At 38.3% G+C, this 144,179-nt stretch overlaps 1 protein-coding gene, 1 long non-coding RNA gene and 2 pseudogenes across 2 annotated transcripts; 3 read left to right on the forward strand and 1 right to left on the reverse strand.

The window, feature by feature from the left end:
• Positions 1 to 11,789: 11,789 nt before the first annotated feature.
• Positions 11,790 to 17,475, forward strand: LOC140712045 (uncharacterized). Its single transcript, XR_012093494.1, has 3 exons — positions 11,790 to 11,889; positions 15,025 to 15,158; positions 17,322 to 17,475. It is a non-coding gene; the product is annotated as an uncharacterized lncRNA (long non-coding RNA).
• Positions 14,705 to 107,889, reverse strand: BBOX1 (gamma-butyrobetaine hydroxylase 1). The gene is made up of 8 exons (XM_008003846.3): positions 107,651 to 107,889; positions 92,327 to 92,580; positions 90,456 to 90,570; positions 49,622 to 49,820; positions 27,520 to 27,625; positions 23,002 to 23,198; positions 16,680 to 16,846; positions 14,705 to 15,191 (listed from the first exon to the last, which is right to left on the reverse strand). The coding sequence occupies exons 2-8, from the start codon at positions 92,543 to 92,545 to the stop codon at positions 15,031 to 15,033; spliced, it is 1,164 nt and encodes a 387-aa protein (XP_008002037.1). The 5' UTR covers positions 92,546 to 92,580; positions 107,651 to 107,889; the 3' UTR covers positions 14,705 to 15,030.
• On the forward strand, positions 78,430 to 81,115 carry LOC103238576 (cTAGE family member 8-like; annotated as a pseudogene).
• LOC103238571 (ETS domain-containing protein Elk-1 pseudogene) lies at positions 98,749 to 100,196 on the forward strand (annotated as a pseudogene).
• Positions 107,890 to 144,179: the final 36,290 nt, after the last annotated feature.

Here is a 144,179-nt window from a genome sequence, read left to right on the forward strand (position 1 = left end):
TTCCGCCTTCTGGGTTCAAGCAATTCTCCTGCCTGAGCCTCCTGATAGCTGGGACTACAGGCACACACCACCACGCCAGACTAATTTTATATTTTTAGTAGAGATAGGATTTCTCCATGTTGGTCAGGCTGGTCTCGAACTCCCGACCTCAGGACATCCATCTGCTTCGGCCTTCCAAAGTGCTGGGATTACAGGCATGAGCCACCACGCCCGGCCAGTTTTCTTTTCTTTTCTTTTCTTTTGAGATGGAGTTTTTGGTCTGTTGCCCAGGTGGGAGTGCAATGGTGCCATCAGCTTACTGCAGCCTCTGCTTCCTGGGGTCAAATGATTCTCCTGCTTCAGCCTCCCAAGGCGCTGGGATTACAGGCTCCCGCCTCCATGCCCGGCTAATTTTTGTATTTTTAGTAGAGATGGGTTTCAATGTGTTGGCCAGGCTGGTCTCAAACTCCTGACCTCGGTGATCTGCCCACCTAGGCCTCCCAAAGTGCTGTGATTACAGGTGTGAGCCACCATGCCCGGACCTGAATGTTTTATACATTCTTTGTTTCTTACTTTCTCCCTTGCTGTTATCCTTTGTGATTTGATGAGTTTTTAAATAGTGTTATGCTTCGATTTAATTCTCTTTTTAGTTGAATGTACTACGGGTTTTTTCTTAGTGGTTTCCAGGAGGCTTACATAAAGCATCTTATAATTATACCAGTATTTTATGCTGATAATATATAACTTCATCTAGACATTGTACACTTAACAAAAACTACACTTTTACCTCTCCCTCCGCATTTATGTTATTGATGCCATAATTTATACTTTTTAATATTGTATATCCATTAACAAATTATTGTAGCTATAGTTATTTTTAATACTTTTGTCTTTTAACTTTTATATTAGAGTTAATAGTGACTTAAGCACCAACATTACCATATTAGAGTATTCTGAATTTGACCATATGGTTACCTTTATAGGGACTTTTATACTTCCATATGTTTTCATGTGGTTAGTTAGCATCCTTTCAGGTTAACTTGAAGAACTCTCTTTAGTATTTCTTGTAGGGCAGGTTTACTGGTAATTAACTTCCTCAGCTTTTGTTTGTTTGGGAAAGTCTTTATCTCACCTTTGTTTCTAAAGGGCAGCATTTTTGTGTGTGTAAATTATTCTTGGATGACAATTATTTCATTTTAATAATTAAAGATATCATCCCACACTTTCTTAGCCTGCAAAGTTTCTTCTGAGACACTTGCTAATAGCCTTATGGAAGTTTCCTTGTGTGAGATGACTTTTTTTTTTTTTTTTGCTTTCAAAATTCTATCTTTGCCTTTGATTTTTGATAATTTTCTTATTATAATGTGCCTTATGAAGTTCTTTTTGAATTGACCCTGTATGGGGACATACAAGTTTCAGGAACCTGGATGTCTATAATTCTCCAAGATTTGGAAAAATTTTAGTTATGTTTTTTGAAATAAGCTTTCTGTTTTTTTTTTTTTTTTTTTTTTTTTTTTCTTCTCTATACCTTCTGGAACTCTCATAATTTGAATATTGTTTACCTTGGTGGAGTCCCGTAATTCACATATGTTTCTCCATTGCGTTTCTTTTTTTTTTTCTTTTTCTCTTCTGAATGGATAGTTTCTAATGACTTGTCTTCAAGCTCAAAGATTTTTCTGCTTGATCAAGTCTGTTGTGGATGCTCTCTAGTGCAATTCTCATTTCATTCACTATATTTTTCACCTCAGAATTTCTGTTTGGTTCTTTTTAATGATTTCTGTCTGTTGAACTTCTCATTTTGTTTGTATATTCTTTCATTATTATTTTTCCGATTTCATTGAGTTATCAGATTATCTTCCCTTAGAGCTCACAGAGCTTCCTTAGAACAATTATTTTGAATTATTTGTCCAGGAAATTTTAGATATTCATCTTTGGGGTTTGTTGCTACAAAATTATTGTGTCTTTTTGGTGTTGTCATCTTTCTTGATTTAAAACAATTTTTTGTTATAGTCTGTACATTTGATGGATCCAATTACCTCTTCCAGATTTTATGGACTAGTTTTGGTGGGGAAGGACCTTTATCTTTGGGTAGATAAGAAGGTGCCAGCTGGGTGGAGTGTGGCAGTTACAGTTCTGGGAAAGGCCCAGTGATATAGTATCTGTGCATCTCTGTCATCTCTGACCAGCATCACTGAAGACTTTAGGAGTCCTCAATGGCCAAGGCTCTGGGTATCTTCAGTAGCAGCAAGGGCTGTTGGTGTAATTGGTGGAAGGCTGCTAAGGACCTCCTGGTCTCTTTTTGCTGTTGTTTGCTTCTCATGGGGGATTTCATGGCTGATGCGATTCCTCTTGGTGCCAGGTCTAGCTCATAGATGGTATTGTGCTAGACAGCCCATTGTTTCAGTTGCTAGCCCGCAGTGGTGATAGCTTCACGCATGACATGCAAGTGCACATGGAACAGCCATGGAGCTGGGGTTAGGAGCATAGACACTTGTAGAATGACAGTGGCCATAGGGTCCAGGGCACAGGATAGCCAGCCCACAGTGGTTGTGGCTCCAGTGATTGAGATGGTGATACAAACTGAACCAACCATGAAGTTAGAACTGGGAGAATAGGTATGCATGGAGAGACAGTGACTCTAGGGTCTGCGTTGCTGCTAAAGGAAAGTTAAGTGGCATCCTAGATTGTCTTAAAAGATTTTCAGAGGGACCCTGATTCAATTTTTTACCCAATAATTCCAGTGGCAACCAACTTAGTGATGGCTTCAGATGTGAGCTTTTTCAAGCTTGAGACTGGGTCTCCCTTTGATTGCTGAGAAAGTCCATTATTCATCATGACTAGAACTTTCAGCTGTTTTCAAGAAAATGTATAGGACATTCCAGAGATCATTAAATGCTAGCTTTCATGAGAGTTTCATTTGAATTCTGGTTGAATCCAATATTTCAAGGACCCTGGCTAAAATTTGAAAGCAAATTATGCAGGGAAAAATAAAATCTTATAAATAAGTTTTCTTTCCCCTTGCATATTTATATTCATTGCATCCTTTTTCTTCATCTGCCTTTGTCCCACCATTGGTCTGAGAATGAGGACTTAACTCAAACAACTAGGGTGGTAAGAACTGAGTTTCTCATAGGTGTATTAAAAAAGGAAATGTTATGATTTATGTCTTAAAGTGAAGCAGCATATCTATATTCACTGCATCTTCTGTACCCTGCTGCCCTACCGCCAGCTGAATAATTGGTCTCTCTGTATATGACTTAACCCAGAACAGTCAGGTGACAAATTCTGCAATTTTACATGAGTGTATTAAAAGGGAAACCTTGTGATTTATATCTTTATATGTATAATGAAAACTAAGCATCTGGGTCAGCATACTGATATTTCTTGGAGAGAAATCATAGCAATATTTGGACTCATGAAGCATCAGTGACAATGATATTTTCCATATGGCTTGCAGAGATTGTCAAGCTTAGGTCAGGGCTTCTACTTACATCATATACAAATAAACAAAAGTATTCATTTTGAGCTCAGTATAAATGTTTTATTGTTATATTGATTTCAGTAATTTGAGAGCAGTTATAATCAACATCTTCCCAGCCACATAATGGAATCATAATTATAAATGCAACTTTCTCTAAAAACAAAAGGAAGGGAAAATGTCTTCTCTTTCACCTATCAAATGTGAGTTTTGGATTATTTCCAAAAAAAAAAAATCTATACTCAAAAGTGATACTTTACTTATTTATTCAGCAACTGTTTATTGAATGTCTGCTGGGTTCCAGGTATGCCATGTGTTGTTAATATAACTATGTCAATGCCATCATATTTGTCTAGGGAGGAAAAAAAAATCTGGATCATTAATTATGCAGAAAACCTTTTGCTTACAGCTGTGGTAAATGCTTCCAAGGAAAAGTTTAGGTTATAAGGAGAGCATGTGGTGAGAGGCTGAGGAAGAAATATGACTTATTATGGCTGAAAAAAGGATCTGGTTATCAACCCCTAATGCCATAGAATACGGTAAGCATAACCTGTCTTGATGCCTCCCTTTGCTACTGACATACCAAAGGAAACTAAGGGAAATCTTTGCCTGAGGAAAGTGAGACAAGTACAGACAATGCATGGACATTAAAATCCCTCAGGACTTTTCAGTCAGAATGAAATGTTTCTTTTGGTCCAGGTAATATGAATGCTATTTCTTAAAGTATGGTTCATGGACCACCTATACCCAAATCCTTTGGATGCTGGTTTAATATCCAGATTCTTAGACCTAGGTCAGCAGAATCTGAATGGGGGTGGCCTAGGGGTCAGCATTTTAAATAAGCTTCCCAGGTGATTCTAATGTGTTCTGCAATTTTAGAGCTTTTGCACTGATTTAGATTCTCATAAATATTAGACCCTCAAATGACCTCTTTGCCCCTTCATGTTTGTTCCTGAATCAGTTCTGGGATTGCTTCAAAGGAAATGCAAAGTAAAGCCATTGGTCAGACATTTGGAAGCAGCATGGAGCCAAGCTAATTCCACATGAAATTGAAATCCTCACAGTGTGAAACAGTGGAATGAGAAATAACGTGGAATCCAAAACTTATGTTTGAATTCTGGCTCTGTCATTCACTATGTATAGCCATGGAAAGTAATTTCTCTTCTATGATTCTGTTTGCTTGTTCATAAAATGATCAGCATTTTCCAATCTTCGGTCAGTTCAGTACTATCTTCAAAATAGTACCACCTGCACTGTTAGCAGTATTTTTTTTTAATAGTTACTTAAGTTTAATTTTAAAAGGAGCTTTATGTCATTATCATAAGTGGAAAATCAACATCACTTACCATAATTAGAAATTTTTAACTATGAAATATATAACAATTAAACATTTTAAAAAAGTTTAATTCTGAAATTTTAAAATAACTTTATCTATTGCTAATGATATTATCATCATACTTTTGGAAATAGTGAATTTAATGACATTTAAGATGATTTTATGTTTTATAGATCTAAGTATTTATTGGAGTGTAATGCAAAAGGTTATTTCATTATTTCTAGAGGGAAGGGGAATCCAAGTTTATGAAGAAATTTCTGAAAAATCGACGCTGGGTGATTATCAGACAAAAATTTCATAATAAAAGTTGTAGAAAAATAATGACTTTTCCTCTTCCTCTAAAAATGGCTTTTAAATACAGCTCAAATATTTAATTAAATGCTTACATTGGTTATGTAGCATTTAAGCAGGAAATATTTTTCTTAATAACATCTGCTAACCCCATCTGTTTCTATTTTCAAATCTTTAAAACTAAATTGGAATTAGAAAAAAATTTAGTTTTAGCAGAAATAAAATTCCAAGTCTGTTCACAGTATACTCATTGTGCTTTCTTTAGGTTACTGGGTAGTGAGGATGGGGAAAGTTGGGAGGTAGGTGTTTGCAGTAATGAATCTGAGGGTGGTTCCTTCTAAAGGGATACTTCCTAATAATTTCAGATTGTACTGTTGGGTTTTATACTGACCCGTTCACACTGCTTATCTTAATGATGGGAAGGGGCAGCATCCATTAAGACTTGCCACAGTGATCATCACTAAAGGCATTTATTATGGTTGAATACCTGTTAACAAAATAATTGGTTAATTCAGTAGGAAAAAAAGGATAATCGAAACTAGCTATCGCGAACACTAATAGTGTAAAGAGTAATAGCTAGTTTCGATTATCCTTTTTTTTCTGTGAGACTGACTAATCTTGTCCACTAGCAGTATTGAAGTAAAGATGAACACAAACTCATCTAATTTTGATGTAGTGTTCTACCAAACAAAATGAAAAGACTGTCTCATCTACTGGAAAAAGGGCAGAACAACCTTGCCTATTTCAGAGACGTGTTATAAATATAAGCAAATGAATGGGTTGGATATGTTTCTGAAAAGCTGTAAAAGGCAAAAACCCAACTGATTTTTTTTATTTTTTTGAGACGGAGTCTGGCTCTGTCGCCCAGGCTGGAGTGCAGTGGCCGGATCTCAGCTCACTGCAAGCTCTGCCTCCCGGGTTCACGCTATTCTCCCGCCTCAGCCTCCCGAGTAGCTGGGAGTACAGGCGCCGGCCACCTCGCCCAGCTAGTTTTTTGTATTTTTTTTTAGTAGAGACGGGGTTTCACCGTGTTAGCCAGGATGGTCTCGATCTCCTGATCTCGTGATCCGCCTGTCTCGGCCTCCCAAAGTGCTGGGATTACAGGCTTGAGCCACCGCGCCCGGCCGTGATTTTTTTTTTTAATCCAAGGACTCAACAAGAACTTTATAAAAATAGTTTTTTGTTTGTTTGTTTGTTTGTTTTTTCAGGGGATCTCAGTTACCTATAAAAATCTGATGAAATAATAATCCTTTGACTCAGAAAAACATGTGTGATAATATCACATGCATCAGCACATAGTACATATAATTTCAAGGTGTTCATGAACTTTCTAAAGTCAAATGCCTAAGCCTAGAAACCCAAGAGAGAGCAAGATCCTCTGGTTTTGTTACAATGATTACAGTCTGATACCAACATGGTAATACTGTAGCCTGATATTAACATTATAAACATGGAAAACAGTACTATCTACTGACATTAAATGAAAGAAAGAAGTCCTGTGACTTGATCAAGTTAGTTCATGTTCTAACTAAAGCTGGCAAAAGCTGATTCTCATCAGAGACATTGACTGATGGATTCGTGTAACCAAACACATGAGAACCTACTTACCGCTCAAGGTATAGTGATGTTTTATTTTACTTTCACTTATTCTCTGGTGCTCTTCATTTTTTATGTAGATTAGAGTTTCTGGCCTACATCTTTTTCTTTCTCACTGAAGTATTTCTTTTAACATTTCTTGTAAGGCAGGTCTACTGGCCACAAATTCCCTCAATTTTTGTTTTAGAAAGTCTCTACTTCTTTTTCGTTGTTAAAGGATTGTTTCTCCGGGTTCAGAATTCTAGGTTGATGTTTTTCTTTCTCTCACACTTAAATATTTCACTTCTCTGTCTTCTTGCTTGTTTGTGTGCATGATTTCTGAAGATAAGTATAATGTAATTCTTATCCTTGCTTTTCTGTAGGTAGTTTTCTTCCCTCTGACTTCTAACAAGGTTTCTTCCTTTATTTTTGATTTTCAAACTTTGAATATAATATGCCTTGGTGTAGTTTTTGTTGCTATTGGGATTTATGCAGCTTGTTTTCTGAACTTCTTGGATTTCTGGTTTAGCATCTGATATTAATTTGGAGAAATTAGTCATTATTGCTTCAAATACTGCTTCTGTTCCTTTCTGTCTTTCTCCTCCTTCTCATATTCCTGTTACACATTACACCTTTTGTAGTTGTCCCACAGTTCCTGGATATTCTGTTCTGTTTATTTTTTTTAATAAGTTTTTTCTCTTTATTTTTCAGTTTGGGAAGTTTCTATTGTTATGTCCTCTAACCCAGAGATTTTTTTTTTCCTCAGTCATGTCCAGTTTACTAATGAACCCATCAGAGGTGTTATACATTTCTGTTATAGTTGTTTTTATCTCCAGTATTTCTTTTTGATTCTGTGAATTTCCATCTCTCTCTTTACATTATCCATCTGTGCTTGCATGCTGCCTACTTTTTTTCTATTACAAGGGCATATTAATCATAAAAGAACTCCTGGTCTAATAGTTCCAACATTTCTGCCGTAGATGACTCATCTCTTATTGAAGAGACTATCCTTTCCCCATGTATATTCTTGGGGTTCTTGTCAAAGATTTGTTGACCTTATGTGTCTGGGTGTATTTCTGGACTTTGTGTTATGTTCTGTTATCAATGTGTCTGTTTTTATGCCAGTACCATACTGTTTTGATTACATAATTTTGTAATAGAGTGTGAAATCAGGAAGTGTGATATCGCCAGCTTTGTTTTTCTTATTCAAGATTGCTTTGGCTATTTAGGCCCTTTTGTTGCTACCTATGAATTTTAGGATTGTTTTTAGTGTTTGTGTCTTCTTTAATACTTATTTCTTTCATCAATGTCTTACAGTTTTCAGTATACAGATCTCTTACCTCTTTGGTTAAATTCATTCTTAAGTATTTTATTATTTTTAGTGCTGTTGTAAATAGGACTATCTTCTTAACTTATTTTTCAGATAGTTCATTGTTAGTGTACAGAAATGTGACTAATTTTTTGTACGCTGATTTTGTATCCTGCAAATTTACTAAATTTGTTTATTAGTTGTAACAATTTTTATGTGAAGTCTTTAGGGTTTTCTATGTATAAGATCATCTCATTTACACAAGGAAACAATTTAACTTTTTTTCATCTTGTCTAAGTATAGCCAACCTTGTTCTCTTTTGGTTACCATTTGCGTGTAATATTATTGTCATCTCTTCACTTAAAGCCTGTATATGTCCTTGAAGGTAAATTGAGTCTCTTTTAGGTAACATATAGTTGGGTCCTGTTATTTAATTGATTCAGTAACTCTATGTATTTTGGAGTATTTAATCAATTTACACTTAAAGTAACTATTTATAGGTAAAAAATGACTGACATTTAAAAAATTGTTTTCTATTTGTAGTTATTTTTTCCTCTTTTTCTGTCTTCCTTTGTGATGTGTTGATTATCTATAGGTGTACGCTTAAATTCTGGAGGCTTTCTTTGTGGGTACCATGAGGCTTGCATTAAGTATTTTACAGGTATAACAGTTTATTTTAAACTGATAACAACTTCAATTACATATTAAAATTCTACAGTTTTACTTTACCCCTCACATTTCATGTTATTGATATGTTTTTTAAAAAATATTCTGCATCTATTAATAAATTATTATGGCCATAAGCATTTTTAATACTTTTATCTTTTAACTTTTACACTGGATTTAAAAATGACTTATGCACCACTATTTATAGTATTCAAATATTCCAAATTTGACCATATAGTTGCCTTTACCAGTGAATTTTGTACTTTCTTATGTTTTCATGTTGTTACTTAGTATCCTTTAATTTCACCTTGAAGATCTCCCTTTAGCATGTTTTGTAGTCTGGTCTAGTGGTGATGAATTTTCTCAGCTTTTGTTTGTCTAGGAATGTCATGTTTGCCTCTATTCACTTTATCTCTTCCTCATTTCTGAAGGACAGCTTTGATGGGTATGATATTCATGATTGATATCTCCACCACACCCCTGGCAGCCCCAACACTTTGAATATATCATCTCACTTTCTCCTGGCCTGTAAGATTTCTGCTAGGAGTGTGCTGATAGCTTTATGGAGGTTCCCTTGTAGGCTGTAGTTGCTGTTCTCTTGCTGATTTCAAGATTCTGTCTTTGTCTTTGATTTTTGACAATTTGATTATAATGTGTATTGGTGTAATCCTCTTTGAGCTAATGCTGCTTGAACCTCATCAATATGGATAGCCATATCCCTGCCAAGATTTGGGAAGTTTTCAGACATTATTTATTTAAATAAGCTTTCTACTGCTCTTATTCTTCTCCTTCTTGGACTCCCATAATGCATATGTTTGTTTGCTTGATGCTGTCCTTTAAGTCCCATATGTTCTCTTCCTTCTTTTTCATACTTTTTTTTTCTGTTGTTGTTGTTCCTCTCATTGGCTATTTTCAGATGACTTGTCTTCAAGTTTCCTGATGCTTTGGCACTATTGAGTTAGCTGGTGAAGTTATCTGTTGCTTTTGCAACTCTGTCATTGTGTTCTTTAGTTCAGGATTTCTTTTTAAGTCTTTTTTATGGTTTCCATTTCTTTATTAGACATCTAATTTTGTACATGTATTTTATTCCTGATTTTGTTTAGTCTTCTATCCTGTCTTCTTGCATCTTGTTGAGCTTCTTTTAGATGATTACTTTGTGTTATTTATCAGAAAATTGATAGATCTTCATTTCTCTGGGGTTGAGTACTAAAACTTTAATTTCCTTTAGTGATAACATATTTGCCTCCATTCACTGTGGTTCATCTAGCCTTGTATTGGTGTCTGTGCATTTGAAGGAGCAAACGCCTTTTCCAATTTTTATAGACTGGTTTGTAAGGTTACCTTACAGACTGTTTGACAGGTAAAGACCTTTTCCTGTTGGGTCCTTGCCCTGATGGGATTGCCTGTAGGATCACAGTTGTGTGGGATTGGGGTCAGTTTGCATGGCTGCTGATAGGTCTATCGTGGATTCAGTGATTGGTAGGCCTATTACCAGAGGTTGGTCAGATATGGATCCTGTCTGGTCCCTGGGTAGACTGGACTGCCTCCAGGACCTGGGCCAGTAAGATTGCAGCTGGGACAGGACTTACTTCAGGATCTGCAACAGTTAGGTTCGTGGGCAGCTGGCATGCTATCTGGTTTACAGACAGACAGTTGAGGCTCCTGCCAGGCCCCTTGGATGGCTTTTACCAGTTTACTGGGTAAGTTTCTGGGTGGGTTCCTGGACAGGGTGGCTTGGAATCAAGTTATAGTACTGCTTCAGAGTCTATATCTGAGAGTGTAGACTGTATGTCTGCCTCCAGATGTACAGATATGTATGCCACTTGCTGGGCTCAGGGGAGCCATTTTCTAGGGCTGCTTCAGGATCTGCAGTCTGACTGAAGTTGGTGGACCTGCTTCTTGGGACATGAATGGGTATGTCTTTTGGCAGGTCCCTGCAGATGGGGACCATTCTTGGTCTGCAACTGAGAGGGGCTGGAGTCAAGTTGCAGGGTTGTTTCAAGATCTGCTATGAGATTGAGGTGGGCAAGTCTGCCTCCAGGGGCAATGGTCCTGGTGGGTCACAAGACTGGAGCTGGGTCACAGGCTGCTTCAGTGTCCTCAGCTGACTGTGGTCAGCAGGCCTGTTAACTAAGGGATGGAGTGGGGGGTGTGACTTCTCCTGGGTCCCTTGGCAGATGGTACTGCTGGCAAGACCAATGCGAAACAGGTGCGTATCTAAGTCCGTAGGAAGATGGGGACTGTTTTGGGGTCTTTAGCTAGTACCATGGTCAGTGAGCCCTACACCTGGGTATAGACTTGCCTTCTCAAAACAGCCCTCTTTGGTCTTGAGCTTCACTGGATTTCAAACCTCCTACCTGGTTCCCAAAGCTTCTACAAAGGCACTTTTGTCTGTTGATGGCTGCCAAATTATAGTCGCTGTGGAGGGATATGAGTGGGAAACCTCCTGCTTTATCATCTTGCTGACCAATCTTAGGCTAAACCTTGAAGGAAGAAGGGGAGTTTTCCAGGCATAAAGGGTGGTGGAGCAGGGTATTCCAGACAGCTGGAAAAAATGTGCAGAGACTCAGAGGTATGCTCCAAACCATAAAGTCCAACCAAATTACATTTTCATTGCAAGAAATTTTGGTTCACATCCCTCCTCAAAATGTTATTTAACATAAAGGAATATTTTTGTTTATAAAATACCTCTTTTTTCACAGTTTAAATTCCTGAAGAGCAATTACCCTCAGCATCACCCTGTTTTTCTATAGAATTTCTTTTTTTTTGTTTAAATGCTTTATACCAATATTCGTTTGCCGGTCCTTTAATGGTTGACTGGGGAGAGAAGTAGAGACCAATGAAAATACTTTGTGACATGTAATTCTGGTAACCTGTGGAGTTATTTTGATGAACTAGCCAAGTAGCTAACATTCTCCAAGTCAAATCAGAGAAATGGAACAGAGAGTAAGAATCCATACTGCCAAATAGGGGTAAATTCTAATCCAACTTACATCAGGTCTATTATGAGTTTGGAGAGAAGTCAAATCTTTAGACAATTATATCCAGGAAACCTAATCATCTTCAGTTAGCACCAGGTGCTGTAGCCCATAATATGTCATGTCCTATATAACACTTCAGAAATTGTTTAACTGCATCCAAACCTTCTGTCTCTCTTTTCCAGGACAGAAATAATATTTGCGATACAGAAGGAAACAGCCAGGTCATGGGGTAGTGTAATGGAATGCTGTTTTTTTTAGAGACAAAATATAATAGGTAAGAGATTTATCTGATTTTGAATATAAGCCTTCTCTGATTCTGAGTTTAACTGATTCTATAAGCTAGGCCAATATCATTAGCTTATCATCAAACCATTAGGAAGGTGACTTTGGTCACATCACTAAAAGTCTCCATGAAAACAAATGATGATTTCAACTACCATCTATATACTTTGCAAGTGTAGATGTCTAATTCAGATTTCTGTTCTGTAGTCTATGTGCACATATATTCAACTGTCAGATGGAATAGCTCAGTGGCAACTCAAGCTCAGTTTGTTCAAAATTGATTTTATTGCTGAACAAACTTGGTCCTACTATTGTGCACAACCCATTTCTCCTAACTATAAACTGATAGGACAACAAGTTAGACATCTCCCTCATTCTTTACATGCAGTGAGTCAAGTCCTCTAGATTTTTCCTTCTAAGTATCTCTCTACTCCTTCTTCTAGTATTCTAATTCAGTGCTCCTTAATTTTTCATCTGGCTTCCTGTAGTAACCTCATAAATAGATTTATGGCCTTTTCTCTTGCCCATTTACAATTCCCTTCACCATGAAGCTAGATGAATCTTTAAGAAATGAATATCTAATCAAGGCACTTGGCTGCTTAAAAACCTTTAAATGGCTCCTAATTGCTTTCAAGATGAAATACTAACTCCTTAATGCAACATGCATTTAGACATTTCATGACTTGATCATTGTTTCTGTTTCTACCTTCATATATCCCTTTTCATCCTAAATCACCCTCTTCCTCTGCAAACTCTGCTTTTATAACTAATTTATAGTTAATGTCTATTGAGTACTAACCCTCATCCTGGAACTATGCTAAATGTTTTATATCAGTATTTTCCAAACTTCACTGATGATGCATATCACCTGGGATCCTTGCTAAAAATATAATTCCTGGTCCTCATTCCAGACCCATTGAATCATAATCCTCAGGGAATGATCTGGGAAGATGTATTTTTTACAAAAGCACCATGGGTATGAGTTATCAGCCGAGAAATTTGAGAAAACACTACTTTACATGAACTTTCATTTAATCCTCATAAAAATGTAATGGGATAAGAACTGTTATTAGTTTCATTTATAGATAGAAATAATGAGGCTTAAGGGGAACAGTAATGGTTATTTGTCCAAATATTCATTATTATGGTTTGAACCTAGGCATACAACCCCAGAATTCACATTACATCGTAATCTATTTCTTTCACTTGTAAGTCAACACGTGCCATGTTTCCACTCTCAATTCTCTGTGCCTCTTCTGCCCTTTAACTTGGAGTCATTTCACCATCTTTGCCTGGAGAACTACTATGAACCTTTATAATTCAAATCAGACTGAAGGTTTTCTTAGCATTCCCAGTCTGGTTTGGTTGCCTTCCTGGAGGTCATTCTGTTAACATGGCACATTATAATCTATATCCTCATCTGTTCCCCTACCAGACTCTAAGAAGGTACGTTTCAAGTCCTTTGGTATTCTTCTTTTAGCAGATGCCTGACATATATCAGATATGTGATAAGTATCTGTCAAATAAGTAGAAGTATGAGAAGTCACTTTAGCTGGGCAAGTACCTTGGGTTTAGATGCTATGAATGGATGAATCTAGGGTCACTCCAGAAAATTACTTGTTTTTAGGTATTGAATGTTGTGTTTTAGAACCAGACCATGCCTCTTGAATTTACTTGTTTTTATTCTAGGAGCATTTTAGGAGGTATAGGATTGAGAACCCAACTCATTCCCTTTGTAGTTCAAAGGAATCAAATGCGTGATATACTACAGTAGACCAAATCAAGACTAGATGATAGAAAAGGACAATGAGGACCCCAGAAAGGGGCAGTGTTATAAGGGAAGGAGGAGTCTTGACTGGAGATGTGGACTTCATACCAGAATTCCAGTGTCAGAGTGGTGTGCCCACATGGGCTAAAGGTGGTTTTCATCTAGACTCCCCATGCAATGGGCACACTTTGTGGAAATTGAAGTGGATGTGGAGCAAAAGTCCAAACAACAATGGAAGTAATGTTTTCACTTGGTCTTGAAGCAACAGGTAGAGAGCTCTGCAATGGCAGCAATAATTAAGACTTTTTGAACAGGAAGCTTGATTAGGTCCAAAAATGTATGAACTACCAGGATTTCAGCAAATGGTAATGCTAAGTCTTCTTGGCAGGGGTAGAGAGAGACTGGATTCAATAAGAGTAGGACTTCCATTGCTGGCAATGACACCTGTGTTCTATCACTAGGGCAAGGCAGTGACTATGGAGGAAGCTGGGACCAACAGGTAAAGCTGTCCAGAGATTTGCAGACATCATGTTATTCATAAGTAGTACATATCTCTTAGTTTTTCCTTTTCCAGTTGTTAGTCAAAAACAAGAAATGAGGAGATCTGATTCGTAGACACATGGAAGCAATACGGACAGCGGTTGGGAGTATTTATTTGGGACAAGAGAAAATTAGACTAGGCTGAACGCAGTGGCTCATGTCTGTAAGCCCAGCATTTTGAGAGGTCGAGGCCGGCGGATCACCTGAGGTCAAGAGTTTGAGATCAGCCTGATGAACACAGTGAAATTCTGTCTCTACTAAAAACACAAAAAAATTAGCTGGGCGTGGTGTCAAGCACCTGTAATCCCAGCTACTTGGGAGGCTGAGGCAGGAGAGTTGCTTGAACCCGGGAGGTGGAGGTTGCAGTGAGATGAGATCGCACCATTGCACTCCAGCCTGGGCAACAAGAGGGAAACTCTGTCTCAAAAAAAAAAAAAAAAAAAAAAAAAAAAAAAAAAAAAAAAATTAGTGAGACTAGATTTTCTCTTTATTAGTCATGTTTCGATGTCATAATTTAGGTAGTAAAAGAAAATTTTGGAATCACTAAATTGGTGGGGTCTGGAAATTTGGATAATAGAATTCTATAATAAAAGTGCATACAACAGATCTTTGGAAATATAAACCCTTTTTCCAAGCATGCTAAACATGGTCTAAAAAGTTGACATTGTATATGATTACAAAGTAAAGAGTACTCTTGTGAGAGAAGTTACATGTTCATTGTTAAGGAAATTATATGTAAATGACAAAATCATGGTCTGTGAATAATGTGTCATATCTTACAAAATATACTCATTGGAATCTTACTAAAATTATCTACAGAAGACTTCAGTTTCCATTCTCGACCCTCTGCCTTAAGATACGAAGCCTTGACAGGACCACATCCCAGTCAGCATAAGCTCCTTCTAGATGGCGGGATATCTCAGTTCCTGCTTCATAGCTACGTCGGCCATGAAGTAAGCGCCAGTTATCAAAAGTAATCACGTCACCTAAAGAAAAGATTTTTTTCAGTATGAATAATTGTGTGTTTAAATGACTTACAGAGCTAGAAAATGTAACATGCAAAGCACAGCTGCTACTTGGTTCACATTAAGAATTATCGCTTATTTCTTTACATGAAACTGCACATTTACTTTTCCACACAAATCAGGCCACTGGATGCAAACTGCTTTAGGCCTTATGACAATTCAACTACCTAGCCTGGTAGTCTCCTGAAGGTACTTTAATCATTCTTACTTAAAATATTATCTCTGTGTAAAACATCTGTATCTTTTTGACTGATCCATACCTGATTAGAAATATTTCTTCAGCCGGCGCGGTGGCTCACGCCTGTAATCCCAGCACTTTGGGAGTCTGAGGTGGGCAGATCATGAGGTCAGGAGATCGAGACTGTCCTGGCTAACACGGTGAAACCCTGTCTCTACTAAAAATATGAAAAAAATTAGCTGGGTATGGTGGCAGGTGCCTGTAGTCCCAGCTACTGGGGAGGCTGAGGCGTGAACCCGGGAGGCAGAGCTTGCAGTGAGCTGAGATCAGGCCACTGCACTCCAGCCTGGGTAACAGAGAGAGACTCAGTCTCAAAAAAAAAAAAAACAAACAAACAAAAAAAAAAAACAAAAAGAAAAGAAAAAGAAATGTTTCTTCTCAGTTTAACAGCTTCAGAAAATAAAAAGGATAGTGACATTCTTGGTTTGTCTTCTGTGTGCCTAGTATTTTACGTAACATTATTTCGAAGCCTTATAATAATCCTGAAAAGAAAGCATTCTCTCATCTTTTCACACATGAAGAAACCGAAGCTTTTAAAAATTGAGGAATTTACCCAAAACTACACTGCCATTAAATAGTTGAAGCTTGGATTCTAACTTGTATTTTTTTTGTATTTTTTCCCCCCATAATGTTTTCATTTTATATGTTGCCATTTTTAAAATTAACCTGCTGTGACTGCATGGCAATGGATTTATGGAGATTGATATTAACTTATTATACCAAAGATCAATTAAAAGTATATACAAAGGAAAAGAATCTTCCATTTGGAAATCAACAGCAGAGAGAAATTACGCCTTTTACTGTAGATGCCAAAAGCCTCAGGTTTGATGGCACTTTACTGAGTAGAGATGGTCCAGAAAAAATATAATGCTTTCTGCTTTTTAAATTTCAATTAACTGGAATACTTTAGGTACTACTTTATTTCAGGTAGTACTATCTCCATTAGTAAGCCCAATGAGTAAGCATTACTTGTGTGTGTTAAGAATAAGAATCATGAGGATATTTTTATTTGTTTATCATGATAGAATAATTAAGCATAAGCCTCAATGAGGGCCAGGAGTCCACTACTTAAGCAAGTCAGTTGCTCACCAAGATTCTGTTGTCGGTGTTCTATGTGATACCTGAGAAAAACTGCTCTGGATATAATTCTAGATGGTTAAGGTTGAAGAAAATCCATGCTTTTGGTTGTTTGAGAAAATGTATTCACTGACCTGGATTCATCTTGAAGGTAAACTTGGATTCTTTGCTGTTCATGAGGTCAATAAACTCCTTCAGAGCAGCATAAAAAGGTTGAACTCTTTCAACAGGCACATCAAATACTGTGTCCCTAGTTGCATTATTGAAGTTGATGCGAACCACTTGGCCTTTATCATCTAACCTGTTTTATTAAGAGAAAAAGTTAATATATAATTCATGAAATATCTATTTACATTGATAAGGGTCAATTCCTCTTCAAAGATATTTTTGAAACACCATATTAAAAAATCCAAATACATGTACAGACGATCTTAAGGCTACCTGTGGTACAATGTATTCCTTGTTTTTTCATTCATTCATTTAGATTTTTTTCTAAATCTTACTACTTCAGTGCCAGGAGAATTCAACTTAAATTAAAATAAGTATTACTGAGAGATTCAAGTTAAAACTTTTGTTATGCTTGGTTAAAGTCATTCATTCTTTGTTATTCGAAACAGGTATTAAAATCCTTTCGTGTCACAAATTTATAGGTCAATTGTTCTATGTGTTTCATTTATTAAGGTTCTAAGTGTGATGGTTTTATTTGGGGGGTATGATGGGAAGAAAATTCTATTTTTAAAATAGTTTGAAATGCATGATTCTAATTCAATCCTTAGTTTACAGGTGGGAAAATTGAAGCATAGAAAAGAAGAGACTAGCCTGAGGTATATTCTTTCCATCTATTTACTCATCCTACCTATCTTAGTATTGAGGCTTCCAGAAGATGGTGCTATATCTCATTTAATGTTGTATTCCTAGCATTCAACATAGAGCCTGGACATAACAGGCAGTTAATAAATATTTGTTGCACATGTCACTCTCTATATTTTTTAGTACCTTGGGAGGGCACTAAGGTTTTTGTTTTGTTTTGTTTTTAAGTAATTTGAGAGCTCTTAATGTTGTGATATCTATTCTCTTTCTTAAAATATGGATTATCGCCATGCCAATGTAAGGTAATACAGCTTTTAATAAAAGGAAAGAAGGTAGGGCACGGTGGCTCACACCTGTGATCCCTGCACTTTGGGAGGCCAAGGTGGGCGAGGCAGTTGAGGTCAGGAGTTCGAGGCCAGCCTGGCCAACATGGCAAAACCCTATCTCTACTAAAAACACAGAAAAAAAAGCTGGGCATGGTGGCACATGCCTGTAATCCCACCTACTTGGGCGTGGTGGCAGGCACCTGCTTGTACCTAGGTGCCAGAGGTTACAGTGAGCCAAGATTGCACCACCACACTCCAGCCTTGGCAACAGAGTATGACTCTGTCTCAAAAATAAATAAATACATAAATAAATAAATAAGGAAAGAACATTATTTCTTAGATTTGAGCTTTGGTGGTTATAATTAGCAAGACATGAACATCACCCAGATACAGAGGCAAAAAGAGGAAACTGTTTTATAGCTTATTGGGAAGGTGGACCTTCAGACAGTCTTAAAGTGTCGATCAACTTTATCTTTTCTTTAGGTAGAAACAGGATGAAGGCATGCAAACTGAAGGTGGTCAAGGATGGTGGCAAAGTGCCTAGGATTACTCCCGGGAACAGCATCCTAGAAGGACAAGCGCAGGAAGTGGTAATGAGAACCAACAACTGACCAGGGCCCAGGCTTGGTCAGTCAGACCAAACACATTATCACATATACCTGGGTTTGGTGACCTTGGTTTGGGGTCTGGGTTACATTTAGTGAATATTATCAGCAAATGGGGAAAGATGCCATTGACAGTGAAGTACAAATTGTGACTATCAGGGCCCCTTGTGCATGGTGGCTCTGGGCCAAATGGCAATTGTAATGGTAAACTCAACAGTTGGTGATTAGCACCAATTTTTTGCTTATTGGGTAAGGCCTGAAAACTACCTATTGAACCCACACTGGGAAAGAAAGTAAAAGGAAGGAACAGGCTTTCAAAAAGGCTCTTAGACTCTTAAAACATAAATTTACATGTATTAATAACAATACAAATGTGACTCACTAGGTAATGCAGTACCCTACCCGCTTCCACATGCTTTCACATAAATCAAGAATTCTGAGCCTTTTGGATACAGCTTTATGTACAAAGAATCAGATACAAGGTAAGTCAGCAGAAAAGACCTCTAGGATTTAGTGGAACAGAGAGTACATGACCTTTCAATTACCCTCTTAGAGTTCATGCTGCTGGTTTAAGACCTCTGTCACGGTATCTGAGGCCATTTGCCTGTTGATATTACCTTCAAGATTCTAGCCTTACGGCTTCTGACCCACTTTTCCTCTTTTTTTTTTTTTTGGTTCTTGTTATGTGTTCTGTACATATAATATTATCGTCTGTGTCATCCACCAAAGGATGTCATGACTTTGGAACTTCTGAGGGGTCATCTGTTTCAGTCACCCTCAAGATCTGCTTTATTTTTTTCCCACTATTACCATAGCTCCTTGATTTGAATAGTTATGCTAATTTTGAGCTAACTATTCTAGAGTCCTTGGGTATATCCTCATGTATCAGTGAAAGGAATTTTGTGATTAATAAATGTAATGACAATCAGAATTGGATGCCTCATGGTATACTAGATTAGGTTTTCATTTTTAAGAGTTTACCTATATAGAAAAGTAATCAACTTTTTTTGTGTTTATAGTGTAACACAGTCCCTGCTTTCTTTTACCTACTGTTTACCTGAGAAAACAAGACACAATTTTATTATTTAAGCATTCTCAGCAATAATAGAGGAATGGAAAGCAAATTTTGTTGTAAGATATAGAGGGGACATTATTCTGAGGATTGAAGAATGTTAGAGGAGATGGGTAGCTGGTACCTTGAAGACCAACCTACAATGCAAAATTGAATGTTAGCAAGAAATTTGATGCCTAATAACAGAACAACAGGGTCTAATGTAAGTTTGCATGCTGAGGAAAGGTGAAAAGCCACAAAAGATGGGAGTAACTGGCTATATATTAGTTATACATAAAGGACAAATTAATTAAACTTAAACCAACAACATAGTGGCTGCGAACCAGCAAAAGCAAAACATTATCAATGATGCCAACAAAAAACAACCAAAGAAAGGACTTTAAAATGATCTTCTACAGTTTGTGTTGTGAGTACTCCTCATTAGTGGCAGCATTCTGCCTCATTGATAGATACAATGTTTTATGGAACTTGCATTTGTTATGGGAATGCCACTACAGTGTTGTCTACCATGTCGTAATTTATGAGGATCTGCAGGAAAAATTTATTTCAGACTTCAAAAGCATCTTGCCTTGTAACTGATTATATTCTGTTTGCTTTGGTTTCTAGAAACTCAGACCTGAAATAGAAATCTCTCCCCAGTGAGTGTGTTGGACTTCATGCATATTATAGCTAGCTAAAATTTATTTTGCATTTTCTAAACTAGGCGCAATAGTAGGGGCTTCCATATATTAACTCTGCAATTCCTACTTCAATCATGTGTGGTAGTATATTTTGTTTTCTTTTTTTTTAACTGGAAAATATACTGTGGATCAGCACGGGTAAATAATCACATGAGAGATTACACAGCTGGCAGGTAAAAGACTTGAATTTACATGACTGAATTTGTAATTGATAGGATAGTTGAGTCTCACCGTCATTATTTTTGGTCGTTTCTTTATTAGTTTATTTTTCTTTGTACTGAATTATAACTAATTCAGTCAGCAACATAAAAGACATTTTTATACTAGGATATACAAATTTAAAAATTTAATTGCAAAGTAAATTAAATTAACCCAAACACTTAGGAGATGGAGGCCCTCTGTTAACTGAGAACGCTTTGTTTCATTTCCTGTTGTTGAAAATATACTTTTAAGTGAATTAATGTTAACCACTTGATATTTATTCTCCAGGGGGTTATTCCTGAGACCTCACAGATGGCCGAATTTTGAAATTTTACTTCAGAAAATATCAAAGCCAAGTCATGAGCCACATGGTGGTCATTCAGTTAATCTAATCTATAGCTATGTTTCTTACCTCTGTTCACTAACCTTGCAGAATCTGTAATCGTATTGTGTCTCAACAAAATTTTGATTTGTCATGAATTTTAAGGTAATATTTGACTAGTTAAAACTGTCACGTTGGCTGGGCATGGTGGCTCACGCCTGTAATCCCAGCACTTTGGGAGGCCGAGGTGGGCGGATCACGAGGTCAGGAGATGGAGACCATCCTGGGGAACACGGTGAAATCCTGTCTCTACTAAAAATAAAAATAAAAATAATAAAAAAAAAATTTATGGGGCGTGCTGGCGGGCGCCTGTAGTCCCAGCTACTCGGGAGGCTGAGGCAGGAGAATGGCATGAACCCGGGAGGCGGAGCTTGGAGTGAGCAGAGATCGCGCCACTGCACTCCAGCCTGGGCGACAGAGCGAGACTCCGTCTCAAAAAAAATACCAAAAAACCAAAAAACATAAAAACCTGTCACGTTATAACTAAGAGTCTCCAGTTATTTCCTTTTCACCTTGATGAGTGAACTCTCAGAAAATGTCTCAGGTTTATTCTGAACTAGAATTTCATTCTTGGCGTCTATCTTTTTCTCAGACGCTTCCTCCAATCTTTCAGGAAAACGATCTGTTTATACATGCAAAATGTAACCAAAAACTGACCCTTCTCCAAACCACCACTGCTGTCAGTCCAGCCACTCCTGTTCAAGGCACCACCATTGCCAGTCTGGAGTCATGCACTAACTTCCTAGCTGGTCTTCCTGCTACTATCCTTGCTCTTTCTAGCAGTCAGGGTGACCCATTTAAAATATAACTAAATTTACATAAATATAAATATCTTTCCTTTGATCAGGATCTTGCAGCAGCTTCTGATTTCACTCAGAGTAAATGTTACTGTTATAATTTGCTAACAAGACTCTACAGGAACTTGTCCCCATCCGACTTCCTCCCCTAATACTTGCCTCCTTCACTCTGTTCCAGTCACACTGGTCTGCTTGCTGTTCCTTGAACACCGCAGACATGTTCTTAGGACCCTCTTAGAATTTTTGTTCTAGCAGTTTTGGGAAACTGCTTCTCTTTTGAAAACTCCCTCACTCCTTTAAGTGCTTGCTCAAATCTCAGTAAATCTTTCCCTCACCACACTGTTTAATAATGCAAGTTCCATCCTTGCTAAGCCCTACAGATTCCCCTTATCTTGCTATGCTTTTCCTTTTTTTCTTAAGCACTTAACAGTGTTTAACATTTATTATAATATGCTCGTCTGTTTAAAAATCTTTAAAATTTCCCTCCCCCATTAGAGTATAAGCTGTATGAGGGGAGAAATCTTTGTTTTGTCCACTGATGTATTCCAAGTACCAAGAAAAGTGGCTGGCCTCAATAAATATTTGTTGAATGAATAAATTAATGTACTAGGGATTTAATTATTTTCTAAATGAGTTTATTTTCATACCATTTGGCTGTTTCTCTTAATGGAAAAATTTAAACTCAATTCTAAAATTATACCCCCCTACCAAAATTAATTGAGGTATTATTAAATAAACTGTTGTAGAAACAAAATGTAAGATAATTTGCAAATAAAAGGATAAATTTGTGGCCTTTGTAGGTACTTGGAAAAATCATGATAAAATAATATTTAATAAAAAGAAAGGGAGAACACAAAATGTTCTGTGTAGGTAATATATGATCTTTGTTGGCTTAGCATCTCTTTGGGGAGTCTCCCTGTTTCATTCTCAGTCCGTGTGGTTCAAATGAGGCTGATCCTGCTCCACAGTTGAACATGTGATCCAGGCATGGACAATCAGGCTTCTCTAACCCATTGACCATGATGATTGGTTCAGGGATAGACTTGGACAAAAATTAGGGAGTGGGTCATCTAGCTTTATTGTAGGTATTGGGAAATAAAAGCGTTCTTTGTGGTATGATTACTAGCTCTAAGGACAATGAAAACTTGGAGCTTCTGCTGATCATCTTTGAAAATAAAGCTAACATAGAAGATTGCAAAGCTAAGAAGAAAAAAGGGACCAATATCAGGTGACATTGTTTAACTCTTGGATCAACCTATTTTGAGTTATATTATTTCACTTCTGGCCAAAAACCTTCTGACTAGTATAATCACATTGATTATAGCTATGTAGAACTTATATTCAAAAAATGAAGCATACATGAAATCTTAGTTAATTTTCCTCTAATATTAGTTAGGAATAAATTTTATGTAATTTGATAAAAAATATTATAGTGAAAATACTATCATTCTAAAATTGGGTTAAATGTTAATAAAAATAAAGCTCTGAAGTTCACTGAAGTTTTGTTCTGTTTAAACTTTAGATTAATGTAGTTTTGCTGTCAATTGTTTTATTGCTATGGGAAATTTATAAATAGTACTTACTCTATAATTTTGTGTTTTGATTGTACAGAAAAATCACAGTAATCCACTCCAATGTCTGTAAAGTCCACGAAGGTAGAGGATAAAATCTGAAATGCCTGAGGATTATTTTGTTTTAGCTTTTGGCACACATTAAACCCATCTACAATTTCTGAATCACCCCCTGTAACTGTTTGCTTTATGCAATGAAGAAGCTGAACCTGCAAAAAGAAAATATGCATTATTAAATAAATATTAAATTAAATTTTAATTATTAGAATTAAATAATCTTCAATAAAATAAAATAATACGCATGCACCATTTTTTGATACTTTGTTAAAGATTCAAAAGGCTATGAATAAACCAAAGCCAACAAACCTTTTTTTGTTGTTGTCTCTCTTATGTTATCAGAAAACAGTTGGGAAGAAAAAAGTTGCTTATAATCAATACTGTATAGTTCAAACATGTTACAGTTGAAGACATAGATGCAGGCTGGATAATGCTCATTAGCAAACAAAAAACACAGCTTGTAAGAGCTGCAGAGATGGAGCACTTGATGTTAGAGTAGGCAGGGAAGGATTTCCAGGGGAAGAGGCGGGTAACTTAGACAAAGGAGAATGGATGAGATTTGGGTTATGCAGAATAGAACGAGACAGCAAATCAGGTGACAGAAATAATGATGTGCAAAAATGCACAGTTCACTGGGTAATAAAAAGTCTGGCTACAGCAGAGGGCCATAAATAGAAAGAGTGAATCAGGTTGGAAGGGCAATTTGAGGCCTCATGATGGAGAGTCTTAAATATCAGATGAAGGGCTTTTGTACTTGTGCATAGAGGGAATTCACTGAAGCCTTTTGTATACGAAAGTAATGTAGTCGGAACTGAGCTGCAAAGTATTAGGCCAGTGGTGTTATACAGGATTATGATTTTTTTTTTTTTTTTGGAGGAAGGAACTGGTCAGAGTAGCAAAACAATAGTGTAACTTTGTTTTTGGAGGATCACAGTGTTCTTTAAATCCTTTTAGATTTTGCCATCATGAACTGATAGAATATTTCAAATGCTAATTTTTAAAAAGATTAGCTGATGTTATTTACATATGTCAAAGCCCGTTAATACTTTCTTTTGTACAGTTACACTTTTAATACAATCTTCCAATAGAAAAAAGATGATGGAGCCTGATAAAACTTTTATTGCTAGGTTAAAAGGCAAATATATGCCTGTCGATGTATAAAACCCAATTTTACTTCATGTGAGTCATTCAGAACCAAAAATATTTTCCTTCTAAATGTTACTTAATGCAGCATATGACTTCTGCAAAGACAGTGAGTGAAGCAACATCTCTGTTTCATTAAAGACATGGTGACTTATCTCTGCCCCACATAATCCAAATCGATCAAACTGAACTCTCAACAGGTAACTCATTTCCCAGATTATTTCATCTGTACAGAAAAATATATTGGTTTGTTCTATTTGTTATTGAAAATATCAAACCTTGGCACAACTCCCCTGGAATGATTCAAAATGGAAATTTGAACAATAGTACAAACAGGTTGCCTATATTTTATTATTCTAGTAGAATCTAGACATTTTAGGAATCATCTATTATTTAAAAATCTATCAAGTCACTTAGTTTGAATGTTTTATTTACTGGACACAAGTACAAGTTTGTTGCACTTCTTTGCCTCTTTATAGCATATCTACGACGTCTCTATTACATGCAATGTGCATGTAAGTATTGAGATACAAAGTATTGAGATACGAAGAACTGTGAGTCAATTCTTGTCTTTAAGAAGTTTGTAAAGTATGATAAAATCTATAAATATTCTATTTTACTACATAAATTATAATAAGTGGAAATTACAGCTCAGGATCTGTGTGGTGTGACAGAAAACTATATAGAGGCCTGGGTTCAAGTCCAAGTTCCTCCTTAATCAAATGCCACCCTATAAAAGTATTGAATCTTGCCAGGGGTGGCGGCTCACGCCTGTAATCCCAGCACTTTGGGAGGCCGAGGTGGGCGGATCACGAGATCAGGAGATGGAGACCATCCTGGTTAACACGGTGAAACCCCGTCTCTACTAAATATGCAAAAAATTAGCTGGGCGAGATGGCAGGCGCCTGTAGTCCCAGCTACTCGGGAGACTGAGGCACGAGAATGGCATGAACCCGGGAGGCAGAGCCTGCAGTGAGCCGAGATGGCGCCACTGCACTGCAGCCTGGGTGACAGAGTGAGACTTGGTCTCAAAAAAAAAAAAAAAAAAAAAAAAGTGTTGAATCTTGTGTTTCTACCTTAAAGGAATATCAAGAAGAGTCAGATAAAATAATGAAAGTAAAATTGCTTTGAAATAGTATAATGTGCTATGAAAAAGTCACGCATTCTATTGTTCTTCAGGAACATTTATGTAGCCATTTGATCACTTTTCCTTAGGCTTTGAATTTTAACCCAGAAACAAAACTTAAATTCTTAAAAGACAGAAGATAACTTAAAAATTCAAACAAAACTTTTAGTTTTCTAGTCTCATTCTTTAGTCCTTATTCCATCCAACTCCCTCAATCTATCTTTGGAAGATGAGCTGAGCTGATTAATTTGGCTCTTAACCCTATGGTTTTAGAAAAATCCGAGCCACATTTAGAATAAAATCACATGGTGTGTCTCCTGCCCCCAACCCTTACCCCAAAAGGTGTCTACAGGGGTCATTTTACTGCCACTTAGTTCAAAGAAATCATGTGGTGTTTTACAATCAACAAAATAATTTAAAACATGTAAAGTCAAATACTAGACTAGTGTAGCCAATACTGGCGAGAACAATCGGTAACAACAAGGGTGCAGATAAAGATAATGAAAAAAATGGGCTAATTGTGATTTTGGCCCATTTCTCCTTTGTTAACTTAAAAATTGCCCAAATTTTCATTTACCTTTAAAGATACAGATTTCTATGTGGTTATTTCACATAGTTGAACTTAGCTCTAAAAATAGGGATGGCATATCTTTAGGAAGGTAGTTTCCTAACCACTTATTTTTGGTGTAATAAAATGAAAGTTTTGTAAAAATGTAGCTCATTTAGTAAAATGAAACTTTTGTAAAAATGTAGAGAAAGAATGTCCACCCAGAGATTCTCCTGGGGATTTGTGGCTTCACACTGAGCATTTCCCTCCTTGACAAGCAATCTGATAGATGGGATGTTGGATGGTTTCCCAAAATAGCCACTGTTATTCTGTTCCTTGTAGTCACACAGTTTGTAATGCATTTTTGCAGCTTCCTCCATAAGGGGTCTATTTCCTCACCTCCTGAATGTGGGCTAGATTTATTACTTCCTTAGACCAATATAACATTGCAGAGGTGACTATCCTAGGCCTTGAGAAGCTGTGCAGCTGTCTGAAAATTCTTCCAGTTGCCATATGCATTAAACTTGGGCTAGCCTACTGGTGGTCAATAGACCAAGTGGAGCAGAAACCAGCCATCTCAGTGAAAGTCAGTCGGTCCCAAGTCAACTTAGAAACCGATTGCAGGTATGTGACTGAAGACAGGAGCTGCCTAGCTGAATACAGCCCAAATTGAAAGGACAAGGGCTAAGTAAAGGGCTGTTTTCTTAAGCCATCAAGTTAGGGAGTGAGTTATTATTATTATTTTTTGTTACACTTTAAGTTCTGGGATACATGTGCAGAATGTGCAGGTTTGTTACATAGATATACAGGTGCCATGGTGGTTTCTGCACCTATCAAACTGTGATCTACATTAGGTATTTCTTTTAATGCTATCCCTCCCCTATCCCCCCAACTCCCCGACAGGCCCCAGTGTGTGATGTTCCCCTCCCTGTGTCCATGTGTTCTCATTGTTCACCTCCTACTTATGAGCGAGAACATGTGGTGTTTGGTTTTCTGTTTCTGTGTTGGTTTGCTGAGAATGATGGTTTCCAGCTTCATCCATGTCCCTGCAAAAGACTTGAACTCATCCTTTCTGATGGCTGCATAGTATTCTATGGCATTTATGTGCCACATTTTCTTTATCCAGTCTATCATTGATGGGCATTAGGGTTGCTTCCAAATCTTTGCTATTGTGAACAGTACTGCAATAAACATACATGTGTATGTGTCTTTATAGTAGAATGAGTTTTAATGCAGCAGGAGTTAATGGATATGAATGATGCCCATGTGACTTGGAGGGAAACCCTACATTTTGTTTACTGATTCCATTTTCTCTCTTAACTTTCTTGGAAATATATGTGCAGAAAGACTTCAAGATTTACTACTACCTTAAAATCTGTCTTGGCAAAGCAAAAAAAACGCTAATAGTAATTTCTAGGAAGAACAAAGAAATGTTGTTGTTGTTATTGTTGTTTTAAATGTATGAAATTCTCTCCTTTAGGAAGGTGAAGATATTTAGGATTTAGGTACCGAGATTTTGTGAGCTTGGATTGTGTTTGGAGAAAGAAAATTTATGTAAGACACTACCTGGTGAAATATGTAAACTTCTAGACTCAAAATACAAAAAGATATTGGTCATTGGCCTGCTTTGTGGAAAATATGTTGAAGCTCATCTTACCCCAGGTGGATGATGGAGGGCTGGATAATCAGTGTGAAAGCTTAGCTTCCCAGTTGTGTAAGCCACATTGTTTGCATCGATTTTGTCTTGCACTTGCCAAGTATGTCTGTAAAATGCAAGAAACACATGTTTAAACAGGTTGTCACTAAGCCAGAGGAAATGTGTTAGGATGAATTTGATATGTGGGGAGAAATGGAAACTTTTCATTTGTTGAAATAATTACCATAATGACTATGAGCGAGAAAAGGAATCTGACTTTTCTCTGTCTAAAGTTACTATTTCAGAATTAACATCTCCTCATTTTTCCTCTCCTCTCAACAAGAGAGTACTTTTATACATCAGTCTATTTTACAGTTTGCAAAGAAGTATATATGGAATTGTAGGTTATCGTTTTACTGGCTTAATGCATTTTAAAAAGTGATTTATTGAGGTGAAGTTCACGTGACAGAAAATGAATCACTTTAAAGCGAGCAATTCAGTGGCATTTAGTAAATTCACAATGTCGACAACCACCACCTCTACCTATCTAGTTTCAAAATGTTTCTATTACTCCAAATCAAAACCTCTTATTTTAGAAAGCAGTTTCTTTACATTCTACCCTTCCCCAAGACATTGGTAATCACTAATTTGCTTTCTGTCTCTGTAGATTTACCTATTTTAGATATTTACCATAAATGGAATTATATAGTAAGCTCATGCTTTTAATGTTATATCTAAGAATCCACTGCCCAATCCAAAGCCATGAAGATTTACCTCTATGTTTTCTTCTAAGAGTTTTATGACTTTAACTCCTCTTATATTTAGATAATTTGTTCACTTTGAATTAATTTTTGCATATGATATGAGTTGTGGGTCCAATTTAATTCTTTGCATGTGGGTATTCAGTTGCATCAGAACAATTTGTTAAAGAGATTGTTCTTTCTCTATTGAATGATATTGGCATGTTTGCTGAAAATCGATTGGCCGTAGATGTGTGGGTTTATTTCTGGACTCTCAAAATTCTATTCCATTGATCTATTTGTCTTTATGCCAATATCATGCTATTTAGATTACTGTAGATTCGTAGTTAAGTTTCAAAATCAGGAAGTGTGAGTCTTTTAATTTCAGTCTTCTTTTTCAATATTGTTTTGCCCACTTGGAGGCCCTCACAATTTCATATAAATTTGATACTGGCTTTTCCATTTCTAAAATAAGAAAATGATACTGAAATTTTGGTAGGGATTGCAGACTACCTTGGGGAGTATCGACATCTTAACAATTTTATGCCTTCCAATCCATGAATACAGGATGCTATTCCATTTCTTTAGGTTTTCTTTAATTTCTTTTAGCAATGTTTTATAGTATTCATTGTACTAGTCTTTCACCTATGCGATTAAATTTATTCCTATTTATTCTTCTGGATGATGTTGTAAATGGATCTGTTGATTTCCTTTTCAGATTGTTCATTGCTACTGTATATAAAGACAACTGATTTTTGTGTTTTGATTTTGTACCCTGAAACTTGCTAAATTCATTCGTTAGCTTTAGTAGCTTTTTTTGTGGGTGGATTTTATGGGATTTATTATATGTAAGATCATACCATCTGTGAATAGAGATAGATTTACTTTTTCCTTTCTCATTTGGATGCCTTTATTTCTACTGTCTAATCGCTCTGGCTGGAAATGTTGGTGCAATGTTGAATCTCAGTGGTGAAAGCTAGCATTTTCGTCTTGTTTCTGCTCTTAGGGAGAAACTTGTTTTTGTTTGTTTTTTTAACTTTTAGATTCAGGAGTACATGTGCAAGTTTGTTATATAGGTAAATTGCATGTCACAGGGGTTTTGTGTACAGAGTATTTTTGTCACTCAGGTAACATATATTGTAGCTGGTAGGTGGTTTTCTTGATCCTCATCCTCTTCCCCACCTCCACCCTCACAAAGGCCCAGGTGTCTAGTGTTCCCTTCTTTGTGCCCACGTGTACTTAGTGTTGAACTCTCACTTCTAAGTGAAAACATGCTGTATTGGGTTTTCTGTTCCTGTGTTAGTTTGCTTAGGATAATGGCCTCTGGCTCCATCCATGGTGCTCTAAAGACATAATCTTGTTCTTTTATGTAGCTGTATAGTATTCCATGGTGTATATGTACCATATTTTTTTTTTATTCAATATATCACTGATGGACATTTAGGTTGATTCTATGTCTTTGCTATTGAGAATAGAGTTGCAATGAACGTATGCATGCGTACGTGTTCTTTATAGTAGAACAATTTATATTCCTTTGGGTATACACTCAATAGTGGGATTTCTGGGTCAAATGGTAATGTTTTTAAGGTCTTTGAGAAATTGCCAAACTGCTTTCCACAATGGCTGAACTGATTTACTTTCCTGCCAGCAGTGAATAAGTGTTCCTTTTCTCCACAACCTCACCAGCATCTGTTATTTTTTTAACTTTTTATAATAGCCATTCTGACTGGTATGAGATGGTATTTCGTTGTGGTTTTGATTTGCATTTCTCTAATGATTAGTGGTGTTAAGCACTTTTTCATATGCTTGTTGGCTGTGTGTACATCTTCTTTTGAAAAGTGTCTGTTCATGTTTTTTGCCCACTTATTAATGGGGTTGTTGTTTTTTGCTTGTAAATTTGTTTGAGTTCCTTATAGATTCTGGATATTAGACCTTTGTCAGATGCATACTTTGCAAATACTTTATTCCATTCTATATGTTGTCTGTTCACTTTGTTGTTAGTTTCTTTGGCTGTGTAGAAGCTCTTTAGTTGAATTAGGTCCTATTTGTCAATTTTTGTTTTTGTTGCAGTTGTTATTGTTATATTCATCATGAAATCTTTGCCAGGTCCTATGTCTAGAATGGTATTTCCCAGGTTATCTTCCAGAGTTTTTATAGTTTTAGGTTTTACATTTAAGTCTTTAATTCATCTTGAGTTGAATTTTGTATGTGATTTAAGGAAGGGATCCCATTTTAATCTTCTGCTTATGGCTATCCAGTTATCTCAGCACCATTTATTGAATAAGGAGTCCTTTCCACATTTCTTGTTTTTGTCCACTTTGTTGAAAATCAGAGGGTTGTAGGTGTGTAGCATTATTTCTGGGATCTCTATTCTGTTCCATTTTTGTATTTATCTGAGAAACTCAATTTGCAAATTACACTTTTGAAACTTTTGCTCAGGTCAATAAATAAAACTTTAGGTACCTATGTATGCCCCATTGCAGTCACAGACACTTCTGCCTTCCTCAAAGTAACTATGACTGTGACTTCTATAGTTATCATTTCCTTGCTTTTCTTTACAATTTTATCACCCAAATGTTCATCCAAGGACACTATGTTTGAACTTGCTCATTAATAATAATTGTTATATGTTTTAAGTCTATTAATCTACAAGTTTTTCCTTCAAATTGTGCTCCTTACAATTGTTGAAGAACTTAGGGAATTTGACCTATAGAGTTTCCCACAGTCTGGACTTTATTGAGTATGTACTCATGGTGCAGTTTCTGGGAAACTGGCAGTGAAATGCAGAGTCTTCGACAGTCATTATTCTTTCTCTTTGGCAGAGCCACAGATGGCAGTATGTTCTTGTATTGCAAGACACATAACGCCTGGCTGTGTTTCTTTTTTGATGTTTGTACTGTTCATATTCAATGGCTATATTCGTTAATTCATCAAGGGTTTCAAACAATGAAATATCAAACTGATACTCTTTTTAAAAAGATTTATTACTCAAAATACTTTTAAAGGGAGCCACTTTTCCTCATCCACTATTTGATTACTCAGTACAACAGCTTACAGAGGGATGATGAGATAAATATTTGATTCTTTATCTTTCTTTACCATTTGTAATATAACAAATTTGTTTCCTATCATTCCAAACTGAATAGTTTAAAAAATATGATGTATGAAAATATATTAAACTAGATTGAGGTGATATTTGCACAAAATTGTGAATGTATTAAATGACACACAGCAGAATATACTAAATAAAGCTAATTACACTTTAAAATGGCTATTTAAAAAAATAACTTCAGCTTTTAGTTTCAGGGTGTACATGTGCATGTGCAGATGTGCAGACTTGTTAGATGGGTATATTGCATGATCCTGAGGTTTGGGGTAAGATTGATCCCATCACCCAGATACTGAGCATAGTACCCAATGGGTGATTTTTCAGCTCTTTCCATTTCCCTCCCTCCTGCCTCTAGTAGTTCCTAGTGTCTATTGTTGCCACCTTTATGTCCATGAGTACCCAATGTTTAGCTCCCACTTCTAAGTGAGAACATGTAGTATTTGGTTTTCTGTTCAGTTATTAATTTGCTTACAATATGGCCTCCAGCTGCATCCATGTTGCTGCAAAGGCTGTGATTTTTTCTTTTATATGGCTGTGTAGTATTCCATGGTGTCTATGTACCACAAAATGATTAATTTTATTGTCATGATAAATTTTACCCAAATTAAAAAATACCTTAGCTTAAAAGCTAAAGAAAAGATGAGTTAAAAAAAGAACTAAGGTTACTTGCAACTCTGTAGCAAGAAAATAAACCATTATTCAGACTTTGTAAGCTATTATCCTTGGAAGATCCAGACAATGTGTAATTGAAAGGAGGCCATGTTTAAAAATAAACCAAATATGGCTTGAAAAATGTCCACTATATATACATGCCATTTGATTGCTGTTATAATGTCTATTAATATATATTCATATACATCAAATTATCTTTGAATAAACATTGAACACTTTTTCTATTTCAGTCATTGATTTAGCATCAGAGATATAGCAGGGAACAAAAAGACAGAAAAGTAATTGTTAAATTTAATAGAGATAGGTTCTACAAAGAAAATGAGGCAAGGTAAAGAGATAAGGAATGGGACCAGAGAAGTATTTTTACAGAGATGATGCTGTGAGAAGTGTTCTATGAATAGGTGACATTTTCCCCACAGAAACCCAAGCAAAATAAGGGAAGGAGAAATGTGAATTTCTGGGAGATGTATTTTAGGCAGAGGAACCCAAAGTGAAGAGGTTTTGAGTTTGGAGTATGTCTAGCATGTTTGTGGAAGAACAAGGGCAGAACAAGGGCAGCATGGTTGAGACAGAGTCACCAGGGAATCAAGAGTGGGAAATGTACCAGATGCACAGAGAGAAGCCAGTTTCCAAAGGGCTTTGGAGTCTAGAATGAGGACTTGAGATTTTGGTTTACATGTGATGGGAAGCCATTGAAGTTTTCCATTATGTAAATTATACATTGGAATTGTCGTTTCAAAGAATTGCTCTAGCCTCTGAGTAAGGGGTAGATGGTACTGGGAAAAAGGTGGGAGGAGGGAGAGATGATGGCAACCAGTTCTCTCCTAAACATGGGAATCATGATGATTCTCTCCTAACCATGGCTACACGCATAGGAGAGAATGATTGCATTTGATCTTGAAAGGTAGAGTTACCAGGATTCTCTGACAAATTGGATGTAGGATATGAGAGAAATGGAGTCCAGAATGATGCCAAGGTTTTCAGCTTTAGAAACCAGGTGACGGAGGTCCTATTTATTGAGATTCACTATATAACAATTTATTATCTGGTTGAGGAGGAAGTTTGCTTCACCTAATTTAAAAAACTTTTAAATAAGTGCTTTAAAAAATCTCCATTCACATATAGACAAATGAGCACACAAAAGATGACCTTTGGTCTGGATGTTTTAGCTTCCCAGAAAGTCACTCTAGGCTGGTATTCTACTCTGCCTCTGGAATTCCCCCACACAATACATACTACAACCCCCATATAATACATACTACAACCAGGCAAACCTTCCTAGTGCTTCATGTTCATTTTGCCATTTCTCTGTCAGAAGCTCTTACTGATTCTTGAGTCCCAGAAGGATAGAATTCAGTGCTGCTGATCCAGAATTCAAGAACCCAATGCAATTTTCTAACCTTGCCAACTATTGCCATATTTGAGTCATCTGTTCTAATCATGTTGATTTTAGCACTACACACTTTCCTGCCTTTTTTTCTGGTTTCTTTTTCTGCCCTTTTTTTCTGTTGTTTTCCCCATCTCTGTAATCATTAATGAAAATCTAGCTCAAGTTCCAACTATTTCATAATCTCAATTCTAGAAAAAGTCTTGGTCTTTAGGTTCAAACTGCACTGGCTTCAAAGCCTTAGTTTCTAATTCACGACTATATAATCTTGGACAATCCATCTATTATTTCTGAGCCTCAATTTATGTATTTGGAAAATAGAACAATAATGTATTTCAAAAACTTGTAACAAATAAGAAAGTCTATGTCTGACACACAGGAGATGCCCCATAGGACTTTTCCTTCCTCTCATTCTCCTAATTACCCAGTATTTACTCCTACACTCAGAACTCTCATAAGCATGTTTTATTCATCTCATTTTTAAAATCTGAATATGTTAAGTGTTTTATGAAGATGGTTATAATTTTTAAAGAGTCTAAGCTCATTTAAATATACAAATACATAATTCTGCTTCCTCTTCTGGACTGTAAACTCTTTTAGTGTACAACAAATACTTTTGATCTCCTACCATTAACTAAACTAGTGCCAATTCCAAAGCAGGGAACCAATATATTTTGACTGAATGAGTGTAAGCAGGGAGGGGGTGACTTTTATGAGCTTTCATTTTCATACGGTATGTAGTAAAGGTTATTAGTAGGGTGGTAGTGGCAGGAGGAGAGTGGGAATATAATCTATAATCTCTTCTCACATGTGGGGATATTTTTCTTAATGGGAAAAAGAGTTCCTTACCTGTTCCCTGGGACTGAAGATAAAATTGACTATTTTGCTCTATGTTTCTCATTTAAAATTAGGGTAGAACACCTGATATATCTTTCACTAAGGGTCAAGCAGCCATCCATATGTGGCCATGAACTGGAAACAGGCTGAGTGAAAAAAGATGAGGAGTATTACAGTCTGCTGCAACTCATTTCAAACATGAGTCAGACAATCCATTATATTGCAGTGAGAGTCGCCAAGAAATACATGTTCTCTATGAAGTTCTTGTCACTCCATAGACCATACAAAATACAGATCCAGATGACTGTCAACACTGGCATTTGAAAAATAGTCAACATGTGAGAAGAGATTTAAGGAGGTCAAAAAAGTAATTTCATCAAGGTGCAGAATGCATATCTTCTGACTAAGAAAATGCTACTGTTGACATGATCAACAGGAAATGACCATTTGGATTCTTTTTCAAGAGTGGTGATGGTTTTGCATTGATTCACCTACATACTTTTTCCTGGTTCCTTCTACGATCAAGGGTAAACTGACAGAATTTTACTGCAGCCAAAACCTGGTTGAGATTCAACGTGTAAGCATTAGCCAGAGAACAGATCTTTTCTTTGACATTAATTGGACTCTACAGGGATGGGGGTCTGTGACTTGGCTTCACCAGAGCAGTTCTCTGACCCTCTGAGCTAACTGGTAGGGAATGATAAAACATTTATTAGCCCTAAAGTGTCTTAGGCGCAGTATGGGACGTGTAGCCTAAAAGTCTATGCTCACATCTTATGATAAATCCGATGAAAGGAGCTCACCAATTCCAATCATAAACATTCTCCTAATGGTCATAGCACAAGTCTGGAAAAATCCTAGAAATATCATCTGTTTTACCTTTCTACCTTGTCATAGAAATGAATCATGCCAAGAAGGCTGCTACTGATTGTTGAGGACACTAAGTTCTTACTTATGCATCCCAAATCCACATCTCCAAGAAAACACAGCAGAAATAAAATGCAAACATATTTGCACCATATAACCCTGAACTTGCCTGATCTTGGAGCTAAGCAGGAATGGACCTGGTTAGTACTTGGATGGGAGAAACAGGTGCAAATGTGATTCATTGGTCATGAAGGAACTTTTTAAAAAACCTAATGGTGAGGCCTTGGTAAGGTGAAGGTGTATTTACATGCACCTCTCATTCGAGACAGATTCTAATGCTATTCCAAGTAAGGCAACAACTCAAGCAGATTACTGAGAATGGCCATGACTGAAGTAGAGGTATGGGACCAGATTCTTCTAAAACTGAAGAGGCAAGCTCAACATAATATCTTAATCCAGTGGTATAGACTTGTTTACTGTTGTGCTGGGGTGAGTGACTGAAACTCTGCAAATTATCCTGCTTTTATCAAAGATGCTGTTTTAAACAAACCTAAGTATTTCCACTGAGCCATTTGTGTCATTCTCAACATTTCACTAAACTCTCCCTTACATTTTATTGTCTATTCAATATTTTTTGTCAAAAGCTCCTGTACTTTAAATAACTTTTAGAGACTATTTCATGAGATTGAGTTGAATGCTAATTTACTAAATTTGCCCAAACATAGATGACTAGTCATAGATAATCAAGATATTAATAACGTTTTAATAACCAACAAATTCGGTTCTTTCAGTGCTTGTGGAATACTTGAATATTGTTTTTGCTGGATTTGTTCTTTATATCTTGGTGATGTCTTATTTTTTTAAAATGCAGTGTCATGGGATTTGTTCCTTATACCTTTGGTGATAAGTTTTACACTTGTTTTTTGAGTCAGGGTCTTGCTCTGTCACCCAGGTTGGAGTATGCCATGGTGTGATCATAGCTCACTGAAACCTCAAACTCCTGGTCTCATGTAATCCTTCTGTCTCAGCCTCCTGGTTAGCAGACATGCACTACCATGCCTGGGCTAATATGCTTTTATTTTTATTTTTGTTGGGATAGTGTCTTGCTCTGGTGTCCTGCCTGGTCTTGAACTCATGGCCTCAAGCCATCCTCCTGCATCAGCATCCCAAAGCACTGGGATTACAGGTGTGAATCCCATCACCTAGCCAACACTCTTTTGATTAATGGTTCACACTTAGAAAATCATGCTGGATTAATTTGTAAACTTTTCCTTTTTAAAAGTAATTTTTATACGAAACGATGTTTTATGAGCGCAAACCTGGATTTATTTTTAAAAACAGTTATAACCTCTGATCCACTTGCTGCAAGCTCTCTTCATCAGATTATGTAAGAATGCCTTCTTTGGAACATTATTACTTATCCCATTGGATCCAAAATACAATGCCCATATATTGTTTATATTGTAAAATTTCAATATCAAATATGATCTCCTAGCTAAAAAGCAAAAAATACATTTTGTAGTTAATTAATCAAAGGAATACTATATTGCTTACTCTAGTTACAGCACTTCCACGTATGAATTCCTAGATGCAGTCCCTCACCAGAGCTCCATGTATTTATTTTTCCATTATCATTTATTAGACACCTACAATGGTCCAGAAACTGGGGATCCAGAAGTGAATGGAATAGACATGGTACTTGTACCGCATGGAATTTACAGTCTACGGGGAGGATGAATTAATATGATTTATCTTACAAAGCTAAAGTAAACCATGTTATGAGAGTAGGAAATAAACACTAAATGGAGACCTGACGATTAAGCAGGATTTACCTAGGCAAAGAGAAGAGTAAAGGTCATTGCAGGAAGGAGAAACAGCATGTGGGAAGGCCCAGTGGAGGGAAAGAACATCACCTACGAGAGGAACTCGAAGTTCAATGTGGGCCAGAGTGGGGAGGGTTGGCTCTATGGCTATCCTTAGCTTCTGTTCAAATTCTGCTTCCACTGTTGTCCTGTAAAGTCTCAAAAAAATCTCATTCCTTGAGAAACTGAGTTCAAACATATTCTTTTTTTTTTTTTTTTTTTTTTTTGAGATGGAGTCTCGCTCTGCCACCCAGGCTGGAGTGCAGTGGCCTGTTCTTGGCTCACTGCAAGCTCCGCCTCCCAGGTTCATGCCGTTCTCCTGCCTCAGTCTCCCGAGTAGCTGGGACTACAGGTGCCGGCCACCAAGCCCGGGTAATTTTTTTGTATTTTTAGTAGAAACGGAGTTTCATCATGTTAGCCAGGATGATCTCGATCTCCTAACCTCGTGATCAGCCCGCCTCGGCCTCCCAAAGTGCTGGGATGTGAGCCACCGTGCCCAGCCCTAACATATTCTTTGTCTTATAGCATTTAACCCAGTGCCAAAAATGTTTGTTGAGTAAAGACGTGGATTCTAGAATAATAAATTGTGTTATTTCCTGATTGACTATAAACTTTAATTTTGGTTTACACTGTATATTTTAAGTACATTGTAATAATGAATACTTTCGCCATTAACCATTTTTATTCCTTACTTCTAGGGAGAAGTGCTTACAGTTATTTGTAAACAATGCTTGGCAAAATTTCAAGAGTTGTGTTTTAAAAAGTAACTATCTTTTGAGTTCTTCTTTCATTATAGACATTAATTGACATTTAATCCATCCCTGAAAAAGAAAGAGTTTATGCCTTTTTAAAAATAATTTCAACTTTTATTTTAGATCTGGGGGTATAAGGGCAGGTTTGTTACATGAGTATAATACATGGGTACATGGATATTGCATGATTCATGTCATTTTTTAAAGTGAGAATTAGTATCCCCAAACACAAACTAGGGAAACAAAGATAACCTTTCTGATCTCTAAAATAGCTCTTACTCAATCCATTAAACTAATATGAAAATCTCCACAAGACCTAAAGATATAAAGTAAAGAGAGGGGTTTCTTAAATGATAGTGGTGACATAATTTAAAAGAATCTCTCTGAATTATCCCTATAGAACATCTAGAGTGAAAATTCAAGAATTCAATGACAACGTCTAAACAAAAATTAAGTGACAAGATATTCCCATGAACCAGGAAATAGGAGGGGATAGAGACAAACCTTTCAAAACCACAAGACCTATATGATATTGGAAACTGTGCAGGAGAAAGCAGAGAGAAGCAACTGGGTACATCATGGATCTAAAACATTCCCAAATCACTAACAGGTGTTTACTGGACAGTGCAGTGGGGCAATGTGAGAATGGCAGTTAAACTTGGCAGGGGATTTCTATATTCCAGTATAGCTGAGTACCTAAGGTCCATGGTAAGGGATCTGAATAGTCTGGAATTCATGAATTCTAGAAACTAACCAGATAAATCTCCCTTTCATGACCTTCCTTCTGAGAAGAGTGCATATTGAGTGGTACAGGAACAATATAGAGAAAGAAAAAAACAAGGTCCTCATAAGAGTAAAGGAGAGGAACTAGAAGGTCTTAGAAAGTTGTCAGCCAGTTTTGAAATATAGCTTAAAACCATAAATTAAATAAGGTTTCTGAATCATGTCTCCTTTTAACACTTAGGAAAATAAGTTTCACATAAAATTAGCAACAACAACAACAAAAATCAAGGTTTAAACTCAAAATTATTTTAAGAGAAAAACTCGGGATTAGTAGCAAAATAGCATACCTACAGACAGGCAGTACATGTCAGAAGGACAGGCCACCCCCAATAAAAAAGATAAAATATTTTTTTTTCTAACTTCTGTTTTTTTAAATAACCACATCTAATGAATCCAAAAGTCTTTATCAAAATGGTCCAATATGTAAAAGAATAACCAACATCAGAATTAGAAACTTGAAAATGGACTGATGTATTAGGAAAGGAAAAATCTTTAAAAAGTCCTTAAACAACGACTAAATTAGAAGGAATGCAAGATCAAAAAAGTGTAACAAGCCTTTAGGTAACTAGGAGATAAGTGGGAGAACAATTTAAAAGAAATCAATAGAAATGATTTGAGAGAAAGTAACAAAAGGACATGCAAAGAAGCCTTAAGATATGCATAAGAGTCCTCAAAAGAAGAAGCCCAAAGCAAAGGAACAGAACGGATACTAAAAAATGTGATTCAAGAAACATTTTCTGAAAAAAAGTAATTAAAGCTGCCCTAAACCAAATCATATCCTCCCAGAAAAAGCTGTCCCAGAACAATCAATATCAAGACATAGTCTATAAAATTACTGGACATTTAAACAACAACAACAAAAATTCAAAATCCAGGTAAAAACGTCAAATTACTATTTTTTTGTTGTTGAGACGGAGTCTCACACTGTTGCCCAGGCTGGACTGCAGTGGCATGATCACTGCAACCTCTGCCTCCCGGGTTCAAGCAGTTCTCCTGCCTCAACCTCCCAAGTAGCTGAGATTACAGGCACCCACCACCACGCCCAGCTATTTTTTCGTATTTTTAGTAGAGACAGGGTTTCACTATGTTGGCCAGGCTGGTCTCAAGTTCCTGACCTAGTGATCCGCCTGCCTTAGCCTCCCAAAGTGCTGGGATTACAGGTGTGAGCCACGGTGCCCGGCCATTAAATTACTTTTAAGGAAAAGAAAATCATATTACCAATAAAACCATAAGTGACATATTAAAGATGCTGTGAGCCAAGAATTTATATTTAGCCAAGCCAATTTTCAAGTATAAAGGCCTTAAAACTGCTGTCAATATGCACAAATTTAGAGAATACTGTCCCTGTGAGGCCTTCCTTAGGAATTTAGGAGAGAATGGACTTCAGAAAACCAAAATGAATAGATACGTTGACATAAGTTTGGTGCTGAGCAGTAAATTTATGTTTACGTGAATTAAATTGTAAGGGAGGGAAAAGAGATACTGAAAAACTAAAAAGTAGAAAAACCAAACTGCAGTGGTAAAGATGCATGTTGATAATACTCTAAACCAGGAAAGAAAGGAAGTGAACACCATAAAACTTAGGAAAATCGTTACATTTGGGAAAAAGGCAAGGTTTATGCTTGGTTGGGATGTGTCAATGGGTGTTGGGGTGGCTGGCAATGTTCCATTTTTTGACCTGGCTGATGTTTAAGGGTGTTTGCCTTATGATAGTTCATTAAGCTATACATTTATTTTATGTGATTTTCTATATCTGTGTTATATTTTACCACGAGAAACCTATTTTACCAAACACAAACTTTACTTTTCTCCTCAAATGTAACAGCATTCCTAAATTTTATGGTGTTCACTTCCTTTCTTTCCTGGTTTAGAGTATTATCAACCACATGCATCCTTAGCACTGTAGTTTGCTTTTTCTATTTTTTAGCTGTTCAATATCTTTTTTTTCCTCCCCTACAATTTAATTCACGTAAACATAAATTTACTGCTCAGCACCAAACTTATGTCAATGTATCTATTCATTTTGGTTGTCTGAAGTCCATTCTTAGTAACAGAATAGCACAGTGGTTACAAGGGATGGGAGTAGGAGAAAAGGGGAGATATTTGTCAAAAGGGTAGAAATCTTTGGTTATTATATGAATAAGTACTGGAGACCTAAAGAATAGCATGGTGACAATAGTTGATAATAATGTATCGTATACTTGAAATTTCCTAACAAAGTAGATGTCAGGTCTTTTTGCCACAAAATATAAAGATAATGATGTGAAAGAATGGATATGTTAATCAGTTTGATCGTGGCAATCAAAATGTCATGTGTACACTGTAAATATATACAACTTTTGTCTCTCATACCTCAATAAAGCTGCAAAAATAATTTAAAAATAAAATAAAATTGAAAAAAGAAATCTTTGTTGTACATTTATTTTTAAAGGTTAATAATACTGCCATTAATAAAAATGAAGTCAGGTAGTGATAGAAGGATGACAACCACCTGTAAAAACATAAAGAAAAAGTTATAGCAATTTGCTCCAAAGGAAGCCCCAAAGGCTTCATTATAAAAAAACAAATAATGTAGTGCGTTGCAAAAGTGAAATAATTAATGAGAATTTCACATTAAATACATTTAGTAGGGTTCTTTTTGAGTTGGAGGCAGTCAAATTTTACTTAATACATTTTATTAGAACAAGAATTGGGTTTTAGTTTTGATTTTTTAATGGGAAAGATTGAATAAAATGTTTTTTGATTCTGTATCAATTGCCATTTTCCCTTTATGTAAATGGTTGGTGCTAATTTTAACTTAGGAGAAAGCAGTGAATATTCTGGTGCTGTCATTCTAACTTAATTTGATAAATTTCTATGTAATGCTGTCTGATTATCTCCTTGCATCTGAGCAATCAACAGTTATTATGGCAGTGGAAATTAGGAGGCAAATGTTAGATAACAATGAACCACCACAGTAGCATGGTATAAAGTAGACTGCAGGCTATTGAGTCAGGTAAACCTGGGTTTGTAGCCTGATTCTTCCACCTCATTTTTTTGGGGATGATGGGTTAATGATTCTTCTCAGAATTGTGAAGATTCAAAAGAATCTATTCTGTTACTAAGAATGGACTTCAGACAACCAAAGTGAATAGCTACATTGACATAAGTTTGGTGCTGAGCAGTAAACCGCTGAGCTCAATACTTAGTACATAAAAGGGGCTTAATAAAAACATATTTCTATCATCCCAATAACAGTCACCTGTCCTGGCTGCACAGAGTACAAGCAGGGAAGGAAGGTTGTATGTGTGTGTGTTAGGTGTGGGGTGGGGTATCAGAGGACCCGTTGAAAAGCAATTGCCTTAATTGGTTATCTCATACATTTCCTCAAGTGATTTCTAAAAGAGCATGAGACACAGAAATTATTTTTCCTTTCATTCACGAGATGACTTCATACTCAAGGGGTTTTGTTGGCAGCAGTATTAATTACTATGAAACTTAATATTACAAAGGGAACCCTGGAGACTGGCTCTTGGCTGATAACATAAGCTGAGGTTCACAGTGGCTCAAAGAACATAGCTTTTTACTCTGCTTAAGAAACCCTAATACTTACTAGAATACACATTTTAAAGAGTTTTTTTTGTCCCTCTACCAAAGCATTATAATTAGCACATTAAGTTATTAAGGAGTCTCAGTGTAAATGTTTTTGTTTTTTTTTTTTTTTTTTTTTTTGAGACGGAGTCTCGCTCCATCGCCAGGCTGGAGTGCAGTGGCCGGATCTCAGCTCACTGCAAGCTCCGCCTCCCGGGTTTACGCCATTCTCCTGCCTCAGCCTCCTGAGTAGCTGGGACTACAGATGCCCGCCACCTCGCCCGGCTAGTTTTTTTGTGTGTTTTTTTAGTAGAGACGGGGTTTCACCTTGTTAGCCAGGATGGTCTTGATCTCCTGACCTCGTGATCCGCCTGTCTCGGCCTCCCAAAGTGCTGGGATTACAGGCTTGAACCACCGCGCCCGGCCCCAGTGTAAATTTTTAAAAAGTAGAATGGGATTACTATTAAATTTAGAACTCAGGCAATTTTTTTTTGTCTTCTTCTCAAGTTTGAATTATTTCTAGGTTGATTTTTCATAACCCAGAAGCCATTTTATTCAAGAAGGACTGTGTGGTTTTCTCAAGCAATTTCCTAATTAGAAACATCAACAAATGGGTAAACTTGTTTTTTCCTTCTCCAATCTCCACACTTCACAAATGTTTTCTGGTAATAAGTATTTAAAACAAGTAGCTGTTTCAAAGTCAGATTTGGAGGCAGTACTTATGGTAGGAGCAATTTCTTAGGGGCGAGATGCCAAGAAATAGTAATATTTTTCACTTGTACATCTTCGAATACAATCTAATGTGTGAAATGCTGCTGGGTTGGCTTAGAAGACATCTTTCAGAAATGCGAGCAGAAGTCTAGTGGATGCTGGAAAGCTATACATTATAGTTGTACTTCCCAGAGGCCATTTCAATATTGCAAATCCTTAACTAGTCTAGCTGATGAATTAGATAAACAGCTCACTAGACACATTTCTATTTGACCTTATTTTATTTATCCAATGAAGTTTGCATGCAAGGAACTCATGAAGATATAACACTGGGCAGTAGTAGTAGCATTCTACATGTTTCCAACAAACTTTCACCCAGGGACCTCAAAGGACATAGCAAGTATTAAAACACCCCTGCAGAAAGAGTGAGGCAAGTCCTCAGTAGAGGAGAATCAGAGAGATCTGGGAAATTACATGAAAAGCTCAGACTGACTTCTCACTTACAAATAGCCCATGGTGAAGCCATGATTAGACTGCTTCCCTGTTGATCCTATGAGCAACTCTAGAGGAAGTAATCCAGTACACATGTTCTGGGGCACTGGGTCCCCAATTCTTCCCAAACTTTTTGGGCATAAAGTTTCCAAAGTATTACTTATATTTTCTAGTATAAACTTGTGGCCTTATAAGTTTTATTCAGCAGTTATATAGCTTCCATGCAATGCTATACAAGATAAAATTTGACTACCACCAAGATCCACATTTATTTTATCTCCTTTTCCTATTGCCTCTTGCCTTCTTTATTTCATTCCTTGAAGTTCATATCTCAGATTTTTGTTTCCAGTTTTATCCCATTATTCTTACCAGTGTAACCCTTATTACATGTATTAATGCAATTTGCTGGTGCCAGCAAATAAAACATTCTTAGAAAAAAAACAAATCTGAACTTCTGGGCTTAGTTCTAAAAAGAAGGATGTCTTGCTAGCTAAGGTTAGAATTGTTATTCTCTTCTGCTTGACTTTTTGAGGAAGAAGAGTCACTCTGAGCTGCCCAGGAGGTTAATTTTAAAATTATGGACTGACAAATTTTGACAATGTTGTCAAAGAGTTTTTGTTGTCTTGTTCAGATGGATGTCTACAATATCTTACTTAGCACATATTTCCTTTCATTAAAATTTCCTGAGAGATAATTGTGTGTCAGGTGCTGAGTTAACTGTAAAGATACAACCCTGATTTTGCCACCATTTATGCCTATAAGGAGCTCAACATGACAGTGGCAATGGCAATGATATATGCCTTCTTAGTTTTCAAAGGTTATTTTTGACTGGCAGAGTTACAAGCAGGATAGTTAATTAATAATATAAAATATAGTCGACAAATATTTTTAAAAATGACACTGTACTCTTCCCGCCAAGTCTTTCTTTCTCTCTCTCTGTCATGTACACACACATACTCACAGATGAGCTTATGGAAATAATAATTCCCTGGCCTCTCCAGTTTATTGAGTTGTCCAACTCATTAAAAAAGGAATTTTCAGCGTTTGAGTTTTGCCATTTTAGAGAAGATTGTCTGCACTTCTCAATATTATCTTACCAGAATTATAGCATGAAAAGACCATGCATTGGTACAGTCCAGCCAAAACAAAACAAAACAAAACAAAACAAAACAAAAACACAGTAGTGACATCTTACATGAGTGCTGTTCATTTTCTTTTATTAATATAGTGCATGTATTACTACTAAAAATAGAATCTGCAACAAAAAATAGAAATGGCCTTACTTTGTGTTATGAATTTGTGGGAGGAAATTTCCACTTCTCTTTCCTGGTGGGCCATCAAGAGTGCAAAACTGGTTCATTTGAGTGAGGAGCATATGATTATTTTGCTTTATTATAATGCCAGGGCTTGGGGATGAGGTACTGATAGTGGTTTCACAGAACAGAGGCTGGGAGAGAATTTCTACTGGAGCGATGCAGAGGATGCCAGGTCAATGGGAGGATGTAGCAGGTGTGGTGATTGGAAGGGAAGAGGAAAAATATTAGTAAGTCAACAGAGAAGGGCAGGAAAGGCCAAAAAGCAGCCAAAAAGACATGAAGACTTGGCACAGGTTGTCTGTAGGCAGAATAAAGGTCCAGGAGATATAAAAGCAAGAGAGATACATGCAGCAAACAAAAGGTTAAGCAGGAAGAGAAAGAAGCAGTCCTGAACAAACAAGTGGGAAAGGGACTGATTGAGGGGATGGCCAGGAATGGGGAAGAATGGCATGTCATAGAAATGGCATGTGTCCGAGTTGAATTAGCTTAAGGATGGGGAGGAAGGGCTGCACAGCATTGCATAATCTTAATTAAATTTATATTATCTTGCCACACCTTTTTACACAACGGTATCCTGTGTAAATTTTGAGAAGTGGATTCATTTTGTCTGAAGATCATATTGGTAGATGAATATTTCCCCATCTTGACCATGATTTGCATCATCCTGGGGATCACCTTCCTGTTATCCACCCTCTTTGAACTACTGTTGGCATATATTGACTGTCATGTTCCCTCAGTTGGAATGCCAAAAGTCCGGGGTTACTTTTCAGTCTGTTCCTTGGTTTTATGGAATTTCTTATTGGCTTAGATTACTTGAAGGAAGCCAATTCAAATATTTACATTTACCCATATACAGCAATTACAAAAGATATTTTTTCATAAAGTAGAAATCCAAATCTAAACCCAACAAAATGCCTAGTACAGTGCCATGCACGTACCAGTATTCAAGAAAGATACTCTGTTTGATGGATAGAAATTGTACTTTCTTTGGGATTTACTTTGTAGGATACATTCTGGAAAAACATCATAACTTGGTATAATCCTTGAAAATGACAGTGTATGGTAGAATGTAGATTACAATAACTATTTCCCAATGAATTAAGTCATGTCATAAAATTCATTTCTTCAATAATATCACCTTTCCCAAAAGGGCTCCAGAAAATTATTTTCATTGATTTTCTTTTTTTGGGTGGGGGAGAAAGGACATGAGATGAGGCATTTTGGCACTGGTCTGTAAAAGCATTGTCCTAAATCAAAGATTTAAATTCTCAAAAGATTGTCTTTTTACATACTGCTCCATGTTTACATGTATTTGACAAAATTGACAATGAGAGTTTCTTTACCTACTCTTATTCTTTTGTACCAGGAAAGTATTCATCATTATCAAGTCAGTAAAGTTACTGAGCATTTCACATGGTTGCATAAAAAATATTGTCTAGATGATGTGCTGACAAAATAATGACAAGCATCTGAGAAAATACAGATGTGGAAAATGACATGTACTTTTGTCCTGAAAGTTATTGCCATTTTGATTTAGTCGAACGTAAGTTTATAATGGTGAAATATTCTAATAATTATTGCATTCATCTGCTGGTTTATAGTCCTTTACAAAGATTTAGGCATGATTTATTCTTATTCCTTGCCTGCTGTATATGAAGACAACATGAAATGCTGTAATCTACTGTTTTTTTGTTCATCCAACCAATCACTTAACAATTGAGATGACAGCCAAGAACCAAAAATAGCTATTCACATTCTCATTTTCATTTTAGACTCATGCATTTAACAGTTTTGAAACTAATAACCCTACTTGAATGGAAAAGTGTGAGGTGGGTATTAGTTTCCCAAGGAAGGCATGTCTAACGTGGTACCATCAGCAAGCTATTATTGTTTTAGGCATCTAACCAAGAGCAGTCATAAGCTTCCTTGAAAAATCTGCATGGAGAGCAAAGTTTACTTTTAATCTGTTCCACTTTCCTTTCTCTATCCCTCTTCTGTTGTTTAATCTTTTTTCTCCATTATTTATTGTGTGCATTTATTCATTCCATTCACTCACTCACCAACTAATTATTTTTCAGACAAGAGTAAGATACTTTTCCAGTGGAGAAACAAAGATATGAAAGAGAGGGACATTGTTTAAGGCAGCTACTGAGTCTGTTCTGAAGATGTCATGTCCAGGCACAACCAAACCAAAGTAGAAAGAATAACGTGGTAAATGCCATTTAGTGCACATCACTGTGAGAGTTCAGACGATGTAAAGCACCCCGGTTCTATCCCAATGGAGACCTGCCTTCTATTGAAGTCTCCCTTCCTTTCAGCCAGAGGTTCTCAACCTTGGCTGTACATGAGAATCACCTGCAGAGTTTTGAAAAGTTCTGATACTCAGGCCAAATACCAGTACTGTTAAAAAAAATAAAAAAAGGAAAACACACTGTGGAGATGGGATGCAGATGTCAGTATTTTTTGAATGGGCTATTCCAATAAGCAGCTTAGGTTGAAAATCACTGTTCTAAGTATTCCTTCTTCTTTTAAATATCAGACTTCAGTATCATTTCTGCACATTACTATGCAGAGAAATGGAAAAAGGGGACAATATTAGAGAAAATAGTTATTTTTCATATTCTCTGAACAACATCAACAAAAACAAAAAAGCAAATAAAACAACAATAACAAAAACAACAAAACTGTTCTGTCAGTTCTTGAGGTAGAAAATTAAAAATTGTCAAAAAATATATAGACAGATCTTGATAACTAGTGGTGGAAGTAAGGGGTAAGGTAGTAGAAAGGCGTTTTCTGGCATGTGTATAATTTGAGAGATTCAGGTAAGAAATGCGATCATCTAAGGAAGGAAGGATGGGGTAGGTTAACTAACTGGTTATATGGCAAGGTCGGACATGGAATGGTAGTAGGAGGTCTGATTTGTTTTGACAACAGACCTTTAGTATTTATTCCAATAATTTCACAATATTAGATCAGTGGCCAAATTATTAAGCCCTTTTATAGAGCCTGCAAAAACAAAACAAGACACACATAATAAATGAAGCTTAGATTTGACCCCTAGTGTGATGGGTTTGGGGGGTAGTTTAGAGAACTCCAACAAAGAGCCCAAAATTTGGCCACTGTTATTAAATTGTGAAATACCTTGGAATAGATACAAAAAGTTTGTTGTCAGCAAATAAAAACTAAGTGAAACGACTTAGAAGAGATTCGTTTCGAAGTGTCCTATTTAACACCAGTGGCTAAAAGCTCTTCTTTTCCGTGTGCTTTCTTCATATTATTAGCAGCAAGGCAGAGTAGAAAGTCCATAGATAGGACAGACTCTGGTTCCTTTATTACTATCTGTGGGCACTTGGGTTACCAATTAATTCTCTGGGCTTCAGTTTCCTTATCAGTGAACTGAAGGATAATATTCATTTCGGAAAGTTGTTGTGAGTATTAAATGAACAAAACATAATACAGTTGAGGCTCTTAATAATTTTGAGACTTTTCCCCCTCTTTCCTTTGTCTGTTGTTGCTGTAATCTCTAGGGCAGCTCAAATTCTTGCAGGTGTAAGGGGGATACAAATTTTATACAACACAAATCCACTAATGGTAAATGTAAGTTTCGGAGTCAGAGTAGGTACTGGGTTGTCTAAGTCTAAACATGGCAGAGATGGCAGTCTTTCAGTGATTGAATATTTTCAGTCTCCTGTTTATCTACAGACCAAGTCTTACTCTAGTTTAGGAGTGGCAAACCTAAAGAGTAGCAGGGCACTTGCAGGTCTGGAGAGGGTGGAGGATTTTGGCAAACTGGAGAGTGAGTCTATGCTCTCTTCAAAGGCAGCCTCTATTTGTATCCAGTAGATTGTTTGCATGCAAGGATTTAGGCTCTGTTGTTGCTAGAGATGATTTTTCAAGAAAAGTCAGGTCCACATGTAATGTAAAATCTCCCAGTTTTTAAGTGTTGACAACTAATTCCGTTTTCTTTCAACATCATGTGGGCCAAACCAAATATCTGAATACAGCCCGTGTGCTTCCAGTTGCAACCTTTGGAGTTGGAAGGTACCTTTCACTTTCAATGTTCTCTACTCTATGAGCCCAAGAATAATTGTATTAATCTCACATGAGGGGCTCACTCTAAAGAAATATAGTTATACTCCCATGTCTACATAAGTGTTTCCTGTTGTTGTGTTTCACTATCCATAATTAATGTTACCTCCAAGGAAATTCTTATGCAAACAGCCTCTTGTTCCAAAGTTAAAATCAATTATATCTCCCTGTTACTAACTAAAGCACATAGGACTAATTTTATGAATGTTAGTTTTATCTTTTTAACACATCTGTGACTGACTTTAATTTCTCAGGGCCCAACTTTAATTTTCAGCCAACTCTTGGGAGGTAAAAGTTTAAGAAGCTTTAACATAAAGTTTAATATGTTGTAAAGTCTTGGAGAAACACAGTCTTTCATCACATCTGTTGTGGAATAAATTATGTCCCCCCAGATTCATATGATGAAGGCCTAACCCCCAATGTTTGGAGATAGAGCCTTGGGCCCTAAGCTAACAAGACTGGTGTCCATATTAGAAGAAGAACAGACAGCAGGAGTGTGCTATGCACTGAAGAAAGGTCATGCGAGGACACAGTGAGAAGGCAGTCATCTGCAAGCCAGAAAATGTAAGCCTCACCAGAAACCAACCCTGCCAGTACCTTGATCTTAGACTTCTAGTTTCCAGAACTTTTAAAAAAATAAATTTCTGCTGTTTAAGTTTTCTGATCTGTGATATTTTGTTATGGCAGCCCAAGCAGACTACATATACCACTTATAACCAGCCTGATGTCTTTGGTGCCTGGTGTCTTTGGGCTTTTAGGCTCTTAAAAAATTATCATTCTCAGCAAAATACTACTTTTAGATTCTTCTTTTTATCTGGCTTCATGCTCAAGACATTATGAAAATTTCTGTACCTTCAATCAAGGGGGTCTCCCTCAGTTGTGAAATATTTCAAACTTTATCTGTGATGGCAGAATACAAACCATTTGGTGACTCACCCATAAAATGTGAGATAGAGGAAACCGATTCTTTTCCCAAGTTTGGAAACTTCTCCTGGTTTGTCAGATGCTCCGGTGAGTCGTACTATGCCTACTTTCTTGAGGGTGGAAAGCCACTTGTATGCATGTTCGTCATATCTTAAAACATCTTCAAAATCCAAAGTGGGTAGCTGGAGCTCTGAGCCCCAGTATTGACATTCTGTGAATTGAGAAAATGAAGAAACCAGATGGGATTACATTCTTTTTATATAGGATGATAACCTCAGAGAAAGGGCTAGTTCACTAAAGTTGATTGTTGATTTATAATGGAGTTTATTAAATGTTATTCATATTAGAAATGCTCAAGTCACTAGGCCTTTCTTCCTTGGTGCCACACCAGTCTGTTATATGCCTCCTGCTTACAACTGTGTTTGGTCCATAGCAGGTATTCAATATGTCCCATTTGTTAAGGGAATATTATTTAGCTGATGAATGGCTCTTGATCTGTATGTTCTTAGGGCTTCTCTGCATGGACACTGCTTAGAAATAACTCTGAGATACTGTATGTGTTAATGGCCAAGTTATATTGCTCAACTCCAAATAGATGATAAAATCAAAATGGTAGATTAGAACAGAATATGTCTATTCTTGGGGGCTGGGGGCTGAGGAGAGCTTGACATGGTAGGTACAGCTCTTCTTTCCTCTTATTTCACCTGATAAGAAGCAACCTCTGGGATCAGATCATCCTTTGGGGTCAGCAAAAAAAGATGAAGGTATATTCCTGGAATACATAGACCTTTTGGTGGGAGTGCCACACAGATAAGGTCAAATGCTTTCCATTAGCTCTCTCATTCTTCATGATTAAATGCTCATAAAAATGCTTAATTGAGAAAACAGAAAGAAAAATGTAAAAAATAATTGGCTTGCAAACTGGGCTCTCCCAAAGGAAGTGGAACACAGAGGAAATGCAAATTTGCCAACGAAAATAACACAGATATTACCAACTGAATTCAGGAAAAGCCTGACTCTAGCTAATCCATTTGATTTCTTCCTTCCTTGGTAAGAAAATTGTCCTAGGAAGGTAAGCCTTCCTAAAAAGTGACAGAATGAGAACTTCTGATCTCAATATCACCGTGAGCAATGCTTTACTTTTCTAGCTGGGGAATGTGTCATTTTATAGAAACAAAATAAAGCCCCCATTTAAGAATGAAGAATGGGTCAGTGCCTCTTGTAGTAGTTGTGGACTGGAAATCATTGCTTCTTTGATGTCAGCATAGCTGTTTCTGCAGAAATAGGAGTTTTTGTAGGCGTCAGTGGCTTTAGTAGTAAAAAGATACATGCAGGTGCAGGGAGCCACTTCTTGCTCTTCCACCAGCTAGTTGCATAAGGACATTGGCAGAGGTTAGTAGGTGTGTGTATGTATGAAAGCCTAATTAGGCTATAAATGCACATATTGCCAAAGTTTCTGGGTTATTAAGCATAGCAGTTGGTATGATGAGCCAGAATTTCCAGACCAAAATTGCAAACTGTAAATTAGGCCTCCCTAGAGTTGCATTAATTATTTTTTACTATGCTAATATTCGTTAGTACTGAACACATTCCACAGGCCCCAGTGACTACTGTATTGTCTCTGAAAGTTGAGCTGATATCCAGCCACTGGTTCTGAATTCCTAATTTTAACTCTTTTCTCTCTGTGAGGGGTAACCAGAAGTGAAAGAACCACAGTCTTTCCAGCTCCTTAAGCATTGCTTTTCAAGTGCTTCTGATATTTGAGAAAACTTTAGAATTTAATATTAACCAAGTCACTTTGGCAAAGAGAAACAGGTCAGCACATGGGCTATGTTTTATTAGACCAGAGCAAGTTGGTTAGATCAATAACAGACAATAAGGTGTGAAGGTTTCAGGATGGTTATACATTTTGGGGGAGGGAGGAAGGATGGTTTGATACAGTTTCTTGGTATTTCTTGATTATATGAGCTACCTAATCAATAGTCATTTGTTCGTTTATATTTTCAATAAGGCTAATATTTTATCATGTCACAAGGCATGGTGATAAGCAGTAGATTTTGAAGAGTTCACAGTCTACAGGAGAATTTGACATGGAAGGTGGCAATTAAAACAAAATACAGTCATTGCTATAGTTGAGATATGTTCAGGATACTAAGAAGGTATCTGTTGTGGGAAGTCACAGACCCCAAATGGAGGCACCGGCTGGAGCCATGGCAGAGAAACATAAGTTGTGAAGATTTCATGGACATTTATCAGTTCCCAAATAATACTTTTATAATTTTTTATGCCTGTCTTTAATTTAATCTCTTAATCCTGTTATCTTCATAAGCTGAGGATATACATCACCTCAGGACCACTGTGATAATTGTGTTAACTGTACAAACTGATTGTAAAACATATGTGTTTGAACAATATGAAAGCAGGGCACCTTGAAAAAGAACAGAATAACAGTGATTTTTAGGGAACAAGGGAAGACAACCATAAGGTCTGACTGCCAGTGGGGTTGGGCAAAAAGAGCCATATTTTTCTTCTTGCAGAGAGCCTATGAATGGACATGCAAGTAGGGAAGATATCGCTAAATTCTTTTGCTAGCAAGGAATATTAATATTAATACCCTGGGAAAGGAATGCATTCCTAGGGGGAGGTCTATAAATGGCCGCTCTGGGAATGTCTGTCTTATGCAGTTGAGATAAGGACTGAGACACGCCATGGTCTCCTGCAGAACCCTCAGGCTTACTAGGGTGGGGAAAAACTCCACCCTGGTAAATTTGTGGTCAGACCAGTTCTCTGCTCTTGAACTCTGTTTTCTGTTGTTTAAGATGTTTGTCAAGACAATACATGCACCACTGAACATAGACCCTTATCAGTAGTTCTGCTTTTGCCCTTTGACTTGTGATCTTTGTTAAACCCTTACCAGGAGTTCTGCTTTTGCCTTTTGTCCTGTTCCCTCAGAAGCATGTGATCTTTGTTAGACCCTTACTAGTAGTTCTACTTTTCACCTTTTGAAGTATGTGGTCTTTGTACCTACTCCCTGTTCTTACACCCCCTCCCCTTTTGAAACCCTTAATAAAAACTTGCTGGTCTGAGACTCAGGCAGGCATCACAGTCCTACTGATATGTGATGTCACTCCTGGAGGCCCAGCTGTAAAATTGTTCTCTTTGTAGTGTCTCTCTTTATTTCTCAGCCAGCTGACACTTATGGAAAATAGAAAGACTCTACATTGAAATATTGGGGGTGGGTTCTCCCAATAGATATCAAATTTTCTGATCCCTTGTCTAATGCTCTTTCTTGATGCCCAGCTACCCTTTCATGTTCATGAAGTTCCCCAGGGCAGTCCCTCAGACTTCAACTATTTCCAAAAGAAAACGGGATTGATTTCATATGGTAAGAGCCTCTTCTCAGAGAGGCAATAGATGTGGCTTTGTTTTGAATATTGGATTATGTGATTGTTTGCTTTGCCACTCCCATTTGCTCATTGTGTTTATAGTCCTCTGATTGTAACATCTGACACCAATTAAAAAGGTTTACAGGAAGAGGATGATAAATGTTATACAAATTACCTACTGACTGCCTAACTAGAAAGGTCTTTCGGGTTTTAGTGAGAAGAAAAATTTACTGGCCAAAACATCAGTGTTAAGGGCATAAATAACAAATCACCATTTCCTCTTTCCAAAGCTCACACCTAGGTGGACCATGTCCAGAACATTAAAAGATTTATTGAAAACAGCTTTAAGTTTGTTAGAAATCAGGGGCTCATGGAGTATTAGAAGTGGATGGGATGTTAAAGACTCACTTAGCATTTCGTACTGGTTTTTGGATTTCCCATCACCGTTTGTTCTTATCGCTGAACAAAACATTTGCCTAAATTGCAGATGAAAATTCTAGTTTTCTGGCACTGTAGTAATTGGTCCAAAAATGTATTTTCTATTCCTATGTAGACTGCTGTATGGAATTAGGTATGGTCTACGTGATTATCTATAGTAAATGTGTTGCCTTTACTGCAGCTGTTTAAGTAATTTATTGATGAGCATTTATTAAGATTTTAAGAAAAATGTATTGTTTCCTATTGAGAGTAAACCAGCCTAGAGAGATGATAGTGGTACAGACTATAGTACTGTCCAATAGGGCTTTCTGCAATAATGGAAATATGCCATATCTGTGCTGTCCAATATCATAGCCACTAGAAACACATGATTATTGAGATTTGACATCTGGCTGGTGAAACAGAGGCACTAAAGTTTTTACTTTATTTAATTTTAATTTATTTAAATAAATAGCCATATGTGACTGGTACTGTATTAGATAGGTCATTCATGAAGAAAAGAGCATGGAGGCAAGAGGCTTGGGTTTGAATCATTGTCTAGCCACTTACCAAATGCTGTCATTTCTTGGCTTCTTCTCTGTGTCTCAGTCTTTTATAAAATAGAGACAGTTATACTTATTCTGCAGATCTTTTGTGATCATGTAATGATATTATGAAAGGAGTTTGGTACAGTACCTGACATATAGAAGATCCATAGTATCAATAATAATAGCTAATATTTGCTGAATACTTTCTACGAGTGCTAGATGCTTCTGTACCTTATTTCTTTTAATTTCCACAGCAAATGTATGTAATAGATGCTTGCAGTGTTGCTGTGTTATAGAGAAGGGAACAGAGTTCTAAGTCATGCAGCTAATGATTTACAGGACTACTTAGTCAAATCCAGGTGACTGATTCAAAAATCTGTAATTTTAACAACTGCATATAAAATAAACATTTGATGCCTTGAAATACTATAATCATAGGTATTTTTATGTCCTGTATCTGAATGTTCATAGCTTAGTCTGTCCCTCATAAAGTAAATCTACTAGATAAAAATGAAAGCAGAGCAAGCTACAATTAGGAACATTTTGTCTGAACTTGTTCAAGCACTGGTGTTTAAAGATAAACTTTGGCTCCTATTCAGAATTTTAAAAGCAGGGAAAACACTACGAGCAGGTTTCATTGCACAACATTGAAACAACATTGCTATTCACCTTTGGTGAAATGAACCAAGGCTTTGCACACTGAAAAATCAGCTAGCTTCTCTTCTTTAGTATACATCACTATATTTCAGTGATCCATACCTTTTTGGTTTTACTTAAGGTCACTATTACTTTCCAGAGAGTTTCAGTGTGACCATGTGGCAGGGAAATATAATACACAGTGATTGAAAAATCATTTTCACAAGATAAATTTTCTTTAAACGTTGAGTTTATATTTTGACTACTTTGTTGATTCAAGAAGCATCTGGTTAGGGCACACACTATATACTTCCATAGCATGTTTCAGTGAATTTTTGTTTCTATATGAGCTTTTTTTTTTTCCATTATAAAATAGCACCCACACACACTCTCACATAATATTCTTTGTTTTAAAAATACAGAAAGATTTATATTCTTTTAAAAAATATGTTATCCTTTAAACGTGTAAAGTTAACCATATTCATACAAAGAGACTCCAGGTTAATGCACAGCTATCAATACAGTAGGCAGCATAGCCTGTAGTATAAATAATTCTGATTTTACAGGAGTTTACCATCACAGTGTGGTACAATGGTTTTTCAGTTCTTCAAAGTTTATACTTTTTCAACCATAGCTCTCATTTTGGAGTGCTCTAGTTAGCAGTTTTGCTGAAATCAGAGACTAAGGGCCATAGCCCATTAGAACCTGTGTCCCAATGTGAGCCTCTCCTAAATTTGGTTATGCTAAATATGACTTTCACAGACGCTGCTGTGACCAACCAGTTTTCAAATTCATCATAGTGGCCTGAATGTGAAATGCTCTAATTTTCAGGGATACAGACGTACCCTTGGAGTTACTGTGGGTTGGGTTCCAGACTGCCACAACAAAGCGAATAGCTAAATAAAGTGAGTCATGTAGACTTTTTGGTTTCCCAATGCATACAAAAGTTATGTTTACATTATACTGTAGTCTGTAAGTATGAAATAGCACTACATCTGAAAAATATGTATACCTTAATTAAAAAATATTTTATTGCTAAATATTGCTAATGATCATCTTAGTCTTCCATGAGTCATAATCTTTTTGCTGATGGAGGGTCTTGCCTCAATGTTGATGGTTGCTGACTGATCCGAGTGGATGTTGGTGAGGGCTGGGGTGACTGTGGCAGTTTCTTAAAATAAGACAACAGTGAAGTCTGTTCCATTGATTAATTCTTTCTTTCACAAAGTATTTCTTTGTAGTATGTGCTGCTGTTTGATAGCATTTTTCCACAGTAGAACTCCTTTCAAAATTTGGGTAAATCTTCTCAAACTCTGCCACCACTTTATCAACAGTATTTGTGTAGTATTCTAAATCCTTTGTTTTCATTTCAACACTGTCCACATCATCTTTATCAGGAGTGGAATAGATTCCATCTCAAGAAACCACTTTCTTTGCCCATTCATAACAATCAACTCCTCATTCATTCAAGTTTTATTATGAGATTGTAGCAATTTAGTTACATCTTCAGGCTCTACTTCTAATTCTAGTTCTCTTGCTATTTTCACCACATCTACAGTTACTTCCTCTGCTGAAGTTTTGAACCCCTCCAAGTCATCCATGAGGGCTGAAATCAACTTCTTCCAAACTCCTGTTGATGTTGATATTTTTTACCTCCTCCCATGAATGAAAAATATTAATAATAGTATCTGGAATAGTGAATCCTTTCCAAAAGGTTTCCAATTTATTTTGCCCACAGTCATCAGAGGAAACACTGTCTATGGCAGCCATAACCTTATAAAATGTGTGTTTCTTAAATGATAAGAAAAATGATAAACCATTTGTACAAGGTTTCCTTTTCAGGGTTAAGCATCACATTCTGGATCCTGAGCTGTATTTGAAAAAAGGAAAAGACACAAAATGTGTGTGTTTCTTAAATGATAAGAAGCCCAGCTCCCTGGGCTGCAGAATGAATGCTGTGTTAGCAGGCATAAAAACAGCATTAATCTCCTTGGACATCTTCATAAGAGCTCTTGGATGACTACATTGTCAGTGAAAAGTAGTATTTTGAAAAGTATCTTTTCTTTCTGAGCAGTAGGTCTCAACAGATGTTGAACAAATATTCAGCAAGCCATGCTGTAAATAGATGTATGGTCATCCAGGTTTTGTTTTTCCACTGATAGAGCACAGGCAGAACAGATTCAGCATAATTCTTAATGGCCCTAGAATTTTCAGAATAGTAAATGATCATTGATTTCAACTTAAAGTCAATAGCTGTATTAGTCCCTAACAAAAGAATCCCTAACAAAATCTGTGTTTTGGAGTGTTGAAGCTAGGCATTGACCTCTCTTCTTTAGCTGTGAAAATCCTAGATGGCATCTTTTCCAATATTAGGCATTTTGTCTACATGGGAAATCTGCTACTTAGTGTAGCCACCTTCACCAATGATCTTAACTAGATCTTCCAGATCACTTGCTGCAGCTTCTCCATTACGCTTGTCACTTCACCTTACACTTTTATGTTATAGAGAAAACTTCTTTCCTTAAACCCCATGAACCATCCTCTGCTAGCGCTAGACTTTTCTTCTATAGCTTCTTTACCTCACTCAGCCTTCACAGAATTAAATAGAGTTAGGGCCTTGCTCTGAATTAGGTTTTGGCTTAAGGAAATGTGGCTGGTTTGATCTTCTATTCAGACCCCTCAAACTTCCTCCACATCAGGAGTAAGGCTGTTTTGCTTTCTTATCATTTATGTGTTTACTGGAGTAGCACTTTCAATTTCCTTCTGCAACTTTTCCTTTGCATTCTTCACAACTTGGCTGACGGTCTGGTGCAAGAGGCCTAGCTTTTGACCTCCCTCAACTTTCGACATGCCTTTCTCACTAAACGTAATAATTTCTAGCTTTTGATTTAAAGTGAGAGACATGCAACTCTTCCTTTCACTAAAACACTTAGAAGTAATTGTGCTGTTATTAATTTGCCTTACTTAAATATTGTTGTCTCTCAGAGAACAGGGAGGCCCAAAGAGAGGAGAAAGAGAGAGAGAGAGAGAGAGAGAGAGAGAGAGAGAGAGAGGGAGGAAAGGTTGGATGGTAAAGTAGTCACAACACATACATTTATTAAATTATCTGTCATATATGAGTGCTGGTTTTGGTACCCCAGAAAAATTACAGTAGTAAGCTCAAAGATCACTGATCACAGATCACCATAACAGATATGAAAGTAATTAAACAGTTTAAGATACTAAGGTAATTGCCAAAATGTGACATGGAGGCAAAAAGCGAGCACATGCTCTTGGAAACATAGCGCCGATAGACTTGCTTGAGTGTTGCTACAAGCCTTCAATTTGTAAAAACCACATATTTGTGAAGCTCAGTAAAGTGAAGTGCAATAAAACAAGGTATGCTTGTACTAATATACCTGAAATCACACTACATTTTATTAAATCCAGCAGGAAAATTATTCTATGATATCAGCACAGAAATTTTAACTTTGCGCGTGTTGAAAGAGTAATTTAAAAGCATTTTCTTATCTTCCCCCAACTGTAAAACTTAACTATCCAGAGAACCAAAAGAAAATACATTTGACTAGAGTAAATCATTTGTCAGGAGAATACATTAAAAACAAATTTAAGTTTCACACTTGGGTCTGGGTACATAAACAGTACAGAAAGTGATGGAATATTTAAGGTATGAACCACCCTTCCTAATTTAACTTATGGTCTTACTAATAAATACTTCCTTGAACATGTGCTTCACACATCATAAAATTTATGAACAGGCTACATGCTGGTTTTCAAGGAACCATTTGTACAAGGTTTCCTTTTCAGGGTTAAGCATCACATTCCTGGATCCTGAGCTGTATTTCAAAAAAGGAAAAGACACAAAGAAGCTCTTTAGTTAAAGATTCATGAACACAGCATGCTAGGTTACAATGTGTTATTTCAAGAGTTCAGGACCTTCTGTCCACCTGCACTGAACTGAGCTGTTGGCTCTGAAATAGCTTATCGAATATGCAGGAGATCAGCCAATCTCTTACTGTCTTTTCCTGTAAATACCTTCTAGGGACCCTGACAAAACAAAGTCTGATCCCTCCTAGAGGAAAGGCAGCTAAGTGGAAAACAGAGCTTTGATTTTCTTCTCTTGCACTATGGAGATCCTGCTCTCTTCAGATTTTCCTTTTTTTAACTTCTTGTCTAGTGAATTCTACATGTCTTTCAAGATTCTGATCACTTCTTTTATGTTGAGATTTTTCCAGAAGCTGACCCTGGGATGAAGATTTAAATGCAAGAAATTTATGGAGGCAGTCTATCTGGAAACACTCATAGAAGATGGGGAATTAAGACAGGAAAGAAAACCTCTGGAACGTGTTGTAATGAACAGGTTACTGCTTTGGCAACGAGCTCAGCACCACTAGACTTCATAGGGACACTGTAGGGTATACCTTAGAGGTTTCACACTTGGGGAAAGGACACTCAGGTGCTCAGGATACCTATGCCTACCCCTCTTTGGTTGAGAGCTGCTCCTCTGGGCATCCACTCCTGGGTCTTTTTGGCCTTTCTTGTGTGCTGGCCAAGCGTGCTTTCTCAGGCAGAGAGGGGAGATTGGCAGTCTTGCAACATGTGCTGGCATGTATGTGACAAGTGCTAAGGGGCTATGGCAGGGCACTGGCAGCCTCTGCAATGCCCTTCTGGAAATCTCCTGCAACTGCTAATGGTGCTCTGGATGCCTGACTTCTCTGGTCCCTCAGCACGTCAGTCCCAGTGCTCATGATGTTATGTTGAAATCTTCCACTCACACAACACATCTGTTGAAATCCTTGCTATGGAAAAGAGATCGCATTTGTGAATAAAGACAGATATGATCACTTCTCTTGTTGGGGATAAATGGTACAAAAACAAGGAAGCAAACACATAAATATTAATACATAAAAACAAAAATTTTGGCAAGTGCTATGAGGGTAACAAAAGGGGTGTATAACAATAATAAATGAATGTTGGGACTGGAATAGGGAATTTATTTAGACATGGTGATTAAGGAACACTAAGCTAAAGAGAAACTATTTATGCCAAATCCTGAAGGGTGAGAGAAGACAGTCATGCAAAGGGCAGGGGAAAGAGTGTCAGGTAGGAGGGACAATGGGAAGATGGGAATCATCTTGCTTGAAAAACTCAGTCATCCAGTAATGGGATGGCTGGGTTGTATGGTACATCTAGTTCTAGATCCTTGAGGAATCGCCATACTGTTTTCCATAATGGTTGAACTAGTTTACAATCCCACCAACAGTGTAAAAGTGTTCCTATTTCTCCACATCCTCTCCAGCACCTGCTGTTTCCTGACTTTTTAATGATCGCCATTCTAACTGGTGTGAGATGGTATCTCATTGTGGTTTTGATTTGCATTTCTCTGATGGCCAGTGATGATGAGCATTTTTTCATGTGTCTGTTGGCTGTATGAATGTCTTAATCATGCTGCTATAAAGACACATGCACACGTATGTTTATTGCGGCACTATTCACAATAGCAAAGACTTGGAATCAACCCAAATGTCCATCAGTGATAGACTGGATTAAGAAAATGTGGCACATATACACCATGGAATACTATACAGCCATAAAAAAGGATGAGTTTTTGTCCTTTGTAGGGACATGGATGCAGCTGGAAACCATCATTCTTAGCAAACTATCACAAGAACAGAAAACCAAACACCGCATGTTCTCACTCATAGGTGGGAACTGAACAATGAGATCACTTGGACTCGGGAAGGGGGACATCACACACCGGGGCCTATCATGGGGAGCGGGGAGTGGGGAGGGATTGCATTGGGAGTTATACCTGATGTAAATGACGAGTTGATGGGTGCTGACTAGTTGATGGGTGCAGCACAGCAACATGGCACAAGTATACATATGTAACAAACCTGCATGTTATGCACATGTACCCTAGAACTTAAAGTATAATAAAAAAAAAACAAAAAACAAAAAAAACAAACCAACTCAGTCATCAAGGCTAGAACTGGGGCAAGAGGGCATGTACCAGATGAGGTAGAAAAGCAGGAAAGGGCTGGGTCAGGCAAGACTCAGTCTCTTCCGCTAGATTATAAGTTCCTCAAGACCTATGAAGATCATGTCACTTATCTGTGTTTTCACCAATAATGCTCCTTTCCTTCCTCCCCAACTTGTATAGTCCGACACTGAAGGTTTTCCGAAAACTGTTATGGTCCATATCCAAAACAAATCTTTGCTTATTTCCTAATGATGGCTAGAGCAACCACTGAAAAATGAGATTGAGACTGAGTACACTTTTATATTTTAAAAGACGAAGAAATTCATAAAATATTTAGGTGGTAACCCCATAAAACTCTGAAAGTATTGCTGAGAATGTACAAATGGGGCTTCTAAACAAGTCTAACCTGCTTGAAAGGAGAGACACACATTTTCATGTTGGACTGTTAGTAACCTGACATATTCTGTATGCTCAGTCCTATGACCAGAAAGATCATCTAGCTGAAGAAAACAAGAATTACACATAAAATAATAAAGAAACCGTAAATGGCAGTGTATGATAAATAATTTAAAAAACAATGGACCCTAACATTTATTGAGCACTTATATTTTCAAGCACCCTTCTAAGGACTTTATATGGATTAATTTATATAAATCTCACAACAATCCCATAAGAGATGCTCTATCACTGTTCTTATTTTATTGATGAGGAGACAGGCACAAGGAGCTTAGAAAATTTGTCGAGCATCAGACAATATGTGTCAGATTTGGGATTCCCACACAATTTGACTGAAGACAATGGGAAAAGAGTTGTATGGTGAAGGAAAACATGCACCAAATGATGTCAGAAGGAAGGATTATTATCCCAGACTTCCTTAGAGTTGGCAGGGAAGACAGATAATTCAGTTTTATCCTCTGTCTTTGTGATTCTCCTCTATGACATCCATAAAAAGGTCACAGAAGGCCCTCTTCATCCCTTTCAGCGACATGCCACACACCTCCCTGTGGGACAGCGAGTTTCAAACAGCTCCAATTGTCACAGCTTCTTTCTTCTGCTGAGGCACAATAGACCTTTTAAACCCTAATTCTGTGCTCCAGAATTGCAGAATAGTGATATAGTTTGGATATTTGTCCCTACCCAAATCTCATGTTGAATTGTAATCCTCAGTATTGGAGGTATGGCCTGCTGGGAGGTGATTGGATCATGGGGGTGAATGTCTCATGAATGATTTAGCACCATCTACTTGGTGCTGTCCTCACAATAGTGAGTGAGTTCTTGAGAAATCTGGCCATTTAAAAGTCTGTGGCACCCAGCAAAAGAAACTATCATCAGAGTGAACAGACAACCTACAGAATGGGAGAAAATTTTTGCAATCTATCAATCTGACAAAGGGCTAATATCCAGGATCTACAAATAACTTAAACAAATTTACAAGAAAAAAACAAACAACCCCATCAAAAAGTGGGCAAAGGATATGAACAGACACTTCTTAAAATAAGACATTTATGCATCCAACAGACATATGAAAAAATGCTCATCACCACTGGTCATTAGAGAAATGCAAACCAAAACCACAATGAAATACTATCTCATGCCAGTTAGAATGGTGATCATTAAAAAGTCAGGAAACAACAGATGCCAAAGAGGATGTGGAGAAATAGGAACACTTTTACACTGTTGGTGGAGTGTAAATTAGTTCAACCATTGTGGAAGACAGTGTGGTGATTTCTCAAGGATCTAGAACCAGAAATACCATTTCACTCAGCAATCCCATTACTGGGTATATACCCAAAGGATTATAAATCATTCTACTATAAAGACACATGCACATGTATGTTTATTGTGACACTATTCACAATAGCAAAGACTTGAAGCCAACCCAAATGGCCATCAATAATTGACTGGATAAAGAAAATGTGGCACATATACACTATAGAATACTATGCAGCAATAAAAAAGGATGAGTTCATGTCCTTTGCAGGGACATGGATGAAGCTGAAAACCATAATTCTCAGCAAACTATCACAAGAACAGAAAACCAAACATGCATGTTCTCATTCATAAGTGAGAGTTGAGCAATGAGAACACATGGACACAGGGAGGGGAACATCACACACTGGGGCCTGTCAGATGGTGGGGAGCTAGCGGAGGGATAACATTAGGAGAAATACCTAATGTAGGTGAAAGGTTGATGGGTGCAGCAAACCACCATGCCACGTGCATACCTATGAAACAAAATGACACGTTCTGCACATGTACCTCAGAACTTAAAGTATAATAATAATAATAATAATAATAATAATAATAAAAAAGTCTGTGTCACCTCTCTCTTTCTCTTTCTTGCTCCTGCTTGTACGCGTGATGTATCTATTCCCTCTTCACCTTCTGCCATGATTGTAAGCTTCCTGAGGCCTTCTTTGAAGCTGAGCAGATGCCAGCATCATGCTTCCTGTAAAGCCTACAGAACCTTGAGACAGTTAAACTTCTTTTTAAAATAAGTTACCCAATATCAGGTATTTCTTTAGAGCAGTGCAAGAACAGCCTAACACAGGCAGTCTTGAAGATGTGCATAAAGACAACTATTGCATTAAGTATTTCTTTATAAGGGTAAGTGGTCTCTTTCCTCCCAGTATTTCTTCATGCTTTCTGGGTACCATGCACTCCACTAACCTTTCTGCTTTTCTTCAGATGACATGTTTAAATTTACTGATGCCCCATGACAGCACTGGCATCTTGAATCGGACATAATACTGCAGGTATAGTCTGGTCTATACCTGCAAGGTGGGCTCATTCCTACATTTTTTACTAATGCAGCCCTTATCTAATTAGTGTTTTTTGGCAGTCCCAACTCTGATGACTCATATTAACTTTTCAGTCCACCAGAACATGTAAGAATTGCCTGTTAGCCAAGTATTTGTCTCCTGGATTCATGTACTTTATTTCTGAAGCTAGTTCATTGAAAAATAACTTACTAAGCACATACAGAGATGAGAATAAAGACTACATCTGATATGGTCATTTGTCAAATTTAACAACTCAAGGTTTGAAGGTTAAAAATCTGGGTTCAAATCCTAATTTCAACACTTCCCATCTGCATGACATTTGGAAAGTGAGAAATTCTCTAAGTTCAGTTTCCTTATCTGGAAAGTACAGGAGGAGAACAACCTACAGAGTTGTAAAATTTGAATGAGATAATATCTATCAAGAATTTAACATGGTGTGCCTGCTGTCCGGTTAAATCTTCACTTGAACCAAAGCAGCTGAATGTGGCTGGAGGAAAACACACGAGGATGACTGATTTTATTGAAATCTCTAGTTAACTATACCTTACATAGTCCTATCTGACTGTTTCGTATGTTTTCTATCCTCAAACCTTCCACACTTCCTCCTCATATTTATGCTCATCTGGTGACTTTGATTCTTACTTCAGTGAAAAGACAGAAGAACTCACAAGAGAATTTCCATACACTGCTACCACCATACCCATCAACCTGCATGAGTCTGTGTCCTTATCATTACTTGATATATTATAGGTATATTTGTACATTTATTTGTCTATTTTTCTACCAAAATGTGAACTGCTAAGGGGCAGGATTTTTTTCTTATTTTGTTTACCACTGATTCCCTAGTGCCTAGAACAGTGCCTGGTACATAGCAGATATTCATTAAGTGGGATGAATGAATAAATGCACAATCCATGGAAAGTTCTCGGTAATGATATATGTTACTAATATTAGTTATTTCTCTATATTTCAACTGTCTATTGTGAAAGAGAGTCAAATATTATAGATAATGACCATTCGGTGGAGTAATTGTAGTTACAGACAGAGGATCCATACAAATTGCTGAGAGCACGTAGAAGAGGAAGAAAATAGAAGGTATTTAATAGTGCAGATGCTCTTAAATCAAACCTTGGCTCTTTCACTTCATCTCTCTTTGATTACAAACTAGTTATTTATTTCTATCAGCCCAATTTTTCTTGTGTATAAAATGGTTACAATAATAATGCTGCCTGGGAGTTATTGCTAAGATTAAACAGGGCAATAAATATTAAGTGCTGAGCTCAGTGACTCTAACATGGAAAATGATTTTAAAGCATTTTTTAAAAAGAAAGAGCAGGACGGGAATAGGAAACAAGCTATAAGAGGAAGAAGAAGGGCATACGATGTTGGTAGTGTGGACAGAAGGTTAACAGTGGAAGCAGCAAGATATGGTTGGATTCTGAATTATTTTGATGATAGAGATAATATAACTTTCTAATAAGTTGGATGGGTATCATGAGAGATAAACAGTAGTCAAGGATAAGCTTGCTACTGGAGAGATGGAGTTGCTACCATCAGCTGAGATGGAAAATGCTGTATGTGCAGCAGAATTAATCTTAGACCACCTGCTCCCAGCAGCGGGTTCATTTTTCCCTCTGGTTTTCCTCAATGTGTTTCTTATTGTTCCAAGTAAATAACTTCATTAATCCCCTCTATGGTTTCCCATCATGTATCTCGATCGGTCAATTTATTCTGGGCTAGAAACTCCTATTACACCTTACTGAAGTTCGAGCTTAAAGACTGTGGTTCCTCATTATACGGGCACATTGTTTTCTTTAGATATTTTTCTTTTATATTCCCTATTGAGATCTGCTTTTCTATGGTGATGAGACTGTACTGATTTTCGGTTTGGAATTTTTCTTTTTCAAGTATCTAGCACATATGTGACATATAATGTAGCTGATGATTGCTGGTATTTTCATCTGTAGCTATTCTTGACTAATTAATAGATAACACAGGATCACTTTCTTCCAAGTGTGCTGGTCATTCCAGCTTCACCAAACATTTCTATACTCTTGACTGGAATTAGGTTCATAAGTGACCAGTCCTTTCACTGCCTTCTTTAATTCTATTTAAATGAAACTATCTACCAGGTAGGTAAACTTTTGCTAGGAATCAAACCAATGTGTGACTAAATGGCAATTGTCCACCTTTGAGATACTCTCATATGTTTAATCAGGAATAGAACATGATTGTTCTTCATGTAAGGGGAGCTCAAACATTAGATATTATAAGGCACTCTTCTACTCTCCTGTCTTTTTCCCAAATGTTCTTTAATGTGCCTCTGTTCTTACATTTATGGTGCTTTAACTGGAAGGAAAAGGGGAGACAGGAAGGATCTAACAGGTTTTGAGCATCCACAGTGTGCCAGACACTGTGCTAAGTACAGTTTATCACTTATTCTTCATCTCCCAAGGCTAATAGGCACCACCTCTTTTAAATATGGAAAAAGTGAGGCTCAGGCCATTTATGAAACTAAGTCAAGTTCACAGAAAAAAGTCAAAACCAGCTCTTCTGACTCCAAAGTGTGTGCTCCTTCTGTTAACACCATGTTATTTCATGAGTGAAGAGCTTTCTTGATATAGTGGACTCTTTCACCTTCTCTTCTGGCAAATTCTAATAAAATTCTTTTTGAAAAATGTGTATGTGTGTGATGTTCCTCTCCCTGTGTCCATGTGTTCTCCTTGCTCAACTCACACTTATGATTGAGAACATGCAGTCTTTGATTTTCTGTTCTCGTGATAGTTTCCTGAGAATGATGGTTTCTAGCTTCATTCATGTCCCTGCAAAGGACATGAACTCATCCTTTTTTATGGCTGCATAGTATTCCATGGTGGGGGACTAAGGGAGGGATAGCATTAGGAGAAATACCTAATGTAGGTGATGGGTTGATGAGTGCAGCAAATCACCATGGCACATGTATACCTATGTAACAAACCTACACGTTCTGCACATGTACCCCAGAACTTAAGGTATAACAAAAAAAAGCAAAGAATAATGTGTATGTTTCCATTTGTATATGAAAGCTTTACTGTTTGAATGTTACCAGTGAAATGATGGCTGTTTCCTGGGCTTACTTTCTTTCCTATTGATATCTGTGGCTTGGTTTAGGGATCAATATAAATGTAGGGTGGAATAATTGATGAAGGTCTTCATTAGGATATGAGTAAACCTTGTAGAATGGGTAGGTAAAGCTTGACCAGTCAGAAAGAGAAGAATAAGTCATGCAGGAGGCAAGCAGAACTTGGACAAAAAAGGGAGTCCACATGCTCGTGGAGTGGGTACCAGAATGTAGGATGATTGGAAAGCCCCAGTGAATACTTTTACTCTATAGGCAATGAGACACATGAGCAAGGGGGAGGAGAGATGATTGTGAGCCTCAGGGGGATTGCCCTTAGAAATGTGCAAGCTGGGTATGAACAGAGAGGCCATGTTATGTCAGTAATACAGACATGGGATGATAAAAGGCTCCAACTAAGCTGTTGACAAGAGAGACAATCTGTATAATCTTTCCCTCCATAAGCCTAACTTAAATATCAATCATCTCTATGCAAACAGCAAATATGCAATATAATCGAAAGCCAATGGGAGATGAGAAAGCAATTTTAATAATAATATTCCACATTTTTCAAAAACAAGTATTCTGCTCAAGAGGGTCAAGAAAACTGTATTTTGTTTGTTTGTTTGTTTTATGGTGGATTGGAGACATTGTTAGTATGCCTCTCCCTTTTGGAAAGACAAAATAGTGTATAGAGATTCACACTGTGAACTTTTTTTCCAAGAAGCAACACAGGAACTTAACAGGAAAACTGAAAGAAACCACAGGCCCTTTGAAATAAGTGGCAGGCTGCAGTCTTCACTGTAAGCCAGGTGGAAAACTATAAGTCCCCAGAGTGCAAGGGCAGATAAACTGCCTCCAGGATATACCCTCCCACTGGGGAACCTGGCAATACAGCCCATGGGGGAAGGCCTTAATCCTACCCAGCACTGGAGCTGATTTAGGGAGTGGTAGGGAACATAAAAGTAGGAGCAGCAGCGGGAAGAGTTCTGTGCATTCCCAGTCTCCAGCATGGATGGAGGGAAGCCATTTTTGGTCTTATAGAAGTCTGTCAGCTAATGCAGGTGGCAGTCACAGGTTGAGAGAGGCTCCCAACTGAAATTCAGGATATAATCTCAAGTGCGGACAAACACCATTGGCCAGAACTTAAGGGTGGGTGGGAAATGTGCTGCTGCCACAGGTGCAGGAGCTGGGTGTTCTGGCTTTCTGGGTGGACTGGAAGGGGTGAGGTCTGAAAGCCATGGTAGCATCTTCTAGGGGAGTTCTGAGCATAGACTGCTTAGGACTTAGCTAGCTGCTGCTAGTGGAGAGCACTGCAAGTTTGAGACCTGCCTTGCCAAGTGAATGGGAGCGGGGTGGGGTTTATTGCCACCTGCTATTCCCCACTTCCTGCACAAACTCTTCTGTGCAGCAGAGACAGCTGTGCTTCTCTCTGGAACACTACCCCAGTGGCAAGAGAACTGCCCTCCAATTTCACAAAAACTGCTGCTTGTCCTGCATGTGGAGAGTCAGAGTGTGGCCCTGTCTGACCCAGATGCTACCTGGCTTTGCCCCTCCACCCACCCTGGTAACTTAACATAATGGACAGAAACTTTTGGGAGCTTTATGGCCCCACTCATTGTCCGAGAAGACAGAATACCTCCCCTAGGTAACAAAGCAAACACAAATCCCACTGCTACTAACACAGCTTGTGCTCTTTTGCAAGTGCTACCTCCTGGCTGGAGGCCAACTGACAGAGTCCATTACAACATCTGCAGGTAGAATAACACAGTGCTCAGGAAGAAGAAAATGTGTGCGTTACCTCAGTTATCACCATTGCTTGCAGCACCATGGCTAACCAGGAGGTCTTGAGTTTGCCCGTGTGACCAGTTCATTACTTTTTCTGCCAGCATTTGAGAAAGTCAACATACTAAAGTTATTTATAACCAAGGAACTTTACAGAGTTTACGTCACTCCCCTGCCATCTCCATCAGAGCTGGGAGACTTGAGGACAGATCACATCACTGGTTCCCTTGCAGACATTTCCCAGCACCAGCCTGGAGGGTGGCAGCCCCACTAGGTGGCTAGACCCAGAGGAGCAGCAGCCTTCACAGTAGTCTGGTTCTCAGCAACTCCTACTCCTAGGCGGACAGCGAAGGTACCACATTAAGAGAACACCTTGAGAGATAAATGAGTCTGGATGGCAGGCCTTGAATCCCAGAACTTTCTGCTGGTGGGAAGTTTCTTTCAGCAGAGGCACAGATACGGTGCTGGGCTCAGTGGGGAAAGTCTGAAGCTCTGCCCCAACTGTGAGGCAGCCCTTGTGCTCACAAAGGGTCTTGGAGAAGAAGAATTCTTTTCCCCTTTTGTCAATCACTGAAGACACAGCTAGGGCTTCTCCCATGGGAGTTCAGCATGAGTCCACCTATAGGCAGCCTTTCTGGAACACTTCAGGGTGACTGAATCCCCACAGGAGGAGTGCCCTCTGGGTTCAGGCTTGCATGAGGGGTAGTGTCACAATTCATCTCTATTTGGAATATCAAGTATTCAACTCTACTTGGAATTTCATTCCTGTAGATGAAAAGAGATGCCTGTCTGATTTGAATAGCTGTAGCACTAGGTCAGGAGTGTGACTGGGAGATGGACTGCTTTCCTGCTGGCCTGTCAAGGGAGAGGCCATTCTTCTCCCTGGTAAGATCTCAGTGCTCACTGAGAGCTCCCCTGGCCACCTCTGTCAAGACTGGGACTTCTGCCGACTATTGGGTGTTGCATTTACCCACCTGCGTCAGCCACAACTGGTTTCTACACAGGGACACCTCTCCTACTGGAGAAAAATAAACAAAAATGTGTACCCCATGGGGGAATGAGATAAGCTTCAAGAGACCTCTGCTATTCCAACCTAATAAGAGATAGTGAACTTAGTCACACACCAAGCACATCATTACTACAGCCAGCATCTGAGAAAGCCATCATACAAAGACCATAACAAGAAATTCTTACAGAGTCTTCACCCCTGAAAGCACCAAGAGCTAAATAAGGCTGCAATAAACTATAAACATTAAAGTCACATCCTTCAGGGGAAAAAAGAAATAAAACAGTCAAATAAAAAGAAGTCAACAATAACGAAAAGAAATAGTCTATCCAAATTAGAAGGAACCAGAAAAATAATCCTGGCAAGTATGAAAAAACAGGGTTCTATAACATCCCCAAGGTATCACATTAGCTACTGTCCTCCAGACCCCAGAATGGTAGATCCACTGACAGCTTGCACCACATACCTAGAAAAGCCACAGACACTCAATGCAAGCCTGTGAAAGCAGCCACAGGGGCTATATAACCTGCAGACCCACAGAGGCAGAGCTGCCCAAGGCCTTGAGAGTTCACCTCTTGTGGCCTGAATATGAGATATGGCGTGAAAGGAGATCATTTTAAAGTGCTAAGATATAATGACTGTAAAGTTTTCAAACTTTTATGCTCTTCTTCCCTTTTAAACATAACTTTCAGTTTTGGCTAATCTCTTTGTTCACACATATGAGAATAGACTTTTATAAACAGCCAGGTCACATCTTGAATGCTTTGCTGCTTAGAACTTTCTTCTCCCAGATACCCTAAATCACCTTTCTCAATTTCAAAGTTCCACAGATCTCTAGGGCAGGGGTAAAAGGCCATCTTTCTTCTTGCTAAAGAGTGACCTTTACTCCAGTTCCTGATACATTTCTCATCTCCATCTGAGACTACCTCAGCCTGGACTTCATTGTCCATATCACTATCAGCATTTTGGTCAAAGCCATTCAACAAGCCTCTAAGAAGTTCCAAACTTTCCCACATCTTCCTGTCTTCTTCTGAGCTCTCCAAACTGTTCCAACCTCTGCTAAGTCCCAAAATCACTTCCACATTTTTAGGTATCTTTATAACAGTACCCACTCCCAGTACCAATTTTCTGTATTTGTCCATTCCCACAGTGCTATAAAGAACTACGTGAGATTGGGTGATTTATGAAGGAAAGAGGTTTAATTGATTCACATTTCCACAGGCTTACAGGAAGCATGACTGGGAGGCCTCAGGAAAGTTACAATCATGGTGGAAGGTGAAGGGAAAGCAAGCATCTTTCTCACATGGTGTCAGGAGACAAAGAGCAATGGAGGAAGTGCCACACACTTTTAAACCATCAGATCTCATCAGAACTCATTCACTATCACGAGAACAGCAAGGGGGAAGTCAGCCACCATGATTCAATGACCTCCCACCAGCTCTCTCCTCTCACATGTGTGGATTACAATTTGATATGAGGTTTTGGTGGGGACACAGAGCCAAACCATGTTGCCTTACAAGCCCAAAGGGATTGGGATCCTATCTTTAGCCATTTTATTTTTGGAGGTGGAGTCTCACTCTGTTGCCCAGGCTAAAGTGCAGGGGCACAATCTCAGCTCACTGCAAGCTCTGACTCCCAGGTTCACGCCATTCTCCTGTCTCAGCCTCCCTAGTAGCTGGGACTATAGGCACCCACCACCATGTCTGGCTAATTTTTCATATATATATATATATATATATGTAGAGATGGGGCTTCACTGTATTAGCCAGGATGGTCTCTATCTCCTGACCTTGTGATCCGCCTGCCTTGGCCTCCTAAAGTGCTGGGATTACAGGCGTGAGCCACCACACCCAGCCTTTTTAGCCTCTTTTTTTTTTTTTTTTTTTTTTTTTTGAGACGGAGTCTTGCTCTGTCGCCCAGGCTGGAGTGCAGTGGCCGGATCTCAGCTCACTGCAAGCTCCGCCTCCTGGGTTTACGCCATTCTCCTGCCTCAGCCTCCCGAGTAGTTGGGACTACAGGCGCCTGCCACCTCGCCCGGCTAGTTTTTTGTATTTTTTAGTAGAGATGGGGTTTCACCGTGTTAGCCAGGATGGTCTCGATCTCCTGACCTCGTGATCTGCCCGTCTCGGCCTCCCAAAGTGCTGGGATTACAGGCTTGAGCCACCGCGCCCGGCCCTTTTTAGCCTCTTTAAAGAGAATAATTGTCAGGCAAGAATTTTGTATCCTGCAAAACTAAGTTCCATAAATGAAGGAGAAATAAAGTCATTTTCAGACAAGCAAATGCTGAGGCAATTTGTTACTACTAGACAAACCCTACAAGGAGTGCTAGGAGTTCTAAATCTTGAAGCAGAAGGTTGACATGCACCAGAATAGAACTTCTTGAAAGCATAAAATGCACAGGCCTATAAAACAATAATACAATGAAGAAAATAAAGTAGGTAACAATCAACATGATGACTGAGAAAGTATCTCACATCTCGACATGAACATTGAATGTAAACAGCCTAAATGTTCCACTTAAGATACAGATTGGCAGAATGGAAAAAAAAATCACAAACCAAGTATCTTCTGTCTTCAAGAGACTCACCTAACACATAAGGATTCATATAAATTCAAGGTAAAGGAGTGGGAAAAGATACTCCATGCAAATAGAAATCAAAAGTGAGCAGAAGTAGCTATTTTTATATCAGATTAAACAGACTTTAAAGCAACAATATTAAAAACAAAAAAGAAAGAAGGTCATTATACAATGATGAAAGAATCAATCCAACAAGAGGATATTACAATCCTAAATATATATGTCCCTAACTCTGGAGCTCCCAAATTTATAAAACAATTACCATTAGACCCAAGAAGTAAGACAGAGAGCAACACAATAATAGTGTGTTGTTGTTGGGGACTTCAATAGTGTGTTGCTGTCAGTGGGGACTTCAACACCCCACTGACAGCACTAAACAGATCACTGAGACAGAAAGTCAATAAAGCAACAATGGACTTAAACTACACTCTATAACAAATGGACCTGATATTTATAGAACATTCTACCCAATAACTGCAAAACACACATTCTTATTAACACATGGAATATTTTTCAAGATAGACCATATGATAGGTCACAAAACATGTCTCAATACATTTAAGAAAATCAAAATTATGTCAAGTACCTTCTCAGAACACAGTGCAATAAAACTGGAAATTAACTCCGAAAGGAACCCTGAAATCAATACAAACACATGGAAATTAAACAATCTTCTCCTGAATGATTTTGGGGTTAACAATGAAATCAAGATGGAAATTAAAAAATTCTTTGAAATGAATGACAATATTGACACAAGTTATGAAAATCTCTGTGATACAGATGTTGACTACTATACATCACATAAACAGAATTAAAAACAAAAGCCATATAATCAGTTCAATAGATGCAGCAAAAGCATTTGATAAAATTCAGCATCTCTTTAGGTAACCCCCAATAACAAACTAGGCATTGAAGGAACATACCTCAAAATGCCAGGAGGTGAATAAAGGCCATATATAACAAACCATCAGCCAACATCATACTGAATGGAGAAAAGTTAAAAGTATAAGTTAAAAGTTAAAAGCAAAAGTTAAAAGGTTAAAGTTAAAACTTTCACCAGAAAATGGGCATCCATTTTCTAGAATGAATGTCCTAGCTTGAGTAATTAGACAAGAGAAAGAAAATAAAGGGCAACCAACTTGGAAAAGAGGAAGTCAAATTATTACTGTTCACTGATGATACAATTGTATACCTAGAAAACTCTAAAGATTCCTCCAAAAGACTTCTAGATTTCATAAGCAAATTCAGTGAAGTCTCAGGTTACAAAATTAACATACACAAATCAGTAGCACTACTATACACCAACAATAACCAAACCGAGAATCAAACCATGAACTCAGTCCTTTTTACGATAGCTGCAAAACAAAATCTAGGAATATTTTTAACCAGGGAGATGAAAGATCTCTATAAGGAGAACTACAAAACACTGCCAAAAGAAATCATAGATGACACAAACAAATGGAAACTCATCCCATGCTCATGAATTAGAACACTCAATATTTTAAGAATGACCACATTACCCAAAGAAATCTACAGATTCAAGGCAATGCCTATCAAAATATCAACACTATTCTTCCCAGAATTAGTAAAAAAAAAAAAAAAAACAACCCAAAATTCATACGGAACCAAAAAAATAAAAAAGAGCCCAAATAGCCAAAGCAGTCCTAAACAAAAAGAACAAATCTGAATGCATCATCTGACCTGATTTCAAATTATACTATAATGCTATAGTTACCAAAACAGCATGATACTGTACAAAATTAAACCCATAGAACAATGGAACAGAATAGAGAACCCAGAAATAAAGCTAAATATCTGTAGCTAATGGATCTTTGACAAAACATATGAAACTATAAATTGGGGAAAAGACACCTTATTTAATAAATGATGCTGGAAAAACTGAATAGCAATATATAGAAGAATGAAACTGGGTCCCTATCTTATACTTTATTAAAAAATTAACTCAAGGTGGATTAAAGACTTACATTGAAGATCTGAAATAATACAAATTCTAGAGGATAACCTAGGAAAAACTCTTCTGGACATTGGCCTATGCAAAGAATTTATGACTAACACCCCAAAAGCAAATGTAACAAACAAAAGTACAAAAATAAATGGGGTCTAATTAAACCAAAAAGCTCTGTATAGAAAAACAAATAATTACCAGAGTTAAACAACCCACAGAACGGGAGAAAACATATGCAAGCTATCCATCCCAAAGGACTAATATCCAAAATCTACAAGGAACTCAAACAAATCAGCAAGAAAAAAAACAAGCCCATTGGCAGATGACACGAATGGACATTTCTCAAAAGAAGATGTACAAACATGAAAAAATGCTCAGCATCACTAGTCATCAGTGAAATGGAAATTAAAACCACAGTGAGATACCATTTTACCCTCACCAGAATGGCTATTATTAAAAAATAAAAAAACAACAGATGTTGGCATGGATGTGGTGAAAAGGGAAGCATTCACTGTGGGTAGGAATGTAAATTAGACCAACCTTTACAGAAAACAGTGTGGAGACTTCTTAAATAACTAAAAGTAGAACCACTTTTCAATTCAGGAATCCCATTACTGGGTATCTACCCAAAAGGAAAGAAGTCATTATGTAAAAAAGACACCTGAAAATGTATGCTTATTATAGCACAATTTGCAATTGCAAAGTTAGGGGACCAATCTAAGTGCCCATCGACTAATGAGTGGATAAAGAAAATGTGGTATATATACACCATGGAATACTACTCAACCATAAAATGAATAAAATAATGTATTTTGCAGCAACTTGAATGAAGCTGGAGGCCTTTATTCTAAATGAAGTAACTCAGAAATGGAAAACCAAATATTGTATGTCCTCACAAGCGGGAGCTCAACTATGTTTTTTAAAATTTTTATTTTATTTTATTTTTGAGATGGAGTTTTGCTCTGTCATCCAGGCTGGAGTGCAGTGGCTCAATCTTGGCTCACTGCAACTTCTGCCTCCTGGGTTCAAGCAATTCTCTTGTCTCAGTCTCCCGAGTACCTGGGACTACAGTCGTGTGCCACCACGCCTGGCTAATTTCTGTATTTTTAGTAGAGATGGGGTTTCACCATATTGGTCAGGCTCAAACTCCTGACCTCAGGTGATCCACTCGCCTTAGCCTCCCCAAGTCCTGGGATTACAGATGTGAGCCACTGCACCTGGCCTGGAGCTCAACTATGTGCAAAGGCAAACAGAGTGGTATAATGGACTTTGGAGACTCAGAAGTGGGAGCGTGAGAAGAGGTAAGAAATAAAAAATGACGTATTTGTTACAACGTACACTGCTTGGGTGACGGGTGAACTAAAACCTCAGACTTCCCCACTATGCTATTCATTTACGTAATAAAAAACCACTTACTCTCCAAAAGCTATTGAAATAAAATTTTAAAAAAGAAATAAACCTATTTTAAAACAAAAAAGAAAACTCTCAGAGTTGCTGTTTATAGTTATTTACAACCACTTTCAAGGAAATGTTTTGAAAAAAATAATGAGTTGATACGCATTGTGCAACACTACCCTTCACCCAATATTGCACTGATTGAGAAGTTAAGTATATACTATTATTGTGTATGTTGTGCAGATAAGGATATCGAAGCACAGAAAGGTTAAGTAAGTTGCTCAAAATCACAGACTTAGCAAGGCCTAGGGCCAAAAACACTCTTAATTTCAGTACCCTACTTTCTTATTGATTAATAACAAAGTTACTGATTGAGAAAAATATAAAATTTTAAGAAAAAAAGAAAGAAAAATGAGAGGATTTATTGGATAGAGTAGAACTCAAACATTTTTATTTAATTTGCTAAGCCAGAAATTAGGCAAATCAATACTATGTATGAATGTAAACATCAATAAATTCTTAAAATCTTTTTTTTTTTCCCCCTACAGGGATAGCCCACAGCTATTCCACGGATGGGCACATTTGGAAGTTTGGTTCTAAAACCTAAAAGAAGAAATTTAGGAATAGGAACAGCTCCAGCCTCCAGCTCCCAGTGTGAGTGACACAGAAGACAGGTGATTTCTGCATTTTAAACTGAGATACTAGGTTCATCTCACTGGGGAGTGTCGGACAGTCTGTGCTGGTCAGTGGGTGCAGCCCAACCAGTGAGAGCTGAAGTAGTGCCAGACATTGCCTCACCTGGGAAGTGCAATGGGGAAGGGAATTCCCTTTCCTAGCCAAGGGAAACTGAGACACACAGTACCTGGAAAATTGGGTAACTCCTACCCTAATACTGTGCTTGAGAGAAGAAGACTTCAGTCGATTAAACGTCTCAGAGCTAAAGGAGGAACTACGTACCCAGTGCAAAGAAACTAAAAACCTTGAAAAAAGAATGGAAGAATGGGTAACTAGAATAATCAATGCAGAGAAGTCCATAAATGAACTGAGAGAGATGAAAACCATGACACGAGAACTACATGAGAAATGCACAAGCTTCAGTAACTGACTTGATCAACTGGAAGAAAGAGTATCAGTGATTGAAGATCAAATAGATAAAATGAAGTGAGAAGAGAAGTTTAGGGAAAAAAGAGTAAAAAGAAATGAACAAAGCCTCCAAAAAATATTGGATTATGTGAAAAGACCAAATTTACGTCTGATTGGTGTGCCTGAAAGTGATGGGGAGAATGGAACCAAGTTGGAAAACACTCTGCAGGATATCATCCAGGAGAACTTCCTCAACCTAGCAAGGTAGGCCAACATTAAAATTCAGGAAATACAAAGAACACTGCAAAGACACTCCTCAAGAAGAGCAACTCCAAGACACATAATTGTCAGATTCACCAAAGTTGAAATGAAGGAAAAAATGTTAAGGGCAGCCAGAGAGGAAGGTCGGGTTACCCACAAAGGGACGCCCATCAGACTAGCCATAAGTAGAAAGCTGAAACTGGGTCCTTTTCTTACTCCTGATATGAAAATTAATTCAAGATGGATTAGAGACTTAAATGTTAGACCTAAAACCAGAAAAACCCCAGAAGAAAACTTAGCTAATACCATTCAGGACATAGGCATGGGCAAGGACTTCATGTCTAAAGCACCAAAAGCAACGGCAACAAAAGCCAAAATTGACAAATGGAATCTAATTAAACTAAAGAGCTTCTGCACAGCAAAAGAAGCTACCATCAGAGTGAACAGGCAACCTACAGAATGGGAGAAAATTTTTGCAATCTTCTCATCTGACAAAGGGCTAATATCCAGAACCTACAGAGAACTCAAACAAATTTGCAAGAAAAAAACAAACAACCCCTTCAAAAAGTGGGCAAAGGATACAAACAGACACCTCTCAAAAGAAGACATTTATATAGCCAACAGACACATGAAAAAATGCTCATCATCACTCGCCATCAGAGAAATGCAAATCAAAACCACAATGAGATACCATCTCACACCAGTTAAAATGGCGATTATTATAAAGTCAGGAAACAACAGGTGCTGGAGATGATGTGGAGAAATTGGAACACTTTTATACTGTTGGTGAGACTGTAAACTAGTTCAACCATTGTGGGAAACAGTGTGGCAATCCCTCAAGGATCTAGAACTAGAAATACCATTTGACCCAGCCATCCCATTACTGGGTATACACCCAAAGGATTATAAATCACACTGCTATAAAGACACATGCACACATATGTTTATTGCAGCACTATTCACAATAGTAAAGACTTGGAACCAACCCAAATGACCATCAATGATAGACTGGATTAAGAAAATGTGGCACATATACACCATGGAATACTATGCAGCCATAAAAAAGGATGAGTTTGTGTCCATTGTAGAGACATGGATGCAGCTGGAAACCATCAATTTCAGCAAACTATTGCAAGAACAAAAAAAAAACAAACACTGCATGCTCTCACTCATAGGTGGGAATTGAACAATGAGATCACTTGGACACAGGAAGGGGAACATCACACATCAGGGCCTATTGTGGGGAGTCGGGAGGGGGAGGAATAGCATTAGGAGATATACCTAATGTAAATGACGAGTTAATGGGTGCAGCACACCAACATGGCACATGTATACATATGTAACAAACCTGCATGTTGTGCACATGTACCCTAGAACTTAAAGTATAATTAAAAAAAAAAAAAAAAAGAAAAAGAAAAACAAGCAGAGAAACAAAAATTGATACAGAAAAAAATGTCAGGCTTATGCACTAAATTATCCATAATTAGTTTAATTATGAATGGTCTATCAAGAGACAGATAATAGAAGAGTGTATTTAAAAGTATGACCCTTTCGTATATGTTTCTTGTATGCTGTGTACAAGAAACTCACGTGAAATTTACCAATCCAGGGCAGGCCAAATTAAAAGGATGAAAAAAGATATATTACACAAACATTAATGCAAGGAAAGCAAGAGTGCTTGTATGTATATCAGATAAAGCAAAGAAAATTACCAGAAACAGAGAGATTATATAATGATCAAAGGTTTAATCCATGAAGAAGACAGCAATTTTAAGTGTATTCACCAAACAACAGAGCTTCAAAATATGTGATGTGAAAATTGCCAGAACTAAGGCGGGTCGGGCTCCGACCTGCGCTGCCTCAGGATGTAAAGTGTAACAAGGTGGCCGGGGCGGGGGGGAATGGGGGGCCGCAGCATGGGTCTGTGAGGCCTATGGGGTGCCCGCGTTCCCCAGCGGCCCCCTCAGCCGGCTCCGCAGTGGTCCACTCCGGTTGGTTGCCGCCTGGGGATTCGGATTCCAGACCCAAGGCTGCTTGTCCTCCACCGTTTGTTGTGGCCGGTGTTACTGTGGTGATCCCAGAGCAGTTTGACGCTATGGAGGAGCCCGGCGCTACCCCTAAGCCCTATGTGGGATTGGTCCTGGAGGAGCTACACAGGGTTGTGGCAGCACTATCTGAAAGTAGGAGACCAGATTCGAATCCTTATGATTTTCCATGGGAATTGGTGGTATGTGCAGCTGTTGTTGGATTTTTTGCCGTTCTCCTTTTTCTGTGGAGAAGTTTTAGATCGGTTAGGAGTCGACTTTATGTGGGAAGAGAAAAAATACTTGCTGCAACGCTTTCTGGACTAATTGAAGAAAAATGTAAACTACTTGAAAAATTTAGCCTTATTCAAAAAGAATACGAAGACTATGAAGTAGAGTCATCTTTAGAGGATGTCAGCTTTGAGAAGGCGGCAGCAGAAGCACGAAGTTTGGAGGCAACCTGTGAAAAGCTGAACAGGTTCAATTCTCAACTTGAGGACGAAATCCTCTGTCTAGAAAAAGAGTTCAAAGAAGAGAAATCTAAACATTCTCAACAAGATGAATTGATGGCAGATATTTCAAAAACGATACAGTCTGTACAAGATGAGTCAAAATCTCTCAAATCACAAATAGCTGAAGCCAAAATCATTTTCAAGATTTTTCAAATGAATGAAGAACGATGGGAGATAGCAATAAAAGATGCTTTGAGTGAAAACTCTCAACTTCAGGAAAGCCAGAAGCAGCTTTTGCAAGAAGCTGAAATATGGAAGGAACAAGTGAGTGAGCTTAATAAACAGAAAGTAACATTTGAAGACTCCAAAGTACACGCAGAACAAGTTCTAAATGATAAAGAAAATCACATCAGGACTCTGACTGGATGCTTGCTGAAGATGAAAGATTGGGCTGCTGTGCTTGGAGAGGACGTAACGGATGATGATAACTTGGAATTAGAAGTGAACGGTGAACCGGAAAATGGTGCTTACTCAGATGATCCTCCAAAAGGAGCTTTGAAGAAACTGATTCATGCTGCTAAGTTAAATGTTTCTTTACAAACCTTAGAAGGAGAAAGAAACCACATTATTATTTAGTTATCTGAAGTTGACAAAACAAAGGACGAGCTTACAGAGCATATTAAAAATCTTCAGACTCAACAAGCATCTTTGCAGTCAGAAAACATGTGTTTTGAAAGTGACAATCAGAAACTTCAACGGAAACTTAAAATAATGACTGAATTATATCAAGAAAATGAAATGAAACTCTACAGGAAATTGACAGTAGAGGAAAATTACCAGATACAGGAAGAAGAGAAACTTTCTAAAGTGGAAAAAAAGATCAGCCATACCACTAAAGGGCTGGAGACCTACAGAAAGCTAGCCAAAGATCGTGAAGAAGAATTGGAGAGAACTATTAATTTTTACCAAAGGCAGGTTATTTCCTATGAGAGAAAAGGACATGATAATTGGTTGGCAGCTTGGACTGCTGAAATAAAACTCACTGATTTAAGGAAAGAAAATGCTCACAACAGACAAAAATTAACTGAAACAGGGTTTAAATTTGCACTTTTAGAAAAAGAGCCTTCTGCACCTGATGTTTCAAATACAGCATTTGACAGAGAGCATTCCCTATATGGTCCCTCACCATTGGGTCGGCCTTCATCTGAAACGAGAGCTTTACTCTCTCCTCAAACTTTGTTGGAGGGTCCACTCAGACTCTCACTTGTGCTTCCTGGAAGAGGAGGAAGAGGCCCAAGAGGCCCAGGGAATCCTCTGGACCATCAGATTACCAATGAAAGAGGAGAACCAAGCTGTGATACGTTAACCGATCCTCACAGGGCTCCTTCTGATACTGGGCCCCTGTCATCTCCGTGGGATCAGGAACGAAGGATGATGTTTCCTCCACCAGGACAATCATATCCTGATTCAGGTCTTCCTCCACAAAGGGAAGACAGATTTTATTCTAATTCTGATAGACTGTCTGGGCCAGCAGAACTCAGAAGTTTTAATATGCCTTCTTTGGATAAAATGGATGGGTCAATGACTTCAGAAATGGAATCCAGTAGAAATGATGCCAAAGATGATCTTGGTGATTTAAATGTGCCTGATTCATCTCTCCCTGCTGAAAATGAAGCAACTGGCACCGGCTTTGTGCCTCCACCTCTAGCTCCAATCAGAGGTCCATTGTTTCCAGTGAATACAAGGGGCCCGTTCATGAGAAGAGGACCTCCTTTCCCCCCACCTCCTCCAGGAACCATGTTTAGAGCTTCTCGAGGTTACTATCCACCAACGGATTTCCCAGGTCCACCACATGCTCCATTTACAATGAGAAACATCTATCCACCGAGGGGTTTTCCTCCTTACCTTCACCCAAGACCTGGATTTGTACCCCACCCTCACATTCTGAAGGTAGAAGCGAGTTCCCTTCAGGGCTGATTCTGCCTTCAAAGGAGCCTGCTACTGAACATCCAGAACCACAGCAAGAAACCTGACAATATTTTTGCTCTATTCAAAAGTATTTTAGACTGATCTCATTTTCAGTTTAAGTAACTGTTGTTACTTAAGTGATTACACTTTTCTCAAATTGAAGTTTAATGGAATTATAGTTCTTAGTATAGTATTTTGTAAATAAAGATTATTTAAACACAAAAGAAATTTAAGTGTGCTGAAGATAACTGCAACTCCAAACCTAATGCTGTGTAGTTCTATGTTTTGCCATCTCGAAGCAAAGTGGAACCAGAAATGAGAGGTAATGGTTTGTGAATCAATTGTTCTCTTTTTCATTGTCTGGTGAATCTGCTGATATATAGGCACTAACAAAATTGGCAGGCTAAATTTATCCCTTATGTGTACATTTGGTAAATGTGAAGCCAGTGTAGAAAGTAATATATAAATTCTAAACTTGTAGCCCAACTGCCAATGTTATAAAACTTATTCCTGGGCTACAAAAAACAAAACAAAAAACAAAAAACCACACATACGAAAACACAAAAAAACCTAGCTTGTAAGAAATGGAAGCTCATCATTCACTAAGGAAAACCCATTCTATTTTGTTTTCTGTGTTTAAAAAGCAATACATTTATTTTAGTATAACTACAAAAAATTATTTTTCCGTGAGCAAAAAAGTTAGAATATTTTCCTTAATTTTCAATGTGGCAACTACACTAAAAAGGTATAAAAAGGGAAGGGACTGTAGTAATTCTTTCTGGAAATATATTTACTTTAGGTTCTCAAAAATACCCTCAAACTTTACCATGGCTTTTTAAATATTTTAAAATACCAGCTTTTCAAGGTCCTGTCTACCACTAACATTGTTTTATGAAGTTGTTAAGTAATGAGAAGAATTTTTGAAGAAGAATATAATTAATATACCTCTTACTCAAGCATTTAAAAAAGTAATAGATGTAGTAGTATATAGGCTTTAAAAAAAATGTATTTAATACATCTAGTAAAATAAACTTATTTTTAACATTTATATCTGAACATGTGGTATGTGTTTTCTAGCTGGAAGTATAGGTGGAGTTTAGAAAAGGAATGAGGAAGATAAGTTTATCTGGAGTTGACATATGAAACCCAAACTAGGCAGATTTTGTGGGAGCAACCTGCAGATTAGTGGCACCTACGAAAAGCACAGGGCACTGCAGTGTGCTTCCCAGGTTCTAAGTCTCCCCTGGTGGGTTTACAGTCAGCGCAAGGGCAGCCTCATCTTGCATAGGTACATTAGACTCTTTAGATGTTATGCCTGATTTTACCAAGCGCAGTGCAGAAATTGAGAATAATCTATTATTATATAATTCAGGAAAGAATAGGACACATTGAAAGACATCAATATGGCACAGAGGAAAAATGAAGCAAGGTACACATTCGTAAATTGACATGCATTTGAGATAACTGTATTCACTTAATCAAAACCCCAAAGATATTTCTCTGAAAGTCAATAGGTCCCTTTGCAAAAATTATACCAGTGAGAAAATTATGGCAATGAAAGAGAACTGATCTAATCTACCTCCCCCATCTTGCCTTTCCCCTAATCATTCCTGGGCTTACGCTAAGCTGTCTTTGAGAGATATTTAATTTGTAGTTTTGAATGGGAATGAGCCTTCCCCAAGAACTCAATGGCCTTTGCCAAACGAATGAAAGACCATCAGGTTAGGGGAAAGAGAGGAGCCTGATTCTGCTAAGGCACAGAAACAGATTGTCAGCCATTCCTGCAGGTAACACCACTATTGGATATTGGCCTTTGAGATTTTTTTTCAGTTTTTTGGGTTTTTTTTCCGTGTCTGACACCTATGGCTCCACTGGACCCCATGGCTCTACCTGGACCCTCCAATCCTGCCCCTGAGGCCCCACCCCCACGCAGAAACAATTTAGCCCACAGGAGGACAGCTTTGACCCCCTAAAATTTCATCTCTGCCCCAACCAATCAGCAGCAAGCCTAGCCACTGGAACTCCTTTCCCCAAAATGACTTCGAAAAACTCCTAACCTATGAGCATTGAGTAGATTGATTTGAGTACTAACTCAATCTCCCCGGTGGCATGGCTGGCCTCATGTCTATTAAACTCCATTTTTTACTGTAATACCATAGTCTTTCTTTGAGCAGCAGGCAGGAAGAACCCCTCAGGCAGTTACAGTAAAGTCACATGCATTTGAGATAGCTATATTCATTTCACAAAAAGCCCAGAGCTATTTCTCTGCAAGTCAATAGGTCCATTTTGCATATGACAGGCAAAACAGAACAAAGACATGCTTCTTAAACATATAAATCCTGTGAGCTCTTCTCCCACCTGTGTATATGAGTTATGAATTTGGGTGACCTTAGGGAAGGAAACTTAGTCTCTCTTGGGAATAGAATGCATTTCGGAAGATGATGTGGTGGTGGCTTAATTGCTCTAAGGCAGCTGTTTTGACAGGGCTGTTTGGAAGCCATTCTGACCTGGCAGCCCTGATACTGTTGGGACATCCTAACACAGCTTGAAAAAAAACAACTCACCAAATCTTGCTAGTTCTTTTTATAATTACCAAGAAATAGTGAAACAACTACACTCACCCCATCTCTGATTTGCATCGCAGGCTCCCACCTCTGAGGATTCAAGAATGGATGTAGCAAGGCTTAGAACGGGGGCAAAATGTCACATGGGTGAGGCATATTTATTTTGCACATTACTTGAATTAAGAAAAACACACACAATTTTTGCTTTATGACAAGCCTTTGTAAAAATGGCCTCTGCACCAAACCAAATCTGTTTTTTGCACCATCATAAAATCTCCATCTTCAAGTAAATATATGGCTCTCTGCAAGAAAGGAAGAACTCTCTACTTTGTCTTGCCATGTACAAGATGAATAGATTTTAGAGGGTCCCAACAGTTACTTGTGAGTTTTCACTTCCTCTTGTGGAATGTTTCCTTTGAAACAAAAAAGTGCGTTATAGCTTTAGACCGAAGGGTTGTAATCTGATTAAGGAGGTGGTAAAGACTGCCATGAGAGAAGCATAAAGAATTGTGGGGCAATATTCTTTTTTTTTTTTTTTTGGCTGTGCAATGTACTCCATCCCTGGATTACTGAGAAAACTGAGCAGCCTGTCTCCACGGAAATAAAATATTTTCTTCAAGTTATAGCTTTTTAAATCTCAATTTTCTATAAGAAATATTATTAAAGTCACAGATTAATACAAAAATACTTCAGTAGCAATTCAAAGAGATAAAGCAAGCATTTATCATTCTGATATTGAGGATTAATAAAAAGAACAAATATTTAGGTGCATATGTATATCAAACTATACAGTGATTTTTTTTTCTCCATTTTGGTCCTGCCAGTTATATGTTGGGAATGTTGCATATCAAAGTTAGTGACAAAGATGAGAGTATAATTATGTCAAAATTTCACACGAGAGCTAAATTATAATTAGTACATAAAAATCTTGTCTCTAGTATAATTTAAAGTCTTTCATTTTCACCCATATGTTTGGAAACATGTACCTGCTAGGCTTGGAGTGTTCGGATTTCAGTTGATAGAGACTGGAGAATATAGCCAGCAACTTTCTGTCCTACAGCTCGTGTATGTTCCGTTTGAATACAGATTCTACACTCTCCTCCATCCTCCCTGCCTCTCAAAATTTCGTTGTCTTTTACGGGACTATTTCTAGGTCGTGTTATGGTTACCCTGACCCCAGGCACTCCCTATGCTGGTCCATCCAAACTCAGAGCCATGATCAAGGCCCTTCTACAACACAGATCTGATTACTTCATTCTCTTTTGTGGGGTAAATATAAGACAAGAGCCAGGCAGGTGCACTGTGGAGGAGGGGAGAATGCAAGCAGAAAAAAGGAAGCCCAGTGGGCACAGTGGCTCATGCCTGCAATCCCAGCAGTTTGGGAGGCCAAGGCGGGCAGATCACGAGGTCAAGAGATCAAGACCATCCTGGCCAACATGGTGAAACCCCATCTCTACTAAAAATACAAAAATTAGCTGAGCATGGTGGCACATGCCTGTAGTCCCTGCAGCACCTGTAGCTACGTGGGAGGCTGAGGCGGGAGAATTACTTGAACCTGGGGGCAGGGGTTGCAGTGAGCTGAGATCGTCCCACTGCAGCACTCCGGCTGGATGAGAGATAAAGACTCTGTCTCAAAAAAAAAAAAAAAAAAAAAAAAAGCGTAGGAGACATGTACAAACTTGTAGGCATTTGAGAAAATATGTTCATTTGACTAAAACCAGAAATACATAACTCAGAAAAAGTAAAATACAGATGAAAAAATGAAAGCAATCATCTTCTTAAACTTATACAGATCTTAAACTCATTTCTCTGGCTTTAAAAGAAGAACACCAGTCTGGAGAAGCTAATGGTATGGTGTATCGGAGGCCTCGTTGGGAAAACTCTTAATTGCCTACAGGTTTAAGACCAAGCAGGGCATATAAGTCACTTCATGGTTCGGCCCCTTCCTTCTTCTCTGTTGCCTAACAATTTTAACTTCACCAATATTAAACTAATTGCAGTTTTCTAAACCTATCCTACCATTTTACCCTTTGATGATTTTCTACCTGCCTTTTTCTTTGTTGAGAATTTCCTTACTTTCTATCTATCTTAGGCTGACAAAGTGATTGATTCTCCAAAATGCAGCTCAAGTATTACCTCATTTCTGAGGATCATTCTTTCATTCCTTCAAGTTCCTTCCTATGTGTCATTATTAACTTTCTATGTGTGGTTTTAATGTACTTCAAGTAATGTCTTATACTTATTTTCTTGTGGCTACCGTTCCCTTTCAGACTTGATAAGTCCTCAAGGAGAGAATCTATGTCTTTTTAAAAAATCTTGATATTTCCTTACAGAGGTCCTGGCACAAAATAGATACCCAATATATGCACAACTGAATAGAAATTTATGAGGGAGTGATCACTATCTATGTCTTCCTTTCAGCTAGGACTGTGTCCCATGACAAAAGTTTTTTTGGATGATGATCATTTGTCTTGTCATTTTTTAGTTCAACAGCAAGTGCCAGGGGAAGATCAAGGAAAAACTGTCTGCATCTTGATTCCAGATTTTAAAAGCTCTGTAACCCTCACTCCGATGGTTGTGCTTGCAGAAGAGAAAACATTACCACTGGGACTAAAAAACAAAATCCTTTCACAAATGTAACTGAGTTTGTTTGCATGCTCTGGAATATAAATGTTTGAAAATCTGCAATGGCAATGAAATAAGGGATCAAATTCTACAGGCAAAAAGCCATAGAACCAATATTCCAAAAATGGCTCATTAATTTCTTTTTTTACCCACCAACTGCACAGCTTGAGAATATATTTTAAAAATCTGATCTTGTTTTAAACTATTAAAATATTTTCCAGTGTCTAAATAGCAGCCAGTTCTTATATTATTCATGATTGCAGCCTGTCATTGTGACCAGTTTTTTCCACTACTTAATTGAGTGTAGTATCATTTCCATTTTGCTACTGCCCAATAGTACTGAAAAATGTAAGCTATAAAACTGTACTCATCAAGAAATATTAACGGAGGAGGATGTCCATATCCTTTCACAATGCTTAAAAGCTTAAGCTGTAATAATAAAAAGTTGGCATGTATTTCCTGAAAAAAATCAAAAGAAGAACTTGAAGGAAATGAAAGTAAAATCCAATAGGATTACAAAATTAGAACAGAGTTAAGGAAAAATATTTTGAGTACCAGAAGAAATCTAAAATAAATAAAAAAAATACAGTTTTGATACTGCGATGTGACCCAGACAATTGGTACTCAATTATGTAATTGGAGACTCCTTGAAGAATCTAGCAGTGCACTCATTGGAGGAAGGCAATAAAAACATCTTTCCCTGAATATCCATCTGAATTTAACCAGCTAGATAAAGGGAAAAATGAACTGGTAGTTTAGAGAGAAAGCATTAGAACAAAACCTTGTCAGTCATCAGAATGGTGAGACTAAGGAAATGGAGCAACCAAATTCTTGACACGGCTGGTCTATGCTTAAAGAGGAAGGGGACAATATTATACTCTATTATTGATAACTGGAAGAAATGGTGAAGCTATTTGGTTCAAGTTGATTAGCAACATCTTCATACATAGTGAAGTGTCATAAGTCTCATTTAAAGCCACAGAGAGTTACCACACATGTTTAAGAATTTCAGATTTGAAAGGAGTTAAGGTAAAATCTCTCTCTTGGTATGTGGCTAAGAATTTCCAGGAAAGGTATTACAAAACTCAGCAAGGCTGGTATATTAGTCTGTTCTTGCATTGCTATAAATAAAAACCTGAGACTGAGTAATTCATAAAGAAAAGAGGTTTAGTTGGCTCACTGTTCTACAGGATTTATAGGAAGCATGGTACCGACATCTGCTTGGCTTTTGGGGAGGCTTCAGGAGACTTAAAATCATGATGGAAGCTGAAAGGGGGAGCAGGCAGGTCACATGGCAAAAGCAGGAGAAACATAGAGGGAGGTGTTGCTACACACCTTAAAACAACCAGATCTTCAAAGAACTCATTTGCTATTGTGAGGATAGTACTAACCAGATGGTGCTAAACCATTCACGAGAAATCAACCCTTGTGATCCAATTACCACCCACCAGGCCCCACCTCCAACACTGGAGATTATAGTTCAATATGAGATTTGGGTGGAACATGCAAACCATATCATTTTGCCCCTGGCCCCCCAAATCTCATGTACTTCTCATGTTGCAAAATACAATCTTGCCTTCCCAATACTTTCTGAAAGTCTTAACTCATTCTAGCATTAACTCAAAAGTCCAAAGTCCAAAGTTTCATCTAAGACAAGGAAGTCTCCGCCACCTATAAGCCATAAATTAAAGACAATTTATGTACTTCCAAGATATAATGGGGTTATAGGCATTGGGTAATCATTCCCATTACAAAAGGGAGAAATCAGCCAAAAGAAAGGGGAGTACAGGCCCCATGCAAGTCCAAAGCCCAGAAGGGCAGTCATTAAATCTTAAGGCTCCAAAATCATCTTCTTTGACTCCATATCTTGCCTCCGGGACACAATGGTACAAGGGGTGGGCTCCCAATGCCTTGGGCAGCTCTGCCTCTATGGCTTTGCAAATTTGGCTCCAGAGGTTGCTGTCACAGGTGGTTGAGTGCCTGTGGCCTTTCCATGCCGAGTATGCATGCCGACGGTGGATCTACCATTATGGGGTCTGCAGGATGGTGGCCTTCATCCCACAGCACCATTAGGCAGTGCCCCAGTGGGTACTCTAAGTGGGGCCTCCAACCCATTTTCCCTCTGCACTGCCCTAGTGGAGGTTCTTTGAGAGGGCTCTGCCCCTGCAGCAGGCTTCTGCTTGGGCACCCAGGCTTTCTTATATTTGCTGTTACTTTTAATGGCAAAAACCACAATTACTTTTGCACCAACATAATACATCCTTTGAAATCTAGGCAGAGAACATCAAGCCTCATTCACTCTTGCACTCCGTGCAGCCACAGGCTTAAAGCCACATGGAAGCCACCAAGGTTTACAGTAGCTTATGCCCTCTGGAACTATGGCCCAAGCTGTACCTGGTCCCTTGGAGCCGAGGCTGGAGCAGGAGCAGCTGGGATGTGGGAGCTGCGTCCCAAGGCTACACACAGGGCAGTGGAGCCCTTGGCCCAGGAAACCATTCTTCCTTCCTAGGCCTCTGGGTCTGTGATGGGAGAGGCTGCCGTGCAGATCTATAAAATGCCTTCGAAGTCTTTTTCTTGTTGTCTTGGCTATGAGCACTTGGCTTCTTCTTAGTTATACAAATATCTCTAATAAGTGGTTGATCCACAGCCTGCTTGACTTCCTCTCCTGTAAAAGCTTTTTCTTTCTCTGCCTGGAGATGAATAGGTTACAAAATTTTCAAACTTTGACACTCTGCTTTCCTTTTAAATATGAAAGTTCCAACTTATTTGTTTGCTCCCATATCTGATCACAGGCTGTCAGAAGCAGTCATGTTACTTCTTAAACACTCACTTTGCTGCTTAGAAATTTATTTTGTCAGATACCCTAGGTCATCACTCTCTATTTCAAACCTCCACATATCCCTAGGGCATGGACACAATCCAGCCAGGTTCTTTTGCTAAGGCATAACATATGTGACTTTTGCTTCAGTTCCCAATAAGATCCTCATTTCCATCTCATACCTCATCAGCCAGGCATTCACTGTCCATATCACCATCAGTATTTTGGTCACAACCATCTAACTTGTCTCTACAAAGTTCCAAACTTGCCCCGTCTTCTTCTGAGCTCTCCAAACCCTTCCAACATTTGCCTGTTACTCAGTTCCAAAGCTGCTTCTAAATTTTAATTATCTTTATAGTAATGCCCCACTTCTCAGGACCAATTTTTTGTATTAGTTTGTTCTTGCATCACTATAAGGAAATACCTGAGACTGGGTAATTTGTAAAGAAAAGAAGTTAAATTGGCTCATGGCTTTGCAGGCTATACAGGAAGCATGGCACTGACATCTGCTCAACTACTGGAGAGGCTTCAGGAACTTACAATCGTGATGGAAGGTGAAGGCAGAGCAGGCAGGTCACATGAGGAAAGCAGGAGCAAGAGAGAGAGGGGAGTGCTACGCACTTTTAAATGACTAGATCTTGCAAGAACTGTTTTTCAGTTTATCTTTGATGCACATAGTTTCATGTAATAAATCTTCAAAATAGTCAGGGAACGAATTGTAAACACCCCTCACCCTTTACCAGTTCCTCTGCTTGAGTTCTATTACTGTATATCTCCTAAAATTTATATTTAAAAAAATATTTCCACCTGTTTTAAGTATTTATTTTGCTTCTTTGCTCAGCAATGGAGCCCTCTTTATCCACTGAATCCACGCTCGAAGTTTTTCTGAACATTGTTCTGTTCACAGATCCCCTTAAAACCCATATAAATTCTTCCTAGACAAATGTGGCTTTGCGTGCACGTGTGTGTACATGCACACACACAGACAAATTGTCCCACATTCACAGGCATATGCAGTGCTATGCATACCATTTCATGGGTTGGTAAATCCCATAATTCTATCTGTGAAGACCAGGTTAAGAATTCTTGCTTTGTTGATTTGTGTTGTTCTGGTCTTAGACAACATTTTTATAAAGGGCCAGTCTGCCTCTAGTTCATCCTGCTTCTTTGTAGTGAGCACTTACGGAGTGTCTGTGGTGTGCTGTGCCAGGTTTTACTTTAGATGACAAAGACACAAGTTTGCTGGGCTTATTTTGTTCCTTTCTCTATAGACTGTCTAGAATTACTCTAAACTCTTTTTCATCTCTACCCAAATGATCTTTGTTGGTAAAACTTTAAACACGTCACATAATTTACACATCACATATTTTAATCAAAGCACAAAAGTTTGAATTTTCTGTGAGCAAATTTCTTAATAAAAATCCTTTACTGTAAGAGTTTAAAAAGACATTGAAGACTTTGGCAAAGTTACCTGGAAAAAACAATTCTCTTTGGAGCTTTGCTCTGGCCTGCTTGGAAAAGCATCTTTTCTTCAGCCAATCAGCCTGGAATTCACTGTAATGCTCATCGGGCCATGTGATGTACACCTTATAACACAAAAAGCAAATTTCACCTATATGGATTTTATTTCCGTTCTCCACTATTGCTCTGTTTTTGAATGCTGTTTAAGATAATCAGGGAATCCAATTATGCTTTGCTTAATTTTTTTTTTCTTTTTAGAAGGAGTCTTGCTCCATTGCCAGACTGGAGTGCACTGGTGCAATCTCAGCTCACTGCAACATCTGCCTCCCAGGTTCAAGCGATTCCCCTGCCTCAGCCTCCCAAGTAGCTGGGATTACAGGCAAGCAAAACCACGTCCGGCTAATTTTTTGTATTTTAGTAAAGGGTTTCACCATGTTGGCTAAGACGGTCTCGATCTCCTGACCTCGTGATCTACCCGCCTCGGCCTCCCAAAGTGCTGGGATTACAGGCGTGAGCCACCATGCCTGGCCAGCTTAATTTTTAAGATAGAGATTAAGCATAAGCTTTTGGAAAACAAGGAAGCCAAAGTAATACATCTGAGGTCTGAGGCCCTTAAATAGCACTCAAGAAATAGAGCATGGATAGATCTACAGTTCTTGACCTACATCCTCTAAACCTGGGATCCCCAAACTTTCTGTGATAACTGAAGCTAGTTATCAATTAAGATTCCTGCCAAGAGTATTAGAAATAGTAATAATGCGGCTGGGTGTGGTGGCTCATGCCTATAATCCCACCACTTTGGGAGGCCAAGGTGGGCAGATCACAAGGTAAGGAGTTTGAGACCAGCCTGGCCAACATGGTGAAACCCCGTCTCTACTAAAAATACAAAAATTAGCCGGGCATGGTGGCCCGTGCTTGTAATCCCGGCTACTTGGGGGGCTAAGCCAGGAGAATTGCTTGAACCTGGGAGGCGGAGGTTGCAGTGAGTTGAGATCACCACATTGCATTCCGGCCTGGGCAACAGAACAAGATTCCATCTCAAAAAAGAAAAACAAAAATAGTAGTGATGATAAGGAGGACGACAGCAATAATAAAAATAACACTAGTTTGAGTGTTTATAACAAGTACTATAGACATAACACATTTAATCTTTACAACTCTAGGGGGAAGATACTACTATTGTTTGCATTTTTTTCAGGTGAGAAATGTAAGAGTAAACAACATTTCTATCTAGCTAGCAAGCAGTGAAATCTGGGAGCAAAGTCCTCAAGTCGGGATATGGACGGGAGCGTAAATAAGAATCCTAGTAAATTTGGAAGAGAGAAACATGGAATGGTGGCTGCCTCTGGTTTGTAGTTTTGAGAGCTGTGCTTTTGGGAATCCAAGAGCAAGCCTTGTATCTCTATATACTAATTTGACTAAAAGACATTAGTTAATGTCATTTTTTTTTTTTTTTTTTTTTTTAGTGTTTACTGTATGCCAGGCACTGTTAAACATTTTTATCCATATTATCCCAGTGATGCCTCACATTTCTATGAGCAAGTTCTTTCAGTATTCCTTTTTGCAAATGAATAAACTGAGGCTTAGAAGCATTACTTTTATTGTAGACAGTTTGTGTTTTCAAGGCTGCCACTCATTGAAAGAGTGACAAGTAACACTGCAAATTTTATTAAAAATAGTAGTAGTAATGATAATAGTAATAATAATAGCTGAAGCTTCCATTTACTGAGTATACTTAATTTGCACCAAGTACTATACAAACCTGGGTCCATATGTGGTTATATATGTGTGACCAAATAAAAAAGATTTATCTAAATTATTGTTGACTAGCCCCATTATTGAACGTGAGAAAGAAGGGAGACATAACTTAGAGATAATTACCTTTTTTCTGTCAAATGTCAAGCCTTTAATTTCAATGTTCACATCAAGAGCTTCAACTAGAAGTTTCCGTGCTTTTGCAGAATCCAGGTAGCAATCAGAGCATGGGCAGTTGTCTCGCAACCATACAGCTGGGTAGAGAGACTCTTCCTCATCATGCCAGAGGATCTGCATCAAACGAGTCCCGTCAAGTGCTTCCGCCTTTTGGATGGTACAAGCCATGTTTCCGGTCTTCAGGATTAAATTCTGTCAGCTACCTGCTACGACAAATCAGTGTTAAAAGGATTCTCAGGCAGATAAGATCTAAACTTGGCCTCTGGAAGTGTGAACACTTCAAGTGGACTCTGGCCTCTGCTATTCACTCAGCTGTCAGAGTCTGGGATTTGACTTATTGACGCTGGGACCTTTGTTCTGGTGAGAGTATTTCACATACTGTAAGCAGAAACACAGTGACTAAAAGTAAATGAGACGTAAGTGCTGAGTCAGGATCCAAATGAAGAGAATTCCTTGTTTTTTTCACAGAAAATTCAGATAATAAGTTCAGAACCAATGACATATGCACTTTAATAATTATGTTTGCATAAAAGCTCTGGAATGTTTAAGGAAGAAAAATGTTCCACAAATTGAAAGTGTTATAATCATCCCTGTCCTATTTTAACTGGTGCCCCCTTGTACATGGCTTTTGAAAAAAATGTTTTTATGATACTAAATTAGTAAACTTGCTTTTATGAAGAGAATATTAATGCTTATTATTTACTTAAAGGCCACTATAATTCAGAATATTGTGCTGTTTCTGTTCTATCATTTGCTTTTTTACCTTTACAATACATTTTCTTAATGAAATACAGAAGTCCTTAGGTTCTGCAAGAAACTCGTTTGGTTTCTTGAGATTTTTTGTTTTAATACATATCAATAGAGTGTGCCTTGTTACTTTAGTCACTTTATTCTGAACCTTTGTGGAGTACTTGTGTATACCTTCATATTACTTGGGATTACATGACTTACTTTTTATTAAAAAATCCAGCAAATTTAAGGACATGGACTATTTATAGGAGAGGAAATCTAGTGAAACAGAGACACCGTGGTATTATGCTTGAGCACCTGTGTTGATCCTGATTCCATTAGTGACTGTATATTTGACCTTCAGAAGCCATGCCAATGTTCTACATTTTACTGTCTTCATATATTATTTTCCAGTACTCTAAACTTACATGGATGAAGTAGAATTTACATAGGAAAAGTAGAATTTATATGCAAGAAGTAGAACTCCTTAACTTCTTCCATGTAATGATTTGCTCATCATTAACAGAAGGTGACATGTGACAATGGAAACAAGACTTCATTGCCTTGAGATGAAGGGGAGGTAGCAATGCTTGCACACGTGTGCACGCACAAACACACAGAGCTTGTAATTCCCTCCCAGGCACTGCAATAGGCACTGGGGGATTTAGTGACAAGTAAGATAAAATTGCTCCCTCTCCTTCTTGAGATTACAGGAAGACTATGCAACATTAAGATAACTTAAAATATACTTTACACAACATGAAAGTAAAATACTTCTAGGTGGTTTCACATGTGCTTCCTCAAATCATTGGTTTAGATAATTTAGTCAAGGTGTGGAGCAGAGTCAATAGGAAAAAGATTGCTTTCTCCCTTTAGCCTGACATATAGAGTTATTCAATAATTGCATGGGTGAAATACAATTGGCTCTCATGCTTATTTCTGCTTCAGAACTATAATTTTTTTTCTTAAAATTTGCATAGTCATAGGAGAACATTATTACTTAAAAATCATCAAAAATTATGATGTACTTTCAAACTTGAAAATTTAGCTCATAAGTCTGAGTGAGGATCATTATAGAGGTCCTAACATCAGTTTCTCTGTGGAATGGGTATAGGACATTTGAGTTTCCTGACAAGAGAAAGGGTTGGCTGGCAAGTTTTCTCACATACATTGTTTCAAAAGACAAAGATGGCTTCAATGACCCTGGAATAATACAATTAAATCCTTAGCACTAAAAAAAAGAAATGTAGTACATGTTAATCTATATCAAGGAATGGCAAATATGTTCCGTAAAATGCCAGATGCCACATCTTTTAGGCTTTGCAGTTTATATACAGTCCCTGCTGCATATTCCTGTTTTTATTTTTTAAAAAACTGTAAGAATGTATCAACTATTCTTAGTTCATGGTGTGCACAAAAACAATGTAGGCCACATTTTGCCCCCAGGCGGTAGTTTGCTTATTCTTGATCAAGTTATCTAAGTTTATGCTTTCATTACAATGGAATACAATCATGCTTAAATGCAGAAAATGGTTCTCTTTCCCTTGTCATTTATAAAGTTAAACTTACTCAAATATATAAGAAGTATCTTCTTAGTGCATGCTGCAGTAGAAGGTACAAAGATGACTTTGAAGTTCCAGACAACCAGGAAAAGATAATTACGAAAATAAACAAATAATAAGGCCAACATTGCTGAATGCATATTGGTTTCACCTTATTTTCCTTCCTCACTAGTACAACACTTTCTGACTAGTAAATATTTTGTCAGCTTTCTTTATAGCTAAGATTAGTTATGATATAATTATGCCCAATGAAATACATTTGGAAGTTGCTGTGTAGGGAAATTTTTAAAAAGGTGATAAGACTTGCTGTGATATGCTGTTTTCCCTATTTATTTTTTCCACTTCCTCTCTGGAATGTGAATGTAGTATTGGAGGTGAAGCAGTAATTTTGGAACCATGAGGCAAGAAGCATAAGTATAAAATCTAAAAGAAGTCAGAGTTCCCCAGGGTTCTGTGAAAACACTTTACCAGCAATAGATGGTCATGTCTGGACCTCTTTTTTACATGATAAAAATTAAATTCCTTACTTATTTAAACCTTTATTTGCTAGCTCATCTGGGTACAGATAAGTTGGATTTAAGAAAGATTTGTGAAAGGTCATTCCACATTTAAGGTGCAGGCTGAGCCAACAACAACGATATGAAAGTACAGTGTTTGAGCAGTAGAAAACATGTTGTTTGGCTGGAACAAAAGGCTATAAGGGGAAATGGTGGTTGAGAGAGATTAAAAGGCATGTTGATGCCAGATCATGAAGCACCATGCATAGCAAGATAAGGAGTTTGGGTTTCATTCTATTATGAAAGGGGATTTTTATATATTTTTTTCAGGTAGCAGATTTGACAATGAAGTTGATGACAGTGTGTATGGTATATTGAAAGAAGGTTAAAGGGCTAAAATCAGATACATCGTATGGAGCTGTCATAAAAATTTAGTCTAGAAGAAATGAGAACTTGGGAGTAAAAACATATATGGGAGGATACATGTAAACTATGTTCCAAAGATATACTTTAAATTGCCTGCAGTTTATGTTCTCACAAAAAGTTTTATTATTCTCTTGGCTATTATATGAAATATCATTTTATGAAAGATAATGACTTTCTCTTCAAATTAATACCAGGGGAAAAACTGAAAAACTCCTGTGAATTTTCAGTTTTCACAAAACAACAAACTCCTGAACAACCAACGGGTCAAGGAAAAAATCAAAAGAGAAATTAAAAATATTTTGAGACAAAAATAGCACACATCGTAACAAACTTTTGAGATGCAGTAAAAGTAGTTTGAAGAGGGAAGTTAATAGTGATAAATGCCTTCATAAAATATAAAAAAAGATCTTAAATAAGCAATCTAGCTTTACACTTCAAGGAACTAGATAAAAGAAGAACACACTAATCCCTAAGTTATCAGAAGGAAGGAAATAAAAAAGATTAGAGGAGAAATAAATGAAATAGAGATAAGAAAAAATTAAAACTTTTTTGAAAGGTAGAATCGACAAACCATTAACTAACCTAAGAAACAAAGAGAGAAGACTCAAAATCAGAAATGAAAGAGGAGACATTACAGCTGATGCCACAGAAATACAAAAGCTCGTAAGAGACTACTATGAACAGTTATAGGCCAATGATTGAATAATCTAGAAGAAATGAATTCATTCCTAGAAATGTACAACCTACCAGGACTGAATCATGAATAGAAAATCTGAACAGAACAATAAGTATGAAGATTAAGTCAGTAATCAAAAACTTTCCAACCATGGAAACTCCAGGACCTGATGGCTTCACCAGTGAATTTCACCAAACATTAAAGAAGAATGAACATAAATTCTACTTAAACTTTCCCCAAAAATTGACAGAGAGGTAATACTTCCAAACTCATTTTATGAGGCCAGCAATACCCTCAAACCAAAGGCAGACTGGAACACTGAAAGAATAGAATATTACGGACCAATATTCCTGGTGAACATAGATGCAAAATCTTTAACAAAATACTAGCAAAAAGAATTCAATACACATTAAAAGGAAAATACAGTATAATCAAGTGGGATTTATCTCTGGGATGCAAAGATGGTTTGACACAAACAAATCAGTAAATATGACACAACAATTAGCAGAATTCAGGATAAAAATTAGGTGGTCATTTCAATAGATGCAGAAGCAGCATTTGATAAAATTCAACATCCTTTTATGATAATAATTATCAACAACGATGTATAAGAGGGAATGTATTTCAACATAATAAATGTCATCTGTGCCAAGCCCACAGCTAACATCATATTCACTGATGAAAAGTTGAAAACTTTTCCTCTAAGTTTGGGAACAAGACAAGAATGCCCACTCTAACCACTTCTAATATTATAGTACTGGAAGTCCTAGCCAGAACAATTAGGCAAGAAGAAGAAATGAAAGGCATCCAAATCTGAAAGGTAGAAGTAAAATTGTCCTTGTTTTCTGATGACATGATCTTATACACAGAAAACCCTAAAGACTACAGAAAAATTTTTTTAGAACTAATAAATTTAGTAAAGTTTCAGGATACAAAATCAACATACAAATATTCGTAGCATTTAGGTATAATAACAACTAACATTCTGAAAAAGGTATCAATAAAACAATTCAATTTCCAGGATCACTAAAAATACTTAGGATTACATTTAGCCAAGGAGTAAAAGATCTATACACTGAAAACTATAAGACAATGACAAAAAAAATTAAATGAGACACAGGTAAGTGGAACAATACTCTGTGTTCTTGGATTTGAATTATTAATATCAGTAAAATATCCATACTACCAAAGTCATCTACAGATTCAGTGCAATTACTATCAAAACTCCAAAGACATTTATCAAATAAATTTTAAAAAGCACTCTAAAATATATATGGAACCACAAAAAATCTGAGTGGCCAAAGCAGTCTTGAGAAGGAAAAACAGAGTTGGAACTATCACATTATCAGATCCCAAAATAGCCTACAAAACTATAATAATCAAAACAGCATGGTATTGGAATAAAAAATACATATAAATTAATAGAAAGTAATAGCCTAGAAACAAATTTGTGCATTTAAGGTCAATTAATCTGTCACAAAGATCCCAAGAACACTAAATGGGGAAAAGACAGTCTCTTCAACAAATGGTGGAGTGTTACTAAATATCCAGATGAAGAAGTATAAAACTGGACCCTCATCTCACATCATACATAAAAATCAACTCAAAATAGATTACAAACTTAAACATAAAATATGAAACTTTAAAACTATTAGAAGAAAACATGGGAAAACTCCATGACATTTGTCTGGGCATGGATTTTTTTGGATAGGAACCCAAATGAACAGGCAACAAAAGCAAAAATAAACAAATAAGATGGTATTGAATTAAATCCCTGCACAGCAAAGGAAATAATAAAGCAAGTAAGGAGACAGCCTAAAAAATGAGAAAAAATATTTGTAAAGTATCCATCTGAGGACCATCTATGCTTTTACTTATTTTAATCAAGTAAGTTAAGCAATCATCCTATATCATTCAATAAGCTAAAGTCACTTTCAAATGGAACCATGCTGACTTTTCCGTAAGCCACAGCAGGGCCCATACATCTGATAAGGGGTTAATCCAAAATATATGAGGAATTCAAACAACTCAATAGCAAGAAAACGAACTACTCAATTAAAAAATGGGCAGCTGGGTGCAATGGTACATGCCTGTAATCCCAGCTATTTGAGGGGTTGAGGTAGGAGGACTGCTTGAACTCAGGAGTTTGAGGCCAACCTGGCCAACACAGAAAGGCTCTACCTCTAAAACAATAAAAGAAAAATTTTAAAAATAGGTAAAGAAAAGGAATAGATATTTATCTAAAGAAGACATACAAATGGCCAGCAAGTATATAAAAATGCTATCAATTATCATCAGGTAAATGCAAACCAAAACCACCTCATGAGATATCATCTCACACCTGTTACAATGGCTGTTATCAAAAAGACAAAAGATATGTCTTGGTGAGAACATGGAGAAAAGAAAACCCTTGTACACCGTTAATGGGAATGTAAATTATTTTAGCCATTATAGAAAACAGTATGGGGCTTCTAGGTGTTGCCGCCGCCGCCACCGCCACCACCACCGCCACCACCTCCTCGGAACCCAGGCCTGGGGGGCGGTGGGGCCGCGTATGGAGTCCCAGCCCCCCGGAGCTGCCAAAATTGCCAACGCCACCGCCACGCTACACACAGGTACCCCTGGGATGGCGTGAGCACTCCCCCAGTAATGGACCCATCTGTGACTCTGTGGCAGTTTCTGCTGCAGCTGCTCAGACAGCAAGGCAATGGCCACATCATCTCCTGGACTTCACGGGATGGTGGTGAATTCAAGCTGGTGGATGCAGAGGAGGTGGCCCGGCTGTGGGGGCTACGCAAGAACAAGACCAACATGAATTACGACAAGCTCAGCCGGGCCTTGCGGTACTACTATGACAAGAACATCATCCGCAAAGTGAGCGGTTCGTCTACAAGTTTGTGTCCCATCCTGAGGTCGCAGGGTGCTCCACTGAGGACTGCGCGCCCCAGTCAGAGGTGTCTGTTACCTCCGCCATGCCAAATGCGGCCCTTGCTGCTGTACATGCCGCCCCAGGGGACACTGCCTCTGGAAAGCCAGGCACACCCAAGGATGCAGGAAGGGCAGGCCCGAGCGGTTTGGCACATAGCCGCCGGAACGAGTACATGGGCTCGGGCCTCTATTCCACCTTCACCATCCAGTCTCTGCAGCCACAGCCATCCCCTCATCCTCGGCCGGCTGTGATGCTCCCTAACGCAGCTCCTGCAGGAGCAGCAGCGCCCCCCTCGGGGAGCAGGAGCACCAGTCCAAGCCCCTTGGAGGCCTGCCTGGAGGCTGAGGAGGCCGGCTTGCCTCTGCAGATCATCCTGACCCCGCCCGAGGCCCCAAACCTGAAATCGGAAGAGCTGAATGTGGAGCCAGGTTTGGGCCGGGCTTTGCCCCCGGAAGTGAAAGTGGAAGGGCCCAAGGAAGAGTTGGAAGTTGCCGGGGAGAGAGGGTTTGTGCCGGAAACTACTAAGGCCGAGCCAGAAGTCCCTCCACAGGAGGGCGTGCCAGCCCGGCTGCCGGCGGTCGTTATGGACACCGCAAAGCAGGCGGGCGGCCCCGCGGCTTCCAGCCCTGAGATCTCCCAGCCGCAGAAGGGCCGGAAGCCCCAGGACCTAGAGCTTCCACTCAGCCCGAGCCTGCTAGGTGGGCCAGGACTCGAACGGACCCCAGGATCGAGAACTGGCTCCGGCCTCCAGGTGCCTGGGCCGGCGCTAACTCCGTCCCTACTTCCTATGCATACATTGACCCCAGTGCTGCTGACACCCAGCTCGCTGCCTCCCAGCATTCACTTCTGGAGCACCCTGAGTCCCATTGCGCCCCGTAGCCCGGCCAAGCTCTCCTTCCAGTTTCCGACCAGTGGCAGCGCCCAGGTACATATCCTTTCCATCAGCGTGGACGGCCTCTCGACCCCCGTGGTGCTCTCCCCAGGGCCCCAGAAGCCATGACTACCACCACCACCACCACCCCCCCCCCCCGCCCCTCCTGGGGTCACTCCATCCATGCTCTCTCCAGCCAGCCATCTCAAGGAGAAACATAGTTCAACTGAAAGACTCATTCTGTGATTGTGGTGGGGTGGGGATCCTTGAGAAGAATTACTCTCAGGAGTAATTCTCATTATCTCCTCCACAGAAAACACACAGCTTCCACAACTTCTCTGTTTTCTGTCAGTCCCCCAGTGGTCGCCCTTACACGTCTCCTACGTCAATGGTAGGGACAGTTTATTTATTTATTTTTTGAAGGCCACTGGGAGGAGCCTGACCTAACCTTTTAGGGTGGTTAGGACATCTCCCCCACCTCCCCACTTTTTTCCCCCAAGACAAGACAATCGGGGTCTGGCTTGAGAACGAGGTTTCTTTCTTTATTTCTCAGCCCGCCTTTGGGGAGATGAGGGAGCCTTGTCTCCATTTTCAGATGTGAGTAGAAGAGTTAGTTTGTTTTATTATTCCTGGCCATACTCAGGGGTCCAGGAAGAATTTGTACCGTTTAATGGGTTGGGAGTCTTGGCCAAGGAAGAATCACACCCTTGAAATAGAAATTTCCACCTCCCCAGCCTTTCTCTCAGACAGCTTATCCTTTTTCAACCAACTTTGGCCAGGGAGGAATGTCACTTTTGTTCTTCTTTCCCCTGAAAAGCCATTCCTTTGTCTGCCAACCTCCCTGGGGTCCTGCCTGTTTCCTCCCAATGGAGGGGTTTTTTGGGGAGTGGTCCCCATCTGGGGGGCCCCTTCAGCCAGTACTCCAGGTCTCCCTGTCTCTCCCCCGCTGCCATTTTGATAGTATAATCTATTTTTAAATGGGGCTTTTCAATAGGGGAGAGGGAGTCATCTCTTCCTATATTTGGTGGGGTGAGTGGGAAGGAAGGGATTTGGGGGGGAATCTTCCTGCCGCCTCCCTCCTCCAAGTGTTTATTTTTGATACCAAACGTGTATCCCAGTTCGCTCCCTCCCAGCCCCCCAATTTCCTGCGGGAGGTTACAAAGGACCCTTTCAATGTCCCTGGAGTTGGGAAGGAGGAATGGGGGACATAAAGCCTGTCCTGTCTCTATTCTAGGCAAGAGAGAGTGGGTTCAAAAGACTCCTGGGCTCACCTGTTAGCGCTGGCCCAGCCCAGGCCTCCGGACCTGGGAGTTGGTGATTTGGGGGACGGTGCTACACTCATCTCTACTGTTTGTTTTACTTCCCCAAAGTGGACCTTTTTTTTCCCCTAAAGAGTCCCAGAGAATGGGGAATTGTTCCTGTAAATATATATTTTTCAAAGTGAAAAAAAAGAAAACAGTATGGAGGTTTCCCCCCAAATAACATATAGAATTACCATTCCAGCAGTATCATTACTGGCCGTATAGGCAAAGGAAATGAAATCAGTATGTCAATGAGATATTTGCATTCTCATGTTCATAGCAGCATTATTCAGAACAGCTAAAATATGGAATCAACTAAATGTCCATTGATAGATGAGTGGATTAAAAATGTGGTATATATCTAAACCCATTATCTATCTATCTATCTATCTATCTATCTATCTATCTATCTATCTATCATCTGTCTACACACACACACACACACACATACACACACACACCGCTGAATATTATTCAGCCCTAAAAAAGAAGGAAAATTCTGTCATTTTTGGTAACACAGATCAACTCGAAGGGCATTATGCTAAGTGAAATAAGTCAGGCACAGAAAGACAAGTGCAATATGATCTCACTTATACAGGAATCTAAAATTGCCAAACTCATAAAAGTCATGAGCAGAACAGTGGGTTCCAGGGGCTGGGAGGTGGGAGAAATGGGGATATGTTGGTCAAAGCATACTACTTATTCAGGATAAATAAGTTCTGGAGATCCAATGTACAACATAGTGACTATAGTTAATAATACTGTCTTGTGTATTCGAAATTTGCTGAAAGAGTAATCTCAAGCATTCTTGACCCCCAACATACAATGATAACTATGTAAAGTTATGAATATATTAATTAGTTTGATTGTGGGAATTATTTCACAATGTATACATAAGCATCACATTGACCATTATGTTTACAACTTTTATTTGTCAATTTACCTCTATAAAACAGGAAAAATAGCCTGTAATCCCAGCACTTTGGGAGGCCGAGACGGGCGGATCACGGGGTCAGGAGATCGAGACCATCCTGGCTAACACGGTGAAACCCCGTCTCTACTAAAAAATACAAAAAACTAGCCGGGCGTGGTGGCGGTGCCTGTAGTCCCAGCTACTCGGGAGGCTGAGGCAGGAGAATGGCGTAAACCCGGGAGGCGGAGCTTGCAGTGAGCTGAGATCCGGCCACTGCACTCCAGCCTGGGCGACAGAGCCAGACTCCGTCTCAAAAAAAAACAAACAAACAAAAAAAAAAACAAAAAAAAAAAAAACAGGGAAAATAACAACATAAAGTGAAAAAAGATTATTAGTTTTAATTGTATTGACAGTAAGATTACAAGAGTAGTAATAGTAGTAGAGGTAGCAGTAGTAGTAAAAAGTAATGATAGTTTACATTTTTTGAATGCTTTCCTTATGCCACTCAGTGTTTGAAGTTCTTTTATATAATAACTCATTGAATCCTCATTTCAAGCCAAAGAAAAAATATCTACTGTAATTACCCAAAAAACAGAAGTAGAAAGAGGCTAGGAAATACCAGCACACAGATGATTTATCTTAAGTTCTTGTAGGAATAAGACCGTTTAAAAATTATTCTTATTTATTTTTATGAAGTTCTTTGTGTGCTTATATATATATTAAACTCAATGCATTTAAAAAATATATTCATTCATGTGTTTGAAAATTTTTTGGCTGAAAGTATTTTGATATAACTTGAAATGTGAAACACTAATACTTAATGAATACTCAGTCCAGGGATTCATTTTCTACCATGAGGAACATTGTTCCTCTGCTTAAAGATGGTGTTGTGCCCATGTCACACCAACTATTGAAGTGACTGACCACTCCTATAGACATCTGTGCCAAGAAACATCAATTACATTTCAGACTGCTCTTTTGAGCTTTCCATCTTTTATTTTTTTCTTCTACTAGGTTTGAATGAGAGAGGAAGAAGCACATTTCCAATCATTAGGGGAACCTGAGAACATTATCTCCAACCCATTTTGCCAAATGGATGTCCTGAGAAAGGTGTTCCAAGAGAAGTGATGTCAGGTTAGTGTCTGATTGGAGGGTGCCCAAGGCACATGGGAGAATGTGGAAGAACTAGAAAGACTTCGGTGTTGCTCATGTTAAATTACTTAGGTATCTCTGTAGAAACTTGGTGGATCATTCCTTCTCTTCACAATCCATTTCTTAAATTTATGATAGATGTGAAAGGTCATCAAAACAAAAGCAGGGCAAAATGGGAAAATAAGTTCCCACTTTAACTTTTTCTGGATTATTTAAAGGCCTACTGGGACAAATGTGATGAAAATTTAAAAAAATAAAAAAAATCACAGATCATCAGTATTTAAAAGCAAATACTTTCTGAAAATTATAGCTTGTATGTTAACATGATTTGTTGAAATCTGTTTTTGTAATTTAACCATCTTGACTTGTTAGAATTGAGCTCAGTTGAAGCACCATGGCAATTTAGTTAGATGATAAGCTACTGTGTTTCTCTGAAGTAAAGAAAAATGTAGATGCTCCTAGCTATACAGGATGAATTTTTATCAGTGAGATTTCTTTGACAAACTAAATAACACCTGTAAAACAAATTTTCTTATTTTATACTTATTTTTCTTATTTATTTATTTATTTATTTGTTTATTTATTTATTATACTTTAAGTTCTAGGATACATGTACATGCAGGTTTGTTACATATGTATACATGTGCCATGTTGGTGTGCTGCACCCATTAACTCATCATTTACATTAGGTGTATCTCCTAATGCTATCCCTCCCCCGTACCCCCACCCCATGACAGGCCCCAGTGTGTGATGTTCCCCTTCCTGTGTCCAGTTGTTCTCTTCGTTCAATTCCCACCTATGAGTGAGAACATGTGGTGTTTGATTTTCTGTTCTTGTGATAGTTTGCTGAGAATGATAGTTTCTAGCTGCATCAGTATCCCTACAGAGGACATGAACTCATCCTTTTTTATGACTGCATAGTGTATGGTGTATGTGTGCCACATTTTCTTAATCCAGCCTGTCATTGATGGACATTTGGTTCCAAGTCTTTGCTATTGTGGCACATATTCCATATGCAGCCATATGCAGAAAGCTGAAACTGGATCCATTCCTTACACCTTATCCAAAAATTAACTAAAGATGGATTAAAGACTTAAATGCAAGACCTAAAACCATAAAAACCCTAGAAGTAAACCTAGGAAATATCATTCAGGACATAGGCATGGACCAAGACTTCATGACTAAAACGCCAAAAGCAATGGCAACAAAAGTCAAAATTGACAAATGAGATCTAATTAAACTAAAGAGCTTCTGCACAGCAAAAGAAACTATAATTAGAGTGAACAGGCAGCCTACAGAATGGGATAAAATTTTTGCCATCTATCCATCTGACAAAGGGCTAATATCCAGAATCTACAAAGAACTTCAACAAATTTACAAGAAATAAACAATGCCATCAAAAAGTGGGCAAAGGATATGAACAGACAGTTTTCAAAAGAAGACGTTTATGCAGCCAACATATATATGAAAAAAAGCTCATCATCACTGGTCATTAGAGAAATGCAAATCAAAACCACAATGAGATACCATCTCATGCCAGGAATGGTGATCATTAAAAACTCAGGAAACAATAGATGCTGGAGAGGATGTGGAGAAATAGGAACACTTTTACACTGTTGGTGGGAGTGTAAATGAGTTCAAGCATTGTGGAAGACAGTGTGGCAATTCCTGTAGGATCTAGGATCAGAAATATCATTTGCCCAAGCCATCCCATTACTGGGTATATCCCCAAAGGATTATAAATCAATCTACTATAAAGACAGATGCACATGTATGTTTATTGCAGCACTGTTCACAATAGCAAAGACTTGGAACCAACCCAAATGCTCATCAGTGATAGACTGGATAAAGAAAATGTGGCACATATACCCTATGGAATACTATGCAGCCATAAAAAAGGATGAGTTCATGTCCTTTGCAGGGACATGGATGACACTGGAAACCACCATTCTCAGCAAACTATCACAAGAACAGAAAACCAAATACCACATGCTCTCACTCATAAATGGGAGTTGAACAATGAGAACACATGGGCACAAGGAGGGGAACATAACACACCAGGGCCTGTCATGGAGTAGGGGGAGCACGGAGGGATAGCATTAGGAGAAATGCCTAATGTAGATGACGGGTTGATAGGTGCAGCAAACCACCGCGGCATGTGTATACCTATGTAACAAACATGCACATTCCGCACAGGTACCCCAGCACTTAAAGTATAATTTTAAAAAAATTAGTAGCTAACCTTCAAGATTGTTGTGTGTTAATTAACCTCACCATTTGACATTTCAGCTTTGGAGAGAGAGGGCAAGAAGTTTTCTAGACATTACAACATGGAGGTTTAACTATATTGTTATTATTTTATATTTCAACCTTTAAATAATAAAATCAATTAATTTTTACTTGGTAAGATGGAATTTGACCAGACAATATTTGTAGTGCCTCTCTTTAACATCATTTAAATACATACATACTCTACTCGAGATACCTGCTACCTAAGGCTCTTCAACTTGAAGTCTTTTTAAAATTGTAAAATGGTCGTTATTATTATTTTTAAACTTGGTTTAATAGGTCGCTGAGATACTTAACAATTTGTGAATATATTCTCATGTGAATAATGAATTCTATAAAGTGATTAGAGGCCAAGTGCAGTGGCCTATAATCCCAGCACTTAGGGAGGCTGGAGCAGAAGGATTGTTTGAGAACAGCAATTTGAGACCAGCCTGGACAACATGATGAGACTCCCCCACATCTACCAAAAAAAAAAAAAAAATTAGGCAGGCATGGTGGTGCATATCTGTACTCTGAGTTACTTAGGAGGTCAAGACAGGAGGATCGCTTGAACCCAAGAGTTTGAGGTTATAGTTAGCTGTGATTGCATCATTATATTCCAGCCTGGATAACAGACCAAGACCCTATTTCAGCAACTATAACAACAAAAATAACGCCATTAGAAAAACCAGTCCATTCTCTAAAATAGGTTCACAATTCTGCTTGCATTAAATTTCATGCGAACAATTCATTTGTAAATTATACAAAGGAAAACATTAGCTTCACTTCAGTGGAATCACCATGTTCGGATTGGAACTCAAATTATCAAGGTTTTGTTTTCTGATGTAATGGAAAGTACTGGGTTTAGATTTTAGGAAACTCCTAAATTATTTGAACCAGAACATACATTCATTATGAGAAACCTTACATTTTTAATCAAATCCATAGCTGTAATATACATTCTTGAGTTTCATTAAGGGAACAAAACAATTGAAAATGTGCACAATGGCTTTAATTGGCCAACATTTTAAAGAGGCGTGTTAACAAAGAGCCAGGGTATCACATGCAGTCACCATTCTTTGGGATGAGTTGTGGATTATTCAGGGAACATTGTGAAAATCCAACCAGAATCCTCCTTCCCCCATCCCCAGTCTCTTTTTAGACAGCATTCTCTCTGTCTCCTCTGTATACTTTCTGGATCAGCTTAGGGATTGCAAAGTAATTTGACTATCAGACTAAGCCAAACGTAATTGGGAAAGAGAAGCTGCCAAGAAGCAATCAGATCCACTGCATTCCAAAAACCAAGTCTATTCCAAATGCTTGATCGACCATCCCCAGCATAGCCCACATGGCTGTGAACTACATGTGACTAGAGTTCTAATTGGATGCTCCCCACCACCTTAGTCCACAGACTTGAATTCACAAACCCTCCCAATAAGGAGAAAAGGAAGTTGAGCTGAATAATACCTGTTCTCAGATATGCTTTACACAGCAAACCACACAAAACTTACCAAGTAAAGAAACTGTCAGCTTTGGTTCTTAAATCCTTTGGAGAGGGAGCCTTCTGATGCCCGTCATATCCCAGGATTGATCTGTCCCCAGTTTCCAGTCTGATGTGGTACTTTTTCTTGGAAGCCTTTTTGCTCCTGGCAGTTTCACTGTGGCCCTGCCCATGGACACAGCTGAGGTTTGCAAATAAGGAAGGATGTCTCAATCTGAAGGTGTAGCAACTACTGAAGGGAGCTTGAAGGTATTTTTGTCTTTGTTTTTTTGTGCTGTTTTGTTTTATTTAAAAAAGAAAAGAGCCTTTATGGCCTAGAGGGGAAGGAGTTACTAAGAGAAAATACTTTGACTACTGCTGGTTCCCAAAACCACAAAACCCCAGAACTCAATGCAAAGCATTGCCTCAGTTTAGAATCTTTCTTGATAGAAGGAAAAGCAGTTCTCACCTGTCTTATCTTCTATTTCTGGACCAGCAGTGGCAACGGCAGCAAGTGAACAAGCAGTTCACTTCTTTCCCACCTGTTCAGTGTGACAGCTCATTTATTGCACAACTCACTTAGGGCAGAGGCATTGAGATGTGCATTTAACAGGGAGGAGCTACCAGCACTCACCCTAGCAGAGGTGAAGTGGTATCTACTTGTCAACAGAGTGTTCCAATATGAGCCTCTTTAAAGGGAGCTTGAGTTGTTATAAGGGACTGGTAGAAAGACAGGGATTGGCCCCCTAAGCTTGATGCCCTCCCTTCTCTGCAGTTTTGGCTGGAATACACAGTAATTGCCAGAGAGCTTGGGGCTCTTTTGAAGGTACTTCGTTGCCCAGTGATTTGATTCACAACACACAGCCCTTAGGGCAACAAAAGGGAAAGGCCAGAATAGGCAGCATGCCAGGATTCAGAGCCTGACTGCCAGGCATACTCTTGGAGAGTGCCCAGTGCAGGGGGAGAGATTGTTGGACTGGTCTCAGGTCCTAGGTCCTAACAGAGTCTAGATCACATTAAAAGAAAGTCTGCAGGTGGAAATTAAGGTCCAGGTGAGAGATGCATGAGTCCTCTGCCCTCCTCCCACCTAACACCTGCTTCCTAAGCAGATGTAGAAGAATCCTGCAACTTGTTGCTTCTTGCCCGAAGGATTTACAGGGCTGTGAGTGAGACTCAATGAAAAAAGAATAAGAGGTAACCACAGAGAAAGAAAATGCAGCCCAACTCTCTGGTGGCCTCCTTTATGGGAAATCTCCCCTTCCAGAATGGCAGAATCCCCTCCCTAAATGATGCTTTGTCAGATCCTTTAACAGTAAAATTTAAACTGTTTCCCTGAATCTGAAGAAAGGAACCTCTTTTCCACTTTCCTCCTTTCTTCCCCCCAGTCTCCAGGTCAAATTATTGACACACACTATCCAGTGAAAACAACAGCAGGTTTTGTTTTCCATGTATGAGAGGAGGGTGTGTATATGTGGGGTGCCGTCATAAATGTGACCAGCATCTTAAACCCACAGTAACTGAAGTTATAGGTTTGCCAAAAGCAGATAATTATATTTTAATAATTCATGACATCACAGAAATACACACAATTAATTTTTCCTTTACACTTTGTACTTTAGTAACAATTACTGGAATAAATTAGGTAAATTCTGTTTCAGCTTTAAGATAGTTGCTGACAAGAATGTGCCAAATATATGTGTTTTCTAATGGAATGATTAAATAAAACAAACAACAAATAAACCAACAAGTAAATCTGTTAATAAAGTTTACAGACTTGCACATAAAGAATCGATTCTCACAAATAGGAAAATAATCAAAACGCTGCTTTCCACTGTAAGAAGCTTCTTAAGTGAACATGGGAGTGCAGCCATCTCTTGGACATGCTTACATGCTTATTTTATATCCTCTGGATATGTATCCAGAGGTGGGATTGCAGAATCATATGATAGTTCTATTTTTAATTTTCTGAGGAACCACCATACTGTTTTCTATAATGGTTGTACCAGTTTACGTTTCCAGCAACAGTGTATGTATTAATCTATTGTCACACTGCTATAAAGACATACCTGAGACTGGGTAATTTATCAAGTTTACTGACTCATCATTCTGCATGTCTAGGGAGGCCTTAGGAAACTTACAATCATGGCAGAAGGCAAGAGAGAAGCAAAGGCATATCTTACATGGTGGCAGGTAAGAGAGAGCAAATGAATGAAGGGAGAAGAGCCCCTTGTAAAACCATCACATCTTGTGAGAACTCACTATGTCAAGAACAGTATGGAGGAAACCTCTCCCATGATCCATCACCCCCCACCAGATCCTTCCCTGGACATGTGGGGATTATGGGGATTACAATCCAAGATGAAATTTGAGTGGGGACACAGAGTCAAACCATATTAGTGTACAAGGATTCCTTTTTCTCTACATTCTCTTCAATACTCATCTGTTGTCTTTTTGATGAAAGCCATTCCAACAGTGTAAGGTAGTTTCTCATTGTAGTTTGAGTTTTAATTTACATTTCCATGATGAGTAGTGATTTGAGCATTGTTTTCATATATCTGTTGGACATTTGCATGTCTTCTTTTGAGAAATGTCTATTCAGATCCTTTGTTTATTTTTTATCAGATTTTTTTTTCTATTGAGTTGTTTGCTGTTGAGTGTTTCTTACATATTTTGGATACTCCTTGTCAGATGGATAGTTTACAAATATTTTTTCCCATTCCATAGATTATCTTTTCACCCCGTTGACTGTTGCTTTGTTTGTGCAAAAGCTTTTTTTTTTATGCCACCTCATTTATTTGTGCTTTTTTTTGCCTGTGTTTGGGGTCATATACAAAATACCATTGCCTAGACCAATGTCATTATAGCATTGTTCACAATAATCAATAAAGGAAATTAACCTGGGCTCATCAATAGATGAATGGATAAAGAAAATATGTTGTGTGTGTGCATCTGTGTGTGTGTGTGTGTGTGCATGTAATGGAATTCTATTCAGTCTTGGAAAAGAATTATAATTTGTGACAACACGGATGAGCTTGCAGGACATGTAATAAGTGAATTAAGCCAGGCACAGAAATATGAGCACTGCATGATTTCACTCACACGTGGCAACTAAAAAAGTCAAACTCATAGAAGCATAGAGTAGTATAGTGGTTGTCAGGGGGTGAGAGTGGGGACAGGGGAGTGGCGAGATGATGGCCAAAGCGTACAAAAATGTAGTCAGATAGGATTAATAAGTTCAGGCGATCTACTGTACTACAGTTAATAATAATATCTTATATACTTGAAAATGGCTAAGAGACTAAATAGTAAATGTCCTCACAACATAAAATGATAAGTATATGAGGTGATGGGCATGTTAATTAGTTTGATTTCATGATTTCATAGTATATAATACATTAAAACATCAAGTTGTACACCATAAATATATATAATTTTTACCTGCCAACTATACCTTAATTAATTTTTTTAACTTTAAGTTCGGGGTTACAGATGCAGCTTTGTTATATAAGTAAACTCATGTCGTGGGGGTTTGTTGTACAGATTATTTTGTTACTCAGGTATTAGACCTAATACCCATTAGTTATTTTTCCTGATCACCTCTCTCCTCCCATTCTCTACCTTGCAATAGGATGAAGTGCCTGTTATTCTTTTCTATGTGTCCGTGTGTTCTCATCTTTTAACCCTCATTTATAAGTGAGAACATGCAATATTTGGTTTTCTATTCCTGTATTAGTTTGCTAAGGATAATGGCCTCCAGCTCCATCCATGTCGCTGCAAAGGATATGATCTCATCCTTTTTTATGGCTGCATAGTATCCCGTGATGTATATGTATCACATTTTCTTTATCCAGTCTACCATTGATGGGCACTTTGGTTGATTCCATGTCTTTGCTATTGTGGATAGTGCTGCAATGAACATATGCTTGCATTTGTCTTTATGATAGAATTATTCCTTTGGGTATATACTCAGTAGTGATATTGCTGGGTTGAATGGCAGTTCTGCTTTTAGGTCTTTAAGGAATCACCAAACTGTTTTGCACTATGGTTGAACTAATTTACACTCCCATCAACAGTATATAAGCATTTTCTCTGTAACCTCACCAGCATCTTTTTTTTTTTTTTTTTTAAACTTTTTAACTGTAGCCATTCCGACTGGATCTGAAATGGTATCTCTTTGTGATTTTGATTTGCATTTCTCTAATTATCAGTGATGTTGAGCTTTTTTTCATATGCTTGTTGGCTGCATGTATGTCTTCTTATGAAAAGTGTTCATGTCCTTTGCCTACTTTTTAATGTAGTTTGTTTTTTCTTATAAATTTGCTTAAGTTTCCATATGAAAGCTGGATATTAGACCTTTGCCAGATGCATAATTTGCAAATATTTTCTTTCATTTCTATAGGTTGTCTGTTTACTCTGTCAATAGTTTCTATTGCTGTCCAGAGCTTTTTAGTTTAATTAGATCTCATTTGTAATTTTCGCTTTTGCTGTAATTGCTTTTGGCATCTTCATCATGGAATCTTTGCCCATTCCTGTGTTCAGAATGGTATTGCCTAGGTTGTCTTCCAGGGTTTTTATAGTCTTGAGTTTTACATTTTTGTCTTTAATTGTGAGTTAATTTTTGTATATGGTATAAAGAAGGCATCCATTTTCAATCTTCTGCTTATGACTAGCTAGTTATCCCAGCACCATTTATTGAATAAGGAGTCCTTTTCCTATTGCTTATTTTTGTCAGCTTTGTTGAAGATCAGCTAGTTGTAGGTGTGCCACTTTATTCTGGGATTTTATTCTGTTCCACCAGTCTATTTGTCTGTTTTTGTACTGGTACCATGCTGTTTTGGTTACTGCTGCCCCATGGTATAGTTTAAAGTTGGGGTTAGCATGATGCCTCCAGCTTTGGAGAAGAGAGAGTTCCTTCTCCTCAATTCTTCTTGCTTAGGATATTCGTGGCTATTAGGGCTCTTTTTTGGTTCATATGAATTTTAAAATATTTTTTGTACTTCTGTGAAGAATATCATTAGTAGTTTGATAGGCACAACATTGAATATATAAATTGCTTTGGACATTATGGCCATCTTAATGACATTTATTGTTTTTATTCATGAGCATGGAACTTTTTTTTTCATTTGTTTCATCTCTGATTTCTTTGAGCAATGTTTTGTAGTTCTCCTTGCAGATATCTTTTAGCTGTATTCATAGGTATTTTTTTCTTTTTGTGGCAATTGTGAATAGAATCGAGTTTCTGATTTGATTCTCAGCTTAACTATTGTTGATGTATAGGAGTGCTAGTGATTTTGGTACACCAATTATTTTTATCCTGAGATTTTGCTGAAGTTGTTTATCAGCTTAAGGAGCTTTTGGGCTGAGACTATGAAGTTTTCTAGATATAGTATTATTTTGTCTGCAAAAAGGGGAGTTTGTCTGCAAAAAGGGTGGTGTTAGCCAAAGTAGCAGCAGCCATCCTGCAGTAGCAGCAGGATCCATTCTCATTTGCAGTGGCAGCAGCACAGTGGGTATATACTTCTTAGTTGTGCCCAGGCCTCCCTCCATGCAGGCATTCACCACAGTTGTGAAGGCAGCATGGCTCATGGTGGTGGTGGTGGTGGTGGTGGGTGTTGCTGGCAACCGTGCCTGTGGTGGCACTGGTGATGGGGTTAGCATGCGGGTAGAGTGCTTGTAGGTGCAAGACTGTGTGTTTTCTGTGTGCCACAGGCAAGAGTAGTCACTCAGGGTTGGGGAGGGTCTGCTGTTCTCTGTGCATAGTTTCACTCCCTTGGTAGTGTTGGCACCAGGGCTAGGCAGGGGATGGGGCTGCTTGACTTTGTGCCTGCCAAGGCTCTACTACAGTGGTGGTCCAGGAGGGTGAGCAGAGTGCACTCCCACCCCATCAGTAACAGGCAGGGTGCATACATAAACGTGTGGGACAAGGAAGGTAAAACCTGCCCAGCTGCATATGTGCCAGCAAAGCCATATCAGGGGTTGCTGTGGGCCCAGGGTAAGCTGTAGCATGAGGAGGGAGCAGGCAGGTTGGTGCATGGCAGTGAGGGTCAGGCACCATCAGCCAGTGCAGGAGCTATGATGCAGCCCCCATGGCACCCTGTAGCTGCCCTGCAAGCAGGTGTGGCTAGGTTTGGCCCTGGGAGAGGCCATGAGTCCAACAGGTGCTTAGGTCTTACTGACACAGTCTTATGGGCAAGACATTGCTGCAGAGTTCAGGTCCGAGACAATTCCCCTAAAGCTCAAGTCTCCTATGGGAGCAAATTGCACCTAGGAAGATGGGCTTCCCTGGTTGTATTCTGCTACAGACGCTCCCACGCCAAACCCTGTAGGCCCTGCTTCCACTGGCATGATGCTCCTATCACTTCTCTAAGCAGCTCTGCCTGCCAACTCAAGTGTCTGTGGTGTTTGAGGGGTCTCCGCCCACTGCGATTCCAGAGGCCTATGGCAAGAGTGGGTTTCTCCTCACTGGTTCAACTTACCCATTCCCTCGAGGTTTTTGGGGGCCAGGAATGAGTCCTGGTGCATGATAGCCCCATGCACGGTTCCCAGCTTCCTCCCACTTCGATCCAGCTTCTGTGTCTTCCCTCCGTCCACTCTTGGTGCCTTCCCTCCGAAGATCTGTTGGGAGTGCACCAGTCATCTTGGTCCCTTGGTGGCAGCTGGTTCCGCTGGCTGTGAAAGCCTCTTTAAGACTGAAAAAAAAGAAAGAAAAAAGAAAGCATTTCCCTGAGGACTCTCTTTTCTCTATGTTAACTTTTTACAGGCTTCAACTTGCCTTCACATACAGCCTCTAAATGTACTATCCTAGAAGTAGTGAACAATGTTAATATTCTAGATTTCAGATGGAGAAAATGAGACCATAGTGTTTCATGAACTACAGATGGTTGCAAAACATGTAAGAGGCAGCATTGGTATCACAGCCAGTGTTGCTGACACTTTGCCTTCCAGGTTATTATGAAGGTATATTTCTAAATTCTTAGGTAAATAATGAAAGCGCTCTTATTACCCATGGTGACAAGTGCCATGATCGGGGAGCAAAACTAATCCACAATTTGCAAAAGGATTCAGCTGGGCAGGTAGAAGGAGCACTTTTTTCATGGAATGCGAAGCTACTCTGAGTCCTTCCAATGACAATTATTTTGTGATAAATAAATAACAGTAATTGTTTTGCTTACTAAAATTAATACCTAGGCCCTGAATTTTCAGTCATTCAGTCTCCAAGAACTTGGTAAGCTCTGAGTAAATAGTATGCTGCCAATAAATGGTAATTACTAATATTTTACTTGAGCTAAAAAGGGGTGTTAGTATAAACAATTAGATCTTTAAAATACTTTGATGATTTTATAACTTACCTTAGTGGAACAGGAGTTCCATGAGGGCTTTGAAACTTCTGTATTTAGTAGCATTCTTAGATCAGGCAATAGAGGCCTGTATCCTGAGCCCTGTGTTTTAGAAGGCTCTGTCTGAGCCCTCTTCCATCTGCACCACTTTCTAAGGGGTGATTTATTGGTAAGAAAAAGGGACTTACCCAGAGCCTACACCGTCCTTCTTTTCTAGATAATGCTGAAATTTCAGACCTTTAAAGACTTGTGTCTGCTCTCAGAATCTGTGAATATTCTCTCCCTTCATCCAGTCAACTGAGGTTGTTATGTACCCCTGGTGTATATGCCTCTAGGCCCAGGGAGGTGATCTAGGGCAGCTCTTTCTATGTGTGTGTGGTGTACAGATAGACAAAGCTTTGATGTGTGTGCTGGAGTGTCCACAGGGGTTCACATGAACCCCTTCCCAGTGCATGATGAAACTTGGGATGTGATGAGAAGTGGAGAGGGCTAGGGTCTCATCCTGCAGGTGAGGGGGCATAGTTCTGGGGAATGGCTGTCTCTTCTCTGCCAAATTCTGGTGTGGAACAACTAGGTATCTGGGACTAAATTCAAACTTGGCCTTCCATGTAACTATGAAGGTATATTTTTAAAAATTAAGGAGTATAACATATTTTATTCAGAGGTTAGGTTGTTATAAGAAGTGCTGTGCTTGTAAATGCTTAAAAAGAGGCTCTCTAAAGACAAACCAACAAACAAAAAGACAATTTGTAGTGTCTGCCCTTTACCATGGTCTAAATATTCCCACCATGGCTGATTTCAAGCTACCAGTACAACATTAATAAATCTGAATTTGGGAAGAGAGGCCTATGGCCTGTACCTGGCTCTAGCACACTAGCATTTATAATTTTAAAAATTTAGACATCTGGTATAGGGACTTCAGTTTGTATGCTCATCCTGGGTCCCCCAAATGTTAGTGATGGGCTCTAGTGCACAGGAAAGTACCAGCATGGGGCCAGGCATGGTGGCTTATGCCTGTAATCCCAGCACTTTGGGAGGCCGAGGTGGGCAGATCACCTGAGGTTGAGAGTTCGAGACCAGCCTGACCAACATGGAGAAACCCTGTTTCTACTAAAAATACAAAATTATTCAGGTGTGGTGGTGCATGCCTGTAATCACAGCTATTCGGGAGCTGAGGCAGGAGAATTGCTTGAACCCGGGAAGTGGAGGTTGCAGTGAGCCAAGATGGTGCCATTGCACTTCAGCCTGGGCAACAAGGGTGAAACTCCATCTCAAATAATAAAAAAAAAATTGCCAGCATGTAGTAGAGTCCCTTAAATACTTCTCACATAAAAGAGTCTGTTAGTTGTGTGACTTTAGGCAAACCATTCATCTATAAATTAATATGTATTTTACAGAGTTCTTGACTAAATGAGATAGTTCATGTGAAAGCATCTAGCATGGTTCTTGGCATCTTATATACAACCAATAAATGTTGTTGAAAGAATGAGTACTAGACATTCAATAAATTTTAATTTCTTTTTTTATTATCAAATTTAGGGAAAATTCAAGTTTTTTTTTAGTTTAAACTATTCTTAGGTGTTTGTAATTTTCTACAGTTCTTTCTAGGTCATGACAATTGCCCATTTTTGAAGGAATTATTTTCTTGGAGAAACCTTTGTGATAGATATCTCATTTTCATAAAGTTCCCAAGGGAACAGTGCTCACACAGTGTTACTCATTTTAGAAAGTTTGGTAAAATTCCATTTGGCTGCATGTCTGTTATCTGAGCCTAGGGGAAGAAAGTCTGTGTTTTATACTCTGACTTTGTTCTCAGCTGCATTTTGTATCCTGGGATAGTGGAGAGAAAAATGGCTTTGAATTAATACTTGAGATTTAGTCATTCCATATGTTGCCCTCAGTGAAGAATGTCTTGAGTTTTCAAGATGAACACATGAGAAATAAAGACATGTACAAGATTCAGTGGCATTTTCTCTCTCATTTGCTTGGGTAATTGAATAAAGCTTAATGATGAGTGATAATTTATATTTGAAACAGTTGTCACCCGTGAGTATATTCCATTGGTTGGTAATTTATACACAGTATAAGCGTTGCTCTTTTCTCAGTAATTTATAATAACAGATGTTTTAACTCTGGCGAGGACTTTTTCTTTCTCCTAAAGTATTTCGGTGTTGTTACATGCCTTAAATGAGCCATTTTCTCCCTCCTTAATATTTTCTCAGCAGCTAGATTTTCTTTTTCTTTTTTTTAAAATATTTTTTTGCTTCATAGTGCTACAAATAGCTTTTTTTTTAAGCCTACTAATTACTAACAAAAAGTCACTTTTGCTGACTCCTGTTTCTATAAGCTCAAATCCCTAGGAAAATTAGCAAAGGTTTTGTCTACAGTTTTCCTTTATACCAACAAAAAAGAGTCCTTTCTCAAAAAGATCTCCCAAAAAGAGAGTCCTGTGATCAGATCACAAATGTACTGAAAATGCATCAGAACAGGCTGTTGAATGAAAACATAGATTTGTCAATATGGACATCAACTTAAAGTCAGAGCCTAGGGAAATAATTGGTGAATTTAGAAGTATATAGTAATTTGCAACTTGGAAGCCCTTTCACACTTTCTTACACCCTAATCTTATTTTATAGATGATGAACATAATTCTAAACTAAAACAAAAATGGATATAATCAGAGGACAGCCTAGAAGTTTGCATCTTTATATTAGTTGTAATGAGTTAAGTCATGGTATGTAAATAAATAACTGCAAAATCTTAGTGGCTTAAGACAAAGGAGAGTTATTTCTCACATACATGACGGGCTCATCATGAGTCACCTGGGGGATCTACTCCATGAGCTTGGGGATTAAAATTCATGAAGCCTCTTGTATTAGTCCATTTGGTGTTGCTATAGAGGAATACCCAAGGCTGGGTAATTTATGAAAAAGAAGAGGTCTATTGTGACTCATGGTTCTACAGACTCTACAAGAAGCACAGTACCAGCACCTACTTTTGGTGAAGGCCTCAGCAAGCTTTTACTCATGGCAGAAGGTGATGGGGGAGTGGGTTTGTCACATGGTGCTAGAGGAAGAAAGGGAAATGCCAGGCTTTTAAAAATAACCAGCTCTCATGTGAACTAATAGGTCGAGAACTCACTCATTGCTGCAGGGATGGTACCAACACCCTGGGGTCTGCTCCCATGACCCAAGCGCTTCCCGCTAGGACTCACCTACAACATTTGGGGATCACATTTTAATGTGAGATTTGGAGGGAACAAACATCCAACCGATGTCACTTCTACTGCTTGGACCATCACCTAATGCTGTGGCAGAGAGAAAGAAAGCACAGCCAATCATGCCTGGAATTTAAAGACTGCCACCTCCAAGTGCCACATATCATTTCCACTCATTTCATTAGTCTAGCAAGTCAGTGGCCATGCATCCCTTCAAGGAGATAGGGACTGCAATCCTTCTGTGCTCTTGGGAGGAAGAAAACTGGAATATTTTTGAACAGTCAAAATAGTTGCAAATCTTTATTATTCTTACAGTTGTTCACAATTTTCAATGTGTTAACACATAAACTTAGATAGTAAACATGGAATACACTAAGGCATAATAAGACTTTAAAAACGAGGTGGGCGAATCATGAGGTCAGGAATTCGAGACCAGTCTGGTCAACATGGTGAAACCCCATCTCTACTAAGAATACAAAAAATTAGCTAGGCGTGGTGGTGGGCACCTGTAATCACAACTACTCAGGAGGCTGAGGCAGGAGAATCGCTCGAACCTGGGAGGCGGAGGTTGCAGTGAGACAAGATTGCACCACTGCACTCCAGCCTGGGCAACAGAGTGAGACCCTGTCTCAAAAAAAATAAATAAATAAATAAAAGGAAAAAGAAAAAAATAAGACGTTTTGAAAACGCAATTGTGGATAATTGTAGAAAGTTATCTAGAAAATTATCATGTAACTGCATGGCTGAAAAGTTTCTTCCATCCTAGAGAATATGCTATCACCTGGCTGAGCCAGTAAGACCCAAGCCATTAGAAGATAAACGATACTAAGATATCTAGGGAATGGATTAGTTGAAAAGTGAAGAAACATTGACAAACAAGAGTTAGGGGAAGAAAGCTGATAGCATCGCTCCAGTGCTAGCTCGAGGATTTGGCAGTACAGATGGAGGTATTAGTCTCTACAGCACGTATCCAGTAATATCTGAGACCTACAAATCGTTTCCCTTGCCAAAACCATTTTTACAACAAAATCTGATTTTCAAGTGTTTTTTTTTTTTTTTTTTTTTCTTAGAAGAAAAGAATGGACTGCTCAGGCTAGTATAAGTATTTGACATTGGAAAGTTTGGGTTTTTACTATAACTCAACAAATGGCCTTTTGTTCATATGACATTATGAGGCAGTTTCAGTAAGTGTTATCAGCCCTGGGAGACTGATATTTTCTTGACCTGCATGGCCAATATTTGATTGTGGTAAATTCATCCAGGAAATGCTACTGGTTAAGACCTTCTACTCACTAGCCAAGTGACCTTCTCTTCGCAAAATCTGACCATCTCTCACCCTGCAACAGATAGTTCCTGCTTGCTTCTCCATCAGTAATGTTATCCTCAAAGTTTAATGTGAGGAGTGCTAGTTCTCTTCTTAATGAGCTTTCTTCTCTCCCTAAACAAAGTACATTTATCGTAGCCAGGCACAGAATCATCTGTGTAAAATTTAGCCTCTTCCTGAAATCTTTTCAGATGCAAATATCCTTTGAGTGAAGGAAGGATTCTTTTGTCCCAATGTTTACTGAATATTTATTGCAGGGCAGACATGTCAGTCAATGTTTTATGCTGTTCTTTATTTAATATTCACAAAATCCAATGATACTATCATTTCTACTTCACAGATGATGAAACTAAAGCTTAGAGAAGTTAGGTAACTTGCCCAAGTTTACTAAGCTAATAATGAAAGAGGCTGGGATTTAAATGAACTTTGACTTTAAAACCTGATCTCTTCATCATTACGTAAAAGTGAAGAGACTAAATTGTTGATAATATTCATTTACTCACTTATTCAACGAGCATGTCTAGTCCACTATAAATTCCTCAAGATGTTTCTTAAGGAGCTTTTATTCTGTTAAGGAATACATAAATTAATTGATAAGTTAATTTTAGTGGTATAATAGGATAGACAGAAATTTGATAAAAATAAATTAGTTATGTTGATCAGATCAAGCTTTTCTTTTAAAATGAAGAAAATGCTCAAGCTGAGACATGAATGATGTGGAAGTCAGTCTTTGGAAGAAGGTAAAAACATTCCAGGTAGAGAGAACAACAGGGCTAGAGAGAGAATAAAAACATTCCATGCAGGGAAAAGGGCAATGGAAAAATGTTTGGGTCGAGGATCAGCTTGGTGCGTCTGAGGAACAGGCAGGCCACTGTGAATGCACATAGTGATAAAGGTGCAAATGGGAGGAGATGAAGTTGGAGAGACAGGCAGGTATCAAATCATGCAGAGGATAGTAGCACATGAAAAGGGGAGCAACATCCATTCTTGGATTCGATTAAAATGTATAGGAGGGAAAGTTGAGGAGTCTCAAAAGACAGCGACTTGCAGTGGCATGTACTTGTAATCCTAACACTTTGGGAAGCCGAGGCAAGAGGATAGCTTGAGGCCAGCAGTTCAAGACCAGCCTGGGCAACAGAATGAGATCCTGTCTCTTAAAAAAACAAAAACAAAACAAACAAACAAAAAACCAAGAAACAAACAAAAAAGAAGACAGAAAGGTTTTTTCTTTATACTTCTTTCCAAGAGCTATCCCTGTCCTCAGTTATTTTTAACTTTTACTCTACTCTCCAGAACACCCAGTGATGTACAATACAGATTTGGTTTTAGATATGCATGCCTTCAAGCACTTGTTGAACACAAAGCAGGAGAATTTCTGTAGTGTTGACTAAAGTTATGTCAAGCATGTATTGCAACAAATAGCTTTATTAATGAATAATGATGTAAAGTAGAGTTCAGCCTATTCTAGGACCTCCAAAAGTTAGTGTTTAGAATGTCTACATTCAGAAAGATGTGTAACAGGCCGGGCACGGTGGCTCATGCCTGTAATCCCAGCACTTTGGGAGGCTGACGTGGGCAGATCACTTGAGGTCAGGAATTCGAGAGCAGCCTGGACAACATGGCGAAACCTTGTATCTACTAAAAATACAAAAAAAAAAAAAAAAAAAATTTAGCCAGGCATGGTGGTGCACACCTGTAATCCCAGTTACTCAGGAGGCTGAGTCAGGAGAATTGCTGGAACCCAGGAGGTGGAGGTTGCAGTGCAGTGAGCTGAGATCTTGCCACTGCACCACTCCAGCCTGGGTGACAGAGCAAGACTCTGTCAAAAAAAAAAAAAAAAAGAAAAAAGAAAAAGATGTGTAACAAACTGATGGTGGCTGAGGTTAACTCAAAATTTTGGAAATGGGACAGAATAAATGTTACCTATGAATTTGAGGACATAAACTGATGCCTTCTTATGATTATCAAATGGTGCCCAAATCAACACTGTAACATTGGTCTGAATCTTACAGATTCACCTTGAAATTAATTAGTGTCTTCTGAGTCTCAAAGCAAAGATACAAGTGATCCAGAAGGTGAAACATTGTGTCTCATTCTTTGAGGCAGTTCTATGAAACCTAGTGAGACCCAAGGGCACTTTCCTTGCTATCTTTTTCTATCTCCAATATGAATCTTTTCTGCATGTAAGCAATCAAGTTACTTCTATAAGTAACAGATAATTCTGTTGGCTGATTTGTTGTTCAGCAAGTGAAGTGCTCTCCAGGCTTTTTTCTACTTGTGGGCATTTGTTGAATACCTCAATCAAAGACTTCAACATACGACTGGGCAAATGGATTTAATATTTGACAATATGCTGTAGAAGATGAATTCAGAATGTGACTGGAAGAAAATATACACTACAGTGAAATCTCTTCAACAACACGGTCCAGTGCATGCAATTCTGTGGGCAAACTTGTATATGTTTGGGAGAGTATATTAATGTCTTTTGCTTACTTGAAGCTGTATTCTAAGTCTCATATTTCTTCCATATCCAGATATATTTACAATACTTTTTATTATACTTTAAGTTCTAGGGTACATGTGCATAACGTGCAGGTTTGTTACATATGTATACATGTGCCATTTTGGTGTGCTGCACCCATTAACTCATCATTTACATTAGGTATATCTCCTAATGTTATCCCTCCCCCATTCCCCCACTGCATGACAGGCCCCAGTGTGTGATGTTCCCCACCCTGTGTCCAAGTGTTCTCATCGTTCAATTCCCACCTATGAGAGAACATGCGGTGTTTGGTTTCTTGTCTTTGCGATAGTTTGCTCAGAATGATGGTTTCCAGCTTGTTCTTAGTTGTAAAGGCTTCTATAACGTTCTTTTTTTTTTTTTTTCTCTCATGATCATTTTTCAATTAGCTGTCCAGGCTCTGATTGCATTGTTGGCACAGAGACGGCAACTCCTGACTCTACTCACTGTGTGATTTGAACAGTGGGAGAAGAAAGTTAGCACACTCTATATAAACCATTTTTAAAACAATAATTTGTGGGTTCATTATTTGGCTAGCCAAATCTCAATTCCTTAAAATACTATTTATCTTTTCCTACTTGAAAATATGTCATGTTGAATATCAAAAGCCACTAAAAAAATGCTTCATCCAGACATGTGTACTTGATTTGCAAATGTGGAAGTGATTTTTAAATTTTGAGATGCTTTTAGATAGATAAGCTGAATATATGAAAACATCTCAGTGGAAAACTTGTTTTGCTCTCCTAATAAATTACTTAAAAGGCTGGCCCATTAATGGCTTTAAAAAACGATGCACACAGATCTCTGAGACTTAACACCTTCTGAAATACAAATGGAAATCTGGAACTCATTTGTTTTATAGTACATTAACATTGCTTGGTTACTTCCATGAGCTCAGTCACAGATACATGCAGTATGATGTTTTCTTTTTATTTCATTTCTCTTTAATTCGTAAGATAATTCTTATTAGCTGCCTTATCAGTAAATAATATTGATAATTTTTTCAATTTATAACTTGCCACATTTGATATTACTAAGTTAAATAACACTACTGATAAATATGCCAGGTTCACATGAATTGTGATACCTCACGTGAATATAGCAATTTATTTATCTCAATAAGGTTGGAAATAAGAGAAATTATTATATGGAGATGATGGCTACATAATTCCAGATAATGAAGATCTTTGTTTTATACTTTAAGAAGTATTTCTACTTCTGTCATTTCCTTTTGTTACAAAGTATTACATGATTATAAAATTTTAAACAATACAGAAGTATATAAAGTACACAGTTAAAGTTTTGTCCTTAATCCTCTGTCCCCAAACTAACTTATCAGAGATAATTACAGTAACAATTGGGTGACTATCTTTTCAGATTTTTAATGTGTATATAGACTTACATAAAAGTATGCCTACATACACATACATACACACATTTGTACATAAGGCACATATAAATTTGTGTGTGTAATAAGAAATGAGACCATGATACGTACAGTTTTATGCCTGTTATTTTGCTTTCATTGTAGAAACCTTTTCATGTATGCACTTAGGAATACCTCATCATTTTAAACTGCTGATATTAAAACAATGAGATTCTATTTTTCACTTGTCAGTTTGGTAAAATTTTAAAACACTGTTAAGGCCTGACTTCGAAGGGCATGGCGAAACAGGTGCTCTTATATCCAGTAGATGGGGATGTAAATAGTGTTGACATAAAAAGTTATAATATTTTTTCCAAGGAACTTAGACAGTTTATTAGTCATGGTTCTTCAAAGAAACAGAGCCAATAAGATATACAGATATATATGGAGAGAGAGAGAGAGAGAGAGAGAGAGAGAGAGAGAGAGAGATTTATTATGGAAATTGGCTCACACAATCATGGAAGTTGAGACGTCTATAATATGCAATCTGGCACCTGGAGAAGCAGGAAAACTAGTGGTGTAATTCAGTCCAACTTTGAAGGTCTAAGAACCGGTGAAGTAAATGATAGCCTCCCAGTCTGAGGATGCAGACCTGAGAACTGGGGTGGCAGTGAGTGAGGGGTGGTGTTGGTGTAAGTCTGAGTCTGAAGGCCCAAGAACCAGGAACTCTGATGTCCAAGAACAGCAGAAGAAGGATGCCCCAATTCAAGTAAGGAGAGAGGGACAGAGGGGGAGAGAAAGAGAGAATCTGCCTTTCTTCTGCCTTTTTTGTTCTATTTGAACCCACAGCAAACTAGATGATGTCCACCCTCAATCCTGAAGGTGGATCTTCTTTATTCCATCTAATGGTTCAAAAATGCTAATTTCTTCTAGAAACACTCTTGGAGACACACCTGGAAATATTTTACCAGCCATCTGAACATCCCTTAGCCTAGGTAAGCTGACACATAAAATTAACCATCTGTGAGGATTTTGGCCCAGAAGTCGCTCTTCTAGTTTTCTGGTTTATAGAAATAATTTTTGATATGTATAATCATATATGCAAAATGATGTTTATTACATCACTCTGTGAATTAAAAAACTTGAAAAGGTAAACAACCTCATGCCTATCAATATGGTGAAACTGCTAAACTAACATATCTATTTATATATTTCTCATAAGTACACGGGTTGCCTGGGCTGCAGCTCTTCTTAAGTGGGCTTGGCTGCAGTGTGTGAGTTGGATTTATGTCTGCACCACATGCCTCCCATTATCCTTGAACCAGTTATGACCTGAAGCATGTTCTTCTCATGGCAAAAGGCAGGAGTGCTAGAGGGCCAGCCAATCCACACAGTGCTTTTTAAGTCCTTGCTTATATGGGATCTGTCAATAATCCTATAGGTCAAAAGAAGACATATGACCAAGCCCAACATAAATGGGCAGGGAAGTAAATTCCTCTTTTTGGAGGAGGTCAAGGGGAAAGGAACGACTATTTGCAAATAATCTAATGACATCTAAATACCAACATCTAGTAATCTAAAACACCTTCAATCTCACAGGTTTCCAGTAAATTTCAGGTATAAAGAAGTCCAACCCAGTGTAGTTGAATGGAAAGCTTTGATGTCATATTCAACTTACTGCTCATGTCTCAGCCTTCTGCATCTAACTTTGGGTGGCCCCAGCGCTGGGGCCCCTGCAAAGATCTGTTCTTTCTTTTCATTTACTTGGTCTTTCTAGAATTGAAAAAGATAGAATAGGACAAGCACCTCTAATTCAGCAGATCGTGGCAGTTGTACATGTCTTTGGCAGTCTCTGAGTCTATGTCTAAGACTGACTGCTGATGCCCTTGTATGGCAAACATCTACATACTGGCTCCATTGTGAGAGGAAAGGGGGTCCTTCAAGGTTTTCTTACTGCCCAGTTTTCTACTATGAGATTCTTCTTGGCTCAGCTTTCTTGAACCCCTTCATCTTGTGCTCCTGGAAGTCCACCCCATGGACTCTTTATGCTCTTGATATCACACTGGGTGCCCTGCCCTTTTGGATGTGTTATCAGAAAGATGTTGCCTGTTTAAGTATCTATTGCAATGGCCACTTAACTTTGAACATTTTGCACACCTTTGCTAAGCTTCACCTATGGTGCTCCCACTTCCACATTGCCATCTCTTTCAAATCCTTTGCCCCCTTCTAAAATAGACATAAAAGTCAGATTTACATGCATGCTACCTAAACACAGGTCTATCCAGTGAGTAAGATGACAATTCCACATGGGTGCAGGAACCCTCAGCCTCTTCAAGTGGTTCTCAGAGTGCCATTCTCACTTGGTTTGGGATGAAAATAGGTGACATCTTTCTCTTTTCCACAGGAAGCAAGGGTCGAGAAGGAGGTACAGCACTTAACTCTAGACCAATGATTCCCTCCTCCCACACACCTTTGTCTCTCTAACTTTCTCTTTATTTAGACTGGAGGTTGTAGAGGGAGAGAGAGGAAGATGATTTAAGTAGCTGAGACATGATCAGAGTTGGAAGAGCCAGTTCCACTGCTTTGAAATAAGCTTTGGGGAGACTCTGGCCCATCTTTATTTTCTGCTGTTTTTAAAATGTGGAGGTATTTAATACCTCTTTGTCATCAGCATTGGGTCGCAACAGTCAATTCTAAGGAGATGGGAAAAGTCTTAGTTCAGTTTCATATTACTTAGTTTAGAGAAGTCTGGGTTTTCCAGTCAAAAGAAGCCATGCCACTAGAAAAATTCTTATCTCTGCTTGATGTAATTTGAGTGCTGTGGAAAGGTCCCATCCTGGTTTAAAAATGCACACTCTTAAAATTCCAAAACAGATGGGAGTGTAGGGATAAGCAATGTTTCTACAAAGACTAAATTAAGAAAACATCTCAATCTCTTCTAATATTAGTCTAGCTATCTGGCACTGTGTGCCCTGGTGGGTCAGAACTGAGTGGGAAATTGGAACCATCCTGAGATGCAAGAATGTCACTTATACTCATCCATTTATAGTACCAGCTGTAGTCTTCCTAGCAGAAATGCTCTAACCAAAAAAAAAAGAAACATCATTCTTTTTTGACACATTGTAATTAACATTATTGACTCTGAGCTAGAGTTCTTGCTGCTTATCATGATGGGGAAGAATGAGGGTGCTGGAGTTGGAGATATCTGGACTGTAATCCTGACTCTGCTACTTTCTAGCTCAGTGACCTTAGGCAGTTTAAGCTCTCTAAGTTCAATATCTTTATCCTAAAGCTGAGAATCATAACTTCCTCATAACATCATTGTGGTTAAATGATATAATGTATATAAAGGTCTTAGCACACAGTAAGTACTTATAAAGGGTTACTATTATTATTTTTAAAAATTGAAAGAGATAACTGATTAGGTCAACATGACACATGCTTGGGTAAGGAATATTTGCCAGTCCCTTAAAAACTTAATCATACTGTATGCAGAAACTTTTGATTTTGTTTGAATAACCCTGTGTTTTTATACATCCTAGTTTTGAAGAATGTGGCTATCATATTGATTATTCCTCAATATTTTGGACTACAGTGACTATCTGGCCAAAATCAAATGTGACCCAGGAAAGGTGATATTGAACAGCAACCAAAATACACTGATTTTCTATGTTATGATTTTTTTATATTTCATTATTTCACTGTATTCATTCCAAAGCATACATATACTCACTAAATCAATACATTCCCTTCTCTCCTTCATAGTTACTAATTGTAGGATGACCAGTTCTTTTTATAAGGCAGTTGTTTAGTGGGCATCCATGGATTTCAGCATAATGAGGAAGTACCTCACACAACTTTGCTTGAGGTATGTTTTTTTATGTGCTAGCAAAATCAGCACATTAGTCTAGAGAGCACATGTACCCCAGCAACACAGAACTTGTTACCCATGGCTTGCCAATATCATGTGATAGTTCCATGTCATTTTTTACCTTTGCTATTTATCTTCATAAGAAGGATACTGTGACATTGGAAAGAACTTAATATTTGGAGCCTCTGGTGGAAGTATCAGCTGTCCATTCAAATTCACTCTTCCCACATTTCTGTGAGCCACCCTCCCAGGTAAGTGCACTGGTGTATGTGACTAAGTTCACTCTAATAACATGAGAGCAGCCAGGTGCAGCGACTCTTGCCTGTAATTCCAGCACTTGGGGAGGCTGAGGCAGGAGGATCACTTGAGCCCAGGAGTTTGGGACCAGCCTGGGCAATATAGTGAGACCCACAATCTCTACATGAAAATGAAAAAATTAGCTGAGCATAGTAGCACATGCCTGTGGTCCCAGCTAATTGGGGGGCCTAAGGTAGGGGGACCCAGGAGGTCAAGGCTTCAGTGAGCTGTGATTGTGTACCTGCACTCTAGTCTGGGTGACAGAGTGAGAACCTATCTCAAAAAAAAAAAAAAAAAAAAAGAGAATAGCAATAATGAGTATCATTCCAAACCTAGCCTGTAGAAGTCACCACACTGTACTCTTTCATACTGTTTCCTACAAACAATGATGAGAATCTGAACAGCTGCAGAGCCATAAAATAGGAGTTTGGGTCCTTATATGATCACATAGAGGAGAGCCACTCCGCTGACTCAAATAATGCTCTTTGGACCTTCAGATGAATAAGAAATAAATATGTATTTTGTTAAGCCACAGAATGTTTGGGGCTTATTTGTTACTGTAACTCAGCTTAATGGTAGTACATAATCAGACAGATTTAGGTCCAAATAAGATGTTTAATTCTTCTTAGATACTTACTGCTGAGTGATTCTCTTAGCTTCTCTAAGCCTGCTGATTTAAGTGAAATATAGATACGATAATAGCTACATGTTCTGTATTCTTTTATATGATGGCCAGTCTAGTGTGTCCTGAAGGAAGCCACAGGAAAACAAAATTTATAATACTCACAGGTCCTTAAAACAGGAGGTATGGAATGCCACAGAGAGCAACGTGGGCCAGGAGGCAGGAAGGGCAGGGGCAGTGTAGAGGTGAAGGCAATGGCCTTGATTGGGGTTTCCATGGGAAACGCTAGGCAGGGCAGGGTATATAGTTTAGGATGGGCTAATTTGAATAAGTTCAGCAGACTTTAAACTATAGGGGTGGTCCCTAGTTGCCTGGTCCCTGGCTCTGGGATAAAGAAAGTGGGAAATATTGCCTCCTGGGGTGTGTGGGCCAGTTAGAGGATGGGCCGGGTAGAGGCTCTGAACTGATTAGCTTGCACATAAAAGGCATGCTCCTGGCTGAGCCCTTTGCTATCTAAGAATTGGTTAGCCCAGGAGAGGCAAACTCTCCCCAGTAAAAATTTTTTTTAAGATGTCAAAACATTATAATATACAGAAAATTTAAAAGTGTATATAAACAGTACACTACATCACAAATTACTATTGGGATTTATGTTAATTTAGGTGCTTCCTATACCTTATCTTAAATCCCAATTATTTTTTGACATTTTGCTTTTGGTTTTGACTCAGGAGTAGAGGATTGGATTAATCATTGACTCTAGTCATTACACACTCTCATCATTGGCTCATGAATAGTCTTTTTTGTTGTCTATATGTTTACAGTTATTTATTTTCAACAATACAGAAACATTTGAAGACCCACCATCCAATATAAGAAGTAGAATATGGCTTGAAAATCTCCTCTGCTCACCCTATTACAGAGTAGGTCACAGTTATCTCGCATAGTCAGAGACTATGTCTTAAGTCTTTTAACAAAGCTGTTTTCCATGGAGCTTTGTAGGAGGCCACATCCTTTTTTCAGAGATCAGTCCACAGTGGATTGGTCTTGAAAAGTTTGTCTTTACCTCTCAATCCCCTTCATCTACCTTCTCTCCAACACTTGGTGTTGTTAAACATTGTCATACCATTGTGGCCAATTAAATAAGTCTAAAATAGTATCATGTTGTAATTTGTATTTTCCAGACATCTGTTGAAACTGAATATTTCATTGCATGTGTATTAATCATATGTATTTTCTTTACCTTGAGGCTCTTCTGCAAGGTTGGGGAAGGACATACTAGGTCAAGAGTAAGAAGGCTGCTGAGATGCTCTTGTCTGGGTGGTATATGTGTACCCAGTAGAAGGGTGAGGTGGTGTTCAGTGAGTTCTGTGGCCTCATTGATGAAACCCAGATTTGCTGTGGCTAGCAGTAACTAGTGGTTTCCAGTGATGTTTCTTCCCAGGGATAGGTTTATTCTTAGGAACGAGTATAAATCTTACTTGACAAAGTTAGCATATAGTCTTATTTTGGTAAACTTTTGAGTCATAAATACTGACCATTTTTAAAAAATCAAAGTTTATTCTTATCCCTTTGAAAATGCATCTTATTGAACAGGGGAAGAGTTTCCCCAAAAGACAACTGCAATCTTTCATTTTTTTTATTCAACAGACTTCTGCTCAACTGCCAAATAGAATTGATCTAATGCTGGATAGAGGAGGTATTATAGAAACTAAGTAGCTTCAGAAGGAAAAAACCCAATTCATACTATTATCTGCAATTCGTATTCTGCGTGCATTCCTCCATCTGAATCTGCAAACCAATGATGCTATTGATTCAGGGTCTGTGGTTAAACCAGAGGCTTGAGCTAACACTGCAGCATGTTGTAGCCACTTCTTGATGACACACCACCTACAAACATAGGCAGTTGCTTTTGACTATTTCACTTGTAGATACTTGCCAGAGCTTCTAGTAACAGAGTGTGATACATAATTTGCCTAAGAATTGTTTAAATAAGGAGTTGCTGAAATCTTGACTGTTGAGATTCCAAAATCTAATCTTGTGAGCCCAATTTTCTGAATGGTGGTGAAATACTCTAGTATTATAGTTGCTATGGGCTGGAGCAAGTTCTGTTCAGTTCATTTGAATTAAATTCAACTCTGCTATAGTTGCTAAATATACAACACAGTATCGTTCAATTATGCATACTTTATTGAGCACCCGTGTATGAGGCACTGCTCTGGGGGAGATGATGAAAAGTCATTTTCACTGCTTTCAATCTACTTGAGGAGACAAGAAAACTTCTTGGTAGCAAGCAATAAAAACGCCTCTGACTACTTTAAGCAAACAGACTTAATGGCAAGATTTCAGGGCCTCACAGAATCAAAAGGCAGTACAGAGACCAGGTTTAGGAATGAGAGGAATGAAAAACGAATCCATCTATCTGTTAATTTATCTGTTTATCTGTCTGTGTCTGCTTGCCTGCTTGCTTTCTCTTTCTTTCTTTCTTTCTTTCTTTCTTTCTTTCTTTCTTTCTTTCTTTCTTTCTTTCTTTCTTTCTTTCTTTCTTTCTTTCCTTTCTTTCTCTCTCTCTTTCTTTCTTTCTTTCTTTCTTTCTTTCTTTCTTTCTTTCTTTCTTTCTTTCTCCTTCCTTCCTTCCTTCCTTCCTTCCTTCCTTCCTTCCTTCCTTCCTTCCTTCCTTCCTTCTTTCTTTTCTTTCTGTTTCTTTCTTTCTCTCCTCTCGTCTTCTCTTCTTTTTCTTCTCTTCATATTTCGTGTATCTACATTACACACACACACACACACACACACACACACCCCCAAGTCGGAGACCCAAAATCCAAAATGCAGGAAACTGGGACCATTCAGCAAATATTTCTAGCAGGAGTCCACATTCTGTATGCTGTTGCTATTTAATCTTCTTCTGTCATAAGAATGACTACCACTCAAAGTTCCAGAAGAATCTCATATCTAGTTACATGCCTCTCCTGGCAGAGCCAGAATCTGGTCTCCTAGCCTTCCCAAGTTAAAGATGGGAATTCACAAGCCAGGAACTACCCTTCCACCAAGGTCGAGCACAATAGGAGAAGGTAATTCTCCAAAAGGAAACAGGGGGACTATTGAAGTTAGAAGGGATTCTGAACATTGTCTACTGTAGGCAAGATCAATGTTGTCATGCTGAACAGACATGCAGGAGAACGAAGACCAAGAAGGGGCTATAGGATTTGGAGGTGAATTCATTATTGTTGGTGATAAATGGAGCAACAATGAAGCACTCCCTAAGAATGCAGGAAATAAGGAAGTAAGATGATCATATGAGAATTAAACTGTAAACTGAACACTTTGGGTTTGGTAAGCCAGAAATAGGCAAGTATACATAAAAGAGACTAAATGTCCTCCAGGCCAGTGAGACTGAACTGGAACCTTACTGAAGGCATTACCTTATCTAAAGAAAGAATGTATCCTTCAGAAGAGATACTGGCCAGCAAGGGAGAAGCAGAGACACAAGCCAGAGAAGCGAATGCCCTGATAAGACCATGTAAACAGCCATTTTTTCTCAGGGAGATGCATCGTTATCACGGAAGCAGACACATCAATGTCATTAAACATTCCAGTCACCCGTGTTAACTACAAGAGAACCAATTCTTTACCCACCAAGGTATTTTCTGATAAATTGGCTTTCATGTAGCTTTTCTGTAGGAAATACACAACAGAAAAAGATGGTTTAACAGTTCTATTTCCTTTTCCTAACACATACCCTGGTTTATATACCCAAATCAGTATGAGTCATCATCCTGAATATAATCAACTCTGTAAAACTGCTAAGGCTGTTTCTGCAGCTGCCAGACTGAGGGTCACAGCCTGCATTTATTGAGTTCACAGAAGTAAATGGCCTCTTGGCAGCCAGCTAGCTGATCTTCCCCAGCAACAAAACTACTTTGTTGCTTGCTTTGTCTCAAATGACTTCAGTAAGTAACTTTTGAGAAAAGAGTCCCAGTAAAGAGATGGTTGGATGAAAGCAGACTACAGAGGGTTAAAGCATGAAAGTGTCTTAATAATACTACTCCTTTATACTTGTGTTGTGTCTTAAGTTTTGAAAACATTTCCACTTATATTATCTCATTTGACTATTTTCTGAGGGAAGCAAGGATTTCAGAACCCACTTGACAAGTGGAAATGCTGGCACTTAGAGATTATGTGATTTACAGGTGAGAAGTGGTAGAGAGAGAACTCTTTCTCCCACAAGTCCAGAGTTTTCCCATTGATCTGCACTTTCTAGAGTTTCTTAGGCATTGTGCTGATCACCACGGGACTGTGAAAGGTGAGTGAGGCACTCTTCTGGGCCTTAAAGAGAAGGCAGTGCTATAAAGCTGCACACTTAGATTATCTTGTTTTTAAGCTTTAAGAGGGATCAATTCAGTCATTCACTAACTCAACCTAAGCATTAGAATTACAATGGGAAACAGGCAGATATGTTTTTTTTTCCCCCTCATCAATCATTCAGATCTGGAATATCTGGGATGTCCACTTTCTGTCTGCTTCAATGCCAAGAGGCTGGGGAATTCCACATTGTTGAATGTATGATGTGCCAAGCATAGTTCCAGGGACTTCATATGCCTTATATCACAAAATCATCTCAACTACTTTATAAGGGAACTTTGCTGAATCAAAATCTTTTAAGGGGACTCTCAACTGACTTAAAATTTACTTTCTAGGTATTTTTTCCCTAAATTTTAAACTCCGTGAAAACAAGTGCTCTCTGTCTTGCCGTCTGCTATAGTTTCAGAACCTAGCAAAGAAAGTTCCATAAATATTTCTTAAATTGGATAGAAAGAACCTATCTTTGAAAATAAAATATTAAATAAGGTTTCCAATATTTGGAGTATTGAATCAAAGATTCAAACAAAGGTCTGGATTAATCCAGAGTCTATGCTTAGTTGTTGACCTGAATTTTGTTATCTTTCTGTATACTAACTGATAGTATTTTTGTGTTAAAACTCATTTCAGAGTTTTATAACCATGAATTTTCATTTCTTTCACACCAACAATTGATCTTTCTATTAAGAGAGCCAAAACTAAGCTTTAATTAAATACCAAATTTAAACACAGATAGAAACTTAAGCTGCAAATATATAGGTACATAAGAAAGAAGATATTTTTCCTTTAATCTAGATTTCTGGCAGAGGAATAGAGTAGACTTCACATCTCCTTTTGTTGATCAGTTTTTCTAAAATTAATGTTCTTATAATTCAGGAGATTCCTTATCTACTAAATTAATAAGTAGTTAGCAACTGGATTGTCAGCAAGTCGCTGTAAAAATATTTGGAAAAAAGAGTTTTACCCTGCCATCACAGAAAGTTTAAAGTGATAAGGTCGCTTGAAAGAGAATGGTAAATTAATAAGTAATTAGAAAGAAATGTTTTCTCACTCCCATCCTGGACATAACATGTGAAGATTTTATCAAAGCCAACCTTCCTTTTCCTGACCTCCCTCACCAGGACTAATCTTTTTATAGTTATAGCAACATTAACTTCTCAGTTACCACATATATCATAGTTACGACTATCCATCTAGTCACTTAATCTGTAAATATTTGCTGAGCTTCTGCTTTGTGACAGGCATTGTTGTGGACATAGGGGTTACAGCATGAAGCAAGGTACCTGCTCTCACCAGGTTTTTCTCTTGTTGGGTAAGACAGACGACAGATAAATATATAAAATAATTTTAGGTGGTAATAAGAATTACAAAAAAAGTCAAACAGGATAATGTGATCAAAATGGGATGTGGTAGAGGCCTGCTTTAGAAATTGTGTTTTAGCTATCTATTGCTACATACAAATAACCCTCATATTTTGTGGCCTAAAACAATGCAATTTAAATTTTCTACAATTTTTTAACTTGACTTGGTTTAGCTGGTTGGTTCTTCTGCTCCACACTGTGAAAACTGAGTTAACTCATGTGGTTGCATTTAGCTAAGAGATCTTTTGGCTTCAGCATGTTCAACATAACGTCTGCCTTTTTTGGATCTCTTTCCATGTGGGTGCTTTCATTCAGATGTCTAGCCCAATGTTCTTTACACTTTAGTGGCTAGCATCTAAGTAGAGAAGGCGAAAGCTGCTGGACCTTTTAAAGTTTGGGCCCCAAACTGTCACAGGTCATTTTTACCATATTCTGTTGGTCAAAGAAAATAACTAGGCCATACGAATTCAAGGAGAGGGAAGAAAAGGCTACCCTCTGATGGATGAAGCACAATTTGTGGCTATCTTTAATTCATCAGCAGATATATGAGTATTTGCTTAATGACACTTTCCACTAGACTTTAAGCTCTGAGAAAGCAGGAATAATGTTTATTATTGCTCACTATTGTTACACCAGTGTCTAGCATTGGTACCAAATGAATGACAGTGTCAACAAATGCTAGGAAAGGATGAAGAAAGCAAATACTTTGTTTTCATGTTACCTCTTCCCTTTCTTATGATCATGAAAGGCATTGCTAATGGATCACAGAACTCTTTCCTGTGGGATACTAATATGACCTCAAAAATCTGCTTGACACAGTGATCCAAGTAGCCCTTTGTCAATGAAAATTGTCATGTATGTTCATCACCATGGGCAGTAGCCCCAGGGAAGCCTTTAGGAAGGTGGAAAGAACTAGGCTTAAAAAGATGTGTAGGATTTAGAAGTGCAGAAAAAATGAACCCAGGCTTTCACTGGCTTTTATTGTTCCATCAGATGAATTTATACAAGAAGTCTCCTCTTTGCAGATAAATTTTTAAAAATAACAAAACATATCACTCCCTTCCTGGGTGAATGCATCCTCTTGAGGTACATGATTTTGTGTGTATACAACAACTTATGTGTGAAGAAAAAGGAGCTTCTGTCTCCAGGGAGGTACAGTCCTGGTCTAGGAAATGTGGCTTGACTTAATGCTTTGATGAATCACACAAACTCCCAGGCATGTAAGACATATTTAAGAGGGTACTTGAACATGAACAATGGCAAGTAGACATAAATGAAGGTTATGCGTGAGTTCTTCATTTTTACCTCTAGAGTTCATTTTTCTTATAAGCTGTAATCTTTCAGGTTGAAGATATGTACCTACAATACTTTATTTTAGGACTGATTGATTCTACCCTGTGAACAGCTGGGCTTACAATGATAACTAGTTAGCATCCAACAATGATTATGTTTCCTCCATGTCAAAACCACCAAGTGAAAAATGAAAGCACCAGTCAACCAGATGTTTTGTCTACATCATGCCGAACTATTAGTTAGAGTAAATCAACTCCACTCATCCCCTTTAATTGTCTTGCCAAAGTGCAGAAGAAGTCATAATCAATGGGAAAACCAGAAATCCAGCCTTTTGGTTTGTTGAAGTCAAGGAGATAAAATCAACCTGTTGATTAATGTTTTCACCTTCCTTCCTTTCTTTCTTTCTTTCTTTCTTTCTTTCTTTCTTTCTTTCTTTCTTTCTTTCTTTCTTCCTTCCTTCCTTCCTTCCTTCCTTCCTTCCTTCCTTCCTTCCTTCCTTCCTTCCTTCCTTCCTTCCTTCCTTTTCTTTCTTTCTCTTTTTCTTTTTTTTTGATAGAGTCTTGCTCTGTCACCAGGCTGGAGTGCAGTGGCTCGATCTTGGTTCACTGCAACCTCTGCCTCCCAGGTTCAAGTGATTCTCCTGCCTCAGCCTCCCAAGTACCTGGGACTACAGGTGTGTGCCACCATGCCCAGCTAATTTTTGTATTTTTAGTAGATATGGGGTTTCACCGTGTTGGCCAGGATGGTCGATGCTTTCACTTTTCAACTAGATGTTGGGGCACCATAACCACAATTCAATATAAAACGTGAATTTTTATCAGGCTACCTGGAACTCCCTGGTGTCTCTAAGTTCCTATAAATTAGACACAACTTTGCAAAACAAATTATTCTAAAATTATATTTTCTTCATGCCTTGAATCCTGTAATATACCCATTACTTTGGGAAAGAAATCTTAGCCTGATATCCAAGATACTCAATCTAATTGCCACCTCCATTTGTCCCACTACTCCCTTATGTTTTATATATTATAGCCCAGTGTTTCTCCACCTTGACACTGTTGACAGTTTGGACTGGATAACTCTTTGTCATGGAGGGTTGTTACATGCACTGCAGGATGCTTAGCAGCATCCCAGCCCTCTACCCTTTTGTTTCCATGTCATTCTCTTTCCCTAGTGCATGTGGTTCTTCTTCATGGATAAACTTTTTGTTGGGAAGAGAAGTGGATAATGTGTTTGTCCAGTTTCTTTCCTTTCTACCAAGAGCCAGGAGGCAGAGAGGAAGAGGAGAGGTCAAACAGGCAATGGGGAGAGGAAAAAGTGTGGACTCATTTTAATTATTTGATCCCTTCATGTTAATAGGACAAAGATTGTTTGCTATATATACATTACTTTACATCTAGTGAAATAGCTTAACTTACATACCAGAGCATATACAAGCTAGACTCTCTCATTTGTTCCTCCTTAAAGTCCTATGAAATAAGGGACATTATCACCATTTTACAGAGGAGGAAACTGAGGCCCAGCGAGTTTCAGTTGTTTGTCATAAACAGCCCATATAATGAGGGGAGCTATGATTCAAGGTATGACAAGCTGTGCCCCAAAGGCCCACTTTAAGCTATGTTTTAAGTTTATAATGATTTAGGAGATGTTATCCTTGAGACAGTTTGCTTTGGTTTCATCTTCCTGTTATTGAAAGATGGATCACCTGAGAGGAAAAGCCAATTGAATTTCCATCTTCCCTGTGTATTTCCATTCCAGAGCTTTCACTTGCCTTTAATGACTTTCTCAGGCCTTCCTCTTGAGTGTGAGACCTTCCAGGGCTGAGCTCAGCCTGAACATGAAGTTTTGGGAAAGAGTTAGGAAAGTCTGTTCAGCTATTTTTTAAGAAGAAGAAAAGATATAAAGTACCACTTATCCCATTCCCCAAATAACTTAGTGTTTGGGCTCTCAAAAATTCACAAGTGGTCAGACCTTTATGAGAAAGCTCAGAGTTAGTTGAAAAGGACTTGAATTTAAGAGTCTTCCCTCTTCTCCCGGTAGCGAGCACAGGTGAGTGTGAAGCACGCTGCTGTCAGATGGTTGGCGAACTTGTTACAGAGAGGGCTGAGGTTTCCTTACATAGAAAGTTCGTCAGCCATAGCAGCTTTGGGTTCTCATTAAGGCTATTTCCCCTTCATTCTCCCTCTGCTCCTTTCCCCTACACATTGTGTTCTCCAGGTTTGCTTTTCATTCTACAAAACTCACTTATGAGTGCCAAGTTTAAACAAAGCATCCAACTAGGGGTTCATTTATTTATCCATTCAAATATACGCGTTGAATTTCTACAAAATGCTAGGTAAGGTGCTAGGCATTTTACATATGTTATTTCATTTACTCACCCCAAGAGCCCTTCAAAGTGGGTATCATCATTACTGATTTAAATTAAGGAAATTCAAGTATCAGGTTCACAACTACACCAAATGTCATGTTGAAGTCCAAAGGGAGTGGGTGGATGAGCAGAAAGAACACTCAAGGGGCCGCAGGCAGGTGAAAGATGATTTCATTCAGCAGCAGCTCTCATCAACAGCTTTCTTACACTATGTCTGTCTTTGTCTCAGCTGTCTGCTCCGGCTCTGTGGCTCCTGCAGCCCCCGCGCCTGCAGCTGCATGGTTGGCTCTCCCTTGGCTTCAGGGTCAGCAGCTTAACCCTTTCTGTATTTGGGCATGAGCAAGCCTAGTAGGGCCCTGGCTCCCTCCTGTCCATCTGCAAAGATGGACAGCTCTGACTCTCTTTCTCTGGGTACCAGTGCGCCTGCACAGTGTCAACAGGGCAATTATATGTTTTACAGACAACAGTGACTTAGGGCCAAGGGATGGCCTTCCCATGTTATGGCTACATGGCTGTGATAACAAGTGGACTTAAATGTCTGCACTCTGAACTCGCTGAGTCATGCAGGATGTAAACATCCTACTTCGGCCTATTCCTGACCAAAGCACAGCCATGTTCCTTACACCAAGATATATTATATCTTTATATAGATATATTTATAAAGATATATTATACCTTTATATATATCAAGATATATTATATAAATTAAGTAAATTGTCCTTGGATATTAATATGAATGTAGAAATGAAATTCAGCCTAGGGATTTGTCTTTCTGCAAAGCCCATGCTTTTAACTACTATACAGCTTTTCTTCCTAGCAATAAACCACAGCTGGGAGATCTGGGTTGTTGTTTATGTTACATAAGGAAGGGTAGGAGGAACTGGGGATATTGAGGCTGGAAAAAGGTGCCACCAGATATTTGATTAATTTGATGTGGAAAGGGGATAAATAATTGGGGACTGTGGGTTTTTGAATGGTAGAAGATACATGGAGAAAGATTTTAGTTTAAAATGTAAAAGGGTTTTAGTTCAAAATGTAAAAAAATTTGAGTGAGTTCGAACTCCCCCACAAATGAATGTACTCACCTCCCCACCCCCAACCTGGCCCTAGCCAGAGAGAAAGGAGTACCCGTAATTTGAAGAATTCAAGCACAGCCTGTATAATCACTTGTCAAGGCTGTTCTATTATAGGGAGGATTCAGGCAGCTGGTGATGAGGTAAATAAGATGAGCTGACTTTGTGATTCTGTGACTTCCTGACCTTAATACCAGGAGTCTATAGGACCTGGAATCAGTTTCTTCACCTGTTTAGGCTTCTCCATTTGTTAAGGTTATTTCTCACTCTAATGTTCTTAGACTATGTAGTTCTCAAGGTTAAAACTATATCTACGGATATAATTACAAGTATGGTTTTTTACTATTTTAGTCTGATAGAGGTTAGCATAATGTTGAAATCTTGAGTTTTGTTCTATGGTTTGCTGGCTCAATCCCGGCAAACTTGAGCCTGAAGTCAAGGTCTTCTCTTACTAATTAACATTTATTTCTTTCTCAGTTTAATCCAAAGTTTCTTTTGTTTAGCATCTGGGATAACTGAGGAAGAACTCATTTTACATATTCCCAACTCCCAGTCTGAAGATGCCCTGGTCCTTCTAGAATTATGGTTCAACTATAAAAAAGGGTGAGCCAGATCAAGACAGACTGTCAGCCAGAGAAGGGACTTGTGGCAGGGCTGGAGAAGGAGACTGACAGAGGATGGTTGGTACAGGCATCAGGTGACATCCTATAGATAATAGAACAGTTTATAAGCAACCCTCGTAAAGGGTTGTTGCAAGGATTTCCTGTGTTAAATATATGTTGCATGCTCAGAATGGTGTTACATAATAATAGATATAGTAGGTAATACCATCTGTTTTGTTGTTATTACTAGTTTTGTCCTCTATGTGCAGCAACTATATTTAGTAGGTGCTCAATAAATAGGTGGTGAATGAACAGAGGAATGAACAAATAACCCTTTTGGAAAGTAGTTTTTTTTTTAAAAAAATAATAATTTACAGGCAATAGTGGTAGTTGCATCTTTTGGTAATGGTAAGACTTTTACAGAGGAAATGGGAAAGCCCTGTAAAACCTGACATCCTGTTGATATCATACCATTATTGTGAACTGTCAGTCCAGCTATTTCACTGTTATCGTTTTTATGGTAAAACTCTTGGAAATAAGAGGGCCTATAAAAATATGATTATGGGATGAGTATTCATCATTATTGCCTTTGCCAGTTTCTAAGCCTGAATGAGTTTTTGTTTGAGCCAGTGAAAGATTGTTCTTTTTCTGTTTTTTCTTCAAATAACCCAAATGCTTTTAATTTAGAAAAGAAATATGCATATTTATTCTTTATATTTATAGCCAAATATATGCATGTATTAATATTCACTGGGTCAATTGTCTCCTCTTGTATTGAAAAGGGTGCAAATTCAAGCTTCTTCTAGGCATCTGTGAGAGGGGCCACCATATCCTATCTTGAGTCCTTGTTCAATTGAGCCAAGGCCTCTTCTCTTGCAGCCTGGGTAGAGGTTGCATGGGGGGAAGCAGGCAAGCTGGAGAATTGCCAAATTGCCATCTCACTGCAGCAAGTCATCAAAGTTATATGCAAATGTACACAGGTACTCTCAGTGAAACTCACGTACACCAGACCTGCAACAGGGCTTGAATTAGTCCAGTCTACCAGCTCTGCTAAGCTCCTGACCTGGCAGTTAGGGACACCAAATCATACAGTTAGAGTCTGGGGTTATAGAAGGAAGTGTGTGCTGTCACCCTAAGGTTTTCCATACTAAGATCACTTGGGATGTAGCCTTCAGTCTTGTAGGCCTAAAAACTAGAATTTTCCAGGCTACCCAGTTTTTAATATAGAGTTAATTGCTCAGTAAATACTAGAAATTAATATTCTTATTTTCTCTAACTACGTGGCCTATTGCCAAGTTTTAAGAGTTCTTTCACTGTTGCTGTCTATATCCTGAAATTCCCAAGTTACTTTTGTGTGCATCACCCCCATGTGCAAGGCATAAAGTAGAGGTCCTGTTAACATTTGGAAATAAAGGGTAAGAAAATTTTGTTATCTCCTGCTGCAGCATTAATTTTCTTGGCCCAAATAGGGAGGGGGTGTTTGTGGTGTGAACATATGTATAGGAACCTCTCATATATGAATGGGAACAAACATATATTTGGCTTCTGAGGAGGCTGCCAGGAAGAGGAGGTCAAGACTGGCTCACAGAAAATACATAGAATCTCAAAGGCTTATTTGAAACACAACCTGTTCAACCAAAGAACATATAAGGTATCCTTTCTTAAAAGAGGATCCTCAGTGAACTATAGGTTGCCAGATTGTGTGAAAATAGTGACATTATTTCTCAGTCTTATGTTTAGCCCCTTCCATACATTGGCTTATCAAATCCTTACAAGAACCCTGCAATGCATGTGTCATATTCCCCACTGTATGTGGAGGAAACTGAGGTTCTAAAAGGTTGGACAATTTGCCCAGATTCCCCAGCTAATATGTTGCAAAGGCACAATGTGAATCAGTTTCTGCCTTTACTTCTTAAGCTTCTAAAAGTGAAATCTAAATACTGTCTGGAGGCAAAAAGGGAAAGAGAAAAAAGAAGGAGAGAACAGAAGAGAAGGGAACTGGGGCAGGAGAAAATGGATGTTTGAAGGGTAGGCAAAAATATAACTCAGAGCAATGCAAACTCACTAACTAGGTTTTCCACTCTTTATAATTTAATCTATAGTAGCATCTGGTGGAAATTGTTAGTGGTCAACTTGTGGAACTGCCAGCAAAGCTTACATTTTGAAAGTTGAGTGGAGCATACCCGTTTGCTTGGTCTTGGGATGAGAGTTGGGAAAAGATCAAAGTGAGAGAAGACATTCAGGAAACACATTTCTTTAACTGCCTGCAGGAGGAAACTTTTCACAACTGGAAAATGCAAGCCATTACTGCCAACCCTGGATCATGGAGACTTTACCTCATTAATCATAGCTGTCAGGGTCCTTTCAGTAAACAGCAAGCTGTTGACATACAAAATATCTCCTGTATTTCATGGAAAAGCAAAAGGAGGAAATGGTAAAATATACAAGTCATCAAAGTAAATGCTTACTAGAGTCAAAATAGAATGTTGCATGACCTTCTAAATTCAAGGCAATGTAGAATACTGAAGACATTGGAAATCCTCAAGAGAGCATTTTTATATTTAGATATAGCTTATATTTTTATATTTAGATATAGGTCTTGTGAAGAAAAATGCAGAATAAGTATAGATGCAGTGATGACAAGAGATCATTGATAAAGGGAAGATGTCTAAACTCTAATGCAATGTTTATATGTGATTGTAAAATATGTGAGGCATGCATGTGGTTGAATCTTCACCTTTATAGATCTGTCTATTCTAGTCCATAAATAGGGTAAACAGGGCTTGGGCTGGTAGGCAGAGTTGGGACTTAGAGTCAGAGAGGTCATCTGGAATCCATATATTACCTGATATAGTTGGGAGGAGAAGCTAAATCCCATTTATACATTTCTTTGAGAGTCAGGAGAGGAAGGTGGTCAAGAATCAGAGGGAGGCAATGCTAACATCAAACCCAAAAGGGGATAAATGGAATTAGAGTGGGAAAATTGGATCAATGTAGGAGCAGGTTGGGAAGAATGTCACAGATTTTTCTGGAAAAAAGCCACAGTAGGACATATCTGTGTAAGATAAAGACCAGTTTCTGCCATTTTCACCACTACTAACTTAGACCATGCCTCCATCATCTATAATTGGCATATCTTAGGAGCTACCTGGCCAAGTGGCCTTCCTGCTTCCACTTTTGCCTCCCTGTAGACTAATCTTCCATAGTGGTCTTTTTGTGTAAATCAAGTAATACTACTTCTCTGCTTAGACACTTTCCATTGAAATCAGAATAATATCCAAACTTCTTATTATGGCCATCCATTTCGTCTGTTACCAAACCCCAGTTGTTCTCTCAACCCAAATTCTTTTATTCTTTCTCTGATTTATTCTGCTATAATTCCACTATTTTTTTTCCTCTTTTTCTCATGCATATAAAGTTGTGTCTGCTTGAAGGACTTTGTAGTTGCTGTTCTGTTACCAGGAAGTTTTTCCTCTGACATTCACATTCTTGGCTTCTACCTAAGATTTAAGGTTCAATTCAGATATCTCCTACTTACTCAGAGGGGTCTTTTTAAACCTTCTTATCTAAAACAGTACATAGCACTTCCTAATAGTATGTACTTTTTAGTTTCAGAAACCTGTATGGACAAGAAACCATTTTTTTTTTTTTTTTTAAGACAGAGTCTCACTCTGTTGCGCAGGCTGGAGTGCAGTGGCACAATCTCGGCTCATGCAACCTCTGCCTCCTGAATTAAAGCGATTCTCATGCCTCAGCCTTTCCCAAGTAACTGGGATTATAGGCTTGTACCACCACACCCAGCTAATTTTTGTATTTTTTGTAGAGACGAGGTTTTGCCATATTGGCCAGGCTGGCCTCGAACTCCTGACCTCAAGTGATCCGCCCACTTCAGCCTCCCAAAGTGCTGGGATTACAGGCATGAGTCACCATGCCCAGCCTAAGAAATCGTTTTGTATCTGGATTCAGATATAAAGCATAACAGAATGACAGAAGAACTTGCTAGCTGTGAACACTGGACTGCAGCCTGCCAAATAGTGAATGCCATAAACTGTCTATGCCAGTTCAGCATCTATAAAAAATTGTTACAGTCAATGTGATAATGCATGTAAAAGGGCCTGGAAAATGTAAAAGAAGCCAGTTGCTCTTAGGCAAAGGAACATGGAGTGACATATGCAGGTATCAGGAATTCATATTTTACCCAACATAAATTCAAACAGAGAAAGAAGTTTCTTAAAGAAAATGTGGTTTTGAATTTTTCCAATTAAGAAGATCATATAAGGGAAATACTCATTTCAGACGCCATTTATCATAGATCCTAGAATAGGAAGACAGTTCGCAAATTATGTGTCCAGTCTACTGCCTTCTGAAAGGGAAAACGTCATTCAGGGACTATCGGGAAAGCAAGGTAGTCAGACTGTGTTTGAATATTGACTCCATTCCTGTCTAGCTACTTCAGGAAACATAGCTCTTTAACTGCCTGCAGGAGGTAACTTTTAAACACTTAAGCTCTTTGTGTCTTAGTTTCTTTATCTGAAAGATTTATGAAATGTAACACCAACCTAGAATATAATTCTAACCAGATTATATAAAATAATATGTGGAAAACACTTTGAACAGTGCCTGTTTAATAAACACTAGCTATAATTATCTTCATTTTGCAAACAAAATGACTGAATTTCAGAACATTTCAGAGAATCATTCAAAGTTACACAGCTAATACATTGTGAGGCAAGATCTAGAACCTAGAACCTCTGCATCCTGAAACACTGTGGATAGATCTAAGCATTTAAAAAACACTGATGCAATTAAATATTCTTAACACCTGAAATAAACATTGGTACAAAACAATATATTTATTATAATACTTTTTCTAAAGAGAAAATATATACATAGATATGCATGAAAAGTATGGAAAGAAGTATACCAAAATGCAAATAGTGAGTATATGGCAGAAGGAGTTTCAGAATATGAACAATTTTGTTTTCTTGTGCTACTGTGTTTTCTATATTATTAACATTCAACAGATAATCACATTTTTTTTTTCTTTTGAGACAGAGTTTTGCTCTGTCGCCCAGGTTACAGTGCAGTGGCACGATCTCTACTCACTGCAAACTCTGTCTCCTGGGTTCAAGTGATTCTCCTGCCTCAGCCTCCCAAGTAGCTGGAATTACAGGCACCTGACACTGTGCCTGGATAAGTTTTGTATTTTTAGTAGGTTCGAGGTTTCACCATGGTTCAAGACATGGTCTTGAACTCCTGACCTTGTGATCCACCCGCTTTGGCATCCCAAAGTGCTGGGATTACAGACTTGAGCCATCACACCCGGCTGATAATGGCTTTTGTAATCAGAAATTGTTATTAAAAAGGCTAAACAACAATAACACTGGCAGCAA

Source organism: Chlorocebus sabaeus, chromosome 1 (genome assembly GCF_047675955.1).
Source record: "Chlorocebus sabaeus isolate Y175 chromosome 1, mChlSab1.0.hap1, whole genome shotgun sequence".
Taxonomy (NCBI): Eukaryota; Metazoa; Chordata; class Mammalia; order Primates; family Cercopithecidae; genus Chlorocebus; species Chlorocebus sabaeus.

Excerpts from the sequence above, each read along its gene's own strand:
- BBOX1 (XM_008003846.3), bottom strand. The coding sequence starts at position 92,545 with ATGGCTTGTACCATCCAAAAGGCGGAAGCACTTGACGGGACTCGTTTG. Across the intron at positions 90,571-92,326 it reads TGACATTTGACAGAAAAAAG|GTGTACATCACATGGCCCGA; the intron begins GTAATTATCTCT and ends TTGTGTTATAAG. Across the intron at positions 27,626-49,621 it reads CTCTATCTCACATTTTATGG|ACATACTTGGCAAGTGCAAG; the intron begins GTGAGTCACCAA and ends TGCATTTTACAG.